General features: G+C 45.9%; 2 protein-coding genes across 18 annotated transcripts in view; both read right to left on the bottom strand.

Moving 5' to 3' along the window:
- The window catches only part of MYRF (myelin regulatory factor), an 83614-nt gene extending 35635 nt beyond the window's left edge, over positions 1-47979 (bottom strand). For 2 of the 5 annotated variants that reach the window (XM_068944269.1, XM_068944270.1), the window contains exons 1-4: positions 47798-47979; positions 13327-13414; positions 11986-12321; positions 6976-7037 (exon numbers count right to left, since the gene is read on the bottom strand). In XM_068944269.1, coding sequence (XP_068800370.1) covers positions 6976-7037; positions 11986-12321; positions 13327-13414; positions 47798-47843 — 532 coding nt within the window. In that variant the 5' untranslated portion in view covers positions 47844-47979. The remainder of the gene's footprint in view (positions 1-6975; positions 7038-11985; positions 12322-13326; positions 13415-47797) is intronic. The other 3 variants (XM_068944271.1, XM_068944272.1, XM_068944273.1) reach the window with 2 other exon arrangements.
- Positions 47980-61904: 13925 nt separating this feature from the next.
- Positions 61905-141446, bottom strand: DAGLA (diacylglycerol lipase alpha). Of its 13 annotated transcripts, XM_068944255.1 has the most exons (26): positions 141256-141446; positions 122423-122506; positions 113072-113181; positions 112717-112845; positions 112378-112622; positions 110631-110796; positions 108024-108162; positions 107235-107446; positions 104526-104627; positions 103789-103927; positions 100622-100709; positions 95938-96108; positions 95229-95306; positions 91186-91310; positions 89778-89934; positions 89368-89451; positions 89161-89238; positions 86859-87101; positions 82723-82803; positions 80335-80477; positions 78604-78672; positions 77426-77498; positions 76107-76303; positions 75643-75772; positions 74389-74570; positions 61905-71838 (listed from the first exon to the last, which is right to left on the bottom strand). In XM_068944255.1, the coding sequence occupies exons 7-26, from the start codon at positions 108116-108118 to the stop codon at positions 70911-70913; spliced, it is 3375 nt and encodes a 1124-aa protein (XP_068800356.1). In that variant the 5' UTR covers positions 108119-108162; positions 110631-110796; positions 112378-112622; positions 112717-112845; positions 113072-113181; positions 122423-122506; positions 141256-141446; the 3' UTR covers positions 61905-70910. The 13 variants fall into 13 exon arrangements, with proteins under 13 accessions (XP_068800356.1, XP_068800355.1, XP_068800365.1 ...); XM_068944254.1 differs by having other exon boundaries at positions 112378-112845; XM_068944264.1 differs by having other exon boundaries at positions 95974-96108; positions 112378-112845.
- Between the last annotated feature and the right edge of the window lie 2733 nt (positions 141447-144179).

Raw genomic sequence — 144179 nt, 5'->3', positions numbered from 1 at the left:
GAGGGCAACTGGGTCCTTAGGCTGATGGGCAATGAGGAAGACTTCCATCAATGTTTCTGATATTTGCTAAAAACCTAGGTATCTGACATGGATTTTCTGTAGCAAAAAATGTGCATTTAGAAATTCCCAGGTAGCTTGTGTTAGCTTCGTATTTCCCTTTAAATAGGAAAAGTGTCAATCACATCATTCCTGTAGCAGAAAGGAACATGCAGTGGTTACCACATAGGCCAAGAAGGCGCTACGGGATGTCAAAGGTCTTGCAGTCTAACATAACGTCAGCAACAAGGTCTGCCCTGAAGTCTGTGCTGGGAAATGCAGAGCTAAATGGAAAGCACCTGACTTCTACCTAATTTTACTGATTCTAGGCATGGCCCAGGGACATTGACCTGTTCAAGGAGACCAGCTGAGCATCTAACTGCCAGGTTTCACTGAATGCCAGGATGTACTACCCTGAATATTCCATCTGATATCCTAGGCAACAACCCAGGCCTTGACTTTCCTGAAGTCCTACTAGGCACTATACAAATACTTGTATGTACATAGAATCCCTCTGCAAAGAGCTAACATGATACAAGCCCCTGGGGAACGCAAGAAATGGGTAGCAGAATGCAGATCAGTGACTTAGGGTTTGAGAGCGCAACCAGTAGCCTACCTGCTCAGTGCCTACCCACTACTTGCGGCTCATAGGAGATCCTGCCAGAAATGATGCGGGAGAATCTGTTTCTGTATCTCAGATGCTGTGCCCACAGCCCCAGCCTGCTCTGTGCCTATAGCTAAGCCTCACTAGCCCTGATGACACAGTCCAGTGGCACAGACAAAACCAGGCTGCCCAGAAGCCAGAGGTGCCTAGAGGGACTCTCCACTTCATGATGCCAGAGCTCCTCACAGCTGTGGGACACAATATCCTGCCATGAAATAAGACTCTCATCCACCAAAAAAGCCTTGAGAAGCTAAGGATGGAACTCATCTCACTCAGCACTGGCCAGCTGAAAGCTTGATGTCTTATCTCAGTGAGTTGCCTAGTCTCCTCTGTAGGTCTGGCAGAGAGATGGACATCTCCACAGGGTGACTGGCCCTATCCTAAGACAGGTGGGAGAGATCCCTTCCTGCAGTGACTATGAAGGAGGGCCCAGAAAAATGCCTTTGGTGTCAACACTTCACTGCTGGAGAGTGACTGTTAGGTGAGGTGAACCCTCTTCTCAATGACTCATGCAAGCTCACACAGGGAACCTGGAACAGAGCAAGGCTTTGAACCTACGAGACCTAAGCCAGTATCCCAAACTACTGGACCATCCCTCCCCCACAGGTTCAGCAACATCCTACTCTTTCGGCCACAGCATTCACATACCTTGCAGTCACCAACCCCCATGACTGATGATGGAGTCTCCAGAAGCTTCTCTCTCTTATCCATCATCCCACTCAACCTCAAGCATGTCTACACTCAGCTTGTGTCTGAAGCACTAAACAAAGCTTGTCACTATATTAGAATACTACTGTGCAAGGACACTCACTGTGTTCTTCTCCAATGAGAGTAGAGACAGGCATGGGAACAAGTGGAGAAAAGAAGGGATGACTGAATGATCTGAATATCTCCAGCTCATTGGCATCATCAGTGAGCATTTCTGCAGTGGCACTTACTTGTTTTTTACTTTAAACCAGAACACGACTTTGATCTCTACATTTAAATAAACAAAAAGGGTCATTCAAATGTTATCCTACCTTCCTCTTCCTCTATGTATAATTGGACCCTGAAGTGATGCCATAATCAGGGTTGATTTGACTATAGCACCATGTAAATAAATACTTGGTGTGTGGAGGTACATGCAAATCACTTTCTCCAACTCTGTTTAAGACTCCAGCTAGCCATAAGTCCAACACACAGCAATACCAGTGCTCAGCGAAGGGCTTTGGTTATAACCAAAACATTTCTGGAGGATAGAAGCGATCCTATTTGGAAGTTCTGCATAAAGCTGAACAGCCCATCTCACTGATTAATCACGTGCTGTCATTGTTTTGTATACTGTCCTTAGTGGTTTCTTGTTCTAGCTCAGAAAAGCCAAAGTGGCTGATGAACGCTGACAACATTCAATCAGTGCTCACTGAATATCAATACAAGCAATTCACCTGGCTTCATGAAAAAAATTAAATACATTCATGATGTGAGTCATCTCATGTTACAGCAGGAGTCTAAGATAGTGGAAAGGAATTTATTTCTCTCCATTGAGTAGAAAGGGGCCTGTAGAACTAATTCGGACTTCTGCAGTGAAATTTCAAATATGTACAGTTAGGCAAAATGATGGCATCCCACCATGTCTAGAAAATTTCTACAAACTAGTGACTTAACTAAAGGAAATAATATTAACAAACAATTTTCCTAAAGGAAAGCACATATCTTGGTAAGAAAGCTGGTATGCTTGGAAGACTTGAAAAAGCTCAGTGCTCATCTCAGATGGAGCAGGAAGGAATTTCTGGGTCTCTTTGAGGTCAAATGTGTTTGTATGACACTGTCAATGGAACTGACAGACTGGTCACCCTGGTGACTGCAACTGTGAAGTTTTTGTGAAGTGTCATCAGAAGTCAGCCATGATGACAACATTAGGTATCTGCTCCAAACTTTCCAGAAATCACCAGCTTTGGCATCATTCAGCAGCTCATTTTTATCTTTTGATGCACCCTAAAATGGAATGGGCTTGTGATGTAAGTAAGTGAAAAGCAAAGACCTGAATCTGATTAACTGCAATAATCTTCTACACTAGCTTCACTATCCTCACTGTAGCTCAAAATAAACAATGCAAAGAGGAGTAACATTATTCACCCAGGGAGTTTTTCATTTTGGGCAAAATCAAACTCTTCCACTATTCGATACTGCAAGTGAAGAAACAAGGTGAAAAAAATACAGGAAAGCTAAAGAATTAATGCTAACTTCAGTGTAAGACACATAGGAGAAATGACCTGACAAAAACTATAAGATGATCTATACAGGAAAATCTGTGCACAGAGAAATCTTAATATTGAACAGCCTACATCTGAGCAAAAAAAAAAAAAAAATCCAGAACAGTGGTTGCTGAAGATGTCATGCTGAGAAAAATATGACCTGAAAGCATTTTCAAATTTTTGCATAAAAATCAAACGGAAAAAAGTAAGTGAAGATCTTGGATGTAGATGACTGGGAATTCAAGGCATTAACAGGTAGCTCCTGGAGAAGCAGGTAGTATCTAAAGCCTAGCGTGGATGTTCTAACACTTTCCAGCATGGAAGTCCTTCCTTTCAATCCTAGCATTAAAATTGAAGATCTCTATTCCACTCTAAAATCTGTATTTGCAAAACAGATAGATCGCATAGTCCTTTAAACAGTGGAAAAATGACAACATAAAATAACAGAAAAAGAACAGCTAAATTCAGGTTATCTTCCTGATAACTATCCAGAATTCAGTCCACCAAATCTGTGCCGAGAGAGCATGCTCATACAGGCTTAATCAAAACTTGGTAGAAAGCCAGGTGCTGAAATAGCTCATGTCCAGCTGACAGCACATCACCTCAGAAGCTGGGATTGAGAAGCAAGACTCAAGTTAGTCAGAAAATGTGGAGCTGAGCTACCGGATTCAAAGTAAGAGCTTTCCATGCAGTTTCTGGATCTGTGGGAAATGTGCAGCATGTTCTCCAGGCCCTCAACACTAACCAACTTTCTCTTCATAGTCCCATAAAGCAGGACTCCACTGACTTTTCTACAGTAGGACAAAGTTCATCTGTTTTCACAGCCTTTGCCTTACAGATGGAGAAAGCATGTCTGCATTAGCCTGCAAGGTCAGGTATCTCTGCAGAAATTCAGGCACTGGTTCCTGGGGTACTTGGCCTTGGAATATGAGAAGCAAAGGGACCAGGAAGGGATAGTGACTTTGTAGATGTTGCAAATGCAAGGCAAAGCGTCTTTGCACCTCCACTATGAGGGAGGAGGAAGAGGATGTGGACAACAGGCACATCTTGCTGGAGAGACAAGGTCAGCTGAATTCCCAACTCCACTGCACCGAAGCTGGTCTGAAGTGACACTGCTACTCAGGATGACCAAGCAGAGTATGTGGAAGGTGCAAGACACAAGAGCACTGGTCCAGGGCTACTCAGAGAGGAGGGAGCACTAGGGAAGGCTTGACTTATGACAAAGAAGGAACAACTAGCACAGCTTTTCCATTCACTCCAATATGTAGCACAGGATGAGATCAGCAAGGTCACTTCATATGTCCCCACCTGCTCCTTCTATCTCACCACAGCTCACAAGACAAAATCCAGGCAAACTCCACCTTGCAATCAGTCAGTCTTCAGATGTTAAGAAAAATGAAGCCTGGGCATCTGATGAAGCAAAGCACCAGCAAATTGCAAGAAGGAGAAAATGCATGCAGCCTGTTACAGGCTGTTAGACTATTGGAAGGGATAGCAGGGAAGAAACCTGCATGTTCTTTACTAGAGTGCTTCCCTAAGCTGATTCTACTGGACAGCCTTGAGCCAGACACTGGGTTGGATGGACTTTGGTCATTCAGAACAACCAGTCAAGTCAGTGATTGACTGATGAGACCAAAGCACTCAACTGAAAATAAGAAAACTCCTCCCATTCTGGGGTCTGGAAAAGTGTGTAAACAGAGCCCTTCTATGGAAGGCTACCTGGGGAGGGAAGCGGCGCTTCCACATATTCACCCATTCTGCTCTCTTCAATGGCTTTTTGCTACTCACTGAGAACTCTCAGTGCCTTCTTCTGACATGCACTGTATTGTGCCCATACCAGCATACAGAGTTCCTGCTCCCAGACCAGCCTACCTTGTTCGAGTTGACAGTCTAGCTAAGCACCAGCCCACACTGCTGCTGCCCCAGGGAAGAGAGGAGTTATCTGTCCAAACGAATAGCACTAGCCCATGGGGGCTGGGGGGGGGGGCTGGGGACCAGGAGCTGTCAGGGGTTAGTCCCTCTACCCACAGCAAGCAAGGATCTATGGTCTGAGCCTGGCAGACTGGGGCAGGAGGAGCCACATCAGGAACTGCACACAGGCTCGCTGGAAAGGAAGGGGTTGGTTTGTTCCAGCAGCCATGGGGTACAGAGCTTGCTGGGAGTGAGAATTAGCAGCCAGAACTAGATCAAACCACCTTCAGCACTGCCTCATTTTTCTGGAAGACCAGAGAGTTGTGAACTAACCTATCTCCCAAAGAACAAGCTCCAAACCAGGGCTGAGGCTCCTACAGGCCATGCTGCAACTATTCAGGGAGAACGGGGAAAGAACCTCAGAAATTATGACTTCAGGAGCAAAGACAGACCAGTCTTGCTTTAATGCAGTGGGTGGGGCTGACAGGTGACAACCCTAGCATACAGTCTCTCTCTGCTTTTCAGTCATGTTGTGATGGTACTGAGCACTACATGCACCTTGCCCAGCTCTGTTCCTGCTGTCCTGCACAGTGGGGCCCCTGCAGTCCTGGCAAGTACTCAGTTTCCATCAGCATAACCTTGGGCAAAGACTAGCACAGCTCAGCAACACAACTGACCAAGCAGTCTCAGCACTGTTCAGCCCAGCTGGCTGAGAAAGCTTCTAATATTCTCTAAATTACTCTTTAAGGGGGCCACGTCCTTAGAGACAGACAGCTGCTTCAGGGCCAGAAGAGGACCCTCATGTCCTCCTCTGTGAAACACTGTAAGAGATGGTTCTTTAGAATGTCCTTAGTAAATGCCCTGTCCTTGCAGTACAGCCAGATATGGCACTGGTAGATTGCATACAAGCTGGGACACCTTGTTCTGCTTTCAAGGGACAACTCATACAGAAGTTTCAGAGAACATGCTCTTCCATCAGGATACTAGACGAGCAGATACTCTGGACACAATCATCACTGTCTCCATAGGGTATCATAAGCAAGTTCCATGTGCTTCTAATCCAGGGCAGGGAAAGAGGCTGGGTAATTGCTGACGCATTTGCCAAATGCAGGACCCATGCTCTGCGTTCTCAGTAGTGCCAGATCCACGGAAAAACTAGATCCAAGAATGCGATCCTTCCCTCATGAGGAATGAGCTGCTCTGTGCGTACTCTCCAGAGCCTCTTTCTCCTGTTCTCCCAAAGCAGCAGTGCCGCTGTTCTGCCAGTATGTCAAAGCAGTTCTCCCCGTGGTGAACAACCCGGCCTCTTTGTTATATTTAAGGAAGGGGCAGGAGGAATTCCAGGGATTTTTTTTGTAAGATAAACAGAACTCTTGACCTCTTCCATCAAAAAAAAGAGCAGGCACTGTTCCTGGTGGGGACCGGGTTGGAGCCTGGGGAAGAGGGTGCTGTTGGGGAGGGGGAGGGGAGATCAGGAGCAACCTTCCTTCCTCAACAAGAAGTTTCCTCCGTCAAAGGATGGTAAAGGTCAGAAATAACACCCAGTGGCTTCCCCTTCCCCACGGGGAGTCAGGAGGGCCTAGCAGCAACCCTGCCTATGAATGGGAGGGGCCCAGCTCCCCCTGCCCTTTGTAACAGGGGCAGAAGACCCCCCAGGATTAGCTGGCCTCACTGAAAGGGAGGGAAGGGCTCAGAAGGAACTTACTGGTGAACGACGAGTTCATTTCTGTCTCCCCGAGCTGAGCTTCATTTCGGACGTGCTTGCACTCCTAGCCTTTCACTCACCCGAGGCAGAGGGCAGGACAAGGAGCCTTGCAGGCTCCACATCCCACCCTGCTTGGGGACAAGCCACACTGCCGATCGCTCACAGTGTAAATGGATTCACACCTCGCCTTCTCTCCCGTTCCCTCTCTTGTTCGCTCTCCCCCCTTGCAAAGACTAGCAGTAGAACAATAGGCGAAAGTCTAGGGATATTTACTAACTGATAATCTCCCCACGTATTGCAGCCGCCTGTTTTCTCCCGTCTGATAAAGATTTCAGAGCCAACCACTTTCACAGAACAAAGAGGGGGAGGATGTTGAGTTTTGTTTTTTGATTTTTTTCCTCCCTCTCTCTCTTATAAGCACTTACCATTCACCTGCTGAGGGGAGTAGGCTTCTGATCCAGAATCCGGGGGAGAGTCAGGTAAAGTGCTGCAGAGTGATTGAGAAAGAAAAGGGAAGGTCATTTTAAACTAACTTCTAACACAGCTGATAGGTCCAGTTTGATCAAAGTACCTTCCAGACTCTAAAACAAAACCTCAGCTGCGCCCACAGCAGATCCCCATCACCCCAAGTGCCTCTTGCTGACAAGCTAGGGACTGCTGTTGCTGTCACTCCGAACCCCTCCCCATAGGTCTTCTCTTGATCTGATTTGCAGGGACAGACATTTTGTTGACCTGCCAACAGGACTTTCCTCTTTGCTCAGTAGCTCATAACCAGTTAAAAGAAGCCAATCAGAAATGTATCTGTTCCCCAGAGAAAGACCACTTGCTTCACTATGAGAAAATAGGATGCTCTGGGGAAGCCTGGGTTCTGACGCACGAAATGAAAGCTGGGAAGACTGCGAGCTCGTTGCTGCACTGCCTTACAACCTGTACAAACCTGAGCACCACAGCTGCAAGTGGTATCACCAAGTTTTTACTCCGGTGTCACCAAGAGCAGGATTTGGCCAACTGACAAATGGAATGAAATAAAAGTGGGAAATCTCAGTGTCCTTATCCAGCACACCCCATAGCTCAGGGAGAGCAGGACTGACAATCAATCAGCTTTCAAAGTGTGCAGTGGCAGCATGGACACAGGGAAGGAAGCTGGTTAACTCCTACTTTTAGCTCCTACTTTCTTCTTTTACCTTCAGCTAGTTCAGACTCTAGGCAGCTGGATTCTTTAGCCCTTTCCAAAGCACCTTTTTGTGAATTAATTTGAACTTATTTTCCTTTTTGTTTTTTCCAGCCCCTCCACCATGTACCTCCTCCTGCAGGGGAAAGCTGAAGACTCACAGATCTTCAGGCCAGGATAGATCTTTAGCCATCCTGGTGCACAAGTAAAGGGCCTGCCTGCCTCTGACACCAGTTCTTCTCTGGCAACATGGAGACCAAATGCATTCAGAAAGTTGAGACCCAGGTACCAATTAGACTAAGCTGTGGCCACTGCAACCAAAAGTCACAGCAGAGACAGGGAGGGAGATGGAGGCTTTGTGGACTGGCTGGCACAATGGTTACCTGCACTCTAGACAAAGGCTCCCTTCACCCTAACATCAGCAACATGCTCTGCCTCTGTGGTGATATTTGGCAGCGGGTTATCCCGGCAGGTAGATATCTTGTCTGCCCATTCATATCTGCTGCATCCAGAGCCTCTGCAAATTCCATCAGGTTTCAGCAGCCCAGTACCCTGCCAAAGTCTGCTCTTTACAAGACAAACATGGCTGTGCTTTCCTCTCCATCTCCTGACACCATATTCCTTGTTAAAAGTGGATTTTCAGTGGGGATCCTTTTTCCTTCCCTGTCTTATAGCATCAGCTTTGTGGCAGCACAGCATTGCCAGACAAAACAGTGCTTCTTGGATGAAAACTTGCCAAAAAGTAAACTAAGTCACAGAATCAGAGAAACACAGAATAGCCAGTGTTGGAAGGGCCCTCTGCAGCTCATCTAGTCCAATCCCCCTGCTCAAGCAGGGTCCTCTACAGGCTATTTCCCAGGATCGCCTCCAGGCGGGTTTTGAATAGCTCCAGCGAAGGAGACTCCACTACCTCTCTGGGCAACCTGGTCCAGTGCTCAGTCACCCTCTCCGGAAAGAAGTTTGTCCTCAGGTCCAGATGGAACTTCCTGGCTTCCAGTTTCTGCCCGTTGCCTCTTGTCCTGTCACTGGCCACCACGGAGACGAGCCTGGCCCCCCATCCTCGCGACAGCCTCCCTCCAGATACTTGGACACGTTGATGAGATCGCCGCTCAGTCGTCTCTTCTCCAGGCTCATCAGGCCCAGCTCTCACAGCCTTTCTGCAGAGGAGAGATGCTCCAGTCCCCCCCTCCCCCCCATCCTCTTTGTAGCCCTTCACTGAACTCACTCCAGTAGTGTCATGTCTCTCTCTCTCTCGTACTGGGGAGCCCAGAATTGGAGCCACTACTCCACATGTGGCCACACCAGGGCTGAGGAGATGGGGAGGAGCACCGCCCTCCACCTGCTGGCAACACTCTTCCTCAGGCACCCCAGGATCCCCTTGGCCTTCTCGGCCACAAGGCCACATTGCTGCCTCATGCTTCACTTGTTGTCCTCCAGCACTCCCAGCTCCTTCTCTGCAGAGCTGCCTTCCAGCAGGTCAACCCGAAGCCTGTCCTGCTGCATGGGGTTATTCCTCCCTAGGTTCTTAGGGCTGTGGGGAGGAAATGTGCAGAATACCATGCACAAACCTCTGAAACCAGATACTTCTGCCCCAAAGGCACGCAGAACTGTAACTGTAAACCATACTAACCACCAGGACTCCTGCACCAATGGAGTCAACTGCCTAAGAAATAGGTTCTCACCAACTAACTAGTACACAACAGGAACTGCAGAGGGATGGGCTGGGATAATCCTCCATAATCCTCATGGATAATCACCATCCTCATGCTCCACCTTCATTTAGAGGCACCTTTCCACACCCCTCATACTCTGAGTCCAGGCTATCCATCACCAGCCTTATTTCCAGGCCTCTTGACAACCTGGCCATAGCTTCATACTTTTTATTTCCTATAAATTTATATGGATTTGGGTCTCAGCAAGCCAAGAGTTGGGCAATAACAGAAGGGCCAGAGACTTAAGGGAATCCCGGAAGCCTGGAAAAGATCTCAGTGCAGAAAGATGGACAATACTGCAGAGCTCATTCTGAGAGCTTAGGGAGGTCAGGAGTACAAGCCCAGCCTAAGGACAGGGGTTGCTGGTATCCAACACGGAAGACTTTTTCTTCAGAAAAAGCCCAGGTCAACAGAGAAGAGTCATTTTGGGATGCTGAAGAAGTGCTGCCAGTAAAAGTGACACAGTTCATCTACACCTAAACCAAGTTCTCCATCTCCAGTAATTAGGATTTGCTATGAATCCAGCTTCCATTACTTGCAATGATCACCAGGTCCTGGAAGAGTCTGCTCATGTAGCCATGTGCCAAGGCAAGGATCCATCACACGCAAAGCTGAGCAAGACATATCCAAGACATATGCCCCAGTTACCTGTCCCAGCCCCGAATGACTACGGAGCTCTTCTCACAGTCATAGCAGCTTCTGATGTCTCTACAAAACTAGGGATCCGTTGTCCTTTGTATAAGGCAAGATGATGTATAACCAGCAGACAGGTAACGTGGTCTAGTTTATGAACATAGTATAGCTATGATCCTTAGGTATGACCTCTCACATCCTGTAGAATGCCAGATGCATGCAGAAGAAAGAGATATGACTGAAAGGTGTCATATTATGATATTATGTTTTTGGGCATAGCTTCCCCTGAGCTGCTTCTAGCCTTCTGGGTACAGAGTAAGGGAGAAGTCCGTATTATCCCCAGTCTAGGAATAAAATGGGCAGATTTTTTTTGGCTATCTCCTTCTGAAGGATCTTTTCAAGTTCATCCAAAGGGTCAAAGTCATCCCAGTGGAGTTGCATTTAGTTCAGTGTTCAGTGAGTTGGAGGCTTCCAAGTCTGGGAATCACCATGTTATACTTGCTGGCAACACTAGAGGGCACAAGACAGAGGAAGAAAAGCTAAAGTGTGGTTTGCAGAGATGAGCTGGCCTGAGGGCCATCCTGACATCCTTAATCTTTACATCCAACATCCACCAACTGCACTGAAGAAGGCACAGAGGATGGCTGTACAAGGAAGGCAGCAGGAGTATCCACCACTTGTACCACTGGGACAGATGAGGCCATGAAACAGTTCCTTGTGGCATGACTCCTGCCAACTGCTAAGGCCTCCTTCTACTGGATGCGCTGTTGCACACTTCTATTTTCACCTTTTCAGCTTCAAATCACCTTCTTGTTTCACTTCCCTGTGACTGGAGGAGAGCTGCACAGACCAGAGGACCAGAGAGGTGCATGAGGAAGAAGAAACCAGATATAGTCTTCCCTTTGGGTCTTCAGGCAATAAAGCTTTATGCAAACAACTGACCCAAGGATGCCAGGTACTGAATGCACATAACCGCTGCAACCAGGGAGCATGAACCTCTTTTCTCAGCTATAAGGGCTCAGGAACATTTTACCACGGGTGCACAGTTTCCTCCTTGACTCACAGTCTCTAGTAACTTCTCCCTCCTACCATGCCAGCCCTTGTCCCATACAGCGCTGCAACATCCTCTCCCAGCATGCCGTGCTCAACTGCTTTCTACCAACCAAGGTGCTGTCTGGTCCCTTCAGCCATTGCAAACTGCAGCTGCCATGTCTCTGTGCTCTCCGAGCCTGACAGGGTCCTTCCCTTCCTGTCTAATCTAGGCAAGGCCACCCCAGAGAGCATGAACATCTTTTCTCCTCCCAGGTCTAATTGTCCAGTTGAGCCCATCAGCAATACTAAAACCCAGTTCTCCTCCTTCACAAGGCCTGCATCCAGAGCTCATTGCAAAGGAGTACAAATCCAGCTCAGATGCCAGCTTCTTCTTCTCTTGAGCAGAGTACCTAAAGCATCAGGCCAAGGTAAGTGCATCTCTTTGCCCCATTTCGTTAACATCTTCCCCTGGGATAGTCCTTGGAACATCCTGGAGACTGAATTTTCTCTTTTTCAAACTTATTCTACAACCCTTTCTTCCTAAAAAAAATAACAAAATGTTCTCCCATCACACACTGGGAGGTGTACAGCATGACTATCCTTACCATCCAAAGCCATTGTTCTAACACCACCTGCTGATATATGGGATGCTTTTGATTCTCGCTTATCCAGTGCATACAGGTAAGATCAAAACTGTGAACAACCTTTCTGGAACTTCAGGACTTACACTCATAAAAAACATCTCTTTGTGAAGCAAGGACTTAATATAGACTGATGTTGTCAGCCTTTAGGGTACTGTGTGAAAAATAACCTCCAGGCCCCATCAGCCTCAGAGGAAGGCCTGGCCCATTATTTGCCCTTGTTCTGCCTCCCCCAATCTCACTTACCCAGGTGCATAGGAGGCCTTGGGCTCCGATTTGATTGGAGGGACCACGTTGTTTATGCAGAGGCCACCAGGGTAGCCCTTGGGCACCACCATGCCATTGTTGTTATTGCAGTTGAGGTGAGCACCATAGCTGGGTCCACAAGGGTTGGTCAAAAGAGGACCATGACGGATTGGGAGCTGGCTGCCTGGGGGAGGAAGGTGGAGGGAACCGCTGGAAGCAGGGTTGGTCACATGCCCAGCATTGGTGATGGAGCTGGCAAGAGGCGCATTGATGGTGGCTGAGCTGGAGGGTTGGGGGTGTGCATAGCTGGTTGAAGCAGGGATGTCAGGGAAACAGCTGTGAGAGAGAAGGGGACAACCTCAGTGGTACAGGCAGATGGCACTTTCCACCCGCTACCCAGCCCTTCCCTCCCCAGCCATGCAGCAATGGGGACAGAGACGGTCTGGTGCACTAGGGCACTCAGAAGATGAGCAGAACAGCAAGCATCCTGCTAGCACTGGCAGGAACGTGCAGAGAGGCAGGGGGCTGCCTGGATTGGTGGGACCAACGCAACCCTAAGGGTGCAAAATCTACCTGTGGAGCTTTAAAGGCTAGAAATGTGCAGGACACCAGCCTCAAAGCTTGAGAAGGCACCAGTAAGGCTAGTCCCCATTTCCCTTCATCTCTCCACCATGGTGCTGTCTGTTACACTTTCAGGTCCCTATTATGTCATCATGCCTTCCACATGGATATCCTATCTGAAGCCTGGCACACTTCCTTTGCCAAATACAACACACCATTCTCACAGCAGGCTCTGCTGCTTGCTGTGGTTCAGCTTGTGCAGGCAAGCAGCTTCATCACATCAGCTCCAAAGATCCTGCTCCCATCCTATGGTCCAGATCACCCAAACTGCTACCAAGGTCTGTTCCCTTCCCCCCCCAACCCCCGGCACTCTGCCGATGTCAGTGTGCAAAGGTAGACTCTTTTCTACTCCATACACATGTTGTGCAGGGGATTCAGTCTCTCGTACTGAGCTGCTGATGCTTGCTTTCACATTGCCCAAAGCAACTGGGGAAAAGTCTTCTTCTGTGCCCTCAGGAGGAAGAAGGGAAAGAAGAGAGAGGCTAAGAGACTGGGCAAATTCAAAGGCATGAAGCAGGGAAGAGATAGGAGGAGGGACTGGGAATGAATAAGAGAAGAAAGAGCACTAAAGGAGGACTTCAAGAGGGACAGAGGTGCAGCCAGGGCACACAGTAATTTATAAATGATTCCTCACATTGCAGGACAGGGAATTGCTTGACTTCTCTCCACAGAAAGCAACAGCGGACACTGTTCCTGCTGTGGAGCCAGGGAAGCACTTACATATCTGGTGAGTCCTCTTTGCTGATGTACTCTTCCAGGATGCTAGTGTCGATGTTAGATGGTTCCAAAGCTCCATTAATGTCGTGACCTGCAAGGGGAGAGGAAGTGGAAACAAGCCATGAGAAAGACACGAAAGGCCCTTGCCTTGGAGGTTAGAATCACCTAGAGCCCTACACTAGACCATTTCAGAGTCAAGAAGCTGATGCAAGAAGACTGGCAAATCCTTCAGTTCAAGAGGTACTGTCTGTCCATATCTATCTGCATCCCAGCATAAAACTAGAGACAGTGTATGTGGGACAAGGCAGGGTGGCGACACAGTCTGGGAAGCTGGACAGCCAGATGGAGCTTGTCTACAGTAATCTGTGAGCCAAGCTCTGGCTGTGGGACATGCAAGCTTCCTGGGGATCATACTCAGGATATATGGGAGAAAGGAGGTCATGGAGTCAGGCCTGAGCTATGTCAGGCATGTGGCTCCAAAGAGCACGAGAGCCAGGGCTTGCCCAACCAGGACCAACTTGGGGCTGATGTTCCCTGCAACAGGTTCCATTAGAGAAGCTGCAAGAACCACTGGTCTCACCAGGGTCACATCAGTATTAAGAGCAGATTGAAGAGCTGCCTTTCGCAGGCCATAGGAGAGCACGATTAGTGCAGTGCCACAGTGGCCCTGTGGCAGGGCCATACGTGTGGGCTCTGAAGGTTCTTTTGGAAGGCTGGTTTCCTTCTCTTTGGACCCTTGCCTCCCTTTTGCCGAATATGCTGGAATTTCTCCACTGCTGCCATGACAGCTCTGGAACAGCTCCCGATCCCTGCAGGAGCCCTCCTCCCTCTTCCCTCTCCTGTGTGGGCAAGCAATGGACTTTCTTCCCCTTTCTCCCAGAGGGCTCCTCCTCCCCTCTTCTGTTCTGGGGAAGCTGGGCTGGGTTTTGTTGACAGAATGTGCTTTCTTTATCTGTCTCTCTGAAGTGGGAGTCTGCAGCCCTCTGGGGTTGATGCCAATCCTCAATGCCAAAGACACTGCCAAGAAAGTGGAAGAGAAGGCCCAGCTCCCTCCCCCTAGGCTCAGATAATGAAGACGGCCCTTCCTGAAAGGCCCAAAAGCTTCATATTAAAACAATATCACTTGCCCAAAAGACTTGCTCACACACAATCAAAGGACTGACCCCCATCCTCCCCTCCAAAGGCCACGCACTGGGGAAAGGTTAGCCAATGAACCACAAAAATGAAAATGAGGGGTTTCAGCCTGCACCCAGCCAATTGGAGCTCTCCCCTCTGCAAATCCCTTTCATACCAAGACAAGCAAATCGGCAGAAATAAATCCAGCTAGGAATTCTGCCAAACGGACAGGGTGTGAGTGTGGATGGGGGGATCTTTCCCTTAGTAACCCGGGCTAGAGAGAAAAACCTGGATAGCTGTTCCCTTGAAAGGCACCTAACCCTTTGTGTACCACACACCTCAGTGGCAGAGCTTAGGAATTTGGGGAAGAAGGAGGTGACACTGCTCCCATGCTAACACTTGCTACAGAAGGAAGCATCTAGCAGACAGACATGCAACATAGCTGGCAGACCAGTACTCTGGCCAGCCAGAAGCAGAGCCTGAGAGTTCCTGAGGTGAGCCAACAACTCCCCCATACAGTCACAGACCACAGGGCCAGCGCAGGGGTCATTCCTTCATGATAACCTTGTCTTCTCGCCCCCCTGAGGTTGCAGTGATGTGGCAGCAACTGCCTGTGTGCTACTTTGAGTAATGTTTGACTGGAAGAGTTAACTGAGGGCCAGCACCACGGGCACATGCTTCCCTCGCTCAGCCCCTAGGGCCCAGCCTCTCTCTGCTATATCCCACTTCTGAACTTTACTACCCAGGCATCTCTTTTTGAAGCAGCAGCTCCTCGACCTCCCCTCTACTACCCCTCAACATCAGCCAAAATCATTCTGCCAGGTGGTGAGCACTCTCCTCCTCTCTTCTGCCTCACTCTTGGCCAAAGAGAGACCACATGATGTGTTTGGCAAGCATCCACAACAAACACTATCAGAAAACTCCATCTTCACCCCAGGCTCCAGGATTGGGACCCAGGTTCACAAAAGCAAAAAGGGTAGTTTACCAGTTTTGTTGCCTTTCCACAAACTACTGAACCTGTCCAGGAAGAGATCTCCAGATGTCTGACCCCAGAGGGTTTCCATAGACCTTCACACCTCTAAACTCCAGAAGTTTCTCTATTGGGGAAAAGGAGTCCAGGGCCTTTCCAGAAAGGACAGAAGGCCCCCCATAAACCTAAGTGGCACTGGACTTCCCTTTTTCTTTGCTACCTTGTCTTAAAAGTCACCTTCAGAAAAACTCAATTGAGACTCAAGCAAAGGGTGAGATAAGCACCCTGACGTGAAAGGTGTGTCAGGTGAACAGCTCTGGATCTGCAGCAGAGTTGATAACAGTTGCAGGAGGGGGGCTGGCTTCTGGTTGTGCAAGGGGGGGAGGAAGGGGGACGTGGGGGGCTACCTACTAAAAATAAAGGACTTTCCTTAGGCTGCGGCCAGGTGCACTTGAGCCAGCTACAAAGAAACTGGAGGAAGTCAGGGGTTCAGCTTGCTTTTTCCTTGCTCCTTTTAATCTATTTTGGCATCTGAGGACTCTCTTCCCCTCAGGTGTCTGCCCTTGGTCCAGCCCTCCCAGGGTCCTTGCTCATCTCCCTGGGCAGAAAGTATCTTGGGAATGCCTGCGGCTGGCCCTGAGGAGCATCCTATGGCCTATAGCTTCCATTCAGTAGGGGCTCTTACCGAAAGCCAGCTTAGGTGATTAATTAAAAGCTAATACTTCTCCTTAGAGTCACGAGCTCCTAATGACACTAACAATGCCCCTCCCCCTCCACAGTGGGGATTAAGAGGGAGCTGGAAGCCACAAAATAGGGACCCTGGAAAGCTTAACACCCACACAGTTCCACACAGGAGAGACTCACACATCTCCAAGTCCCAGCAAAACAGAGATGGAGCTCAAGGAGGCACCGAACTCTCCCATGCTGCTATTGTTCTGCCTTTGCCCTCTCTCTCTGTGAGGAAGAACAGGCGAAATGGTAACACCGCATCCCCCAGCTATGGCCCTGCCTCTGTATCAGCGCTTGCTCCAAAGAATATAATAGAGTGCTTGTTGCCCATAACTCCTTTAATGTCCCCAAAGCACAGGCCAAATTCTGCCTTCCATCCCAGAGCGGCAAGCCTGGAGAGGTGCTGCAGGCCCCCCCAAAGAGTTGCCCAAAGAGCAGCTTTCTGTGAACCAGCTTATTAGCACTTTCTGCACACAGTAAGCAACCCAGGGGAGGAGGGTACCACTGCCAAGTAATTCAGCCACACTATATTGCCCTGCTTTCAACGTGCTAGCCTTCCTGTATAAGCATGGAGAGACTTCTCAGCCCAAACTCTTCCAGCACAACCTTCTATTTCACTACTCCTTCAGTGAGAGTGGCTGCAAAGAAACTTTCTAACCTGCCAGGTCCCTTGTCCTGCCTTCACCTTGTTATACCCAAGGCATAACTCTTTTGGCCTGGGATTCAAAGCCTCTCCAAAGTTTCCGTGCATCCTTTAACACTTTGAACAACCTCTTTTCACCTCCCTCTCAATGTCTCCACTCAGTGTCCCAATTCACCACCTTGCACCTCATATCATGTCCCCCCCTTCCTGTGCCTCACTTTCTAACCCCTCCCCACAAGAGGTTTGAGGAGATCCCCAAAAGTAAACCCTGATGAAGAAAAAGAAAATATTACATCTCCAACACCCTGCTTACAAATGGAGCTGGGTGAGGGGAGGCCTCTGTATGTGTGAGAATGCCAGGAATCCCAATGTTTGGACTGGTTTTCTCTGTCTTCCCTAAACTTCCAAATATGATCAACATCCAAACAGAGGTGCTTCCAGCACCACTTTCTCCTCCCCCCCCCCGACTCTGATGGTCTGGCTTTGCAATCTCATCCCTCCTTGTGACTCTGTGCCTCTACATAATTGGCCAAAACATCCTCTTGGTTCAGGAACTTGCTCCCAGCCCCATCTTCAGGCACCTCCAAGCCCTCAGGCCCTCCACCACATCCTATTTCTTGTCAGAGATGGACACATGGCTTCAAGGCTGCAGGGCTCTGAAAGAGTTAACAGTGCCGGGCCCCTGCAAGTCATCATATTTACAGGTCTGAGAGATTAAAACCAGAATTTACCTCGAGTGATAGGCTGATAAGTTTATGGTACTTCTATTTATAACAGTCCCTCCCCCACCTATTCTTGCTCTGTTGCCTGTCTTCTAATCACCCATAATCCTGCCTGGGTCACCTGGGGGTGGAAGGAAGGGAGCAACTTGAACTGCATCCTGGGATCTCATAACGAGAACCAGATGTGGGAACCTAGAGATGACAATGAGGTCAACTATTTTAACAGGCTGGGAAACATCAGCAAAGGGTGGAGGGACATTAGTGATGAGGAGGAAAAGAGTCTATGCCAAGCTGAGAGCCTCCCTGTGCCACTGAAGCCTTATTCTAGAGGGTCAACTTTCATTCTTCGTTTCAGAGAAACAGCGTGGGTTACGCTCTTGAACTACAAATGAAGCACTCTGTGCCCTGATGCAAGTTCTATGAAAGCCAGTGAGGAGAGAACTAGAGGAAAGAAGAAGAAAAAAGCTGTAGAGTCTGTAAGTCTTTCTACTACACATTTCTCTTTCCTGTCCCACAGACAGCTGCTCCCATTATTTTTCACCACCTCAGCCTTGCCTGGTTCCCAAAACAGAAAGGTTTTGTTAAGTTACATGTACTTGGCATGTTCTGAAAGTCTGGCTATTTCTCCAAACACTTTTACCTCAAGTGCTTGCAAACGTCACTGACTGTAGTGCTGCTGTGTGTTCACTTCAGATATGACAAGGGAGCGCTCCCAGAGCACTATGGTAGGCAAGCCTCCAGCCCCACTGCCAGCAGGGCCGGAAGGGGGGTAAGCATCTACAGTCCAAGGGCATGTGGAGGACTGTTGCTATGCTGGCTTCATATGAGTTCTCCACTTCTGACAGGCATTGCCTGAAGTACAGCAAAGCCAGGAGAGGTAGCACCCTGCAGTGATCAGATGAGAAGAAAGTGGCAGTGGCCATTTAGTTTGTATCCCTTGGTCTACAACAGTCACAGGCAAATAGGTCAGGTCTATCATTCCTGTGTGCAAGCCTTCACCTGAAACCTGGTCCAAAGGGCGATCAATTCATTCTCATCTACAGCAGGCTTGGGAGGCCTTCAGACAAAAAGCAGCAGCAAGAGGAAGACTCACAGGGATGCCAATGGCGGTACAACACAAAGGCTGGAGCCCTTCCCAATGTGTCGGTGAGTCCATAGCTTCTGAGACAGCTTTTTTGGCTGGTCAAAGCAACCAGCAAAACACATGAAACTGCTCAAGAACTGACCCTTCCCCCTGCCATCCCCAAAGAAAGCACAACTATTAGGGCAGGTCACTCTGCACATGGGGAAACTGAGGCACAGAGCAACCTAGTAACACAACCACAACCGAGCAAGGAGAAAAAGGCAAAACACGCAGTGGGTGTGTGGTAGAATAGGGCCAGCACCATAGGCCTGAAGACCCCAGGAGCTCCTGGATGCCAGTTCTACAGCAGGGAGGCTCCACACAGTCAGGAGCTGGGTTTTGTCTCCCACTGCAGCCACAGGGCGCTCCAGCATACACTGGAATGGATGCTGAGTGTCACAGGGATACACAGCTTAGTAGGGCAAATGCTGCCAGCCTTGGCAAACACACCATCAGGCAGGAAGGCCCATGAGGGCAGCAGCAGGGAGCCACAAGTTGAGAAGATCAGCAGTGGCCCACCAGACCAGGGGCAGCTAGTGGTGTAGCAAGGTGCACAACTCCAACTGAGAGGGGCTTGGCGCTCTGTGTCACAGCTGGATGTCCCCAGGGTGGCAGTGAGGAAAGCAATGCCAAGAACCAGCCCTGCCCATTGTGCAGCAGCGTATTCTTGCAGCTGTGCACAATGGGTTGTGCAATCAGCAGGCCGGGCTGCAGCATCGGCACATTCCCAGGGCCTTGCTCTGCTCAGCACCCCCTTCTGCTTCCTCCTGTGTTTATCCTTCCCCTCTGGTGGATTGGCTAACAGCCCAGCCGTGAGCATGAGGAATCTACACCATGGCTCTCTAACCAAACACCGCCTAAGCCCAGGGAGCTGAGGGGGCAGGACTCAGCAGCAGATCTGCTTCCGCATTGTCTGGAGCCTGGCTGGGCCTGCCATGCTGGGGAAGGCCCAAAGGGGACCCAACACTACAGCCCCAGCCTGCTCCTCCTTAGGCTCTCTGGGGATGGGACAAGCCGGCCTTGGCAAGATGCCTGTGCCTGCCCCAGGATGGGACACAGTGCAGGCTGAAAGTCCTGACCCTGCCCAGAGACCTGGGCTATGCATCTGCCTGCTGAACAGACTCAGCCAGGAGGCTCCCTGAGGAACAGACAGCTCCTTGCTTAAGGGATAGTGGGATGATCGCCCCATTGCTCCACGTGCCCAATCCTGAGCTACCCAGAGGGCACGGAGAGATCAAAACTTCCCCTCCAGTGGGAAGGGGGTGATGAAGCCCTCCCTCCTAGCTGCGACCCCCACAGCCCCTGCCTCTCCCCCAGATACATGGCCCAACATTCCTCCTTAATTATGCTCTTTATTACCTGACTGTAACAATAACCAGTCACTCCAAGCAGAAGAGGCTCCTGTAATCAGAGTGGGAGGCAAAGCCAGACCACTCCCCCAAAGGGCTTTCAAGACCACCCCCAGAGCAAAGTCTCTGCTATCCATGGCACTGAAAGGAGCTCCTCTGCCCCCCTGCCCCAAGTTGCAGCATGGTTTCCACATGACATGCAACTCTAACACACCAGCTTCTTTATCACTGTTACCCAGGGGCTGCAAGCCCCTCCAGGACAGCCTGCTGGGGGTCTGCACAGATTGTCAGTAAATATGCCAGTGGGGGAAACTTTTATGTGGTGTTAGCCCATGCAACTCCATGATTTCACAGGCTTTCGCTTGATCTGACACTAATGGAGCTATGCTGATCTACAGTGACTGGTTATGCACTCATAAACGCTCTTACAGAGCAGTTTCAGTTGCATTAGGATACTCTTCTCCCACATGCATGTGCACACAACAAATGCACCTTTCCACCACAAAAAGCAGAATTCTTCAAGTTAATGCAGAATTATGGCCATTATCATGTATCTCATCCCTTGGGCATCACATTGCCAGCCCATCACCACAGAGAGCCCTGCCCCTCCAAAGCAAAGCATGCTCATGCACCCCTCCACTCCCATTCATGCCAGAATAGAAAAGCCAAACTCAAAAGTCACATCAGAAACATAGCCTATGCTGAACTCCAGGAGTCTATGTGGCAAGATCTGGGGGAAAATGCTGAGCTCAGGGTTAAGGGGATGGGGGCTTGAGGGAGTTTGTGCATTATCTGGAACACTGCTCTGTTCCAATTAGCCCCAGGAAGCCTAACTTACATGTCACATATTTGGAATAAATCAGTGAAGAGAGTAACTGACAGGGGCTTTGAAGACACACACCAGCTTCTCCATGGAGAGGCCAAGCCTCCACCCAACCTTGCCTGATCATATCTGATCCCCTTCCTCATGGCAACTATCTTGCACTCTAAGTAGGCTCCTAGGCAGCACCACAGCTCCTATTCCTAAACTTCACTGCAATCCACTCACTAGTTGAGAAGAGAAACTGCTATTTTCCCATGCCAGCTAGGGCAGGTTGCAAAGACAGTACTCATCATAAGAAATGGAAATACAGGACAGGATTCAGCCAAGACCCCAGAGTTAACATGGTAAGCATGGCAGAAAGAGCTACACAGTCCCCAGTGGCCAGGAGGTACACCAACCTAGGTGAACAGAGAAGTGGCACCAGTAGCAAAAAACTCGGAGTAATCAATACCAGGTATAACCAGCATTCCCATCCTGCAGCCCAGTGCCCCACTGAGTCAGCAGCAGTGGCCCTAGTAACATCTTTGCATTACCTGGAGTGTTCTCTTCTGCTCTCACTCAGGCCTTAACTTCCTTACCTTATGCACTCAGAAGAACATTCCTGACAACAGTGTCTTTGGATAATTTGAAAAGGAAAGTGTCCCTAAGCCATTTAACGTGTCTTGTCTCAGGCCCAGAGCAACTCTTACCTCCAAACCTGCTGTATAATGCATCTCTATTCCTGAGGTACTAGCAGGAGGAGGATATGAACAAAGTTACATATCCCTGTACAGGTTCATATAAAGAGAGATAATGCCCTCTCTTCTTCTCCCAGGCCTGGGGGAGGACAAGTGGTGTTGTGCGGGATAATCCCAAGGCAAAACAGGCAAGAGGAGCCACAGGAAAGCATCTTTCTGTGTAACTGCAGGGCAAGGGCATCTCCCTCAGGAAGCCTCCTGGGAAAAGGTTGACAGCTTCACGCAGAAGAGATGCCCCATCCTCCCCACCTCAAACCTTCTTGAGCCCTTCTCTTGGCTATTTTCTCCCCTCCTACTGCTTTCTCTTGACCTTCCTTTAGCCACTTCTCAGCATCTTCTCCACTCTCACTTTTCCAGCCCCTCCCGAATTTCTCCAGCTCCCTTCTCCCCTTATCACTTCCTTCTCAGTTATCCCTCTGGACTCTCCCGAGTCCCTTCCTCTTCTGGCTTCTCCACTCTTGTCCTGGCTTCTCCTCCACCCTTGCCAGCTGTGAACCTTGGCATGGATAGAGCCATTGTCTGCTGGGCATCAGGGCTGAGGAGGAGGAGGGGAAGGTGTGAGAGGAGACACAGTGGCGCATTTGTGTGTGTCCCTGCAGCCGTCAATGGCCTGCTTGTCAATTCATGCACTAAGATGGCAGAAACAGCAGCACCCACACAAGCGTTGCCATTCCGCAGGGTCCAAGGTGCCTGCCCAGGGGGGCACATTGGCCTGTTTGTTTGAGTCCCACAGCAGCAGAAGATAACGCCTCTATCTCCCCCTCTGGACTGAAGGTACTGGAGGGCTGGGAGGGGAAGACAACAGGACCAGACAAGACCATTTCATTTAGACATACTGGCACTTCCTCAGCTCAGGACTGAAACCTAGGTACCACCACGTTAGGCTGGCTTGTGACCCTTGTGCATCTGGACTCCAGGTTAGTACTTGCCACCTAACATACATGACAGTACTGCTCTCACAGCTGCACAGAGGGCAACAAGCACACAGACACGCACTGACAGGTAGGAAAATACAGTGACTAAGCCACCATATGTCACAGTGTGGGAATAAGCCTCAAGAGTCAGGGAAGCAAAGCAAGATGCTGAGCTCTATTTCCCTTCTGGGAAATCAGCATGCTCAAATATCTCTCTGAAGTGCCTGCAGTGCCTGTACACAAATGCACACAGCACAGGGAATAAACAGGAGGAATTAGAGATCTGCATGCAGTTGCAGAGCTATGATCTCACTGTGATTACAGAGACATGGTGGGATAGCTCACATGACTGGAATGCTGCCATGGATGGCTACATGCTTGTTAGGAAGGACAGGCCAGGAAGGCAAGGAAAGCAAGTCGTCCTTTATGTGAGAAAGCAACTGCAATGTATTGAGCTCTACGTAGGGACCATAAGTGAGTTGAGAGCCTATGGGTAAAGATTAAAGGGCAGATTAACATGGGTACACTATTGTGAGTGTTTGCTACAGGGGCCACCTGATCAGGAAGAAGAAGTAGACAAGTTCTTCTATAGAGACCTAGAAGTAGCCTCACGCTCACAGGCCCTGGTTCTCATGGGGGACTTCAAGCACCCTGACATCTGCTGGGAAGAGAGCCCAGCTAGAGACACAAAGAGTCGAGGAGGTTCCTGCAGAGCATTGAGGAGAACTTCTTGACCCAGGTGGTGGAGACGCCAACAAGGAGAGGTGCGCTGCTGTTTGTACTAACAAGAAGGAAATGTACAGAAGGTGAAAGAAAGGGTAGATAACCTAGGAGGAATATAGGGATTCCAAGTATGCAGGAATGGGGCAAGGAAGGCCCTGGAGAACAGGAGAGGTGCCTGAGGCCTGGAAGAAAGCCAGCATCACGCCAGTCTTCCCAAAGGGCAAGAAGGAGGAGGCAGGAACCGCCAGGCCTGTCAGCCTCACCTGCATCGCTGGAAAGGTGATGGAACAACTCCTGCTGGAGGTCCTCGCCAAGCATGAGGAGGACAAGAAGGTGAGCAGGAGCAGTGAGCATGGCTTCAGCTAAGGGAAGTGATGCTTGAGCAATGTGCTAGCCTTCTGTGCTGGAAGGACTGGCTGGGTAGGTGAGGGCAGAGCAGTGGCTGTTGTCTCCCTGGACTTCAGCGAGGCTTTGGACGCTGCCTGCCATCACATCCTCCCAGGTGAACTGAGGAAGTGTGGCTGAGATGAGTGTGCAGTGAGGTGGATGGAGAACTGGCTGGCTGGCAGAGCTCGGAGGGTGGTGGTGAGTGGCGCAGAGTCTAGTTGGAGGCCTGTAGCTGGCGGTGTGCCGCAGGGGTCAGTGCTGGCTCCAGTCTTGTTCAATGTCTTCCTCGAGGAGCTGGAGGAAGGCAGAGTGCCCCCTCAGCAAGTTTGCTGATGCTCCAAAGGTGAGCAGAGTGGCTGACACACCAGGAGGCTGTGCTGCCATGCCGAGGCACCTGGGCAGGCTGGCGAGCTGGGTGGAGAGGAACCTGCTGCAGTTCAACAAAGGCAAGGGTAAGGTGCTGCACCTAGGGAGGAAGACTCCCCCCACCCCCACCCCCCCACAAGCAGCAGGACAGGCTTGGGGGAGGGAGGGAGAGAGAGTGGGGGGCTGACCTGCTGGAAAGCAGCTCTGCAGAGAAGGAGCTGGGAGTGCTGGAGGACAACAAGTGAAGCATGAGGCAGCAATGTGGCCTTGTGGCCGAGAAGGCCAAGGGGATCCTGGGGTGCCTGAGGAAGAGTGTTGCCAGCAGGTGGAGGGCGGTGCTCCTCCCCGTCTCCTCAGCCCTGGTGTGGCCACATGTGGAGTAGTGGCTCCAATTCTGGGCTCCCCAGTACGAGAGAGAGAGACAGGACACTGCTGGAGAGAGTCCAGCGAAGGGCTCCTAAGATGATGAAGGGACTGGAGCATTTCTCCCCTGAGGAAAGGCTGCGAGAGCTGGGCCTGTTGAGCCTGGAGAGGAGAAGGCTGAGGGGGGATCGTATCAATGAGTATAAGTATCTGGAGGGAGGATGTCAAGAGGACGGGGCCAGACTCTTCTCCGTGGTGCCCAGCAATAGGACCAGAGGCAACGGGCACCAACTGAAACACAGGAAGCTCCATCTGAACATGAGGAGAAACTTCTTTCCGGAGAGGGTGACTGAGCACTGGACCAGGTTGCCCAGAGAGGTTGTGGCAGCTCCATCCTTGGAGATATTTGAAAGCTGTCTGGACACAGTCCTGGGCTACGCGCTCTAGGTGACATTTCCATGTCCTCTTCCAAACAAACAGAGGTGGGCCCAGGATTCCAGCAATGGTGTGTAGAAAACCAAGAACCATTTCTCCCACTAGGGTTATTCCTCCCTAGGTGCAGAACCCTGCACATGCCTTTACTGAACTTAATGAGATAGGTTCCTCCCTGCCCATTTCTCCAGCCTGTCGAGGTCCTCTGGATCGCAGCACACAGCGCTTTTAGTGTATTAGCCACTAGTCCCAGTTTTGTATCATGTTGCATTTTCTTTGTTAAAATGCAGCTGATATTGATTGTTTTCACTTAATGAGATGGTTCAGGATGCTTTGAAAGAAAGAACATTTGCTTTCTTTCTTTGCTATTCCCCTAGTCTGTGTGCTTCCTTCAAATTTCATCAGCAGTGATCAGCAATTAAAAAAATGCGGAATGGTTTTGGCCCAGGTACCAATCCCTCGGAGACTCTGCTGGCAACCACACTGCTTTTTGATATCCTGGTATTAACAGCTATATTTTAGCTCTGTCAGTGATCCAGTGTTTGATCTGTCTTATGTTCTCTCTGAATTTCATGTGGTGGAAGTTCCTAATCAGGATGTTGTGTGGTGTTAAGTGGAATGCACTGGAGAAATTCAAGACTAAAACCTCAAGGGCATGGGTTGCCAGTTTGATATTTGAATTGACAACACCAAGCCTAGTAGACCCCAGACTGTGTTATAGACTTACCTCAATAATATATTTTTAGCAATGTAATGATGGTACTAGTACCAGAAGCATGGATTGAAAAGATGAAAAGTGGCTTTTACAGGTGAGCTAGACCTTCTGCTCCATTTCAGATGAAGTAAGCCAACTGTTCTGGTTCAGCCCAGCTCATCTTGGCTGTGTTTTTGGAACACAAAACAAAATGCATCGGGGGGAAAATAATTCCAAACACAGATATTTCCAGGGAGACAGTCAGTTTCAGTGCTCCCAGCTGTGACAGATGCTGGGATGACAGTGGGAAGCCATAGCACAGGAATTATTGTGCACAGGCTGGGGACAGTCTTGCAAGACAGATAATATCAGGTTGATTGTAGTCAGGACTGGAGGAGTTGATCTGTGAGGCAGTTGTGGCTAGAAGATAATGAATGGCCCAACTGTGAAATCCTTGTGCTATTTAGTCCAAGGGGCATTAGTAGTGAATGGAGATAAGAAAGAGAGCATTTAGATCAGACACTGAGGATAACTGCCAGACTTTGAGAAGTGTGGAGCTGTATCTTCGTCTCCCAAATGGAAGTGATGAAAGAACAGATGCATAGGGCAGAGCCCTGTGGAGTAAGCTGGAGTGAATTACCTTGTGCCACACTGGACAGAAGGCTCTAAGAGATCTTTTAAGCTAATGATCTAGTGACTCATACAGTTTGTGTAATTTCCTTGCCTTCCCACTCTTCCCTCACAACCCAACTCTTTGTCACAGTTCTTCTGGCTGGCAGTAAGACTTACTTGTTAGTTCAGGACCTACATGGTGCTTTCCCTAGCAGGTGCTTTAAAACAGGAACAGTGTATAAGCTCTGCTCTGGTAGAAGGAGCTTGGCCAGCAGCACTGGGAAGAAGCATAATTTACTGCCTGTTGTCTTCTATGCTGGAGAGAAAAGGAAGGAGAAGAAGCATCTTTGCAACAGAGATGGGACGGGTCCCAGAGGTCTGGTCAGGCTTTGGTGTCCAGGCTGAAGTGTCAGGAGAGGGGTCTCAATTTAGTTCCCAGATCCCTGACCTTCCTCATGCATCTCTTCTGCATTCAGTCCTTTGTGATGAGCTCTCACCAGCTGTCATCTATCCCCCATGCTTCCCCCGCTCTCAGGTCACAGTGCTGCCATGAGATTTATCTTATTCCACTGTTTTGGGCACATCTCACCCTTATTTGAATCTCAGTACGTGCCACTGCTTGACACTCTCTGTGTTGAGAGAGCATCAAGGTGCTGAGAAACTGTTCTGACTATGGGAATGTCTTCACTCAGTGATTCTCAACTCTCCAGTCCTGGGGTGACCTTTTCATCCTCTGGTGTCTGTGAATACTTCCATGCTGCCCCTTCTCACACAGTACGCTCAAGCAGTTGTGATAGATATCTTCCCTTTCTTCATTTCTATCACTACAGACAACATCCTTCTTTGAAGTCAGACACAGAACATGCAAAGAGCGCATAGCATGAATTGATCCAAGAAGCACATTTGCTATATGATCTGTATTGTCTAGTGACTTTTAGAAAATCCTTGGTACAGGAACTATGTTCTGGTGTGGAAGAGAGCTCACAGTTAGTCAGAAAAAGCAAACAACAAGTTAAAATAAAATTAGAAAAAGAAAAATGCTTAATTTCAATTTGAAAGCCTATGTGGAAATAGCCAGCATGACAGCATTCTCTAGGGCTTTTTGTTTGTTTTTTTCAAAAAATAATCATTTTAATTGCATTGTTGCTTATTATTTATTTGGAGTAGCTACCAAAACTTAGCTTAGCTCAGAAAAGAGAAAAGTATGAATGTGATTGAGCTTGTCCATGAACACCTTTTTGAAAAGTAGCTTTCCTGGAACTGAGCACTCTTTATTCTAGCAGTTAGGGATGTGGAGATGTGTCATGCAAACTGGGACAAAAAACTAAGTGTGCTGTTTTATTAGCATAGCCCTGTCCTCAGGAGGAGCTGAATTCATCGGTTGAAGCTTCTGTCCAAAGGATATATTCAGCTCAGCAAGAAATTCTGGGTTTGATGGGAGTAAAATTTTTTGGTCTGCATTACTTAGGGGTATAACAGTCGGTATTGTCTTAGGATGGATGAAATCAGAGAGAAATAATATCCGCTGTATCCTTCAGTCCATCCCTCTTTCAAGAGCACAAGGAAGGCAAGAACTCACAAGCAGGGTGAATTGGCTTGTGAATCAATCCTGAACCTAAAGCAAGTGACAGAGCGGGAAGACTGTCACTAGACCATTTAAGCAAGTCCAATGCTGTTCTCTAAAATAGAATGCATGCTCACTGTGGTAATACCTAAAAATATGCCATCCGTACTCCACAGCTGCCAAGTAAGACTTGGACCATTGAAGCGAGATGTTTTGAATCTCCTCCTTGTTTCCTCCTTGAGGAAACAAATGATGGCCTTGTACCTGTATGCTTGATTGGTCTACTTCTCTTGATTGCATTGCTCTTAGATCTCTTGATTGCTCTTAGATCCTGGAAAGTGGTGTCATGGCTTCGAGGTTTGTGCCAAGCGTATAACAGAGGTAAACAAGGACCTCCTGCAGCAATGGCTCTTTCCCAGGTAGTCTCACTTTGTACTGAGCTTGTAATTTCACTGAGATTTGGCAGTAGATAAGGGAGTAAGGGAAGTCAGGTTTGGCATGTGAAGCATCCAGAGGAAACCCAATGATATAAGAATCTTTTGGTGTCTTTTGTGATTTTTGCAGAAGTCAGTTCTGGAGCAAATGCTATTATTGTGTAGGGCTGAGAGTATATGCTATGTTGCTGCATCTCCCAGCAGTGAGAGGAGAAAAAAGAGCCCAGTGATCTGACACTCCCATTTGTGAAAGATTAGTGTTGGTTGCACCAAAAGAGTGATGGCCCTCCCCAAGCCCTGGCAAAAGTCCCATCTAGATAAATAACTTTGCCTTCTTATTTTCGGTCTCCAGACTGGACAGGAGAGACCTTATTGCCTCCCTAACAGTTCTGTGCGCTGTTAGAAGGGAGGACCAAGATGCCCAGTTTGGACTTGGTGTTCCAGGCAATGCTTGGCTGCCTGTAGGGTTGTATTTTTCTGTTGCTGACTGATTATTAATCTTCGCACCTAAAGACTGTTGTGTGCTGGGGATTTTCCAGGAAAGGCAGCATAGCTCCACACCAGTTCCTGAGTTCCCGAGCATGTGTGTTGTGTGCATGTCCTTAGAATTGGGCTGAAAATAGTCTCCAGAACGGCTGTTGCTTTCTTCTGGGCTACCCGGATCGTCGAGTTTCATAAGAGCCTTTCAAGAGGCCACAAAGCCTGCAGTCTTGGTGGGCTCTGCAGTGGGATCAGTGACCAGTGGGCTGTGTCCCAGTGGCTCTCTCCCTGGCAGTAGTAGAGCAGCAGTGACACTGTGCAGGAGCCTTCTGCCAGCCTAGTCAAGTCACCTTGCCTCTCTGGGCCTCTCTTTCCTTTTCCAGCCATTGCCAAGCATGACTGGGCCATGGGGAACTGGATCCTATACTCTGCTTAATGCATGCACATAGTGGGAAATAACTATTAATTTTTTTTTGTATTGACAATTTATTCTGATAATTGACACTGAAGAGGTTTTGCACTGTAAGGGAAAAGGGCTATGCTAGGCTTTCACTCTCAGCAGCATGTGTTAAATTGGTGACAGGGAGCTCATTTAGACAGGTGTTACCCTATAGAAAAAGATAGCTCCCACGCCCAAAAATTGCAGTCTAGATGAAGTTAATGGGCTGCAGAAAGAGGAGCGCACTGGGGATTTCTGTGCCAGATCACAAGCTTTAGCCTAGGTCTCCTTTTTACTGTCCAGTCCTTCAGCGACAGCCTGCTAAAGTGTTGTAAAGTGGAGTGACGATGTGGCCAGTCTACTTTAATCTTGGTTGCAAGAGGATTTGGAGGAATGGGCTGCATGGAGATGAAGCTTCATGCTGTTTTGTCTCAGACCAGCTGAGTCCATGAGCATAAAGGAGCCTCAGCAAAATTGAGATCTTGAAGCTTTACTGAAAAGTCTCTCCCTAATCTTCTCTTCCTCATGGGGTGGAGAATCAAGCAGTAAAAAAAATTCCCCTTACCAAGTTCCCGGTGTGGGTGAAGTGCAGGAAACAAAACCTTTTGGGGTAAAGAAGCAGCCCACAAGGTAAGCTTCTGTCATACTTCTGCTGTGTACATGCTACTACATACCTCTATAATTAACCCCATGAAAGCCCAGAGTGAAAGCATCATCTACAGGTTGTGAAACTCTCTTGTAAGAAGTTAATGATGGAAGGGCTCCAGCCATTAGGACTAATCACTGCCACATGAACTCTCAACATAATCTCGCAGCTATGACAGTAGCTACAGGCTTCTCCATGTGCAAAGGGACTATTGAGCAGAAGTGACAGAAATGGTTCTTGGTTTTCTACACACCATTGCTGGAATCCTGGGCCCACCTCTGTTTGTTTGGAAGAGGACATGGAAATACTGGAGAAAATTCAGAAAAAGTCAAAATAATGCTGCTAGGGCTGTAAAAAAAGCTATACAAAACAAGTATCCACCTGATCAGTTTATTACTAGGAGCTTGAGAAGTGGTTCAGTCTCTACATATGTGAACTCATATCTGAAAAAGAAGCCTGCTATGAGGGAGTTTCAGTCTCACAGAGGAGATGTGGCAGTTGGACTCCAAGATGTGTCAGTGTCAGCCATGAAATAAGATGTGGTTCCTAGAAGGGAGGAACAGCTTTCCAAAAGAGGCAAAAACATGCAGGTCGGGGACCATCTGCTACTCTGTGCTTATAAAGCACTGCCACAGCAGGCCCAAGGCCCTTATGTGTGACTGTAATAAATATGAATAACCTTACAGGTCACCATCTTCACAGACTCACAGAATGGTTGAGATTGGAAGGGACCTTAAAGATCATCTAGTCCACCCCCTCACCCCCGCTCAAGCTGGGTCACCTAGAGCGCGTAGCCCAGGACTGTGTCCAGACAGCTTTCAAATATCTCCAAGGATGGAGCTGCCACAACCTCTCTGGGCAACCTGGTCCAGTGCTCAGTCATCCTCTCCGGAAAGAAGTTTCTCCTCATGTTCAGATGGAGCTTCCTGTGTTTCAGTTGGTGCCCGTTGCCTCTGGTCCTATTGCTGGGCACCACGGAGAAGAGTCTGGCCCCGTCCTCTTGACATCCTCCCTCCAGATACTTATACTCATTGATACGATCCCCCCTCAGCCTTCTCCTCTCCAGGCTCAACAGGCCCAGCTCTCGCAGCCTTTCCTCAGGGGAGAAATGCTCCAGTCCCTTCATCATCTTAGGAGCCCTTCGCTGGACTCTCTCCAGCAGTGTCCTGTCTCTCTCTCTCGTACTGGGGAGCCCAGAATTGGAGCCACTACTCCACATGTGGCCACACCAGGGCTGAGGAGACGGGGAGGAGCACCGCCCTCCACCTGCTGGCAACACTCTTCCTCAGGCACCCCAGGATCCCCTTGGCCTTCTCGGCCACAAGGCCACATTGCTGCCTCATGCTTCACTTGTTGTCCTCCAGCACTCCCAGCTCCTTCTCTGCAGAGCTGCTTTCCAGCAGGTCAGCCCCCAGCCTGTCCTGCTGCTTGTGGGGGGGTTCTTCCTCCCTAGGTGCAGCACCTTACCCTTGCCTTTACTAAACTTGATGAGGTAGGTTCCTCTCCGCCCAGCTCGCCAGCCTGCCCAGGTGCCTCGGCATGGCAGCACAGCCTCCTGGTGTGTCAGCCACTCTGCTCACCTTTGGAGCATCAGCAAACTTGCTGAGGGGGCACTCTGTGCCTTCCTCCAGCTCCTCGAGGAAGACATTGAACAAGACTGGAGCCAGCACTGACCCCTGCGGCACACCGCCAGCTACAGGCCTCCAACTAGACTCTGCGCCACTCACCACCACCCTCCGAGCTCTGCCAGCCAGCCAGTTCTCCATCCACCTCACTGCACACTCATCTCAGCCACACTTCCTCAGTTCACCTGGGAGGATGTGATGGCAGGCAGCGTCCAAAGCCTCGCTGAAGTCCAGGGAGACAACAGCCACTGCTCTGCCCTCACCTACCCAGCCAGTCCTTCCAGCACAGAAGGCTAGCACATTGCTCAAGCATCGCTTCCCTTAGCTGAAGCCATGCTCACTACTCCTGCTCACCTTCTTGTCCTCCTCATGCTTGGCGAGGACCTCCAGCAGGAGTTGTTCCATCACCTTTCCAGCGATGCAGGTGAGGCTGACAGGCCTGGCGGTTCCTGCCTCCTCCTTCTTGCCCTTTGGGAAGACTGGCGTGATGCTGGCTTTCTTCCAGGCCTCAGGCGCCTCTCCTGTTCTCCAGGGCCTTGCCACGATGATGGAGAGCGGCCTAGCAATAACATCCGCCAGCTCCCGCAGCACTCGGGGGTGCATCCCAGCGGGGCCTATGGGTTTGTGGGTGTCTTTTGGAAATTTGAAAAAATTACTCTCAGATAGATGCTCTAGGAACAGTTCTACCTTTCAGATATCCTGGAGGCCCCTCCTAGTTGTAAAGCTTATAAAGTTCTGAATCTAACTTTACACAGAGGCAGCAGACAGGCTGTCTCTCCAAAGAGACACAAGGAGCTCAGGGAGACAACATCAAAGTGTCTCAGCACAGAAAACCACAATCATGGCCCATTCTCTGTCTAACTGTCCTCTTGGTTCTTCACATCACTGGATTAAGGGTAAAGATTTCGGAAGTAACTCTGTGATTGGAAGGTGACTTAGGAATTTTAGTGGTACAGAAAACATTTTGGAAAATGTTTTCCTATTTCCTTATTCCTGCTGTATTTTACTAATCCTCCCATTTGAGTGCTATTGGTAAAATTCACTCAAAACACATGTTACTGCAACTCTAAGTCATGAATTTTCCATAGAAGGGGAGCAGAGAGAATACTGACTTCATGCCACTCCCACCAGACACCTCCCTCTAGCACCATACACTGGCTTCGAAGTCTTTCACAGCTCCTAGCTGTGAAAGAAGCATGCCTGGAAGCTGAAATAGAAGTGAGAAAACAGTTTCTTAACTCCAGCCCAGCTTTAACAGAAGACAGACTGTTCCTTAAAAGACAATAGTTCTTCTACAGCTGCCATAGGATACCAGATGGTATCTGAACATCCCTGGAGATAAGGGAAGCTCACTTGAGGAGTGGCAACATAAAGGTAATGCAAACATGTATGTTCTGGTAAGGCTTTCAGTGTACTACACTAGACACACATAACAAGTGCACACAGCCCAGAGTAGCATCCCACAGCTCAGCCTCTAGTGAGTTTTCCTCTGTCAATCCCACTTCTCAAAAATTTTCAATTTGAACCATGTTCTAGCTTTTTTGAGCCCAGCAGCTCCCTCCTGCTTACCTAAACCTTCCAACACACTCTCCACTGGAAATCTTCTATGCCTTCCTACCTTTGTCAGCCTCCAAGACTTCTCTGATGCTGCAAGGTCTTTCTTAAGGAGATGCTTGCTGCAAGCAGACTACATCATCAGGTGGCTGTCAGATACACCCAGTTCTTTACAGAGATCCGTCTTTGCTGCAGGTTACACTTGTGCTATTCCAAAGATCTATCCCCACCTAAAGCCCTATTTTACTTCTTTGGGAGTGTCAGTGTGTGGACTGGGGTGTCACAAAAGGAATGTCGCTTTTCCCTTTTGCAGATTCCTGGGTCTCTCCTAGCAACATGTTCACACACATGAGGCTAGGGAAGAGTCATTCCTTATGCCATGTCATTAGTAAAGTACTTTAGTGGTTGTGCCTTAGGTCTAGAACTGAATCAAATGTGGTTTGATGAATCTTCCTCTACATACTCAGTGAACTTTCTGGAGCTGTTCTACCCAACTTTGCTGCAACTGGGAAAAGGACTGTAACTGTCTTGCAGGGAGCTGGCTGTCCTGCCATTCTTACTGCATCCCACGGGGTTGTTCATATGGCAGGGATCCCATAATGCAGATCTGATCTTCTTGCAGGAGAAGGGACCCTGGGAAAGACCCTTTTGGGACAGCAGTGCTGTCCAAGGTACTAGAGTGCCACTGCACCAGTGGCCTTCTGCCTGCAGACTCACCCTGCACACCAGAAGGGAGAGCTGAACAGTCTCTTTCCCAGAAGGACAGTCCACACTTATTAACAACCACAGTGATCTTCACCAGTTATTTCCATATTACCAGTTCCTAGAGTTCTGATCCCCATGACATCCCTGCTCACACTGGATTAAAAGAAGACCTAAGATTACTGGCTTCTTGTTTCCATGTAGTACCTGAAGGTCTCGCACAAAAATACAGATCCCTTATCCAAGGAGCTACATAAATTAAAAAAAAAGAAGAAGAAGAAGAAGAAGAAGAAAGAAAAATAAGAAAGAGATGGATCTTGCCCCAGAATTGTACAAATCTGTTAGATAAAGGATTGATAGAAGCAAAGAGACAAAGAACTGCCTGGATTTATACTGTATAACAGTGGTGGAGCTGAAAATAGAAAATCTCATCCAAACAGAAGCCCACTGCTCTATCTGGAGGAGCCCTGCTTATTGCTTCAGAAAAAAAACACAAAACCTGAACATCTACTAAAACAAGCTGGCACACCTAGCCTCTGATAGGACAGGGATACCATTTTTTTTCTTTTACAGAGACCTGTATACTAAGACTGGCCAGCAAGTCAGATCGGTGTGCTAATCATCTTTTACGCTGTGCTCTTGTTGGAAACTTTTATTTTTTGAGGCTTAGGGTGGCAGTGGTTATGTTTGTTATTGTTTTTTAAGGCTTACAGCAGAAACAGACAAATTTCTGATGATCTGCACTAAGTCTTGTGACTTCTCCAGTCCCGCAGAGAAGTCATCAGCCTATGCAGAATTTCAGGGCTGAGCCAAGTCAGAACCTGGCTAGGAAGAGGCCAAAGATGACAGTTCAATAAGCTATATTCTTTCCTGTGAAGGCCCCAGCCCAGAGCTATGCTCTTTTACAGATGAAACATAAACCCACAGCCACATATGATCAGAAATCTGACAGTTCTCTTGGCAAAGCTGTGATATTAACCTCAGTCTCATGGATAAATTTCCACTGGCAGTAAAGAACACAAAACCTTCGATTAATCCCTCTGCAGTTTCAGTTAGAGGTTGCACTGTTCACGATTGTTATACAGAGCACACTAGAAAACTCGATAGTCCCTTCTGGCCTGAAACTTAGTTAAGTGCCTTTATTTTAAGAAATGATACTTTCAAAGTAGAAAAAAAAATCCTAAGAAAGGTAATTTTATCAAAAGACCTACTACCACTGCCTGAGCCTTATGAATTAGCAAGCAAGCAAAGAGGAGAAGGGAGTGTAAAGTACAGATTCACAGTTAGCTTCATTCAGTCATTCTCACAAAACACAGCAGAATGGTAATTAAATGTGGCATTCCCTGCACAATGAGAGCAGAGGGAAAGTCTGGTGCTGTGGTTAGCACAGTTCAGGAGGACCCAGGAGACTGACTTTCATTCTCATCTCTGTGTGTTCATTTTATCAGAGTGCTCCTTAGCTGCCTCTGTGAATAAGGAGAATCTGTCTCTCACTGTATGGAGGCCAGTCCAAGGAGGTTCTGAGCTCACCCCCCACTACAATGTAACCAGTAGCGTAGGACACGTGTCTTAATGATATGAGACTTGCCAACTGCTCATGGACACTAAACTTTTTTCTAAGTATGTTAAGGCCTCTAGATTTATTAAGAGTGCTATAAAGACTGCAAAACAGCAAAATGAGATTTAACAGGGTTATCCTGCATTAACAAAAGCCCTAAAACAAACAAACAACATCCTGACCCATTTAGTCAACAAGCTCATCAAAGCAGAAACAGTTATAACAAAACTTGGGCCTCAGACCTTAGTCTCCTTCAGACAGTAACTATCTTCAGGGAGCAACTTGCAGTCCTAAAACTCATGTCCCCTTTTCACTCACTGACATTAGCCTTTCACTGGCCAATCACTCCTCAGATTAAACCACCAAAAAAGGATAAATCAGACTAACTTTCTCCAGCCCATTTCCTCTATCTAGTTCTCAAGCTTACTCTCAGTGTGAGTTGGTTTCCAATACTGCAGAGAAGAGGTTTTAAAACAAACAAAAAAGCCCCATAAAACTCTGCTATTTCTCCCCTTCAAAGAGCTAAATGAAAGCATTCCAATTTATTTATTATGGGCCAGATCTCACGTAGTGAAACACAGCAGAGTCCTACTGATTTCAGTGGCTTTGCATCAGTTTAAGAGAGCTCTGGAGATGCCAAAACTCACTGCCAGGGTCCCAGCAATGCAAAAGCTTTGCCTTCACTAGACCCCCCCCCCCCCCCCCCCAGTGCCTATCTAGAACAGCGATTCCCCACCCTGTAGCTCCCTCAGTAACACATAGCCCAGGATGCCTCCACTGCTGCTCACAGCCACAGGCCACCCATTTCTTTCAGATGAAAGCACAAGCCAAGGATGATGACACCTACAATGTGTTGCCTGCTAAGCACTGCTGTCCAGGTGAGGTTTGAGGCATTACTCTAGACCAATGGTAGCAAACATTTGTGGTGTCTGGGGACAACTTTATTAAGTGTTATAGCTAATTGTCATTGGTACTGAGTCTCATCTCTTTAAAAGCCAAATTTGGCTTTGGTGAAACACTGTAGGTTCTGGACTGCACAGTGGCATGAACGCCTACGTATCTGGGCCTTGACTAAATTAAGACAGCTGTGTTGAAAAGTCACAGTAAAAATGCACATCTATCAGTGATCATCCATGATCTGTTTTATCCACAGACATCTCCCGGGTAAAACAGAGCCACAGTGCCCATGTCTAAAAGCAGAGAAACAGTAAAGGTCCCTACTCTGATGTTCCACAAGCCCATCCTCTTGGATTATGTTGACTTTTGATCAGCTCCCCTTTCCAAACCCCTGCACATCAATACAACATCTAGTATCCAAACTTTTCATTCTGGGCTGAGAAGCCTGTCCCTAGTCTACAGGTCCCCACATTGCTGTTTGTGTCCCACTAGCCCCTCAACACCAACAGCGACAAGAGTTATGAAGCCTCATTTATCACCTCCCCCTTTTCTCTATATGTTCCACTATGCTGCACGTGAAAATCCATCACCATCCACCTTTCCACTCCAACAGCTCCTTCACAAGGTTGAAGTAAAATAGGAGGGAGGGGAATGGACAGAACCCCTCCTATTGCCTGCCCAGAACTTCACACCGACCTAGGATCTTGATTTGGATGAGACCTCACTTGGGAAAGGACTGTTTCTATTCTTACTCTGAGCTCAGCATTGATTATATTATCAGCAGTCAACTGTAAAATGTCTTAATGGCCCTTACAGTGCACAACTTTTAAGCTTGTGCTTTACTTGAAGCAGGTGCTTCATTTCCAATGAAGTCAAAGCACACACTTTAGTGCTTTGTTGAATCAATGTCCATAACCATTACTTGTCACAACAGAAGAGATAAGCCAAGATCAAGCCGACTGATAAATCAGGCTTCCTGTTTATCTGGATTGCTAGCAGTCAGCTGTTACCAGTACAACGGATTAAAAGTCATAAAATGACAGCTTTTTATTAATAAATATTGTCAGACATACAAATTAAGTGAATCTTCAAGTCCCAAATTGAATGCTATTTACTATTTATATTACACTCACTCCTAGATGCTGCAAGCAAGCCAAGTACTGCATGCTTTACAGAATCACAGTAAGCAGATGGCCGTTGCCATCAAAGCCATCAGACAGACAGCTTGCAGGAATTAGGCTCCCAACTCTTTTGGAAACCGTACCTGTATCTTCCCAAGCCCACTCCCATGTCCTCTGCATTGTCGCCATTCCATCAATTACTATCTTCTTGGCTTTGAGTGAGAAAAATAGATCAACTTGACACTTCAAGTCTCCCAAGACAATACAGTGCTGCGATGCTGGGGTGATGATAACAGACTCTACAGAAAAAAAATACAGTTCCAACTAAAATTGGTTTCATTACCCTTTTTTAAAAATCAGAAATCTCCAAAAGCAGATGATGGCTGTTTGCATTGCGTGTGCCTACCAGGTCCTTTCTCACCTCTGGTCCCACACTACGCTGCTCCAGCTAAGCTGTCAATCTGTTCAGACTACCTGCTACTTTCCAAAAGCATCCCCTCTTTTTTTTGCTCATTCTACTGATGCAGCTTGCAATTTATTAGGGCATAACACAGCACATTTCCTCCAATATGCGATAAAAGAATGATGAGAGCAGAGGAAGAAAAGAGGGCTGGATAGAGCAAAAGTGATGAGGGATGCAGAAGGGGAGGAGTAAGGAAAGTAAGGAAAGGTTAATGTAGGATAATTCCAGAGATGTTAAGACGACCTTAACTACTGCAGAGACTGAGGCCAGCTTTCTTACCACTAAGCCTATCTGGCGCAACCGTTGGGGTGTGAGAGAAGCAATAATGCAGTGCTGCATGAGAGGAAATGACTCTTATCCCCTGCCTCCAGCCCTGCACAGTAGCCCTAACCCTGGAGACACCATGGGATTATGATTACAGCCATGTGGTACCCCACTGGGGCTGTTCCTCCTGGTTCACTCTAGCCTCTGCCCTCAAGTCTTAGATTTGAGCACATTAAGGCTATTTAAAACTTCATTCTTGGCCTTTCCAAGCAGTTCTCCTCCCCGCCACCCCAAAAGCCAGCAAAATGAACATGCTTTTGCTCTCATTTCACAAGAAATCTAGCATCTACATTTTGCAGACAGGGCTGGCCACTTTCTTCAGACCTGTAGCCCTGCTCCTAGATCGCCCTTTCGCCATTTTGAGTAACTGCATCAAAACAGACAAAGTTCAGTGAGATAAGTGGTGGACCCTGGATATCACTCTACCCTTCCCCTCAGGAAGGAAGCCTTTCATTCAGACACACCCTTAATGTGCTCCAGTGCATGCAGAAGAAGGTGAGAAGAATGGGATCCCAGGCTGCCCACACATTCCAGCTCCACCACCTCAGACACAAGATGCCGTCCCTGCCCATTGTGTAGAGCAAATTGTGCAAATGGCAGAATGTCTGTCTGGAGGGTAAGCAAGGGTATGGCAAAGTGTGTCAGCCAGTAGGAGTAAGAGGGCATATCAATAAGACCAGAAGTTGGAGCCAATGAGTAGTAAGATTTAGTGCTCATAGCAATCCACTTTCTACTTCTAAGAGCATCCCTTTTCTCTACAAACAGCAGCATCCTCCCTTGGCCTCCGTGCCTCCCCTGCTTATCTGGCACAGTCTCATCTCTCTGTCCACCCCTAGCTTATCTGCCTAGAAAGCACCAAGAAGATCATGCAGTGGGTTTTCTTTCCTGAAGGATGCTACTCCATAAGCTGGTGCATGGGAGTGGTGTCTGGTAACCAGCAGGTTGGGCCCAAAAGCCACAAATCTGTTCCTGTTTGTGTCTCCAGTCACAGCTGCTCCCCATCCTCTGGTAATGCACCTGTTAGTTAATCATTGCTCGGACACATTTAGCTTACTGGGGTTCTTATCAGAGAGCGCAAAGTCCAAGGGCAAGAGCTCACCAATCAGCAGCTCTCCCGGAAAGAGGCAAGCAGGTTACCCAGCAAGCTCTGCAAAGCAGGCAGCCACACCACTATTCACTCTGCCAAGGTAGTGCCATCTTGAGCAGGGAAATCCCTAGGCAGAGATACACTGGAGGGAAGCCAAGCCATGGTCTAGGCTCTGTCCAGGCAAGGCAGAGGAAGGGAAGACACCTGTAGCACTGTTGCAGGCCAGGGGCTCTTTGGTCACAGACTCTCATACCTTCCAGCAAAGCTCCCACATGCAAGGATCATTTAGGCCTTGCCCCAGTAGGATGGATGAATCCATGAGGACAGGGCAAGCACAGGATAACCAGGACAGGGAAAATGCAGCAGGGCCCCAATTCACTTCCTCCCTTTAAAAGGCATCTTCCATTTTTATTTCTCACTAAGTGACCAGGGGCAGAGAATGGCACCAGGGCAGGAAACAGAGAGAAAGCACGAGACAAAGAAAAGACCACTTAATTTTGACAGAAAGCAGAAAGCCCACGGGGAGAGCAACCTTCCCCACACACCATTCAGGTGAGCCTGTATTTCTCTGGACAACAACCAGCTCTTTCCAGGGCTAACCATACACAAGAGGTCCAGGGGCCATCTTCTTCTGTAGTTACTGCAGCCAGGGACATGATAAATGGGATGAGTCTGGCCCCAGAAGGCCAGCCCTAGTGAATGCTTTGCTCTAGCAAGAAAGGGTGAGGTTGTGGAGAGAAACCCTGCCTCACTCACAGCTCTAGACAGAAGGCAGGATGCTGGTCACAAGAGGCCAAAGAGGAAGCTCCAGGGCTCCAAGGAAGCAGCCAAAACCTCACCATGTCTCCTCAGTCTCCAGGTCACATCAGGAAGCTGCTGAGGTGATCTGTGTTTCCAAGCAGATTTTGGGGGGGTTACAAAATCTGCTTCACTTTCATGCCTTCAGGCAGCCTCGTTTCCAGCAAAGAAGCCAAAGCAGCCCATGCCATTGCTCCCCACAGGGTCCAACCCTCAAGCAGTGAGGCTGGGACGATGGAGGGTTGCTGATTGTGCACCCGGTCTGTGGACACAAAAGTTGTCATCCTCCAGGCTCTCCAGCCCATTAGGCCTCTCTGGGAGACACCATGAGACAGATGCCAACATACATCACATGTTGAGCTTGGTGAATGCTTCTCATGCATAAACCAAGCCCCAAATCCTGCTTTTAGACTGAAGGAGAATCTCAGTTTAACCTTCCAGACAAGACCTGTGCTCATAGATCCAGCTCATGGCAATAGGCCAAATATCTATGCTCCCTGCAGCATGGAAGGCCATGTTAGTCAGAGCTTCCACACACACATCTGCTCTGTAAAAGACTTAAGCAACTCACTTCCACTGCCACCTTCTCACACGCAGGTAAGCACCCATTGAACTCCTGCTTTCACAGACCTCCTGGCACAAAAATACTCCCCAGTCCAAACACCTGTAGGAAAGGACAGTGAGTGCGTTTGGAACAAGTCATGCTGGGCTACCTCCTTACAGGATGCAGCTGGATGTAGCCATGCTGAGGAAAGCACAAATCTTCTCCATGCTCCAGCCACAGCACCAAAATGGAGAAACACTGCTCCACAAGGCTCCTGGCCCCAGCCAGCTTTTCAGCTCCCTGTGCAGAGTCCAGGTCAGCCCCCTAGCTGCCTGCCCTTCAGCTCATGGGATAAGGCCTGTGCCATCATCTCACAACAGGCTTGATGGGGTCAGTGTCAGCATCAGAGCAGAGCTGCCGGCTGTCCTACAAGGGAAGGATGAAGGGCCTTCGGACAGACTTCTTCCTCAGCCCCAATAACCAGCTAACAAAGACCACAGATTTTAACAACTGGACCTCTCTGATCAGCACCTCAATAAGTCTTCTGCCTGACTGGCATCTCTCCCCCAATACCCTTTGCAAGCAGAAGTCCTCGTGCAATCATCCCACTCCAGGCACAGGTCAGCTAGGTCTCTGAGCCACTAACAGCTTGGTCACAATCTCCAGCAAGACTCCTTTCTAATCTGCCCTGAGAGCCACCTCGTCTTGGCTACCTCCTTCCAAATGCCCACCTGGGCCCACTCCAGGCATAACTCCTAGGACACCAACCTGTAGAAGACACATTAACAAAAATATGGGCAAAGAACCTCTCACTGTCCATGAAGGAGGCTCTGTGGCTGCATATGAATATCACTCTTCCTGAATCACAACCCACCCCTCATCAAAATCCCTAAGAACTACCCTCCCACAAACAGCTCTCTGGCCTTCTTCCATCTGGATGTCCCCTTTCCTTCTCCCACCCAGGAAAAAGGAGTTCTTTGGAAACTGAGGAAAAAGGGCAGATGGGCAGACCCTAGAGAAGTACCGCCACAACTGTGAGACCACGTTTGAAATGGCAGATTTTTCTGTGCTAGCCTTGCACTGAGGCGTAGATGAGGACAAGTGTTTTGGTGCTGGGAATCTTTCCTGCTCTTGGTCCTGCTAAGATGGAGGTAGCAATTTCTCCCTGTGTCTAAGAATGCCCCCTGGGGCTTAGCCAAACTCTGCAGCCCATTGATAACGAGCTCAAGGGAACATCTTCCTCCTCTCCCTCCTCTGCGCAGGGCCTAGGATGGAGCTCTGCTAACCCACAGCCTCATGTTACCTGCTCTCTTTCAGGACTCATGCTGATCAGAGATAGAGACTCAGGTAGGCTGGGGAAGCTGGAGATAGAGGGCAGAGAGAGAAGGACCAGGAAATAATCACACTGGAAAAAGAGATGGAGAGGTGGAGGGGAAAGAAAGCTCAGCTGTGGAAGAGTTAAGGGATCTGTGCTGTTACCTGCTCGGATCCAGCGCATCCTGAGCATGGTGAGAGCAGACGTCAAGCTGCTGCAGTGTCTCTGCTCTCCCCCTCTATCATTATGTTGCCTAGCTCAGCTTGTCTGGGTCCCAGGGCTGCTGCCTGCTGGCTTTTCTATTCCCCTAGAGAAGAGTGGGAGGGCAAAGGAGGAGGCTGGGAGGCTGCTGCTACACTCTGGGATTTGGGTCTGTGAGGGGATTACCAAGAGGGATGGTCATGTGTTTCTGCTGTACCAGGTTCCCCAGGACCATTCTGTCACAGGCTAACTCTGTTCAGCAAAGCACTCCACACAAAGCCTCTTACTTTCCCCACTGCACCAACCAGGCCCCAGAGAGACTGCCACACTGCAAAGTCCCTGCTTCCCCAACTCTTTTCCTCCTGAGGAGAGCCGGGTCTAGGCACCAGCACAGGAGCAAAGCACCTGGATCTAAGTGCAGCAAAGATCATACTGTGCTGTTCACAAAAAGCCTGTGATTCTCCACTGCCTTTCACAAGTGTTTTCCCTCTGCCTTTTACTCTCATCTCACCTAACAGCTCCACAGGAGCCCTGAAGGAAATCCTCTCTTCAGCATGACATCAGAGCCAAGGGAAGCATTCAAGGGACACAGAGGCTAAAGGTCAGACAGCAGCTGGACAGGCCTTCTTCAGCCTCTGGAAAATGAATGTGAAGCCCAGTTCCCAAAAAAGCTGTTATTCTATATAATTTGAAGGAACTAGAAGCTCTGATCTGCTGTCTTTGTAAAGGTTTCCCCAGTCCTTTCGCAGCCGCAAGAATGCCCACACCCACACTGTGGAACACTTCAACACAAGCCCCCCAACTGTCCGCTGGGTTCTCACTTACAACTAAAATGGCCCTAACCCAAACTCCTGTCCATGCTGCTGTCAGCTGTTAAACAGGTGCCCTCTTCCACCCAGGAAGCATCTGTCTTTCTGTGGGGAGAAAAACATCCCTCCTGCCCAATTCCGAATTTCCCTGGCATACACATGCCACCTATGGTCCCCTACCTCATCTGTCATACCTTCCTCATGCAGACTCCACCCCATCTAGTACTGGAGGGTGGCTGTGTGGAGTTCAGTGCCAGGGGGACTTCTGGAGTTGTTATCTGAAGCCCAGAAGTCTAATGATTTACATGGGACCAGTTGTCCTGTCTTCTGTGGTGTAGCTTCCACCTCCTAATCAGCACCATGATAAACCCTACAGCCTCTGCTCTAGAGGCTCAGGTCTACTGTCCTTCTGCCTTTTTTGCTCCTAGTGTTTCTGGTCACAAGAGACCACCAGTCTCCCCTCTACACTCCCAGGTAGGCACGAAGCCTCAAAAACAGCCCATTGTTTCTCTTTGACTTTTATTCTCACTCCTCCAAGTTCCTGCCTGGCAGAAACTGAAACTTCCTCTGCACAGAGCAACCCCCTGGCTAGCTATAACCCACAGGTGGGCTCACCAGCTAACACCAGTAGCCAGAGAACTTCCATCTCAGTGAAGATCTCCTCTACCGTTAGTCAATGGGCAGCTCTGAAAAGCAGGTGATTATTCCTCTTCTCTTGAGTTCACGGCTTTGCTGTTTTACATCAGTGAAAGTACCACCATTGAAGCCCTCTTTTACTCATACCCATCCTTGTGCGCACCAAAGCAACACTCGACCCTTATGATTGTCCACAGCATGGTGAACAAGGGGAAATCCATGAGTCCTGGGTTTCATTCTCTGCCTTAGTGCCATCATTTCATCTTTCTGCATTCAAGGAAAACGAGGCCCAGACTTCCTCCTGTGGAGCTGCAAGGTTTGCTGCTAACATATTGGAAAGTGATCTATGATCACAATAAAAATCACCAAGAAAGCAACCAATACCATTAACACACGTATACACACACTCCTACGGGCAAAAACATTCACTAATGCAAACACGCTTGCTGCCTTGCTGATAAAATGCCTGGTGCTCACTTGCTCACTCCCAGCTCAGAGACTTTTGTGACCCTTCAGGCAGCAACCACAATATCAACAGTGTAGCTACGGCAGCTCTCCCGAGCATGCACACACAGATACACACACAGTCACTCTACAAATATATGCTTCAAAGTGTTTCAGCCACTTGTGCTCTGCAAAAAATTGTGAAGGGTTGAGGCAAATCTGCTTCATTTCACAGGACGTGCGTGCCCTTAGTGAGAATCTGGCTTTTCCTATATAACCCTCTCTCTCAATGACAGTTCAACCCAGTGCTGCCAGCTCTCCAAACTTTTAGTGTTCCCTATTCTGTTTCTCCTGATATTTCCAAGTCCCCTCCTTGCCCCATCCCCATTCAGATAGCTGCCAAACCACCCATTCCCCTGCCCCCCAGGCCCTGTTCTGCACATCTTTCCTGATATACATTCTTTAACAACCTCTTATCTCATAAATTAGCCAAGAGAGAGAGGGATCCCAAATAGCTGAGCTCTGTCGTAACTGTTTCCCTTACGTGAGTGGTAGGCAGGGAGGAAGGTAAGGTTTCTAGCAGGATGCCAGCCAAGGGTCAGACGCTTTCGACTCCCTACTTTTCCTTTGATACAAAATACAAATGCTCTGGGTAAACACTCCCAGTACTATGGAAAGACCAAACTGAGCTCCTTTACCTTCCCTGCCAGAATCCTCAGCATCCCACACTCTCTGCCTCAAAGCTTTCCCAGCTGTCTGTCCACAGCTCTCTTCAGCAGGATGGTTCTGGGCACCGCCTAACATGTTTACCAGCTGTAGTAAAATAAACCAGGACAGCAATGATCTTTCTAACACAGGACAGGCCTGCCTGGAGGAAACTCAGAGGCCATTTCGTCAGTCTCCATTCACACTTACAGCGACTTCATCCCACTCCCTAAGAGGGTGTGAAGTTATGTCCATTAAATCTAGAAGCCCCCCGCCCCTTCATTCCTCTCAGAGACTGCACGCAGCACTTTTTCCTCGTCCTTTTCCCAAATCTCAGAGCAAAGTCCAAGACTTTTCACTTCGTTCTTTTGCTTCTCTGTCTTCACATGTCTCAGATCCCACTGTCAAAGAGCAAACAACTACATTCCAAGGTAATAAGGATATCCTGCCCCAGCAGATACTGAGAACCTTCTTTAGGAAAATAAAGTTCTGTCTTCTGTAACTAGGAAAACCAGATCAAGCCTTATTTTCCACTGGCTGGCTCAGGCAATGAGGCCTGAGATCTTAGCAGCACGCTCTCCTCCAAAAAAATCTTGCTCTGCAGATGGAACCTGCTGTACTGTCTTTGGAGCTAGCCTAAAGCCAGGATTTGGGATCAGCACAGACACCAACTCTCTTCCATAACTCAGCTAAGTCATTTAACCTCTCTAGCACAGCCTTCACTCCCCAAAAATCTGCAAAGAGAGAGCAGTTAATCCCCATCTGACACTTTGAAATAGCAAGTGCTATATCAGCACTAAAGGATTACTCTTAAATATGGTGGAACTGCTTACAGCAGACTCAAATCCAATGCAAATCGGTTTCAAGCAAAGGAAAGGGAATTCCCAAATTAATCAGAATTTTCAGAGTACAGGAAGAAATCCCCTTAGTGTGAAATCTCCACTTAGATAGAAGATGATCTATGAGAAGAAAATAGATTTCACTATTAGAGAAAGGTACAGTTTGAACACGCGTTCCCCACAGGAAAGGAATGAGCAGACTCAGTTTAAAGAAGTTACAGGGTAGCGATGAATCAGTTCTACTAATGAATTTATCTCTGTAAAATAGAGTCTAATAGATCTGTTGCTTACTGCTATATTACTCATTCAAGAAACCATTAATTCTTCAGGACACCAAGATTCCAGGGCAAATCCAACTCCATGCTGCAGAGCTATTCACTTCTGCATAACAGAGGATCAGTTTGGTTGCTTACTCCTTCAACGCACCATGTTAACCAGCATGCACAAGAGAAAAGAAGCTTGTTTCTTCACCTCTCTACATAAACTGAACTAAATAGCAATCCTTCACGTTAAAACTTTCTCCTCCACCCCCTCTCACCCTTAACTGCTATGTTGCAATAGACGCTGTTTAATAATGTCCCCGCAAAAGGGACATACCTGCCCAAAGGAAATAAACAGCCATGTTGGACTCTACAACGAAATTAAGCATTCAGAGAAGGAAGTTATATAACTGAGCAACTAAAAGAGATGAAGAAATATCCTTCAGCCCATTTTCCTCACGCTCTGCTCTTACAGGGATAGGATGTTTTTAGTTCAATCCCTCCTTCGCAAAGAAAGACAGACAGATGGACAGAAAGACAGATGGACAAAAAGGCTTTCCCCCTAACAGAGAGAGTTTTCCCCTGAGGAGAGAGACGAAGTACCCTTCCTCTAAATGAAAATAAGAGACAGTTAAAGGCTGATGTCTGTAAATAACAGGGTGTTGAGTGAGGGCTGTGCAAGGCACCAGTGATGTGCACAGTGCCTAGAGGACAGGAGGCAGGTGGGACAGGACTGTGGAACTTTGTCCAAGTGTAATCCTAAAAACAAAATCAGCCCCCTGAAGGCTAGGAAGAAAACAGGCTGGGAGTACACGATAAGAACCCATGTGGCACAGCTTCCTGTCCTCACTAATCCTGTTCCTCCTGGGAATCCAGGATCATGGCTAGAACAAACAGGACACTTTTTCCTTTGAAAAAGAAGAGACACGTTACTGAGGCATCTCACAGATGCCAAAAGAGAGGAAAGTGAGAGGTGGGTAGTTTGAGCCTTTGTTCAGTTCAAGTCACTCCCTAGAGCGTCTTCCATTTGTGGCATCTTCATTTTCCTCCACAGGTTAAGACCTGTCACTAGCCAGGCCTGACCCACGTATGCAGCTTGCTCTCCAGTGAACTGGGGATTAATCCAGCACACTGTTCTGCCACTTGCAACAGGACTTGTTCACGCAATGGAGCCTAGCTAGGATGGCGGCATTATCCTCTCTTAGCAAGGAAATATGCATGTCAGGAGTTCACACCAAGCCGCAAGTCTCACAGAGCCAAAACCTTAACCTGGGAAAAAGCCCACCAGAGAACAAGGGGAACTAGGTGTGCACCAGAAAAAGAGAAACAAAGACAATGGGTGAGGCAGAGAGATAAAAAGAAGAGTAAAATGTGTGAACAAGGCCAGATCAAGGAGAAGGAAGACTGAGATGATAAAGGCACAACAAGGGGCATAGCTAGCAGCAGGGTCCTGAGTGTTAACCCAGCCTCACAGCTTGAACACAACAGTTGAGCTCTACAGACTCCTCAGCTGCTGCACGTACCACCCCCGCTTGACAGAGGAAACTGAATTCTCTTTACAACTGCTTTCTCAAAAGTTGCCTCCAGTTTGCATTTAAGTGATGGAGACTCCAATCCATGGTCATGTGTGGCCCATACAGGGCTCTGTCTGGACAACATTGACCTATAGAGGCTGATTAAAGTGATGGTTCTGGGGCCCAATGCTGAACACTACTGCTGTAGTACTGGCTATGTACTAGATCAAAGAAGGGCAATTCCCCCAGTGAAAGTATGCAAGTGGGAGTCCATTTCCAACATGCTGTACCCAGTGGCAAGGGCTCAGGAAAAAGGTATAGGAGCCTCTGGTCCTGAGGAGAGTAGAGGCTGGCCGGGAGTTTGGTGCCGTGGTGTTGTCTGTGATCCATACAGTGAAGCTAGCGTCAGGAGCCTGCAAGGGGAGCTGCGTCTGCTCTGAGGAAAGGAGAGGCGCATACCAAGGTCCCTGCTGGGGTGTAGGCTGGTGTCCGAGGAACGACACAACACATTCCCAAGCCCCTGAGGTGACAGGAGCTCCTGCTCAGGACCCGTGACATGCTCATGGTGTTCTGGAGGATGCACACCCGAACCCAAATCCTGCCCAGGCACAAGAACATCAACCAGTTGGGGACTTGGTGTGACTCCGGTGCTGGTCAGGTGGGCAAGGTGGCAGCTGCGCCCTGCCTTCGGTTCGGACCAAAGACCGCCTCGAGCCTCCGTGCAGCGCAAGCCTAGCTGGGCCGGCGTGGGACCAGCCTGGCCTGCAGCAGGGAGGCAGGAGAGGGCCGTGACCCAGCAGGGTGCCCCTTACCTTCAAAAAAGCGCTGCAGAGCCTCCGTCTCGTCCACTACCTCCATAGCTGTGCCATGCACCGGGCAGCCGAGTTAGTGTCCGCACCCGCAGGGGGGCATCCCCCCGGGGCGAGCCGGGGGGCTGCGCGCCGCTCCGCGCCTCTCCGCGCCGCTCCGCAGGTGCGCGCCGCCCTCAGCGCCCCGCGCCGCCGCCCCGGCGGGGTCGCGGTGCCGGTGCCGGCGCCGAGCGAGGCCGCCCGCTGCCCATCGGCCTCCGCCGCGCACCGCCGAGCGCTGCCCCCAAAGTTGGGCGGCGGGCTGCCGCGGCGCGCTCCTCCCCGGCCCCCGCCCTCGCTGCCCCGGCCCCGCTCCTCCCCTCCGGCCGCGCCGACGCCCCTCTGCCGGCCGCCGCCGGCAGTGCAAGCCCCGCCGCCAGGGAGAGCCCAGGCGCTCCGGCGGGGGAGGCAAAGGGCCGCGGCCGCCCTGGGGAGGGCCCGGCGGGGCCGCCGCCGGGGCGCGTTCCCACGGCGCTCCCGCAGCGCCCAGCGGGCACCGGGCGCCTCCGGGCCCAGCGGAGCGCCAAGCCCCGCCGGCACCGAGACGGCACCAAGACGGGCGGACAGTGCTTCCACATCTGCTGCGCGAAGAAGGACCTTAGCAATCGCCACCGCACCCCCTCACTTTTGCAAACAGACATCTCAAATCTAAACGGCAAAGGTAGAAAGTGAGGCCTCAGTCCGAAGCCCGTTCCTGAAACCTGTCATCTTTCTCTCTCTTTTCAGATAAGAGAGGGGGAAAAAAACCTCCAGCAGAGGGGGGCTGGGGAAGGGACAGTTGTGTTTCCTTCCCCAGATGTGCCCACAATCAATAATAATGCCTCAAAAAAATAACAGTACAGTATCTAAATGAAGTTACAGTTATCTGACCACAGTTAACCAAACGCAGAGCCCCTGCCAGCCAAAGACTGTGGGACCATTCTCTTCTGGGCAGATAAAGCACACAATGAGGTTTTGTCCATCTCCACAAACCAATTCAGAAGGGCAGATTCTCTTATATATATAAATATATTTTTCTCTCTCACACAGCTGTGCAGTGACCAATTCTTCTCTGGGGAGGGGAATAGGGAGGGGAGGGGGCTGAGGTTTGGGGATAGTAATAGGTCTATTATTTCAGGGTTGGAAAGAAAGAGCTCAACAGCCTTTTTTTCTTCTCTCTCTCCCTCACTCTCTTTCCATTAAGACAATTGTTATTCTCTGCTACCCCACACCCCTTGTTCCTGCACATACATACATCACACACACACACACACACACACACACACTCATCCCCCAGCTTCAGATACAAGCTGCATGGGAAAGAAGCAAAACATTTCTCTGCTGAGATTTATTTTAGCTATGGAGCCTGAGTGCTAACCCAGATCTAAATCTGGTCAATTCCTTTGTCCCTGTTAGATATTAGGCCCTTATACCAGAATTAAATTATCCTGAACCTAATAAATGACCAGACCAGGATCCAAATGTAGCCAGGGCTAACTCTGATGACTATGTTTCTCTCCTCCCCCTGAGTATGCCCAGACATCTGGAGGAGCTGTTTAGAAGTTTAAGATCAGATCTGATCTCCTATAGTCATAGAGAGTAGTTACCCATACAGTAAGATACTCATTGCTGTAAATGAGGGTTTTCAAAAGAGGCCTTTTAGAAACATGTCTTGTGTAGTTCAACTTCTGTCAGTTTTCATTCCCTTTTTCACCTGTCTTATCCTTGTGCCCTAAGGTCTACAGTGCATCCCTGATGCATCTCTCCACTCCTATCTGGAAGGGCCAAGCCACTCGTCCCCTCCTCTCCCCATCCGAGGTAAGAGAACAATTCTGGAAGGTCTAGGAAAGAAAAGCACAGGTAGCCCCTGATAAACTAGGACCTTGGCTAGGCTCACTGACCAGTGTGAATGATGAGCTGGGGGAAGTTAACAATTTACAGGAACGGCAGGAGAAAGCTGGAGCTGGAGCTTCAGCTACTCAGGCACAACAAAATGCGGTGGTTAGGCCAGGGCTATTCTGGGTCACCTCACCAGTGACTGTCAAAGCACTCAAAAGAACCTGTAAACAGGCCATGCTGATGCAAGAACAAACTCCTGCCTGTTATGCCATTGGACCCTAAAGTCCTAAAGCTGGGTCAAAGATGATTAAAAGATTTTAGAAGAAAATGACTCTGAGACTGATCTAACTTGGATTTGTAACTCTCTAGAATATCTGTGTAATTCTTTGGCAGGGATTCCCCACTCCTAAGGTGCAGATTCCTGTGTGATGTTTGATTTAAAATAAAACTCAGTGGCCTCTCTCCTTCCCCTCAACAGTCACGTGAATAGCCCCAGAGCATGCGCTCCCCATAACACAGCACAATCCAGCAAGCCCTCCACCCCCCCACCCCAAAGTGCTACACACACACACTCTGCTAACAGGACATGAAAAGGCCTTTGAGAGCAACTCACTAATTACTTCAACTGTAGCAGAGAGTGGCTGCAACCCCCAGCAAATTGTCCTTTTCATAAATACCCAAAGTACGTACCATGGGGGAGCAGGATAAACAAAAGCTCATTTCTGTTGTCTATGGCACAAAGTTATCATAAGAACAACCAGACCAATAGCCCAGAAATAATTCCTGAAATAACTTGGTGTCTTTGGGCAACAGCATTAGGCTGGCCAGGTATATGCACTCAGCTCATCACCATGGTATCCCAGCAGCAAGCAGGTAGGCTCAAAATGGTTCTATCTATCTGTGTACATGTATGACACCATTACCATGGTATCAGGCACTTCATAATTGCTAACAGCGGTCCCACTTTGCTCTTGGAAGACACAGGTCAGGCTGCCTGCACTTATCCAAATCCAAGCAAGCAGCCTGTGAAACAAGCCATGTTTCCTGATCCCAAGTCAGTGCCTGGTGACTTGGACCAAACTTCCTCCTCAGGGTGGGTTTACCATCTTTGTTCTTTCCTCAGTGTTTGAATCAAGCAAGGTACTGATGATCTTTGTCCCTTATTTTCACCTTATTTTTCACCTTATTTTTCTTCATGCATGTTTGTCTTACAGTACTGCTCAGATCTCTGTCCCAAGGAGTGCTGCTGTTTCCCTTCCTGGACTCAGTTAAGAAAAAAAGATGGGCATGCACTCCTGATGGGAATGAGGTATGCACCCACCCTCATCCCTTCTGGACAGGAAAAAGAGCATTTGGTCCCTTATTGCAACCAGTTCTGACTCTGGCATTACAGAGTTAGAGTTGTATAATCCCCAAGACATACTGGAGAGATTTGAAGACAAAGAAATTAAATGGTATCACTTTGAGCTACTATTGTTGCACCGAAAACAATGCCAGAGGATAGAAGTTCAACCCCCATCCTAGTGTGCTATTTGCTCTCCTTTTCTTTCTGCTCTCTCCCCTCTGCCGTTCTCGCTCTCTCTCTCTTTCTGTCCATGTCTCCCTTGTCTCTCCCTCTCCCCCTCAGACACACACACACTCCCTTCCTCATTTCCTCTGGGTCACACTCTCTGTAAACACTGCTCTCTCTATACCATGTGTTTGGTTGGGAGTGTGAGCCAAGGAGGGGGTGGAGGGATATTACTCATGAAAGGTGTGGATGCTGCTCCCTCCAGCACTAAATTTCAAAGTCCAGTTTAAAACAAAAAAATAATTCAACAGTCCCCCCCGCCTCCCTAAACCCCAACCCCCAGGGCACAGTCAAGCTTTTCAGACACAGCTGTGAGACTTTTTGCCACCTTATTATCTTCTCTCATCAGCACTGACCATGAACATACACCCCAGTCCCTATACAGTGGGCCAAAGGGACTCCCTGGTAACAGGCCAGGCAGTTGGACACTATATCCTAAGCGGTGCAGAACAGGGACACGGAGCTCCCAGAACAGCCATCCCTATTTCAAGCTGGGCCAAAGGAATAGATCTATCAAGTCAAGCAGTATGGACATGCACACCACAGAGATTCCTGGGATCTACTTTTATCTACAAGGGAGTTTGGATCTTGAGAGTTGCTGAGAACAAGTCATGGGAGAGCGAGCTGTTGTTACCGTGCCAGTGTCCTGCTACCCATGGTTTCGGGGAGTGTGCAAGCACAATTCATCACATTTTGAACACAATGTCTCGTTAATCTGGCTAACATGAGATTCAGCTGAGCAGAGCACTGTGTCAAAAGATTGCTCCTGATGTGACTCTGCCATGAGATGCCAAACAGGCTGCTAATTAGTTTCTGGAGATGCTGGAATACTGAATATCTCATACTAATGTTGTATATAAGTTATATACTCAGTGTGCACATATCTATTTCTTCAGCATCTTAAGCATATATCAATTTAAATTTTGATCCAAAGCCCCCTCAGGTTACTAGAAATGATGCTGATGAATCTACTATAGCAAAAATCAGGGTGCAGCTAGGCTGTAAGTGTCCTTATCAAAGGTAGTTTTACAACAGCAATCTTAATTCCTCATTCTTTGTTTTTTGTCTGGTTTCCTTTGGAAATGAGGCTTACAAAATCACACTCTGTGTGTGCAGCTGTGCCTCACTATCAAACTTCAGGCTGCACTAGTCAGCCTCATCTGCATTGAACAGAGGGGCAGAGATCTGAAAGACACTTTTCAGAGATTCAGTTCCTAAAAGTTTCATGAAAATAGTTTCGACAGAAGAACAAGATGATCACTATCTTGTGAAGGCAAAAGTCACAGTGTAAGCTTCACCTCTATCAGGCACCAAGCACTTCCCATTGCAAGACAAATTGCCCAGGCGCTACACCAGTGAGGATCCCCACCTTTACAAATCCTTCAGAAACCAGGCTGCATTTGTTCCACCCCTCACAGAACTGCTGCCTTTGTGGGACAACTATGTAGGGGTTAACTCACTGAAAACACAGCAGCCAGTCTGCTAAGGTCCTCACACACTGCCTGTGCTGCTTATTGCCTCTCCATACTGACTCCAGGCTAATTTTCAGACCTCTTTCCTGCTACTCAATCCCTTCAGCTGTCTGAGCTACCAGAAGACTGCTGCTTCATCTGGAACCAAAGATCCTCTGCTTGATCAAAGAAATTGTTGATCAGAAGAAAAAAGAAGTGCAAGTGCAGGAAGGGAAACAATCACAGTAGCTGGAGTGGCTGACTCCTGCAAGGAAGAAATGCAAGCATGGACTTGCATGTTCTCAGAACCAACCTGCAAAGGCATCTCTTTAGGGATGCCTGCATTTGGTAACACCATATAGATCTCACACTGAATTAAGTAGGATGTACTGAAACTTTCACGTAGGTCACGTGAATCATGTACAGGCTACCAACCTCCTTAGCTATCCAGAGTTTTTGAATATGTCAGCCAAGATAATGGTAGCTGCTACATCTTAAAAATACCCATTATCTTAGTCAACCTTCTGACTGTTTTTATCCTCTGATAGAGTCTCTATACATCCAAAGTGGGAAATAAAACAACTGCAAAGACTTGCAGAGAAGCCACAGCAGTACTCCTCAACTGAGATACAGTCCATCAGTACATAACCCATGAAAATGTTTTTTTCTAAGACATGCTTGCAGGCACAAGCGAGCAGAAACAAATAAGAATCTTGTAACCCAGATAACCATTCTGAATTTAGTCAAACGTTACATGGCTAAAAATGAAAAAAAAAAAAAGCATGGCATACACAGCCTCTGGGGTTTTTCACATGTTGCTGTAGTCCTTGGATTTAGAAAGCAGAGAAACAGTAAGCTGGCCAATCTACTGTTGCTCTTGAAGTCTGCAAAGAAGAGAAAAAGAAAAAAGGCACTATTGTTGCAAATGTTTGTAATTACTGTCTATAGCACAGCAGCTTGCTCATCACAGATGCTAAGAGGGTTAAAAAGTCTGCAATTCAGGAGCATGTTTCAGCAATTCCCTTGCTCAGCTCCAATCCTCCCCTTCTATGAGGTAGCAAGTGTCTTTGGAGCCACAGGAGTGACCTAGAGGGTGACAGTCATTTCGGTATGTTGGTAAACTGCAATAAGGGCCTTTGGACTTGCTAAGAGGGTTATTGTGAGCGTAACCTGGTAGCCATCCTTATGGAGACGAGGTCAGTTTCCTGAGCTGGGGGAGCGTATAAGATTGTGTGGGTGACAGGGAAGACAACATGTCTCCTGAAGGAGCTGCCAAGGCAGTAACCATGTGTGACATCTACTAGCAGCAGGGTTACTGGGTGTTTGGGTGAGAAAGAATTTGTTGTGTAAGGACTTTATTTGAGGACGATCCATGTAGCCTCATCTGTGCTCTACTCAGTTTATACCTGTTCCAGGGTTTGGAGTCAGCTCAGTCTCAGAGCGTGTATATTCTGCTTGTGTGCAGAACTTACATATTGCCCATGATTTTTCTGCTGCATGGGGGTGCAAAGAAGAATTTTCTTTCCTTGACCCCAACTGACTTCCCTGGAAGAGCTGATGCTGTGATCTAGCGTGACAATACTCCTTTGAGCCGGCCAGTGAATTCAGCATGAACACACAGGGATCAAAAACCCGCAAACGAAGACTAAAGTTTCAATGAGTAACTCCATGAGAATGCAGTTAATGACAAGAGCCACTAAGCTGGGGATGCAGTTGCCTCTCACGCAATGCTGATCTTGTGTAACTCAGTACTTTCCCATGACCACCTCTCTACAGGCTTCCGTCTCCCACTCCCCACCACCTAGAACCACACTGGTAGGAGCATCTATGCTGAAGAGGATGCCCCTCTCTTATATACTGATCAAGGCCACTGGAAAGGCAGGTCCCCCTTACTGCCAAGCATCAGGAGCAACAAGGAGCCATCACTACTCATGCTGATCACTACAATCACGATGCAATTCAGCTAAAGATACGGAAAGAAACCTCCTTCCTCAGGAACGAGGAGATACATTTAGCACTGACACGTCTGTCCTCTGCAAGGGTATAGGTGAACATTGCCTGTTGTACAGAGAGAGCTGGCAGAACTCAGGGCCCTGCTTTCCAAAGGCAGCCTTTAACTTGGATTCAGACCTCTTCCAAATCAGCTCGAGCATTCATAGCAGTACCTGAAACTCCAGCTGACTTCCATCCAACAAAGTAGAGTGCAACGTTCGCAAACCATCACAAATCATCACAGACTGAATAGGTTGTGCCACAAGGACAGTACCATGTATTTAGCATGGTCTAGGCCATTCATACTTCACAGAGGGAGGACCCCCTTACCTCAGCTGCATTTCCTAGTTCTGAAATGACCACTTAACAGAGTTTGTTATGAATTTTATGATGAATGTATCTTTGTGCCACCTCTTAATGTAGGGCAGCCTAGCTTGCTAGTAAATTTAACTTGTGGGAGGAAAATAAGGAGCTCTAACATGTTTAGCCAACATTTGAGGCTGAAATGCATTCAGGTAATGCGTGTAGAGTAGTGGCGTGCAGACAGGAAGGACGCTAGGATAGAGAACAGAAACTACTTGGAAATTTCACTGAGACGGGATGCAGCAGCTTGAAGCTTGTAGAGAAAGACTGAAGGATAATTTCTTTGACCAGTATGGCTGAAAAGTGGATTATTTTTTGTTCTCAATAGTAGAAGGTAGGTGAGATGAGGAGAATTAGGTTTTTTGACTTATACTATGGTATCTGGGAATGAGACACTGCAGGCTGACATACAATACAGCTCTGAGCAGAGAGAGGATGCGTGGCCCACAGAGTGAGCTAGCTGGCAAGAGATTATGGAAAGGGTTATCCCTTTCCATAAACACCCAAGTTATCCCATCCCATTCTTATCTCACTTGACAGTCTCAGGCAGGAGGAGTTCTGCATGGCTCAGAACGGAGACAACTGGAGGGAAGTGTGAAGGGATCTTTGGGACATCTCTGTTGAGCTGGGGATACAAAGGTAGGGAAAAGCCCATAACACTGTGTTCTGTTTCTTGTTACTGCATTGTTCTATGAAACTTCTCTTTGTTCAACTCAGAGTCTTCCTCCTATTCTTGTAATTGGGTGTTATCTGAGGACACAGAAAGGCTGAGGGAAATGTGAGGGGAACTGTCATTCACTCCCAGGTCATTGGCCTTGTTAGCTTCAGCTCACTGATATTGTTATCACTGGTGTGTAAGGTACATCCTAGATTGCTCTCTTCCTGCATTCTGGGAACAGCCTGCCTAGCCAAGAGAGGCTGAACAAGGAAGCAAATCACCTCCATGCCCAGCCTCAGTAGGGCACCTGCTGTTGGGGACAGAGGTATTTTGGTTTTATCCTGTTGCAAGATGTGTCTCACCATACTGCCAATGCATCCCACCTTACAAGAGCCCTCCCTGTTCATACTCCAAGGGAACTAAGGATGAAGGCTTAGCAAGAGGATCCAGTCAACTTTCTACACTCTCTAACATTTCTCATTCACAAGGAGTCTTCCTTTTGTGATGACCAATGCTGATGTAATTGGGTTTAGTAAGCATAAATACAAGCCAACTGAAGAATAATGGCTTGTATCACAAGTCCAACCAGTTGATTTCTTTCTTTGCCTTGAATTCATACAAATATTCTCTCCTATTGGATCCCTTCTCCTTATCCTCCATCCTCCTTTGGCTTCTCAGAGCATGCACACTTCTCTATGGCACTCTCTGAGGCAGCCAGCAGAGCAATCAGAAGACAGTCTTATAAAAATGGAGGTACATTTCATTCTTCCCCCGGCCCCCATGTGCATCTTTCTCCTTCTCTGTGGGTCTCTCTCTCCAGGCTGCCTGATAGCTTTCATCTTTGTGTTACAGCATCTCCTTGCCTCAAACACTGCTGCAATTCTTCTCCTCCTCAGCAAGTGTGGTTATTCTGGGGGCCCCCCGCCAGCTGTACAGAATGCAGGCGTTTCATAATGGAGGTTGTGCAGCCACCTAAACAAAACACTGCTGGCTTAGGCTGCCTCTCACTAGTGCTTCAGGCGATCTTGCCAGTTTCTAGGCAAACTAGGAGTCCAGAGGGCCTTGCTGGGAACCTCTTCTTCACCTTGAAGGACATAAAATGCTCAGTGAAGATCCTCCATTCCAGGAGCTCTGTCTTCAGAACATAGTAAAAAGACAAACAGAGGTACCCCCCATCCCCTTACTTTTGGAGCAAGACATCTCAAATCAACAGGCAGATGCAGAAGGAGACTAGCCTGGCTCCACTGGCAAACAGCTCCTATAGTACAGCACAGAGCAAAAACATCAAAGTGATGGGCACAGAGGCCTTTGTAGGCATGATAGGTTGCCAAAGCTGAGGAAGATGTTCCTCAGTGCAGCCACAGATCAGTACTCTCTAATTATCAGCACCAATGCAAGAAACATGCATGCAAGAACACACCCCATGCCCAAGCCTCTTGGTCTTCTGTGTCTGATTCAACACGCGACACCACAAGGGCCAGCACAGACAGATCAGATAGGCAAAGCTTGTTCAGCCCAGCCAGGCCTGTCCTTACAAAGCCCTTCTTGGGGTTGGCCTGCTTTGACTCTGAACCTCCTTGCACTGAGACTGCAAGCCTCTTTTCAGTATCAGCCAATGAACAGGGAAAAAGACAGCCGAGGATGCAGTCTCACCCTTCTCCAAAGCTCTGTACACACCCAAGGTAGCTCCCACACTGCTGGAGGTGGAAGCGGTCTCCCGCGAGCTCGTTCTGTTATCTCTTCTTGGCAAAAGAACTGCACTGATAAATCTCTTGCCAGTTATTCATTAACTGCAAGAGGTTTGTTCCCAAGATGGAGAGAACACCACCATTGATTTACAAAAGAATAAAGGAAGATTGCCTGCAAGGGAACACACTTCCGTTCTGGGAGATAGGCTGCAGTCAGAAGCATGAAGATTCAAACCAGCATTTCTGGGATTCAGAACAACTAGAGCAGAGTGGGAGTGTTTGTGCAAAAAAGCAGGTTGGAAAGTGCCATTTAGTCTATGCTAAACTCCTGTGACTCCTGATAAGCAGAGACACAAGAAATTCTTTGAAGCTATTACTGCATTGATTTCTCAGGCTCTTCTCCACAGAGCTTGTGCCAGTTCACAGTACATGTGAGGCCTTCCAGCAGCAAGATCCCAGGAGGCCTAGCCCCTCGCACGTTACTGATCAGTTATTCTATGCATTATTGTTACTCCCCAGGCCCATACTTTGCAGTTGCAGAGCAAGCACTGGGAGCAGGCAGACAGCAATGCTTCAATATTTGAGGGTGCTCAGCTGAGTTAGGCATGGGGAATGCCTGCAAAGTGGAAGCGCACAAAACCAGCAGCAGCTGCGAGCACGGGGACAGCTCCCTCTGCTGCAGCACAGCTGACCAACACAGCGCTCCGCAGGCTCCCCAGACCCCGGCACCGCGGCCCAGAGGAACCAGCAGAGGGCTCCACAACTGCACAGAGGGAAGCAACATTCACCACCTCTGCATCTCCCAGCAAGGAAATCGAGGCTTGCTCAAGCTCCTGTACCTAATTTCAGCCGGAAAAAACAATCGCATCTAGGCTTTTCCATTTCTGCAGTTTTCCAAGCTTTCCCTTACACTGAGGAAGACTGACCTGACTCCTCAACTCTTTGCGTTAGTCTGGCCCGGTAAGACAAACCAGGGTTACCCACAAATTCCAAACAGCATGCCTATTTTCTCTACTGTACCAGTAACTGAAAACGAAATACATCTGTATCAAACCGCTGAGAGCTAGAGACATCACCCAGCTAAAAGCTCTTTCCATCTGTAAATTGTTTTTATTTCCCTTGAGCCTAACACTGTTCCCAAGGAAGAGCACTCGGTCAAGTAAAATTTTGTGTAATACAGCTGACCAGATCAGTACCTCTTCTAGTAAGTACAGACTCATTTAAATAACTGTTGGCCTTTCTTGGCATGATTTTTTAAAATATGTTTTCTCATATGTTTTCTCTCTCACCGCGAGATTGTTTCTTAACCTTTTCTTGTTCTTCTTTTCTAACTGAAGGACCACCTAACATTCTTAAAAAATAAAAACAAAAAAACACTGATGAAACACCTTGTGCAGTGCTGCCACTGTGGTTTTTATTTACAAGTAACTAAAACAACTTTAACTACTCATATATTACTGTTAGTTTTCACCCCTTTTCTTTGCTTGTTTGGGAATGCATGGGCCTGGCTTGCAAATTGTTTTAAAAATTTTGTGGTGTAGTTCTGGATGCTTTAGGGATAACAGGTTGAAAAAAAAACGTTGCTTAGTAAACTAAAAATTTCTCCTATGACCACCAACAGGCCAAACAGTCTTTCTGAAAATGGCAGCTACATCCCTAGTTACATTCATTAGGTAAGGCCCTTACTAGTAAAAGAGGTTTTAAAGCAACATCCAAAATGCCTGCTATGTACACACTTGTATACTTTCACCTTAGTAATTCTATTAAAACAGTCACTCATTCCTAAGTGTGGATTATTTCACGTTTACACAAGGGTAATATTCAGAGTTTTGTTGTTGGTTTCCTTTCTTTTTTTAGCTCAAGGAAGTGTTTATAGAAGAGTTTATAGATCAGTTTTATCAAACTGATCAAAGTTTTTATCAAAGTTTTATCCCTGCTTGAGCAGGGAGGTTGGACTAGATGATCTCCAGAGGTCCCTTCCAACCTAAAAAATTCTGTGAAACTGATATAGTTATGGGTAGGGGGGAAAAAAAGCCAAAAAAACCCCCAAAGCATCAGACAAGCATTTATACATACCAGCGCTTTTTCTAGACATTTTTATAGGAACTCAGTATTTCAGCCACTTTATGGCTCTTAATTCCATGACAGTACTAAGTTTGTTCAGGAACAGCCATAAAAACTATTCCATGCAGCCATTAATAGGATTATTTTCTTCCAGGCATTCCTTTTTCCTGCCCGTACTTCTAACAGCTGGTCAGAAAGCTCCTGTACCTTTCATTAACCTGTTCCATTGGCTTCCCTTACTCGCCTTGCCTCTCTATCCCTGTAGTTATGGTATTGCTTTCCCCCTTCCAGAATATGGATTACTACAGTATTTTTTAATACATAGTGTAAACAGCACCAAACATTCATATCCTGCTTTACAAACCTACATTAAGATGTGTCCATTGCTCTGAAGGGTACTTATTGGCAGATTTCTGTGAAACTCTTTGCTCACCAATTTGAACTCACCTTCTCCACAGATGGATCCCAGTGCCTTTCTATTTCTCCACATGGTAGACTTCCATACTATTCTTGCTTGTATTCAGTCCCTCTCTCCTCTCCCTGTAACTTTCTCACATCTTCCTAAAGATCCCCTCTTAATCAACTACCTTTGTTCACACTAACGCCATTCTTCTCACATGACATGTTGAATTCAAATATCTGATAGCTAAAACTTTCTTCCTAGCTCTCTTCTTCACCAAAAAGAAAGAGGTTAGAGATCACTACTGGCTGAGTCTCTTGCAGTTTCCACACTTGGCTTCACAGGGCCAACCTGGAGCTAGAGACTGCCACACAGAAACGCAAAGCTTAGAGGTGTCAAGCTAGTCTCAAGGGACAGAGATGTTCCCCAAAGTTTTTCTCCTGCTCCGTGGAAAGTTGAGATCCAGAACAGACAGGGCTAGAGAGGGGACAAGTAGCCTCTAGCAGCACCTGAATTGTTCCACAGAACCCTTCAGACAGCTGTAGTGACAAAGCACCAACATCTTCCTTGTCCCTCTGCAATAAGAGTACAATGCAGTTTCTTCCAACTCTCAGACTCACACACAATCCTTTAGGACATAACCTCAGGCAAATCACATGACTATCATTCTCCAGGTCAGGCTTGGGAACAGTCACATACACCAGTCATGCTTCTACATCCATTTTATACACAGTGCCATACAATATACAGAAATTTTTATATACATTTATCTTTATATAATATGCTATATTAATTTGTATCTTTCTTTACAGCAATATTAGTTTATATCTTTCATACATAAGTACAAAAAGTCACATGAGAACGGCACATGAAGAGTGCTCGAGTTTCCTTGTAGTCTTCATGCTGGGGCAGCTCGGAGCAGGGATCCAAAGGGCAGCATTCCTGGGAAGGGCAGTGACCTTGAGCATGGGCACACAGGCTCCTGTGTTGCTTCCCCACTGATTGCATATGAAAGTGCTCTAAGCCCTGTGAGACGCAGCCAGAACAGCTCAGAGCTCCCTAAAAGAGCCATTTTTTTCCCCATAAATGCAAAAGGCTTTAGCTATAAAGAGACAGTTGGGGTGAAAGAGTTAATGTCATAGTTACCCTAGTCTGAGTTGCCCCAGCACATGATGTGAGATAGGTGAAAGAAGCAGGCAAATGGGCTTTTTCCATAGAGGCATTGGTGACTGCTGATAAAGAGAGGTGTGGGAGGCAAGGGAGCTATTCTACGGCATTGCTCAGTGGAGCCCTGCATCAAAATACAGCTAGGACTCCTGTAGCATGGAGGTCATCCAGTTGGGTTCCACCCAGCAGAGCTGGCACTAAGGAATACAAAAAAAGGAGAGAAGAGTAGCTTCTGCCCAGCTTCTCCAGTCTTACTGTCTCTGCTCATGCACAACCATATGGGAGAAGATGGGGCTGTCATGGCAGGACACAGCAGCAGACAGCTGAGCTAAAGGAAAGGGTCTTAAAGTGCAGAGTACTCCTCTCCTGCTGCCCCATGCACACAGATGGGGAGGTGCAACTCATTACCAATAATCCCTGTGTTGACATTTGTAACAGAGTTTATCAGCAGGTCAGGAACTTGGGACTATTCCCTGGACATCACCTCTGCTGTCAGTTGCAGCCTTTGTGGAAGGAAAGCTCAGAAGGTGTAACCTTGGTAGTTGCAGATGACACCACTTCCCCACCAGATAGTGGCTGCCAGTGGACACTGCACATATGCTGACAAAGGAGCTAAGACCCAAGGAGGTGTGTGGTAATGATCTAGCAAACACACAAAGAGATTATTTTATATGCACAACACCCCCAAAGTAATGCATTCAGCCAGGACAGACCATACAGGCAAGGGCCACTAATAACCAACTCTGAGTGCTGAGTAACGTACATGCTGCTTTGGATTGCTCCCTCATCTTGGTACTGCCACATGTATCACATACCTCTGATTCTGAGGCATCAGAACTGCACAAAGCCTGTGGCAGAAAGCAGGGCAGTGGAGTCCCAATAAAACCAAAAATGAAGGTTCATTTCTGTGCTGGTCTGTGTTTAATGATTTTATAGAAACAAGTAAGTAGGTAAATAGCAGTCCCCTTATCATATGGATGTGAAGGGTGGGTGGAATACTTCAGCAAGTGAAAAACAGAGCAAGGGATGACATGGCGAAGTCAACATGGGTCTCAAACACAGCAATGACAACAGCAAAAATACCCAACTCCCTAATAAGAGAGCTTACCTTTAGAAGCTACTCTAGAGTCAATCTGAGAACTGTCATTACACCAAAACTGCAGTGAGCAGTTTAGAATACGACGAGTCCCTTTCAGCATAAGTTCTCGCACAAACAGGGTCAGATCTTGAAGAAGGGGAGTTTTACTCATGAATAGACCTGTTAAACACTGACTGAGGTCACAGACATCACAGGTAAGAAATGGTAGGAGAGTCTTCCTTTCCTACTGCGCATAAAACTTATTTTGCCTTAGCAAGACGAGGTTCGAGATTGGAGGGAGATGGCAGGGTAACCGTGGCATGGATATGAATGAGGAAGCAGCCTGCCCCAGGTCAGACTTTGCTATTAGCACTTTGAGACAACCTGAAGGAGCAGAGGATAGCAGGGAAATCTGGCAAAGCTTAACCGAGGCAGAAAAAGAGGTACTGATACTAAGAGCAACTCTGAACCAGTCCTTGGCCAAAACTCATCTCCTTGCATCCACGCTCCAGAGGAAAACAAAACAAAACAAAGTGTAGAAGTGGAAAAGGAAGCTAGTAGATGTTTGATCCCAAGTAGGAGGCTTGTACCGCAAGCCAATGGAAAACAAAGGCACAACACACATGAACTCAAGAAAATAAGCAAAAAAGAACAAAGTAACAGTAACAGAGACAGTAAAGTCCTTGAAGACAAGTACGTACACTTCCTATGACACAAGGAGGAACTGCTCTCTGATTGTTTTAAATTTTCAGTGTGTACGTCCACTAATAGCCAGAGTTTAGAACGGCAACATTCTCCTGCACGGAGCACAGGGTGCAACAGCTCTGAGGGAAGCACAGGCTGCAGATACAGTGGGGAGATGGTGAAGAAGAAACCGCAACAGAAGCTTAGCAGTTTGCGATATTTCTCTCACATGAGGAAGCCAACAGTCTTGCTGCCACGCAGAACATACCACCCTCCACACGCCGGGCTATTGTTATACAACAAAGGATCTCTTTCCTAAAATATTTCTCAGTTCTAATGACACTGAGTTTACAAATCCACAGGGTTTAGGTTTCCAGCTCTATCCACCATAGATATGATACCCAGCCACCTTGGCAGTGAAGAAGGCCCTGACTCTCAGGGACGGAATGTAAAACTTTGATTGAAGCAAACAAACTGCAGGCCCCAGGGGCTGAGCCATGCCATCCGACCTGCAACATCTCACTACAGGGGGCACTGGCTTCTCACTTGAAGGGAACAGAGCAGGCGCACAGCCCACTCAGAAGTGGGCAAGGAAGGGGAGGACATAAATTAATATTGATACAATCAATTTCTCACAAGCCTCTCATACTTCACCTGTAACAGCTGTATGACTATCTTACTGGAGAGCAGCGAACTCCCAAACTAAGTCCTATCTCTCAGTTCATGTCTGTCTGTCTGTCTCTCTCTCTCTCCTCATCTGCAAAGAAATGGCAGCATGTGCCTCCGAAGAGGATGCACATGAAACATGCCTGCAACATGAAACACAGCCTCATCCATGAGGGAGCACCATGGGAGAGAACTTTGGCACAAGAGATGTAGTTCTTCCCTAAATTCAGCTTTGCATTTCAGTACTGAACAGCCTCCAAGAAGGATGTGCAACAAGCCCAGGTGAGCCAGTGCTTTCAAATGCTTCAAAGCAATACGTTCTCTCAGAGTATCTAGCAGAGCAGTCTGTGCAAAACAACTGCTTAATTTTCAACCTTCCCTTTCATTAGGCAGGTTAAAGAGGCACCATGTACACTGCAAGCAGGGAAGAAGTTGGCATTTCACCTGCTAAGAAAAGAACCAGACAGGAGTTTTAGACTGTATATGTCCTTTCTATTTTGTGCACTGTTGCCCAAAGCTAATAGCAACAACGGCCATCCCTGTTAAGTCTATCTTGGGATTTCACACTGAGCTTTCAGGTTCAATGTTAGATATCTGATTCATTTTGCTCTCACTTCCCTTTACTTTTGTAACTTATTACTTCTGTTGCTACAGAACTCTAACAAGGGAGCATTTAGCCAAAAGATATTTACTCACCCTCTGCTTTTCTGGCTAGAAAGAAGAGGATCACAGAGATTGTCTCTTCCCAAAATGCAGAGAAGCTCTGCAAGGGTGTGTTGGCAGCAGCATACTTATATAAGAGCTCTCAGCAAAAAATCCAGCTTCAGTTAGGGATAATTTAAACACGAGAGGGGATAACAAACACACGACAGTATAGAAGGATCTTCAGCAAAGAGAATCTCAGGCTTCAGTTGTTTGAGCAGAAAGAAGTAAATGTAATGCTACAGATTGGAGGAAAGCTGAAGGAACTTTTAAGCAAACAGCAAAGCTGCTAGGCTTGTTGAAAGCTAAAGATTACTTTAAATATCTGCCAGTATTTCTGCATTGCATTTAAAGACTTATAAGACACTTTATCAGCAAATTACTGGCGTATGTGGTTTAATGCATTCTGCAGGCAGTAGTTACAACCATCATCCCTGAAAAAAGGGAGATCAAATGCTACTGCTAACCTTGCTGCAAACTGAGAAAAGCTGCTGCAGACAGAATGTCCTCATACTGCCAAAAAAGGAGAATGTCCAAACTGTGGGTATGTATAAGCACACAGTGAACACTCAGTATCTAGCAGATCTCCAGCCCAGCTGATTCCCAAGGCAGATACAGAAGTGCTTCTGTTGACCATGGAAATTGAACAGAGTAGGCTAGAACGCCTTCCAGTGTCATGGCCGTGTTGGGATTTAGATATAGCTGGCAGCACTTATAAGTATACGCAGTACTTATGTATGCATGAGACATCCATTCACCAGCAGAACAGGGAGGTAGCTTGTAAATGAGTACTTAAACTTTAAGACACTCCAATGAATTTCACTCTGTCTAGAAACACATCTGTTCAGCTTGTAAAACCTGCAGAGGAAACCAGGCACATTTTGCATAGGTAAGGTAATACATATCCTGTTTTGCTCCCAGGAAGATGTGACATATTCTAGGAAAGGGGGCAAGTATAAGGTTGTCAATACACTGGCAGATGACAAAAACTTGTATTTTCAACTAAGACTGAAGCTACTTCCAGGCTTCTCTGAAGGGATATAGCTCCAAAAGGCAAATTGCAAACACACCAACAAATACATTTCAGCAATGATCAACACATGGCCATTGCAAGGAATAATTCTGATCGCTCATACGCCCTAAACTCCAAATTAAACTGGGTATCTGTGCGGGCAATTCAATGAAAACATTGGTCTTTGCCCATCTGCAGATTAAAAAAAAAAAGTGGAGAAAACATTCAAATGCATGAAGAATATATTACAAGAGGCCATTTTTTACATATTAACAAGATGCTTGCAAACATATTTAGATTCCATCACCCAGTCTGAAAGCAGAACACAGAAAAGATTAAAATGAATTTAAAAATCAGAAGCAGCAATAGACAAAACCATGGAAAAGCTTCACAGAGAGTAGGACAATACGCATCTGGAGCGGGGACAAATCAGAGAGACTCAATAAAGAAGGAAAATCACTGAAGGCAGAGAGAAGGTTTAACACCCCTCGTAATTAGCCCCTCATTACAAACGCACAGTGAAACTGATGGGGGGGTAGAATTTATTTGAAGATGATATGAGAAAAAGTAATCCTACATCGATTTAGCTTGCTGGGACTGTCAGAGATCTCCCTCCCTACTCTGTTTCCTTTGGCAGAGATGGGATACAGTGACTAAGGCAGGGCAGTAAGTCAGACTCCTGCAGCAGAAGTTCCAAGGAGCACATACTGAATGTGCATCTCTCCCCACCACGCTCACCGGTTTTCTTCCTTCTCATGTTCCTTTGTTCATTCACACCAACACCTAGTTCCCCTTTAAATCCCATTCCTGTTTGAGACCTTCAGCCATTAGTGTACTCTAAAGTAATATCTTTAATGTGCTAAAAGCACAGAAATGGGAGTCGGGGGATTTTTACATTTACACTCACAACTAGCTTTGCCATCTCAGTCCTCTGTACAGAACAAAATATCTCATGTAATCCCTGTTTACTTCTGAATAAAGTTCTTTAAAAAAATGCAGAAGCTGTGAATGAACATGGAAAATACCGAACAGAAACAAGAGAAGCAAAAGCTAGAGATACTATACTTGCATTTAAGAACCTTTCAGTGCTAACTACTCTATAAGACCCTTCTAGACATCCGTATCTGCCACAGAAAGTAGCAGCTCTCAAGTGAATCAAGACAAGAATCCAGGGAAGACAGACAATGACAGGAATCCCATTCCACTGTGTTTTGAGTCATTATGACAATATGGGGGATAGCTGTGTAAGTGGTGCTACCACAGATGTGGACTGAGACACCATCATCCTTAGATGGAGTAACCAAGAGGAGAGAGAAGACAGCTCCTGATTATGTGACAGGAATAGGGAGTAGAGAAATGAAGAAAGACTAAAGCGTGGTAACTTCAGAAGAAAATGCATTTCCAAATGGATAGGACAGCTCCACAGAAGAGAGGGAAGAACAGTAAGCATTGGAGAAGGGCTGTCATTCTGTTCTGCATTTGTACACACTCAGGATCCTGTTATGTTAGCTTAGCAATGCTGCAATTAAAACAACAATAAAAGCAGTATTATTGAGGTAGAAGAGCTACCAAAAATAAAGTTAGCCAGCACTACATACTCAGGGCTTGATGATCAAAACTCAACAGAATATTACCAACTGGAATATTTTCTTCTATTTTGGACATACTCAAAATGTTTAGAGTACATCCTATACATGTGAAAAACAGAGCGACATCAAACCCATCACATCTTGTGAGTGCATTTAGGGAAGGGTCAGAGGCCTTCCCTCACTAAGCTGATGGATGTAGTTAAACATGCACCTAGTTAAGGGCCTCCCATGTTGCCCTGAATATTTCAAGGCTTCAGGATTACATTCCATTACAGTCCGCTAAGGATGTCACCAATAAACAAGTGATGACAAGTGCCACATCCCATCCTTACACGGTTAACTGAAACCTGCCTCCCTGGAGGGTTGGGGAAAGAGCAGAGAAAACCCTGCTAGAGTCTTTGACAAAGCTGCATCCGGTGTACAGGGTTTCACTTACTATGCTTTAATTTTAAGGTGCACTTTAGGTGCACCTAAGGTGCATTTTAAGTCCAGTCTCTGCCCTCCAGGAACTGGACGCCATCAGCTCCGCTCCTTTATCCACTAGCTCTCAGTTGTAATTTAAGGATATGCCAATGAACTGAGTGAACTGTTGGTTGCTTAGCTGAGGTCCAGTGTGTCAGGTACCACAAACTGTACTTCCAGCACTGCCTCCGTGGGGTGTAACATCCCATTGAAATATTAAGGGAATTAAAAGGCACAACGCGGCTGCACAATGACTTGAGAGTGGGAACCAGCAGCCAAGTGGTTAAGAAACCTGAAGAAGCTTCATGTTTCCAAAGACAGCTACTCATCAGAGTGGAGGAAGGGCAGAGAAAGTAGGCAATAGTATGCAGTATGAATGAAAGAGGTAGCTACAGTCTTAGCATTTAGTTTTAACTTTTCAGATATGCTCTTCCAGGATGGAATACAACACTAGCCTGTGCAAATGCTCCTATAGCACAGGAATTATGAGAATGAAGACACAGAGACATTTAAAGCAGAAATGCAAAGAACGTGGATTTACGTTGGGAGGGCCAGCAACTGGGAACAGATCTGTTTGTCAAGAGAGAACAGTGGAAAATGGCAATTACCCATAATAGGATGCAATAAGAACCTCAGCTAAATGGGCTCTTTTGCACCTTTACTGCCTTGGTCTATGGCAAGCCAGGTCACAAGCAGAAGGCATTTCCAGGATTTTCAGAAGAAGCCTAATAATCACAGAGCACAAACAAAGCAAAAACTGCAGCCCGCCAGGCTGTTTCCCAATACAGCTGGTCAGGGCAAGGTAGCCACATTCCCCCACAATACAGTTCCAATGGCACAGAGAAGGGAAACAGTCATGCACAGGATCATGTACGCCAGGAAATAATGGAGTTACACCCAGATGAGAAGTGACTTTCTGGTGCAATAGTGCAATCCGTTAAACCTAATAAGGTCACTACTGAAACAATAACTCTTTCCTAACAGGGAGGAATCCACCTTCCTTGCTTTGAGTCATCTCCCACCTCCCTTGCGTAGGGCACCAGTAGTTCCACCTAGTCTCAGAGAGCCATTTCCTCATACCTAAATGCCAGGGATTGATTGAGATGCTTCTTTCATTAACGTTTGTAAAGTGCTTCGCAGATTTAAAGCGCTATCTAAACGCTAAGTGTTATTACTACTCACCTTCTGCCAATGTTTAAAGGCAGAAATGAACTCCTTTTCCTCACTCTACCAAAATGTCAGCAGCTTGCATCAGGAGGTGAGCTAGCCTGCTAGTCTCAGCCTCTGAACTACCTTTTCTCCCTCAAAACTATCTAGTTTATTGTATGCATTCCCGGACATCACCTTTTCAGCCTTTCTTGGGTATTTCTCAATTCAGCCTTACCCTGTGTCTGCAGTAGTGGATGATCTGATGGCACTTATATGGCTGTTCTATACGAGTTCCTGAACCACAGAAGCTCTCAGCAAGGGAAATATAACACTGCTCTTTTCTGAAGGACCTACAAAAAAAAGTAACTCTTTGTTGCTCGGAATGACATGCATTTTCTTCCATAAAGTACTTAGAATCCAGAGGGGCTTCTTCCCTTCAATTCAAGAAGTTATAGAAGGGGTCGCATTTTGAATCTAAACCACAGGAACAATATTTTACTGCCTTTTTGACAATATTTTACTGCCTCTTTGGCAAAGCCCCTGCACTTCTAGAGGCCCTGTAGTTTGTAAGGAGTAGAGGATACAGTATCCTATATTGAATTGTTATACAGGACCTCAGCAGTTGGACACAAAGTCCAGTTCATCATTTCGGTGCACCTGCTGAAGTCACTTACATTAATGCACAATGGATATAAAGTGCTACTGTTCTGATGTGATGGTATTTGATACCACTCTTGCTCTGTTTGTACGGCACCAGTCCAGATCCATGGCCAGGGCTTCTACTTACTACTTGATGAACGCAGCTAGAGGCTATGGATAACAAGATCCCAGGGAGTACTCATGAACAGTTAGACTAAGCTCATGGGAAGCACAGAATCCTCCCACAATGGAACTATCACAGTAAAGGAGGAGGGAGGAGGACAATAACATGGGTACAATTATAAGAAAGTTAAGCAGGAATTTCTTTTCCAGTGAGGGAGGTCAGAGCTGCTGTGAGACTGATTGGTAACTTTGCTGAGCTTTGACATGAGTGCGTTTTGTCAATTAAAGGATTTCTGCAGGTCATGGTATGTTTAACTTTCTAGATAGGTAGTTTCTCTCCTGCCTCCATTGTCAGAAAATTCCTGCCATATGACAGCTCTGCTAGACTACTCTGGGCACAGAGGCTCTGCACGGCAGTGCTCAGGCTGTTTTACCAGCAACATGGTTGGTAAAACCAAGGTATGTAATGCGTTGTCGTGCAATGGGGAGGCAGAGAAGGGAGGGTGGGTGAGGGATGCATGCAGTTTCCCCTACACTTAGATCCAAGGGGTTCTCCCATTACCCTACCCCCACTTTAAAAACAGGGGACTTGCAATCCTACCAATGTCTACACATCTTCTCTTCCCTAAATCCCCAGAGGGAATGGCACAGGAAAGAGAGAATGAACATGCTTTTCGCTTAGGGAAAGCTTTCCTGTTTGCTTAATAAATACCTTCCAAAAAGCTTAGCAGCTCTGTAAACATACAGGAGATTTCAATACTTAGTAAAAGTTCATCTTTTCCCTGAACTCTCAATGACAGAAGCTGGCACTGATCTGTGATTACTGCACATGGGTGGTGCGAGGACCCAGCAGGGTCCAGCAGAGGCTCCCAGGCTCCACAGGGGCCTAGTAAATAATGCTGGGTGCTGACAAGCCTTTCAAATGTTGAAGTTGCTCCATCCATGCAGCTCTGAGATGAGAATCCTGTCAGTCCGGCAGCTCAGAGTAGTCCAAGGAACTGTGAAGTGACGATGGTGACATTCGGGAGAACTCCTTCTAGCAAAGGAAGGAACATGGCAAAGGGCTTTGGCTCTCCAGAAAACAAGTTTCCTTTCCTCTCAGAAGAAGCCTGGTGGTCACTGAACATAGAAATACTCAGGGGAGTAAAAACACAGTGCCAGCCTGATTCTTGCTGTGCCTGGCCAGGGAAGGGGAGACTGCATTTAGGGAGAATACAGCCCCAATGGCTTTAAAATTGGAGAGTGTCCTACAAAAACAATCCCCATGGAAGTGTGATGAATTGGATCTTGGGCCAGATCCAACATGTTAGTGCAATAGGGCCCAAAGTCTCAATCCGCTCATTACCAAAACCATTGAAAATAGTACCAGGGAGGTAATCTGGTCCCCTTGCTTCTGTCTATCCAATCTTGGAGCTTCAGAGAATCCACCCCTTCACCCCAAAGGATTCCCTGAAGCAAGATATCTCACTCCCATACCTCCGTAGGTGCCCTGGGGCAAGGTATCTGCCCCTTAAAGGAACTCAGGCAGACTAAGGTAGGGACCTTGCATCTACCTTTAGTGACTCAGACCCTCTTAATGTAGCAGGCATTGTGAGGCAATGCTTCTTCTCCCATATAAAAGCATGGGACCCAAGCACAATCCATCCTCCAGATATCACTGTGCTGCCACTGTAGCACCCCAGAAGGAATGTTTCCAAGTGTCTCCTCCGATCTGAACTGCCCAATGACCAGCTCTTCCAAGTATTATCCCAGCACTCAGCCTACGGGATCAGCTCGCAGAGCTGCACCCCTTTACCCCTGCACTAGAGGGCCGAAATCATGAGGTCCTCCTGCTTGGCAGGGCTGGTTACATGCCCAGAGGGAGTGGAAGTCCGGATTTTGTCAGTAGCCAGGCACTCCTGGCTGCTCACACCTGTGGGAGTGATGTCCATGAGTTCTCCGGATGAACTAAGAGGGAAGGAGGGTGAGACAGAGATGCCCGACGAAGGATCTGTTGAGCCTGCAAACAGCCTTGGGGGCTTTGGGACTAGGTTTGGCTCATACTGTGCCCTTAACAGGATCTCCTGATCACTAACAGACTTTGGCATCTCTGCAAAGTCACTGGAGCTGTCTGACACCATCATGCAGTAGATGTCCTGGAAGGAGCTGCTTTTGCTATCCAAATTAAAGAGGCTGTCTATGAACTCCGCAAACTCCAGTACTTGGGGACTAGGAACATCAGTGAGCCGACCATTCTGGAGGGACAGCTCCTCATGAGGGGCTAAAGAAACACGGTCCCCCTCACTGCTGGCCCCCTCCTCACTGCAGCGTCGCTGGGGAGTAGTACCACCGCTGTTGAGCACTGTGTCAGGGGGCTGAGTCTCCTGGGAGTGCTTGGAAAGGCTATCAGCAGCCAGCAGCTCTGTCCGCGAGCTGAGGGAGGGGTTCTCCTCAGGGATAACAGGGTCTATATAAAAGCAATGTGTCTCATCCTTCTCCATGACAGCATGGAGGCTGGGGGAGCCCCGGATACTCCGAAAACCAGAGGAGCGCCTTGAATCAAAGCTGTAGATGGATTCATTATCAGAGAGACTCTCCATGGTCGCTAGAGGGGCACGACGGTCCTGCAGCTCCACAGACAGACGTTCCTTTGTATCCAGGAGGAGAAGCTCCACAGGGTCTTTCTGCACAGGAGAAAGTGCCTTTGTCTCATAAAACCCCTCCAAACTAATTTCAGAATGGGACTTGCTCCTGCAAAGAGAAACAAGGACAACATGAGTTTGTATCACTCCTCAGAGAACCACAGGCTGTCAGAATAGCCAGAGGAACTGAGTCTTGGGCACAAACTTCCTGTGCATACTGAGGGCACTCATCACCTCTCTAACCAGAGCCATTTCATACAACTGCAGGAGATTCCTCTTTCATTTTTCCCTTCTCCCAGCTGAAAGCTAGCCCCCCCTCCCCCAACACTTCTACACGTACTCCCCGACACCTAACACTTTTATATTAATAGAGAGACCTGAGGTATGAGACATTAAAGGACAGGCTTACAGTTAACCTACAACTATTTTCTCCTCCTCCTCATTCTCTAAACCATTCTAGTCTCATGTCTTCCCCTCCTTCTCCCTGCTGGCAGTCCCTGCCTTACTACCAAAAAGTGCCAGGAGACTATCTTAGCAGCATTGTCTGTGACCAGTTCAGTTGCCATTTCCAATGGTAGACTTCAAAATAGGTAAAAGAGCAATTTACCCAGCTTATTTAAGACAGGTAAAGATCTTTAGAAAGATTCCAGTCACACTAAAAGACTTTTATGGACCAGGCAGGCTCCTCCTGATGTAGGTCAAAGATACAGGAAAAGAGCTTCCCACATCAAGTCTACACAAAGCTTAAGATTACTAGCAGTCAGAAAGTGATGGCCCTAAATACAGAAACTTGAGAAATATCTGGGACAAGAAGCTGGGCTTAGGTGAGGACTGCCACAGCTACCAAAAGGCACAGGACAATTGATGTATAGGGAAAGGCTTTTAATTTAAGCCAATATATGATCCAGCCGTCATTTCAATAAAAAAAGCGAACTGTAATATGTGCATGGCTGGCCTTGCTAAGCTATGAACAGGTGAACACAGGTGAACAGGTTTCAAGAACCCCCGAAAGAGGGAATCTGACACGGTAACTGGCTCCAGTCTTGAACTGAACACAAGGAAGCTACAACTCTTCCCCCTCTAATACCTCCCCCAAAGCCTCTTTTGCCCTCTCCCCCTCCTCCTTTCCCTTTCACATCTCACAAGAATCCCCCTCTGCTTTCACTCACCTCAAAATGAAGTAGTTCCTTAGGCTATTTCACTCCAGGGTTTGCTCTGGCTATGCCATGGAAACCATTCTCCTCCTCCCTACTGCTTGACTTAATCCATCTTCTCGGACTTACTGGAGCCTTCACAAACATGAGCTGCTCCCTCCTCTTCCTGTGTCAGTGCTGTGGTTCTGCTCCTGTCTAAGCTCTCCTTTGCTGTCTCTGGCCACCACTCACTCTCTCTGTGACAAGAACCTTATCATTTTCATATTATTTACTGTCTTCTCTCTTATCTTTCCTTTAAATTTACACCTCAGTCATGTTACCTCAAGAACTCTGCATCGCTTTCAGCAAGATCATCTCATCCTGCCTCTTCCCACATCCTATTCAGACATTGCACTGCTTCTCTTTCAGTCTCTTTACCCAAAATCTCCAAATTAGAAGAGATTCCCTTGCAAAGAAACAAGCATCTCTCACCACACTGCCATCTTCTGTTTCCACCCATGAATCCTATCTGCTGCTTCCAACTGTGAACCATCTTCCCTCTCATCTTATCACACCCGTTCTGTCATAAATTTGCCTTATATAGTGCATTTCTGTGCTGGAAGTCATGTGCTCCATCTTACAACTTTGAAACTTATCTTTGTCTGTATTTTTATATCCATTTTCTCTACCTCTTGCAAATCTGTGGTCTCCTTCAGTGCCTCAAACATTTCTGAAAAAGTGCAAGGAGTCTTTCTGCCATTTGGAGAGGAGAGCTGTTTGCATCTACCAGAAAGAACGAGCTCTTCCCCACACAAATCCTTTATATATCCACTAGATGTACTACCCAGCCTCCACCTTATAGTCTTTGCCAGCATACTTATGTCACTGCTCAGTGGCCGGTGGTCTAGTTTTCATAAAATAATCCCTGCAGGAAAATTTTCAGAATATGTGCCTTTCTCCCTTGTTTGCTTTCCACTGGACTGAGCTTCTGGCTCTTGTCCTTCACAAACAGAAATTGCTTTCCCCTCACACTAACATTGCCGTCATCTTTGTCCCATACTGCTGGTCCACACACCTGAATCTGTGTTTCCAGATTCTCCTGTTTATAATATTCCACAAGTCACAAGCATTAAGTGTGCATATGTCCTGGTAAGCTTATGGCATCCGCTGTTTCTCAGCTTTTGAGAATCAGTACACAGGGTATCTTTAAGCACATAATTCACACAGGAAAATGGAGATTTGGCTGCAACGCGTCAAGTTTTAGCTTTGTGGTTCCAGGGAAAACCCTAGCAGTCTTGATAAGGAGAAAAGGAAGTTTCTATACCTTCTCTTCTAGCATTTCCAGACCTTGCTGCATCAATGTATTCTTCAACAAGAATATGGCCAAGGCATGTGTAAGTAAAAGTCCCATACAGGCAGGCCTTGGATCTATCCTTCCCATAAACGTTGATCACAATGCCCCAAGTGGAAGAGAACCCACATCCCGAGCCAGTAAACCTCTTAAGAAATCAAAGAGAGATCCTTACTTAATACTGCTGTTCCTTCTGTCCACTGTTATAGCTCCAGTTCCAATCTGTATTGAGGGTCCGCTAGGCAAGGGTTGACTCTGGAAGATCAACTCTGGGGTTAGATCCACTTCTGTAGGACTCACCATTACTTTGGCTGCAGAAAGTAAAGCTGTTTTCCCCTTGTTGTAATTCTCCAGGACCTATTCAAAGTGAGCAAAGGAACAGTAGTGCTTTACTGGAGACAACAGTTTTGCTGTTCTCAGCTTGGGACTTCCATGAAACTGCTAGATTTGCACGTTTGTTTTTTATCACTGCCTTTTACAAGCACAGAGCAAGACCTTGAAATAAAGGATTATAGCAACTAACTTTGACACGGTCTACCCTGTCAGAGTGCCCTACTGGGAAACCGGCACTGGGGAACTGACCAAGGATCCTGTCAGAAGCAGCGTCAAGACCCCAGCAGGACAGAGGAGTCTTGGCTAAACCTACAAGGCAGGGCAGCATGGCTTAGGACTATAGTTCAGGGGCAAAGACCCATCCTGCAAGAATTATACATAAGCTCGATCACCCCATGGGATAACAGAGGGACTGCAGCAGCAAGCTCTAAGACTTTTGAAAACCCCCCTGTAGCTGCACACACGGATGTCTAGTTCTGTCATAGCTCACTAGATTCCCCCTGAAGCTTGGAATGAGCAGATTCTAAAAGAAGGAACTGAACAACACCCAACTTGACATAACTGTAGCATGGTATTTGGAAAGAGGATCTGGTTTAGGATATTGGTATTGGGATGAAGATCTACATTCAGTTTCCAGATCTCATTAAATTTGGCGCTAATAGCTTGTGCAAGACTGGCCCAGAGCACAGTCGTCTTCTCCTCGTCTCCCCAAAATAAATAGTACTGGCTATTTAAATAGCCAGCTCTGCTGGGCAAGGACCACCTACTTTGTGTTCATGAAGGCCTGCGAGAAGACATCAGTTTCACTTAGGGCATCTAAGTGCTTTTACAGTAGGAATTAATAAAACTGGACCCCATTAAGGGGAGTTTCCTGACTTTCCAACATACATGCAGAGCTTGTGCTTGGCCCTGAGAAGCTTAAGCAGCTCATACGCTTAAATCACCACACCTCTTGTCCATTTGCAACTATAAACTCACCTCTTTAGCACTGTCATGCCAAGCCTTTCCTGATCAAACCACGGCCTTTCATGCATTCAAGTCAAAGCTCATGTTGTCCCACTGAATGACCCCTCCCAACCCTAATTCTCAGTGTTACCTTGTTGAGCCCTTCCATGACCACATACGGGAGGTGTTCGTGCAACATTGCTGGTGAGATGATTACTTCATTAAACGCCTTATTGTCACCCCAGATAGCAAAGTAAGTGGGATCCTCTTGCTCACAGCAACTAGAAGAGTTGGGATATAAATAGAGGAGAAAATGGGGAGCAAGGGGATAAAAGAGTAGGTCAGTATTTTGGCATGCAAAAGTGAGAGAGGTTACAGAGACAGAAAAAGCAATAGGAGGAAAAAGAGAGAAAGGAGATATTACAGTACATACGCTACTGCCACTGCACCACAGATATGAGTATCTTCCCATCCTCACAGCACAGACATAGTCACCGTAGGACGGCGGAAAAAATCAACTCCCTCATAGATGGTTTCCTCTGCTGGGGAGTCTTTTCCAAAAGTAAATTTTCACCACCATCCATGGGCAGGTTTCACAGCTTAGCACATACTCACCAGCACTGTTCTGCAGGATGATTGTGTACCACATGGATGATGCGGCCAGGTGGGTAGAGTGGTGTGCTTGCAGACAGGGCAATTGTTAGATCACTGGGATGGGTCCAGAGGCGATTACTGGTTACTGAATTTTCTTCCCTCTCTTCAGGGAGCTCTGACTTCGGTATGCACTTTGTAGCACCCACAATGATTCGCCACTGTCCAACACAAGAACAGGGGAGGGACAAAATGGAGAAAAGGGAAAGATTCAGAGAAAAGCAAAGTCATCTTACAAGAGACTGCTAGGTAAGGTTATTTAAACCGAATACCTGAAAAGAACAGGGCTTGTGGCCTTGGTTGCTTAATCGCGTACCCAAAGGTAGAGATAACCCTGCCTAGAAAGAAAAGTTGTTTCTTCCTCCTTTCCTCTCCCCATTTTAACCTTAAAAAACAGTAAAATCTTGTCTTTCCTCTTTTTGCTGGAAGTTTTCTTAGAGTTAGGGATCTAGAGCAAGGACATTTTTGTCCTCCAACTAATAACTTACCAAACCTTTCAAAATAAACAAAGTAGATAGAATCTCAATTTTGGATTTTTAAAAATAAGCAAAAGACTATACAATATAACCAGACAAAACTTCCCTTTGGGTCCTTCTTTACGCACTAAAAGAAATCCCAGAAAATAAAAACCCACTAAAACCCACTAAGCCAAACCTTTTTGAGAAAAGAAAAATAAATATAAGAAAAATAAATGTAAGCTCCCTTTTCTCCCTCTACAGATCATTTTTATAATATTTTACCCCCCAAAATCTTAAAATCTTACAGCTTTTCTGTCTCAATGTGACAGTCAAGAAGTTTGGGCAGGAACAACTTTACATACCTATCTCCAAAATGTCAACAGGCTGTTTATCCTAGAACAACACTACCCAGACACCACACAGCTGTGCCTATCTATATAAATTCACAATTGCTGTACTTCCAAGACTGTTACCATTTGTTACCAACAAGAAAAAGCTGCAGGTGGAGCACAGGCTTCAAAATAAGCTCAGGTGAGAGAAATGCCTGCTTAGTTGTTTTAGGCCTGTGACACTGAACTTACAGCATGTGAACCAGAATCACCACACAGAACTCCAGTCACTGGGCTTCAGAATATAGCCCTAAGCTCTGACCTCTCTAGCTGCCTTCTAGCTTTTGCCATCACTCCTACAGTTACTTAGCCAGTAGTCACACCTGAGGAGACCTGGGGGCCAGAGAAGTCTGCAGTATTGCCGTGTGACTCCAGGAAAGTTTACCATCACTGCTCAGAGACGTAAATTCCAGTGTCTGTTAATCTTCACTCTTACCTTTGGTTTGTTACTTCTCTGAAGAACATCAAGAAGCTGCCGGCGAAACCCCTCTAGCTGTGAGAGACCAATCCTGGAAGAGAGGGGAAGAAGGGTTTACAATGGCTGGACAGGGAAATACTGACAGGTAACAGAGGACAGTAGGGACACATAGCACAGAAGAACAAGAAACTATGCTACAAGAGACACTTCAAGAATTCAACAATGCCATAATGCAGATCACTTCAGAGAGGAGGTGTGACATCACCCAGCACCAGTAACCAGGGAAAATAGGCCACAGGAAACCAATGCAACACTAAACAAGTATGAAAAGCAGTAACAGAATCAGAGTAGTAATGAACACAGGTATGAGAGAGGTCAATGAATAGATAAAGAGGGAGATGATACAGGGGTGCAGTTGCAGAAACAAGCAAGCAGGAAATGATTCAAGTATAGGACGCCACAGAACAGATAAACCAGAAAGATGGTAAAGAGCTATATGACACCACTAAACAGATTACCACAAGGACAAGATTTTTGTCATACAGGTTACCAACAGGCATACTCAAGTAGCACTGTAGTACTTTTCCTCCACTGAACTCTACGTGCCTAAGAAATGGCACTGTGTATCTGAGATCACGCAACAGGGCAGAGGTGAAAATAAAACCCAGGTTGCCTGGCTCCTAGGCCAATGCCCCGTTCAGGAGAACATATCCTGGGAGATGATGAGAGGTGAGAAATGTCAACAATAAGAAATTAGGGAGCTGGTTCAGAGATGTGAGATGATATGTACAAGTAATCAGGGACAAACCGTATAAAACATCAGCTGACAGCATAACTAGTTTGGGGCAGAGGGTAAAGAGGGCTGACATAACACAGGCAACCAGGCATCACAGATATGTCAGATACCGCAATGCATATATTTAAAGAGAGAGGATATTCTCCTTTTTCTTTCATACAGGCAACTGAGAGACAGGGGAGGGATATGCTCAAATAAAGGTGCGTGAAACACCAATATAGGTGTCCATGTAAAAGATACAGCAATACAGGTAACTAGGGAGACAAGTAAGAAGCACACAAGGACAGGTAAACGAGGAAACTGGAGACAGAGATGATCTGGGGGTTTCTGACAGGAAACGGGTGACCTTAGTATAGAACAGCAGATACTTGTCAAGGAATTCAGAGGCTTCTCAACTTGCCTGGGCACTAGATCTTTGCCAAGCACGACTGCGGTCACAAACTCTTTTGAATACTCCATGGCATCCTCACTGGAAGAGAAACAGGACCAAGAAGAAGCAAACAGGGTTTCACTGGCAGCAAACTGCACTCCATTCCCAGTTTCTGCCACTGGGCTCTGAGTGGCTCCCACACATTGAACCTGGTCATACAAATAATCTAAACTGTTCAAAGCCTTTGGGACTTGCACTGAAATCCACATCCCACGCCCAAGCAACATTACTCCTTAATGATATAGTGGGCCCTTCCTACAGCTAGAACAGCTCCTTCCTTCCTTACTTGCATAGGCTCTGGATGTACTTGGAATAGGAAGTACTCAAACTCTATGCCTCATAGTGGTTTTCCTACAGTTTGGGAATAGCCAGGACATGAGAAAAGAAGGAAGAAGAGAATACTACATGCTCCCGAGACTACTCTAAAAAAGATACTGTAGAACTAAAATGGCCACTTTCTGCAGTAACCTTAACACCAAGATGAGAGGGAATTACGGCTTCCACTCTGTGATCCGTTTCCTTCTCCAGATAGCTGTCTTCCTAGAGACTTTCCTCTAAATCAGAGCCACCACAGGTAGAGGCCAGCATCACTGACCTAAAGATGATCCTGGGCATGATGTGCAGTGCAACAAAGATCAGATATGTGGCAGTTAGAGGTACTTCCTTGAACTCTGAGACAGCTGAGGTGACACACCATGGCTTGGCATGAGCTATCCAGGGATCTCAGGAGGGGAAGTTCTGCGCAGAAAGCTATAAAACTCTAATGGAACGTTCTGCAGAACAACTCTTTTATAGCCAAAGATGTCTGGGGATTGCTGTCATAATAGGGCATGCTAATGTCCAAATTCATTAGCAGGCCGGTTAAAATCCCCTGGCTAATGCAGGAACATGATGCAGTAACTATCAAAAGGGGCTTCTCACAACATGCAGCTGTTTTCAAGTGCCCCCATGGTGTCTGTCATGTCTAGAAAGACCTTCTCTCACTCCATGACCATCAAGAGAGATGTTTTTACTTGGTTGCTATGGAATTAACATAACCAGCAGGTCTGTTCCCATTTACAGTAGGAGGAATTCACTTTACCTCTCTGAAGATATGCCTTTCTGAGGTAGTCACCCTAAATTCCTCCTACAGCCAAAGGAGAGAAACAAACACCAGAGAAGCACAATCCATCTGACCTATGTTAGGCATCCACTTCAGGATGAGAGAAATCGCACCCTGGAAGTGCCCATTTCTTTCTGTCAGCTGCAAAAGGAATCCAAACAACTAGATCTGATGCAGATATCTATTTTTGGTCAAACATCTCCCGTTCTGTATTCCACTCACAGTGGATGGGGAGGGGACACACTGGCACTGTGCAGAGAACAATAAGGAAGGAAATCACACCCTGTTCACCACCAGCCTCTCAACTTTCATTTTCCAGTAGTCAGGATAAAATTAGAATTTTAGCCCTAGATGACTGAGTCGCAAACCTGAATATTTTTGGGAGAGAAGTCATCTGCCATTGTAACCTAAACACCACACTACTACACAGTACAAAGGCTGCCAACAACCCTCAGCTCCTACAACCTGTCACTCACTTTTCCTATACACTCCTCAAGGCAGAGGCTGTCTTTGACTATCCAAGAAAATATCACAAACAGGATCTGATCCTACGACAACTACACACCCTCCCTCATCAGACCTCCTGTCCCAACACCTACCTCAGTAGCCCACCTGGGGGAGAATATGCAAAGCACTTCAGTGATGGGTACTGTGGACGCAAGAGGAAGGACAGGATGGCAGCTGTGCCAGCCCCTAGAGAATGACCAACCACAATCAGGCCATAGTGTTTTGTCCCTCTGCCCTGAAAACGAAAAACAAAACAAGAAATTGAGATCAGACTGAAAGGAAACTCCATATCAAACCCCAAAACCAGTCCCTTCCCCCAGCTGCTGAGTTTTTCCTATACATTAGCACTCCACGCTCCTGCTAACCAACTTCTCTACCAATGGAAACTAGTGATGGTATGTTGAATTTTGAAACAGAAGCAGAGTTCTGATTTACACTGGCTAGTCTATGTCACAGGGGCAGCCCAAACACATTCAGTTCCTGCTCCAAAATAGCCCCACATGTTCTGAAGGGACACTGGAATTCATTCGCTTCTGGAAGTCTCTCCTACATCTCCATCTGTCAGTGTTTGACCTATTAGGTCTTTCCTGGGGAAAAAAAAAGTGGGAACGGGGAAAAAAGGGGGGAGGCAGGAGACGTATCCTCAAACTGTTTGGGTTATTTGGGAATTGACATATGCCTTTTGCTCCTCCTCAGATCTGAGAGCCATCAGATAAAACTCGAGTCCAGGTTCATAAATCTGAGCTCTCCTTGGTTCTAGAAATGATAATTTGTTCTCATTAATTCCATTCCTCGGGCATGCTGAAAAACAGAAAGCTTAACTTGCAGTTTGAACAGTAATCATCTAAAGTCTAGATGTTCTCAACAGTTGGCAGACTTACTCAACTAATTTAGGGACAAAACTAATCTTTAAAGTTTAGTACTGTTTTTGACATTCAGAGGCTGGAGTGACAGGCATGGCTCAAATCCTAGAAGTTTACTAAAACAATGTTTCAGAAGTCTGAGTTTTGTTTCTCTTCAAGATCACAGAGCAGTGCCAGAGCCTTGTAGGTTTTATATAGGGATAGAGAATCTAGCATCATACTCCCCAAGACTTCAGGACATCACAGTGGAGGCCATACTTGAACCTCTGCATAAGATGAGAAATCATAGAACAAAAGACCAAATCACATGAATGAAAGTTCTATCATTGTGTCGTTTTCCTTCTCAAGGCATCTCTAAGTCACTATGACACCTCTTACAGTCAGCAAGGTGAACACCAGGGGAGAATTACACTATGTAAACCTCATTTTATTTTTTTCCCGAACGTCTGCTGCTGGCAATTGTCACAAACAATGTACTGGGCTAGATGAACCTTTGGTATGACCTGGGACAACATTTATGCCCTGTTTGTTCCACTTCTTTGGATCTTTCTCAAAGTCAAGTTTCAGACAATATTTCATTTTCTGCACAAAAGCCTGTTTCTCCATGTCATATTAATGGAGCTCTCTCTCCATCCTTGTGGATCAGGTCCAATTAGTTACATTATTCTACAGCAATTAACAATTAGACCCACCATATGTAACGCCAGCTTTGAATAGAACACAATATGACGTACTATCACACACAGAAGACAAGCAAAGCATAGAGCTATGTCACTATATCCTTGTCAGTCAGTTAGCAATTGAGCACAGCAGGAAAAATTCCCCATGAGTAACAGCTCACTTAACAAGACCAATTTTCATGTTCTGGGCAGAGAGGAATAAAGCACCATATAAAGAAGTCAGATGCCTATGTATCTCTCCGTACATCTACCAAACATTACAAGGCAGATGCTTTCGTTTTAACTAGTGCTTAAGACACTTAAGTTTCAGGGAGCAATTAAGCCCTTCATCTCCCTTATCCTTTTCTCTCTCCCTTCTGTTATTGTTAATTTCCTATAGGCACTGCTCATTCTTTCAGCAGGAGAAAATGACAGCTCTCTGACAGTGGGGAATCAGTCAGTTCAGAAGAGCCTACCGGGCATAGACCATACTACTACGACACATAAGCTAAGGTAAGCTTCTTCCGAACATCTCTCGGGTTCTCCCATAGCTCTCTCCATCCCAAGAAACAGAGACATAGAGTCAGCACGGAATCCCATTACTGCCTCCAAAGAGAGTCTCTACAGATATGGGATTTTAGTTCCTGTTGACTTGTTTTTAGTGTTCCCTAAAATACCACTGCCACCAAATGGGACTTCTTGTTTTAGCTTTGCCTGAGAACAAACTGAAGAGCTCTGCAGGACTTTTGCGCAGAAGGCTTCAAAATAAAAAAAAAGCTTTGGAGGAATAAGTAACTAGCTGTCTCTCTGGCAATCAAGAGCGGCAGGAATTGGAAGGAAGGTTTAAGAAATTAGTACAATAGATTGAGGGACATGGAGATGGAGTTTTAACACCAGCAGTTTAGGGAAATCTCATCTTCCGTATAGCCTGCAACGATAAAAGAAAACTAATGCTCACCAGGTCTCGTCCAAATGCTTGAGAAAGCACCATCTCTTGTTCCAATTTCTTCTTGATGTACTCAGCAGATAGCACCATTCCCTGAGGATAGACATGAAGACAGAGAACAGAATGTGAACAGCTGTGTATGAGGCCTAACCGAACAGGCACCATCCTACCTGAATGCTATGTAAGCTCCAGAGTGCCACAGAGCACATGGCAGGGTTGAGCAAGAATACTGACCCCATTTCACACTTAGTTGACTTCATTAGGCACACGCCTTGGCTCAATGATTAGCAGAGCCATGAACTATTTAGGAGTAACAATAGTTCTAAAGTCATGACAATACTCAAAGGCCCCATTCCTGGGCTCACCGTATAGTCTGAAAAAAAAAAAAACACTTCTTAAATACAAGGTTGTGTACCTGGTAGTTCAGCTCACGCTGAGAGCTGTGGTAGAGCAGAGAACTCAACTTTAATTTTTGGCAGTGTCAGTTTCTTAAATGCAAAACTCTATACTTTCAGTTAAATCTGTGAATGAAAACATGAACTAGCCTAACAATTTCACAGAGAAATAATACAAACACCAAGACACTACTGGAGGGAAAATGTGGCAGAACTATCTGTACAGAAAGGAGACACTGGTAACTGGAGAAGGCAGCAGATGAAGTGAATTCCGTGGTCCAAAGACATTAGTTGCAAATTACTAGAGGTTTTGTTTGACAGAGGCTAGGAATTGCTAGAAGACGGGAAAAGAACTGATAGTCTGGTTTTAAACATCTATCATCTCTCTGGTGATTGCTGCATTTGAAGAGTGTTTGTTTCTCACTCTAAGCACACTAATTATAGATGCAGTTCATCTCTGTTATAAAACCAAGCAACTAGAATTTGGTCTGTTGCGTAAATTCTTGGTTACACCTTTATTACAGGTTAATTCAGTGGTAGGGAAGCCTGAACTGCAAAGGCTGAAAAACAATGACATAGTCCAGGATAAACATGGGTAAACAGAAATCAGCTACTTCCAATTTGCTCAATTCATACTTCAAATAATTCATACTGCCTGGGCTGGCCAAGAAAATAGAGAAGTTTATCTAGTCTGCTATTTTCAATTACATCTCTCCATGAAAACTGTTTAAACACAAAATGAACATTACCAAGCACTGTTTAAACTCAGACATAAAAGGAATACATGGTCCTCACAAAAAGCAAAGAAATGGGTGTTCTTCAAAGTCATCGATATCAAACATAACATCAAACCAATCTGCCTACTGAAGAAAACCAGCAGAACACAGGTGATTTTGCTGAGCCTCTAAATGGGACACTTGTAACACTATCGTCATTATCAAAAAGCAGATGTCATGATTTTTCCTGTCTGTGCTTAGACCTTAGTTAGTCAGCTTCAGCTACATTTAGAACAGCCTCCATTTCCAATTCTAATAGGAAATGAATGGCAGACGACTTATATGAATTTCTAACATGGATTTAGGATTCTATTTTTGTAAAGCATGACCTAAATCCATGGTGATGTTCTAACAGGCTGTTAGTCAGCCTTGTAGCTATACCTGGATAATGATAGTCCAATCTAATACAAACAGTGGTTTTAAAATCATGGAATCAGAATTTAATCACTGCAATGTTGCACTGAGGATCTCTGTTAAAGTGGATACTGTTTTAAAAGTTTCAAAAGAAAAAGCCTGGGCTTGATTTTAAAACCTCATACCAGAGGGATTAGAGATCTAGAGGAAAATGAGACGAAAATATTCTGTACTGCTTTACAGTTTTAAGGCACAAAACCTCTCCGCAATATTTGAAAAAAAGAAAAAAGTATTCTTTTTGTATAACATCACTTCAGTTCTCTCTAGCATAGAATGCACTCAGGCTTTCCTTGCACACAAGTGTGAATACCCACAGAGGGCTCTATTTAGCAGAGAGAAAAGAAAAGTTATTAAAAGTTATTACTATTACTAACTGTTCTATCAAATGGTCAAAAGCTGTTATCACAGCTGAGCTTTCAAGGCACCCTTTTAGCAGCTACTTGCTGTCACTTTGGCTGGCTCACCACCACGAAATAAGCGTTCATTACACCATCATTTTAGGAGTTTAGGTCTGTACAAGATCAATAGAATTAAATATGGATTCTGGTCCTTGACTTATAATTATTTTTAAATTAACTTTGTTATAAAATCAGTGTTTTTAAAAAAAACAGTGACACTAAGATTTTTTTTTGTATTTAATTTCTCCTCCAAATTGTAACAGTCCCTTGTTATTAGGCCTACCAACTGATAAACCTTAGTTACAGCTATGCTTTTTGACACAAAACAGTTCACAGACCTAATAAATGTTAATGGTAGCTTCAACAGTAACCCAAACACTCAAATGTTTTTAGCTGTGGTAGTGGTAGAGTGATAAGTTGGCTCATGTAGTGTAAACATCAAGAGTTTTAATTTGTAGAATGTCTGATCAACACTGCAGGAAGGAGAATGACAGGCTGGCTCCACAGGTGGAGTTAACAGGCTAATTCAGCTTGCCAAATATGCAGGACAGAATCAGCATGAAAAATAATAAAAATCAAACAACTTACAGGAAGCTTCCAAATGGCCAAGTATTTTTCTCCAAATTAAATGTAAGTGTTAGCAAAACATTTCATTTATTTTTATATCAAAATTGACTTATAGACATTAAAAATGCATTAAGATAGACATTTTAAAATTCTATCATCTCCATTAGTCTCCCTTAGGAATCAACAGTACATTACTGTCTAACGATTAACACTGATAATACTTATAAATAAAGCTGTATTTGCATACTAGTAACAATAGAAAAGGAAATAATGAAAAGTCCAAATAAAAAGTCAGCATAGAACAAAAGGGAATGATCTGATAATGTGTTTCAGATAAATTACAGGCATATGAATATTTCTACTTTAAAAAGATTAAAAGAAAATCTTTAACTTCTGCAAGTATCTATTACTAGTTTTTGCACTCATTAAAAACCGAGCTGGTTCCCATTACTTTCCTTTAGTTTCTTTTTACCTTTTTCGCTTCATACAAACTGTTTATCATAACAATTGTGCAAAGGCATTTTGAACTAAAGGAATTAGTTCAAAAAGAAAAAAAGACATTAGCTTTGACAGTCTACATAATGTGTTAAAAATGTTAAAAAGAAATAAAGGTTTACATATCTAAATATAAATTATGTGATAAAATACTGCCTCATTTATTTATGTTTCCATATTAAGTTCTATTTAACTGGTACATTGATTCATTTTGGGGAAAATATAAGAGAGACTCATTATCACAACAGCAGGAACACAACCTTGTTTTGAAAAAGGGCCCATTCTGCAAAACTATCTGAGATCAAACTCTTTCAAGAAAAAACAGTCTCAGTGGCCACTTATTTTCTTTTTTTTTTTTTCTTTTTCTTTTTTTTTTTTTAGGTAACCACCTCGCTATCAGGCCCATATCCAGCTAAGCATTTCAGCATTTGGTTATCTATCAGCTGCCAATACTCCACTTTATAAAGCAGTACATTAAAGCACAGTGAAGGGGGTCAGCATTTGGGCAGGACATCACGAATGAAGCAGGAGCTCCCAGTTCATGGCTGCCACTGAGCTATTAGCTCAATGTCCTGCCCTGAAGAGACCCTGACTAGATGATCACCAGCATCTTGCTTCCTTCCATGAGAGGTGACATTTCCCAGCTGCCGCTAAGTTCTTTCTGACACACGCAACCTCCAGCTTCTATTTTTCTTTCCCACTCTGGCACATCATCTTTGAGAGGCTGCCAAACCCCTGACAATCTTAAAACTCTGCACGTGTGCCATTACTCTGCGGGACTAGGGCAAAGGTGAGCTCTATACTAAATTAATTTAGTCAGTGCAGTCCTGATGACTAAGTGAGTCACATAGCATCAGTCTACTTTTACAGATGCAAGTCCTGCCAATATCCTTTTATGAGGTTCAATGACTATTCCATTAAAATGCATTTTTCTTAAACACATTGTAAGGATCACACAGAATCACAGAAGAGTTGAGGTTGGAAGGGCCCTCTGCAGCTCATCTAGTCCAATCCCCCTGCTCAAGCAGGGTCCTCTACAGGCTATTTCCCAGGATCGCCTCCAGGCGGGTTTTGAATAGCTCCAGCGAAGGAGACTCCACTACCTCTCTGGGCAACCTGGTCCAGTGCTCAGTCACCCTCTCCGGAAAGAAGCTTGTCCTCAGGTCCAGATGGAACTTCCTGGCTTCCAGTTTCTGCCCGTTGCCTCTTGTCCTGTCACTGGCCACCACGGAGATGAGCCTGGCTCCCCATCCTCGCGACAGCCTCCCTCCAGATACTTGGACACATTGATGAGATCGCCGCTCAGTCGTCTCTTCTCCAGGCTCATCAGGCCCAGCTCTCGCAGCCTTTCTGCAGAGGAGAGATGCTCCAGTCCCCCCCTCCCCCCATCCTCTTTGTAGCCCTCCACTGAACTCGCTCCAGTAGTGTCGTGTCTCTCTCTCTCTCTCGTACTGGGGAGCCCAGAATTGGAGCCACTACTCCACATGTGGCCACACCAGGGCTGAGGAGATGGGGAGGAGCACCACCCTCCACCTGCTGGCAACACTCTTCCTCAGGCACCCCAGGATCCCCTTGGCCTTCTCGGCCACATTGCTGCCTCATGCTTCACTTGTTGTCCTCCAGCACTCCCAGCTCCTTCTCTGCAGAGCTGCTTTCCAGCAGGTCAGCCCCCCCACTCTCTCTCCCTCCCTCCCTCCCCCAAGCTTGTCCTGCTGCTTGGGGGGGTGTGGGTCTTCCTCCCTAGGTGCAGCACCCTACACTTGCCTTTGTTGAACTGCAGCAGGTTCCTCTCCGCCCAGCTCGCCAGCCTGCCCAGGTGCCTCGGCATGGCAGCACAGCCTCCTGGCACACCGCCAGCTACAGGCCTCCAACTAGACTCTGCGCCACTCACCACCACCCTCCGAGCTCTGCCAGCCAGCCAGTTCTCCATCCACCTCACTGCACACTCATCTCAGCCACACTTCCTCAGTTCACCTGGGAGGACGTGATGGCAGGCAGCGTCCAAAGCCTCGCTGAAGTCCAAGGAGAAAACAGCCACTGCTCTGCCCTCACCTACTCATATATTCCTCCCAAGTGGCCTGTCCCCTTTGCCACATTCTCTAGACTTCCTTCTTTCTGTGTGACTTTTGCCCGCAGTTCCTTGCTCAGCCACGCAGCTCTCCGGCCCACTTTGCTCGACTTCTTACTCAGCGGGATGCACCCGTCTTGAGCCTGCTGGAAGTGATACTTGAATGTTAACCAGCTCTCCTGGACTCACCACGTGCCACGCCCCCCCGCCCCTTCCTTCTAGGGCCCTACCCCATGACAGTCCCCTAGGTAGGTCCCTGAAGAGGCCAACGTTAGCTCTCCTCAAGTCCAGCGTTGCCGTCCTACTTATTGCCCTGCTTCCTCCTCCTAGGATACCGAACGCTACCATCACACGGTCACTGCAGCCAAGGCTGCCCCCAACCTGCACATCTCCAACCAGACCTTCTTGGTTTGTTAGAACCAGGTGCAGCAGCACACCTCTCCTTGTTGGCGTCGCCACCCCCTGGGTCAAGAAGTTCTCCTCAATGCTCTGCAGGAACCTCCTCGACTCTTTGTGTCTAGCTGGGCTTTCTCTTCCCAGCAGATGTCAGGGTGCTTGAAGTCCCCCATGAGAACCAGGGCCTGTGAGCGTGAGGCTACTTCCAGCTGTCTGTAGAAGGCCTCCTCGACTGCCTCTTCCTGATCGGGTGGCCTGCAGTAAACCCCCCACCACCACCGTGTCACCCACGTTAGCCTGCCCTTTAAGCCTTACCCATAGGCTCGCAACTTGCTCTTCATCCACCCCACCCCACCCCACCCCAGGCAGAGCGCCATACATTCTAGTTGCTCCCTCACATAAAGGGCAACTCCACCACCTCACCTTCCTGGCCTGTCTTGCCTAAAAAGCACAGAGCCATCCACGACAGCATTCCAGTCGTGTGAGCTAGCCCACCGCGTCTCAGGAAATGCAACGAGATCATGGCCCTGCGACCACACACACAGAACTCTAATTCTTCCTGCTTATTCCCCATGCTGCTGATTTCATTGCAAATTCTGAATAGGTCATTGGAAGAAAAAAGGTAATTTCAATGCCACCAGTAATTTTGTTCTAGGGCTCCACAAACTCCTTTTGCAGTTGTTTATTCACTAGTTGTCCGGTGGGGTTTTTTGTTTGTTTGTTTTTTTTAATTGTTTGTTTTTTTAATTACCAATATAGTGGTTTTAAACTGTTGTAATTTAAGGATTTTTTAAATTTTACAGTCATTTCACTGCAATTATATAACATCCTTCATGAGAGCACCTCAAGCAATTAAGACTGCTACAGGTTTTTTTGTTTGGTTGTTTTTTTGCTTATACTTAAAAGTCAAGACATCAGAATAAGAAGTGGTTTCTACATACTTTGTGTCCTAGCCACGTTCCATGGTGACCCTCAACTGGAAGGCGCTCTGCATCCCCAGTTAGGTCAGTCAAGGCATCCTGGAAGAAGGAATTTACCATTTTTTGGACAAGAAGTCAAGCACCAAGAGCAAATAAGGAAGGTCTCAGATTATCCCCAAAGATTGCTAAGGGCCCAGGGTATTTGAGGCCAATACACAGTGCACCTACTTTTGGAGATAGAGTTCCTCGGATACTGATGACCACTTTCTTCTTATCATGGTCCACAGCAACATAGAAAGGAGTTTCATAAACCTGGAAAAGATCCACTACTGTAACACACTGGCGAGGCATTCCAGCTTACTTATTCTCCTACTTGGGGAAAAGTAGGCAGAGTAGCATGACAAACTATGCCTTAAAGGGAAGGACTACACTGAATGAGCTCTGATTTTTGGTAGTAGCTATTACTTCTGTCCAAATGGCAGAATTTCTTGGCAGAGAGATGGAAGAAGGGGCTCTAGGGTCAGAAAAAGGCTTAGGTTACCTTCTTTGTACTACAGCACCTGAAAGCACACAGGCCCAGTAAGGAGGGGCCATAGGAGCATGCACCAAATAGGAAGGGGCTTGCAGGCTCTCCTCACCGCATCATGACAAGAAGTGTAAACAATGTCTACTGAAGTCATATTCTCATCCAAGAAGTGGCGCCGGATGGCAATGGCATTACAGCCACAGCAGTTATCCTCCTCAATGGTGACACTAGGTGCATAGCGGGGACGCGAGGGGCAGAGACAGCAACATCTGCAGAAGTAAAAAGAAAATAGCTTTGTGGAAAAGAGGAAAGTGGAAGAGATTGTGGCTTTAGTGTGGAATGTCTAGAGATAGGAACGGGAAAGGAAGAGGTCCTGCATGCCACAGTTTGGCTTTAACTCAACACCCGTGATTTCCTTCACTTTCAGGTGCTCTCACCCAAAACAGGACACAAAACTCGTTTCAGCATCAAAAAAAGGCACTGGGATGGGATGTAGTTTTCCTTCTGAGCACCAGAGAGAGCTACAGTGCAATAAATCCCCAAAGAATCACTGCATGATGGCGCTGGGATCTCTCCTCAGGGGATGCTATGCTTAATAGCATGGTCCTAAATTGCTTAAACACACAAAGCAGCTAGCATATATTGAACTCTACATCTATTTTTTAGCATTAGTTATACCAAACAACAAAACAGTTCTAGAATCATCCCACAACCAAATAGGAAGCTTAGATTTTCTTTCCTTTTGGTTTCCCTCATGAGACACTTAATACACAAATGCATCTTAAAAGGTAATATATTCTTCCTAATATACAAACAACTTCCGTGCTGAGCCCAATTGTAAAAAGTTCAATCCCAAACAGAATCTAGTGACAGAACTACAGCAGCTGGAGGCAAACATTTAAAATGATAGTGCAGTCCTGAACTCAACTACGGTATTGCTACCATAAGGTAAGCAATATTTTCAATTCAATTAAAAACATAGCATGGCAGAAAAACCCCCATCAGTCAGAGAGAACAAGCACAAACTGCAGCCAAGTCTTGCTGACCCAAATATCCTCCCTGCATATCTGGGCTTGCTGATAAATCTGACTTCTGAGTGCCAAGCAGCAACTTTGACTCAGTGTGAATACAGTCTTATGCCAGATGACTTTTCTCTGCTGGCTGTTCAAACTGTACAGGACTGGCATGATCTTTAGTGCACCAGAGATGACAGAGTATGAGATGGCCTGGTTTATTTAACAGGGTAAGCAGATAAGCAACTGTAAGAAAGAAAGAAGGACTGAAGAGAAAGACATGGGAGTAGGAAAGGTTTGGAAAGTGACTAAGAGAGATGGAAAAAAAAAAGAATGAGAAAGGAAAGGGAGAAAGAGGAAAAAAGCAGAGAAGAAAAGGAGGAGAAAAATAGAAGAGGGATGAAAAGAGAGCAAATTGATAAAAGAGAATTCTAAAGCAGGGGAAAAACAGAAGGGAAAGGGAAAAAGTAAGAGAAGGCAGAGCAAATAGACAGGATAGCCACTCACGAGCAGGATCTGGCCAGGCGACAGAGTCCACATGTGGGCTTCCTCATCAGGTACATGGGCCACCCATAGGCAGCCAAGGCAAACAGCATGTAGTAACACACCTCCTTATATCGCTGCATCTCTTGCTGAAAGAGACAAGAGACTCACTAAAGGCCTGATACCCTTTTAGCTGCTGTATTTTTCTGCTGTTCCCCTTTTCCCATTAGAGTTAGAGAAGTGCACCCTTTTTTCTGAAAGTCAGCCTTCTCTCTCACCCCCATCAGAAGAGCAAACACTGACGGCACCTCCAGGTGACTACCAGAGAGCAAGCTGGTTACGCTGAGCTAGATCCTCCCCCTCCTAAGAATAGCTATGCCAATTTTGTGAGTGGAGGGGCCCAGCTAACTGTTTAATAAAGCAAGAAAATACTTATAGAGACATTACCCTCTGTATACCAAAAAGCCTTCAAGAAGGGAAGGCCATGCCCTGTGGGTTTTGCTCTAACCTGTCTGAGCTAAGTAGAGCAGAAATTAGTTTAAGTGGATAAATAGGTAAAGATTAAAGGCCAGACCAATAAGGGTGACACTGTTGTGGGGGTTTACGACAGGCCACCCGATCAGGAAGAGGCAGTCGAGGAGGCCTTCTACAGACAGCTGGAAGTAGCCTCACGCTCACAGGCCCTGGTTCTCATGGGGGACTTCAAGCACCCTGACATCTGCTGAGAAGAGAAAGCCCAGCTAGACACAAAGAGTCGAGGAGGTTCCTGCAGAGCATTGAGGAGAACTTCTTGACCCAGGGGGTGGCGACGCCAACAAGGAGAGGTGTGCTGCTGCACCTGGTTCTAACAAACCAAGAAGGTCTGGTTGGAGATGTGCAGGTTGGGGGCAGCCTTGGCTGCAGTGACCGTGCGATGGTAGCGTTCGGTATCCTAGGAGGAGGAAGCAGGGCAATAAGTAGGACGGCAACGCTGGACTTGAGGAGAGCTAACGTTGGCCTCTTCAGGGACCTACCTAGGGGACTGTCATGGGGTAGGGCCCTAGAAGGAAGGGGCGGGGGGGCGCAGGGGGTGGCACATGGTGAGTCCAGGAGAGCTGGTTAACATTCAAGTATCACTTCCAGCAGGCTCAAGACGGGTGCATCCCGCTGAGTAAGAAGTCGAGCAAAGTGGGCCGGAGAGCTGCGTGGCTGAGCAAGGAACTGCGGGCAAAAGTCACACAGAAAGAAGGAAGTCTAGAGAATGTGGCAAAGGGGACAGGCCACTTGGGAGGAACGTAGGGGCGTTGTCAGCGTGTGCAGGGATGCGACAAGGAAGGCTAAGGCCCCTTTGGAATTAAATCTGGCAAGGGATGTCAAGGAGACGAAGAAGGGGTTCTTCAACTACCTCGCTGGCAAAAGGAAGCCTAGGGAAAAAGTGGGCCCACGGCTGAGTGGGGCAGGTGCCCTGGTAACGAAGGCTCTAGAGAAGGCAGAGTTGCTGAATGCCGCCTTTGCCTGGGTCTTTGCTGCTAAGGCCAGCCCTTGGGAATTCCAGAGCCTGGGGACAAGAGAGAACGTCTGGAGAAAGGAAGACTCTCCCTTGGTGCAGGAGGATGGGGTTAGAGCTCGTTTGTGCAAACCTGACAGCCACAAACCCATGGGCCCCGCTGGGATGCACCCCCCCACACAGCTCCGAGTGCTGCGGGAGCTGGCGGATGTTATTGCTAGGCCGCTCTCCATCATCGTGGCAAGGTCCTGGAGAACAGGAGCGGTGCCTGAGGCCTGGAAGAAAGCCAGCGTCACGCCAGTCTTCCCAAAGGGCAAGAAGGAGGAGGCAGGAACCGCCAGGCCTGTCAGCCTCACCTGCATCGCTGGAAAGGTGATGGAACAACTCCTGCTGGAGGTCCTCGCCAAGCATGAGGAGGACAAGAAGGTGAGCAGGAGTAGTGAGCATGGCTTCAGCAAAGGGAAGTGATGCTTGAGCAATGTGCTAGCCTTCTGTGCTGGAAGGACTGGCTGGGTAGGTGAGGGCAGAGCAGTGGCTGTTGTCTCCCTGGACTTCAGCGAGGCTTTGGACGCTGCCTGCCATCACATCCTCCCAGGTGAACTGAGGAAGTGTGGCTGAGATGAGTGTGCAGTGAGGTGGATGGAGAACTGGCTGGCTGGCAGAGCTCGGAGGGTGGTGGTGAGTGGCGCAGAGTCTAGTTGGAGGCCTGTAGCTGGCGGTGTGCCGCAGGGGTCAGTGCTGGCTCCAGTCTTGTTCAATGTCTTCCTCGAGGAGCTGGAGGAAGGCACAGAGTGCCCCCTCAGCAAGTTTGCTGATGCTCCAAAGGTGAGCAGAGTGGCTGACACACCAGGAGGCTGCGCTGCCATGCCGAGGCACCTGGGCAGGCTGGCGAGCTGGGCGGAGAGGAACCTGCTGCAGTTCAACAAAGGCAAGTGTAGGGTGCTGCACCTAGGGAGGAAGACCCACACCCCCCACAAGCAGCAGGACAGGCTTGGGGGAGGGAGGGAGGGAGGGAGAGAGAGTGGGGGGGCTGACCTGCTGGAAAGCAGCTCTGCAGAGAAGGAGCTGGGAGTGCTGGAGGACAAGTGAAGCATGAGGCAGCAATGTGGCCTTGTGGCCGAGAAGGCCAAGGGGATCCTGGGGTGCCTGAGGAAGAGTGTTGCCAGCAGGTGGAGGGTGGTGCTCCTCCCCATCTCCTCAGCCCTGGTGTGGCCACATGTGGAGTAGTGGCTCCAATTCTGGGCTCCCCAGTACGAGAGAGAGAGAGAGACACGACACTACTGGAGCGAGTTCAGTGGAGGGCTACAAAGAGGATGGGGGGAGGGGGGGACTGGAGCATCTCTCCTCTGCAGAAAGGCTGCGAGAAGAGACGACTGAGCAGCGATCTCATCAACGTGTCCAAGTATCTGGAGGGAGGCTGTTGCGAGGATGGGGGGCCAGGCTCATCTCCGTGGTGGCCAGTGACAGGACAAGAGGCAACGGGCAGAAACTGGAAGCCAGGAAGTTCCATCTGGACCTGAGGACAAGCTTCTTTCCGGAGAGGGTGACTGAGCACTGGACCAGGTTGCCCAGAGAGGTAGTGGAGTCTCCTTCGCTGGAGCTATTCAAAACCCGCCTGGAGGCGATCCTGGGAAATAGCCTGTAGAGGACCCTGCTTGAGCAGGGGGATTGGACTAGATGAGCTGCAGAGGGCCCTTCCAACCTCAACTCTTCTGTGCGTCTGTGCTTCTGTGAAGTCTCAAGAAGATGAGATGCCTAAACATACTGCTTCCACATAGTCACAGGCCATAAGTAAGATACCCAGAGAGAAGACTGTAAAGCCAGTAAGCCATTCTGAGGCCATATACCTCAGTGTTATCTTCCTTAAGCTATGTTGATATCTCTCCCCACATACACCTATTCAGAATGAGTCACACTCTGAATATAAGCAGGATGTTAGCTTTAAATGCAGCACAGTAGAGCACAGCCACAAGCATGTTAATCACAGAATCACCTCTAATCAGTGATACTTGGATCTGGTCAGTCTCTCTCTTTCAACAGTTATCATCTAATCAAGGGAGATGAAAATAAGTTTGCCCAGTGAAAGGCTGCAAAACATGGAGCTAGGAGAAAAGCCAGGCTTAATTTACACATAACAGAACAGACCACAGCCATTTTCATCTTCAGAACGCCACTGCACTCCAGGGAGCTCCTTGCTCTAATCAAGATGGAGCCCGGCATGTCAGGCTTCATGAGCTCTGCTGGTGGTATCTCCACATGGAGCTCTGCATGACTCTCCTGGCTGCAACCTCTGGCTTTGGAGAAACCTCACACCATTTTTCTCCATCTGAGTGGAACTACTACTACCTCCCTCAAAGTGGAGAAGAGATAGATAATGCTTTAAAAGTGCTCTGAAGTCCAAAAAAAACCTCCAAGAAAGCTAGCATTGTTATCATAATCTGTTGTTATAACCTTTCATTTCTTTAACTATTACAGAAAGGGGTAAGGGCAGAGAGGAGAAAAAGAGAGAACACTGAGAAAAAGATGATAGGCTACATGTGGAAGCATGGGGAGTTTGCAAGATTACAGTCCAGTGACTTACCGCATTTTTCAGGTCCAGATACTTTGTGTTCCTGGTCACTGGCATCCCAGACAGAAAAGCTAAAATGTCATTGTTTGCCTGTAAGTCACAAACATACATAAAAATTATTCTTCTCCATGTCACCAGGACACAAGATCTACGCCTGAGAAACAGAAAGCCCTAGGTAACCCAGGACAAAATAGCATGCAAGTACCTTCACCTGTCTCCTGATCTGGCTCTGATCTCCACCTCATCTGATCACTAGCATCTGAACCTCACGTCTGAACACAACCTTTTCTACTGGGTTGGCAATCTGCAAATCTCAAAGGCAGTAATTGCTTGGGAATTTAGGAATTTTCTCCTAAAGTTCCTCCTATAGTTTCATCCAGATGCTAGAGTCTTCTTTACATAACTATAAGGGGAAGAGTAATCTCTCCATTCACTTTTAAGCAACTGCCCCCTTCTTCAAGGCATTTGCCCATTTGGGGTCAAGAACACAATCCATATGCATCACCTGCCTAAAAAAAAAGGATACGTTTCAAGATTGACTCAATGTCAGTTGGACCCTCTGCAAATCTCAGAAAAGCTGCTAAAAAGTTAGTATTTCACAGCTTAGTGACTGGCAATAACCCACCACACAACAGAAACAAGGTGCGCAGAGACATGCAGTTCTCACACAATGATTCACAGAAGAGTAGCAGGTAAGTCAGAGGCCAAATGAGATACCCACTGCCTTGGTGCAAAGTGAGGTGCCTCCTCCACCCACCTCATCCAGCACAGCATTGCGTTTTGCCCGCTGCCGTTGGCGCAGAAGAACCAGGCCTGCAATGATGTCAGATGGGACGATGTCAAGGTCTCGGAAAAACTCAGCAAAAAGGTAGGCGATTTCAGAGTAGGCGTCCTGCAAAATCCAGTGAGATAAGGGTTTAGGAGGAGGAGTTTAGTTGTGGGGAGCCTCAAAACAGGACACAGAATGAGAATCAATGCAGCAGTGATGGCCTCATTTCTGTAGCTCTGTCTCCAAAACATCCAAGAGATTTCTTCAGGGAACACCATTTCTGGTCTAATCATATTAATTTTTCTTATTTCCTTTACATAGTCACACTCAGAGGCCTCAGCTGAGATTGAACTCAGACTACGGTGGGTGCTTCTGTGTGGACAAGCAGACAAATAGAAATCAAAATAGAAAAGACAGACAAAAAGGGAGAGAAAGGAACTATTTTCATCCCCATATTGCAAATAAGACAGAGGGAGTAAGGAGAGGACTGAACACAAGTCCCAATCCAGTGTCATCTCAGAGTCCTCCTTCCTCCTCAAAAGTGATTTCATTTGAACAAAGGCTGTTCAGGAAAAAAAGCACATAGTCTATCCTATTTAACAATCTCTTCAATTCTGTAACTCAGTCCCGGGATCATTTTCCCCACACTTGAGCCAGATCTCACTGTCCCAGGCACGACAGAGAAAGCGGGGGCTGTTTGGATCCTGACACTGGATAGTCACTGTAGCTGTTTATTGTTCACCATCATCCTGCTTGCCACATGACTTCAAAGAGTTAATTACCACAGGCAGGTGTTACACGCGGCAGTTCTTGGTACTGAAGGAATTGACAGAGTTATCAAGCTTTTCCAAGTTTACCTTGGACTACTACAACCAGCCTCATCAGATGCAAGCAAAAGGGCCTGAAGAGGAAAACCTGGAAAAAGGGGTTTTTTTGTTTGTTTTTTGTTTTGTTTTTTGTTCAGAGACAAAAATCTCTGAGTCATTACATGCAGAGTTCCCAGCAGAGAAGGTGACCAATCCAAAAAGACGACGACACTGCAGAGGGACAGAAATGGAAGTGACCTGAGAGAGGAGGAACACAAAGGCTGTAAAGCAGAGTGATAAACTGAAAAAAGATTTTAAGTGTTATACTCCATTTGGCTCTGTGTTTTCTGGCTGCCAGAAAACACAAGACCTGAAATGAGAACAGTTTGGAAGGATGGAGACTGAATAGACTATGAGACAAAGCATGTGGTCATTGCTTAGACCAGCAAATTTAAGGACAAGGTGACCCAGAGGTTGGACCAACAAAAAGTGGGACTGAGCAAGTGGTGTAGTACACACATGGTCAGGGTTTTGACTGCTGCTGTCACCCATCCTTTTCTCTGGAAGCTTGTCACAGCCTTATCCTGACCCTTCAGCTCCTATTTTCATAGCATCCTTTACTCAGCACCTTAAGTCACAAATGTTATTGTACATGCGACTACAGTCTGTCTGGACAAACTCTGGGCTGTGCACTTGAAGAAAGGTCTTCAGGACAGGATATCTCTATCTCTCTCTTTTGACAGGCTTTCAAGAAAGTAAACTTGTTCTTTCCCTAGAAGAGTCTTGGAGAAAATGAGCTACATTCTTTTATCTGACAAACTCCTGGAGTGCAAGATTACTTCCTACCATTTTTCACTTGTCTACACTGGCAAGCAGAATCATCATTAAGAATGGAACTTCAGGTGCCAATGCTGCAGCTTTCCATGCCAGCTTTATCTTTGAAGAGCAAATTGACTGGCATCAACCTCTTCTACAACATTACAACTGCACTATCTTCAAATACTGACCCCATACGTTCTAGCACAGTTTCTTGACGCATGCAGGAAACGCAAAAGGCCTCAAAGTAAAAGACGACAAACTCCCATAAACCCAAAGTCATGGTGACACCTCTTAATAGTCTGATCAAATGGAAAGGCCAGAAAGTTCAATGTGTATTTCTTTCAGAAGAGTTTCTGCTGGAGCTCCTAATTTTATATCATGGGATTGACTGTGGTATTTTGTTACAAACCCTGGAAGCTCTGGGGCCTGGCAGAATCTGTGGGGACAGAGCACTGTGTAGGTCACCCCAAACGTGTAACACCCTGCATTCTTGCCCTGATGACACATCTGCGCTGTAGAACTCTTATTTCCCAGCCAAAGGAATGATCATCCTCTGCTAGAACACTTTTTTTCCATGAAGCCTGGGAGAAGCAGCAATGGAATCATTTCTGATCCATTACATATGCATTCATTCCACACGCTGCCATGCCAGGACACACAAACTTAGACTCTGTTTTCTCACAGAAAAGAGCCTGGAAATTGCTCAAGTTGAATTTAAAATGGAAATTCTATAGCACAAGGAACTTGGAGATTCCGGTATCTGCTTTCATCCTAAACTAGACGGAGAGAGAAAAAAAAAAAGAGAGAAACAGACACTCATTGCAGAATGCAAAATTTTTTTTAAATAAATAGATAAAAAGCATAACACAAAGTGAAATATGAATGAAATAATATGAAGGTTGTTCAGAAACTGCCTGGGCAACACTGATGCCTCTCAGGACTTACCTTTGAGGTGCCCCTGTTCTCCTTTCAGGGCTCCTGAGCCAGCCTACAGTGCCCATGCTGCCCCCTCCAGACAGACATCTTTGGATACATGGACAAGGCTACCTGGCTGTGTGGTCAGAGAGAACGGAAGCCAGGGCACCTGGAAAGCACCTCTTTGGTGAGGCAGCACAGGCAAGCAGGGGAACAGAAAATAACCACCAAGGGAATATTGCTGATTGAACTGCCATTGCACAAAGCATGTTTTGCTTCAGTTTTCCAGATGGGTTTTCCTAACCAGTTCTAGCAGATGACTTGTGAAAGCTGGCAGCAGGTTGAGGCTGGGAAGCTCCCTGGAACGTGGTGGCATTTCATTTAGTACTCCTGCAGCATGTGACTGGGAGGACTGGCATCCAGCACATGTTGCTGGATTTCTACGAAAAGACTATGATGATTCCTGCAGCCATTCACACTTTGGAAACTGCATCCTGAGGATAACTACGCAACACCGGCCAACAGTTCCTTTTAATCTAATTCATAATGGTTGCCATCTATGATGAACATAAATGTTGAGGCAGGCTTCACCTGAGTCTCCATCATTTTACACAGCTCTTCATTTTATTACACCTTCCACTGTTGAGGTTAAAATCCCAGTTTCATTTCTCTTCCTATACAAGTCCACATCCCTTCCATCTGCTCCTTCTTCTGCTGCATCTTTAAGGAGACCAAATATCACACCATATTTAAGTGAGGACATATCACTGATGTGTTTAGTGTTAGTGATTAGTGTTTTCCATATCATTTTCTCTGCCCTTCTACCGAAGCTTTTAAGGTTCTTTGGCCACTGTTGTGCACAGATGTCTTTTTTGATGTGTCCTTGATAACTCCCAGCTCTTTTCCTGAGAGGTTGTAACTAATTCAGAACCAGTCAGTGCATGCAAGTAATTTAAACTGTTTCTTCAGATGTGCATCACCTCGTCCTTCTGTATTATGACTTTCATCTATCATTGGTAACAGTTCCCTGGTTCTGCCTGGTCCTTCAGGAGGAGTTCTCAAATATTCGCAATTCTGACCAACCTAAATATTACTGAGTCATCAGCAAAATTTGCCACCTTGTTATTCACTTCTCCAGCAGGTTATTAGGAGTCCTGTTGAATACCACTGTAAGGCACAAACCTGCTCCCACCGCCCTCAATACGAATGTACTGCTAACTTTTGTGGAAGCAAAATCAAGCCCCTTAGCCTGCTCCGTTGGATAGATATCTGCATCGGAAAATCCTGATTGTAGCACATGAAAATTTCAAGGCAACAATCTTCATCTGAATCTATGGCTTAAGTAGCAGTTTTGGCCTGTTAACAGTCTAGAAGCATTCTTTTGCCTATTCTGACAGGTTTATATTTTCCTGCTCTTCCTTTGAAACTGACACAAACAACAGCGAAAACTACTTAAGCTGATTATCTGATAAAGAAGAAACTGTGAAGTTAACCACAAAAAGTGCTATCAAATGCTGAGTCTAAACATGGTTTAACAAACACTTAAAAGTATAATCCCAGTTCACTGCAGCAGCAAGGTAAAAAACAGCTTCAGGGGAAGAAAGAGCTTAAATCTGACTACGTTGCTTTTCAGGGCTAGTAACGTTCCCTTCACAGAGAGTCCTGTAATGTTCAAAATCAGAAGGTTAACACTGGCCGTTTTCAAAAGACAACTGTCTTCTCCAGGGATGTTACACTCCTATCTAGAGGGGAACATCAGCTTGTATTTAGGCGTAGAACATCTGATCCAGGTGCCCTTCTATGTGAACGCAATTTTTCTACCAGACTACTCTGGCTAGAAGGAAGAAAAACGAATAAGCAAATAGCAAAACCTCAAGCCTGTTCCTTCTGAAAGTACTCAGCTTGCTGCTTCTTGGAGGACATTTCCAGTTCCTGTATACACTACTGTTAAGGCTCACCAGTGCACCCAAATCTCAGACATCCACACTGAAACAAGACACACATGCAGGCTTGACAGTGACCGCACTGCTGAGTTCCATGTATCGTTAGCCATACACGGAGCTTGCTCTCTTATAGGAAAGATCCTTGGTACCTACCGATTGGGAGTCTTTTGTCCGTGTGCAGCAAAGAAAAACTTTGAGTCGGCGTGTCCAGCTGCTGGCTTGCCCTTCTTCCAGGCGATGCCTGCAATAAAGAAATAAAGGGTAGGTATGTCCATAGGATTAGGCAGGAGAACACGACCGCACACACATAACAGTAGGATCCAATATATATATCATGCAGCCTATTCTCTGTCATCAGTAGCATGTATGCTAAACCATATTCTTATTTATGCTCGGCTAGGAGAGTCAAGGAGAGTTCACATAGACAAGAATCCAGCTCGTGTTATAGGGAAACGATCCTATTCATGTACACGCTCTCCTGCCTGAATGGGATGGCTGTAATTGGGCTACTGATGTTCTATGATCTACTGGAGGAAGATGTCCAAGAGCACCTGGCTTTCCGGATGGAAGGAGAGTCTAATGGTAACTTGGCAGTTGCATCATGTCCTAGGATTTACTGCCACTGCCAGTAAGAGAACTTACTTCTGGAGGAGAGGGGGGCCACAAAAGACTATGAGCATTTACTACAGGAGTGAGGCAAATCTTTCTAAGAAATAGATTATTTGGCAAAACACTGTTATTTATATATAACAATTCACATTCTTGATTCAAGTTTGGTGCATAATTCTAATTAGAAAAGGAAAACAAGTAAAAGGTTTTCTTTTAATTTAGAAAAGGTTACAAAAAAGCCTGAATACAACAGGTTTAGGTCAACGCATATTTAGTTTATATGACATTTTAATTTCAGCTTAAAAATTAGATAATGGGACAACCTTATTTAAAATGAACTATAGATGAGTTTACTCCACTGTTGTGAGCTTGTCCTTGTTGCTACACTTGCAGGGTAATATTGCCTTATTTTTAACTGGTACACCTGCACCCCACAGCCCCTCTAATGCAGGGTCTTCTTTTTAATGTCAGCATAGACTAACTTAATGTGGGTCAGACTGATCAAAAAAAGAGCACTTCCATTTTCTGTCAGATGACCACAACAGGAAAAGCCCGAGGCGAGAGAGCGGGAAGAAAAATATGCTGGTAAAGGAGTATATGCCTGCAATGGAAGGTCAAGATTCCACTGGGCAATCCATCTGCTCATGTCTGAACATTTTAAAACAACTATCCATAACCTCCAAGTAAGATTCCAAAACTGTCCTAAGACAGAGCTGGGAATGATCAGTTTGCTCCACAAATGCCAAAGAAGCTGGGCAGCAGTGCTAAGAACTTCACAACTTCACCGTGGGGGTTGAGAAAGCAAGTGTGCTCTGAGCTATTTTCACTCCAAGTTTTCCCAAATATTTTTCTAACACTGAACTTTCACATGTTTAGTATGAACCTTAAAGCAACTCTCTTAGAAAAGTACCAGCAAAATAAGTTGAGCCTTTTTGTTTGTTTTTTTTTTAGTCCTGAAAGAATATAAGAAGCCCACACACATCAACATGCCACTAGTAAAGGAAAACCACTGTGTAAGCGTCCAGTAGTTACAGAGGAGCACTACAGAAAGGAAGCCACCAAAATTACATGTCTTCTGAATGTGACAAACAAATCAAGTTCTTTCATGAGTTAAGACAGAGGAAATATAGCGCAGATTTTAAGTGTAATACAAAGTCAGATTATTGCTATACATCAAAAGGCATGTATAAATTCAAACTGAGGGATCTCAATAGGATCCTCAGCATCTTGCAGGATCATGCTCCAGAAACAGGTGGAGAATTTCAAAATATTTCCTCTGGAAATGATTGCCCTAGTACTGAATACACAGTAACATTTTGTGTTTCCATTTCACATTATACCCCACAGCATTTGGGTTATTAACATCTGTTAACACTCCATTTCTAGAGTGGGAATCCACAAAGAGCAGGCACAAGATCATTGGAAGAAAAATCTGGTCAGGACCAAAAGGATAAATACTTCCACTCACTTCCAGTAAGTGAGTGGGATCTCAAAAATCTGTGCAGAGGAGATGACTTGTTTTGTTTTATTTTTAAGCTCTCAGGCAAAATGAACTTTGCAATCTGTGGTGCTCAGTTTCCTCTAAAAAAAAAAAATAATGAATTGAGTCAAAATAGTTCTGGTTCTCATACCATGGGGTCTGAGATCCACAGTACCTTAGTTCAGCTTCTTCATCCAGAGCTCCCTAGGAATGCCCTGATTACAATGCAACAATCGCACACATTAGGCTAACAAGGCGCTAATCCTAAACATTCAAGATGAGGGTTAGTGCTATATTCAGAAGGTAAAGAAGAGTGTCTTATCTTTCTGCAAGAAGAAAGAGGTTCCTTCAAACATATCTGTACTTGCTCATTGTCCCTAGAAAAATCTGAAGATTTTTCTCTCACAAAGACAATCTGAAGTATCCCATTTCAAGACAGTGGAGGACTATGTATTCAAAACGCCCCTTGAACATACATTCCCAAGGAGAAATGCATGATTTCCAGAGTGTTTTTAAATAGTCTCATTTCTTCATTCAAAACTTAATGTCCTCAGCCCTACAAAGCCACATTCTTTGCAGACGGCTACATATGTTAAGACTGCATAAGAAAACAAAGCCCCCATTTGTGTTGCCTCAGTACTGGGAGGGGGGTGGGGAGGGGAAGGGAACTTCTGAAAAATGCTTTGCTTGGTGAAAAAAAAGCTTTCATATCTTCATCTGGGTAGCTCACCAAGATGCAATCAATTCTTAATTAAAACATCTAACTGCCAACAAAAAAGAAAAAATTGCTTCTTAGCCAACACCATATATAAGACATCTCAGGCCAAAAGGTCATATTTTGAAGAAGATAAAAATAAAGGAAGAAAGAGGCTTTGGAAAAAGATGCTGCCTTGACCTAAGCTAAGTCTAAGTACTGTCTCACTGTTACTAGGCAAAATACAATGCCACAGGGTGGACAAACAAGCTGTTGTGATCAGCACTGTGGCACAAAGGCCTCATAAGGATTTACAAGTCCACTGACTAACATATGATCCAGCCAGATCTCATGTTGCTTTGCACTTTGAATACAGATGCCCACAAGCAGCACCTGACAGTCTGAACTGCATTCTTCTAAAATGACCCTCAACAGCAAAGAGAAGCAGTGCTTGAAACTGAATGCTCTCTGAAGTAAGGCAGGAAGAATGCTAAGAACTGAAGGAAGCAGGGTGCCCTTCCAGAAATGCTGCTTTACCGCAGGTTGTATGTCCTCAGGTTGCGCTGTCTTCGCTTTGTGGCACGCAGCTTCACAAAGGTCCTCCCTGTTGGGTCGAAGACGCACAGGACAGTGATGCAGACACTCAGGATGACAACCCAGTTGCACACTACCATTCCTGTAAAGAAAGAGAAGTCAGGTGCTCTGCTCCTAAGACAGTGCCGTCTCCTGTTCTTCTCCATACACATCACACCCACCTCTCTAGTGCTGCAGGGCAGATAGAGGAAGCTACCCCAAATACTCTTGCAGCCAGCCGTAGCAAAAGAAAATCCTCTGGAAAGGCTTCTGACCACAGCTAGGTTTTCCAGCTGTTTTAGGAGATTACCCATGCAGAAGACCATTAAGTGCTTGTTGAGTATCTAGGGGAACTGCAACACTAGTGTCAGGCACCCCCAGGAGACTGATTGAGATTCAAAAGGAATTCTAGGAAAAGAGTAAAGCCATTGTGAACTAAAGAAGGGGAATCAGGTCTTTCAGATTCACCAGACAGACCCTACCATGGGAACAAGGATTCTTGTCTCATTGTAGACACCACATAAAAATGAATAGAATTATTGTTCCGAGCAGAAACATCTCAAGATAACAAGCATCCCATCTACAGCTACAATCCACTTCCAACAGTCAATCCCCATACGCATGAATGAACTAGCTCTCCAGGACAAGAGGATCTCTGTGCATACACAGGAACGCACACAAACCACATTCCAAATACATACCCAAAGTTACACTCTTTGCAGTGATATCATTGCAGGAAGTGTAGTACTGCGTTAGCCAAACGATGCCCACAATAGCATACACAAACTCGATCACCAAGATAGCTGAAACAAAAGGAACACAATGGATAGTAGCAGCACCTCGCTCATGATTAACAACTGTCTATCCCCATCTTCTGCAGAGGATACCCAAGAACACTGCGCGGACTGCTAACAGTTGGCAACTAAATACTCCCCTGTGACAGGTTCTTTACTCTAGCAGGACAGTTGCACAGAATTAATTACTGCAGAACTGAGTCTCAGTGCTTTGCAGGGTAATCTTCAAGAAAATGAGCCCAAAAATGTAACATCTCCTTCACATTCCCTACTCCTAAGTGATGCAAGGACTACATACCTACAGAGCTGCAAGTGTCCTAGGCTGCATCAGAGGTCTGAATCAAACAGCCATACCTTCCACCCACTACAGTGGAAAGATTCCCCTATGTACCAAGATGCACCATGTTTCTACATCTTAACTACATCAAACACCTGGCCTGATTCAAAACAAGAGGTGAAATTACAGGAGGTAGTGTGTATTCAGGATTAATTCTGCTTACTACACTCAGCAAATTTTCATGGCACCTCCACCCTTTGCAGTCCTTACAGCAATAGTTCACAGGACACAGTCCTCAAGGACACATTTATTGGCTCCTCAGTTCTCCATGTTAGCCTGATAACAAACAAGAAACTGAGGGTTGACAGTGACTCACTGAAAAAAAAAGTTTGGAAATACTGCTTTAAAGTGCCCATCTTCTCGCTTTCCCAATGCATTACAAGCCCAAAGTTGAATGGGGTATAAGTTACAGAGAAGGTAATTAGCTCACTCATTAGCAAGTCTTTCATGAAACTGACAACTGAACCTATTTTCCAGCCTAGCAGATCCTAACCATCCATCCTCCCATCTATTCAATTCAGTATGTTGGCACAGTTTATCCCTCCACAGGCAGCTTACTGTGGACTTTCAACATCCTGGAAAGACCAGCACAAGGAATGATGTAGCAAATGGAGCTTTCAACAGCTGTGGGTAAGGAATCAGGGCTGAACCCGATTCTTTACCAGTGCAGCCTACGTTTTTACATTGCACTAGGCTTGTCTCCTCTCTCAGATTACCTACTGCAGGTAGGTAGAAGCAGCAATAGCACAGACAAGATCTTTCTCAGTTCGCAATGGAAAGATTTCCCTAGATCCATATGTATTATACAGCACATGTTTAAAATGGGATAGTCATATGGACCTTATCTATGCTAGGGTCACATTCCTATGTTTATCATAAAAGAGCTGATAAAACCATTGCAATAAAAAAAACCCACCCACACACACACACACACAAAAAAAAAGTATCTATAAGACCCAAGATACAGTGTAAATACAGACCCTGAACACAGGTATAGTTTAAGGCAGACAAGGATGATACTTGGGTAGGAAAATGGCTCTCTCTGGATTCTCTCTCCTTCCCTTGCCCCATTTGGTCTGGTTTTAACACAGTGTTACTCAAACTGTCAGGCTCTACATGCTTCCCTAGGGAGACTCCAGTATGTCTGGAAAACTGGAGAGAGAGAGAGAGAGAGAGAGAGAGAGAGATTTGTTTGCTTTTCATGTTAATGATTGCACTTAGCACTCAAAGGCTGTCTCTCAGATAGAGCTTTCAAGCAAGGGGACCCAGATTTTAATGAATTCTGCATGAAAACAATACAGAAAAAACAGAATAGGCCATGAGATGCTTTCTTTTGAATGGGCTTGACTGTCCCTCCAAAAGATTTTCTCTTCAGATTCAAAAAAAAAAAAAAAATCAAAAAAACACCCACAAAACACAGAAATACACCCCCCCCCCAAAATACACACACACACACAAACCACAAAAAAAACCCCAAGACCCTCATCAGGACAAAAAAGTCTGACCATGTTTCTGTACCTGGAAGAAGAGAAAGAGAGGAGGGAAGAAAAGCTAAAAGGGAAACCACGTATGAGAAATAAGGAAATGAAAAATCCTTTTTCTGATCTAGTTCTTAAGGTTCAAGGTGGGTGAGTAAGACAGGAACTGTTTTTAGAAGGACAAGACAAATGTACAGCCTAGGAGAGAAGATGCAACGAGTGAGCAGGAAGTACATCTATTTACCTCACAGCACCTGGAGGAAGAGTATCAAAGTGTAGGTTGGTGGACAGATATTTGCATCACATGGGTGAGTCAAGAGGTCAAGTACATGTCAAGGCAGGTGGGTGCAGACTTAAATATACATGTGACAGGTGAGGACATGCACATGCCTCAGGGTGGGAACAGCCATGACTTACACAGGCATATGCCTGTATCATAGGAAATCTTGTGGAAAAAGGTGGGGGAGAGGTGCGGATACATCTCATTGTGGGAGAAGATCTCTGTTGCAAGACAGAAGGGGAGCATATTTTGTTAGGGTAAAGTGATGTACCTGCATCACAATGAGGGTGATAAGGTGAAGGTTTGCTAGGAAGATATTTGGGGCACTGTATGAGAGTCTTACAGCAATGAGAGGGTGCAGCATACATGATGTATTCAGATGCATAGCACATACAAGTGGCCATCTGGATGTCTTTCAGAAGCTGTGTGTTTGTCAGGGGATAGGGAGAGAAGTCTTCTGCGATAGCAGATGGCAGTGTGGAGGCTGAGTCATTAGGAGGCCTCAGGCCGCTGCCTCTTACCCAGTCTGACATAGAGCACATACTGCATCGAGTCCCGGGGCTCTGTGTACAGGATACTGCCTCGCATGCTGAGCCAGATGATTGCCACCTCTGCGATCATACAGCTGAGCAGGATGCCCAGGTAGCCTCTGCCGTGGTCCACCAGGTTAAGCGAGCAGGTCTCGTTGGGGTTGTACACCAGCCCAAAGAGCACCACAGAGAGGATCACAAACCTGCCAGTGACAAACCAGCTTGTTACCAACAGCAAGCCAAAGCCAAACAAATCTGCATGTAACAGCTGACCTGTTCTCCTCACAAAGCTACTGAAGATCCTCAGTGTCCCACACGTTTTCTGACAGCTAACTCAGCTGCTTACAGTCTGTATTAATTTGTTCTGGAACTATCTTCCCCACAAGCCATGTAGAGGCCTTGCTGCCCAAGTCAGAACAATTTGATCTTTGTCGAGTCATGCTACTCCATGGGATCTGCTACTCCAGTCACTTTCCCTGAGCACCTGTACAGAAACACAGCCCCAAATTACAGTGGACAACCCTGGCTAGCACAGGAGGATTCAGGAAACTCTAGTCAGACTTTCTCTCTGAAATTGGAACTAGAACTTTGAATAGCATAGATCCAAAGAATCAAAAGCTGGGAATACACTGGTGTTTCTCAGAAATGTCCCATACAAGCCCTCCAGCTGCATGTATAAGCACAGGAAGCCTTATAGCTGCAAGTAACAGGAGCAGCAAAAAATAATTCATGAGACAATTCAAAGCATCTTTCTCTTTAGCACCTGCTCTTCTCACTTACCAGGTGGTATGAAGGAGGAAAAGGAAGACGGCTGGCAAAACGAGGTCATCGCTGCCTACAGACCAGCGACGGCGGAACACTACAATCCCTGGCATGGCTAGCGGGTCTGAGGAGGTTCAGCAGGCACGACACTCACCTCCTGGAAAAGAAGCAACAGAATCAAAGATGCTGCTGATCTCTCCCCCCACAACAAGAGAGCCACTCACAGCCACAACCACATGCCAGTGGAAGGACCACACCTGAGCGCTATCCTATTTTATTCCACAGACAGCAGAGCTTTCATCTAGCACCAGGGGGCAGAGTATGCTCAAGAAGAAGAGAGTAAAAGAGTTTAAGGAGTTTAAAGAGTGGGAAGTATTAGGTGGAAAAGGTACATAACCCACACTGAACACAACTAACAATCACCCAGCTCCACTTCACAAGCTGACTTGGAATCCTGTTAGGGCTCTGTGTTGGTAACCACTTAGTGTTGAGTGCATTCGACAGGTTATACCAGCCTGAACGCTGAACAAACTCCTATTACCATGTTCTCCCACAAGTGCACCTGCTGCCAGCCTCTTCTCTTGTTGCTCAACAGCGCCTTCCCTCACTTGGCCAGGTATGCCAAAATATGCATTAGCATCCTAAAACCAGCCACAACACTTCTGTGCTGACCTGCACCCTCCTGTGCTACCACAGAGCAGGGGACACCACACATTGGCCCGTGTCCCTCGTTCTGAGCCACCATCTAGAGAGTGCCAAGAGCCGGAACATCAATAGAGTTTCCCCAATCATCTCAGCTCCAAATTACTGCATTTCTTCCTATTCCAGCTTCCCCATCCTTCACATTCACATCCTGCTGCCATGGTACTCCAGTCATGACTTGCACCAACCACACCATTCCCAAGTTGCATCTCTGAAGTAATAACCACTCTTCATCCTGATCTGTAATTTGCTGTTAGGATCACAGAGGCAAAAATGAAAACATCCACATTTGTTACTTGTGATGTAATCAGGATTTCCATCAACGTTTCAGAGGGGATATCATCTTTTGTACCTCACGCACCACATAAAAACAACTGTAACTTGCATATTATGTACTAAATTCTAATGCTCCGAGGAGTGATATGATCACATTTAAACCAGTTTGTGCCTTCAAAGTCATATGTTTGTTTCATGACAGACCACATAGACTGTATCACAGCACAAAACAGCTGCAGTAACAGAAGCTGCCCCATTCCACCAAAACCTGTTCGCCAATTAGATTTGGTTATCCCAACAGGTTACCTACTGTGCACAACACCACAGAACATGCAAGTGACTCTCCCTCCTATACTGACACCCAGCTGAGCTCTAGCTCAGGTGGACGAGATCTCCCTACACAGTTCCGCCACCCAGCACTGAATAACTGCAGAAATCTTTCACACTTCTCAGGAGGCTCCACGGTTAATATCCCAATACACTTCCAGTCTGTTACTCATTTCAGTAAAGGAAACACTATATTCCACAAACAAAGCAAAACGTGAAACTGCAACAGCATTTGGATTCACACTTCCTTAGTACATAATAATCAGAGCATTCAGTATGTTGCAGCTTTACCTTCAAACTCTCCTCCGGCCATCTGGCGATTACTGCTAGCCTCACCACGAATAACCCGGCTGCCGATCATGTACTGCCTGTATGGTAGCACTTATATCTTGAATACTGTTAATCCTCAGCGTACGTGGACATACTTTTCAGCACACACATTTACTTAGCTTCTGGCTGCTACAGAGCCTCTCAGTCTACCCTAAATCTCAGTGCACAATTCCCACCATCCCTTGGCTTATGGCAGAATCCCATCAGTGCACTTTCCACAACTCTTCTACCTCTAGAAATGCTAGCAGTTATGTTCTGTATGCTTTTACTACCTTCTGCCAGATCAAGAAGCAGGGTATTTGCAAGAAGAATGAACATCTAAAGTAAATTCCTTATCCAGAGCAACAGATGGGGACAGAGCAGAATAGCCTGTCATTCACTGTCAAACATGAGAAATACTCATCGTGGTACTGTCACTCCTAGCCATCTTCTTACCAGGCTCCCAGTACACACCAGAAAGAGTTCTAATTAATTTTCAAGGGTCATCAATCCAAAATGTAAACCAGGATATGTCAGGGGCCTTGCCCCCAGTTTGGAAATAAGAAAGATGACAGAAGGTCTATGACTATAAACCATTCCCTCCCCCTTCCCCCCCCCCCAAAAAAAAAAAAAAGTTAATGCTTTCAGTGTGAGGACTCTTTGGCTTCATCCCAGGGTACAAGATCCCAATAGTTATATTTTAAGAAGCACGAAGACAGCCTCTAATAAAGGAACAGGGAGAAAAAGTCCAAGGTCAGAGTGCCAACAGCCCTGAGAACACTGACCCTAATTTTGCAACAGCAAGGAACCTCTTAACGCTGCCCCTAAAATTACTGCACACAAGAGTGAAAAATTCCCACGTCCTTGAAACCTGAACCCTGGTGCAAGAAGCCCCAAGCTCCCAACACCCAAATTAGGGGGAATTAAATCCAGGCACAAGCTCTGAACACAACGAGTCCAGACCCCTGACCCTCAGATCAGAGTGAGATCTATGGGAAGCAGAAATCTTACATGACATGCGGTCCAGCTGATGAACAATCTTTTCTCCCATAAAGGTGTGTCAGGAAAAGTACATATCCAAGGAGAGAGACATCACAAGCGAAGGAGGGAAGAGTAAACTCTTCTTGCAGCCATTGAAAATCCCAGTCAGAAAAGGAAAGGACAGCTTGGTGACTGTCTGCTGACAAAGCCAAGCATTATCTTCAGAGCAACTCCTTCCCTCCAAGACAGCAACCTCACTTAATCAACTGGGGTTGTTCAGAGTGAGCCAGGGGTCGTGACTTCCCCCCTTCCACACCCCCGACACACTCTAGAAGGAAGTGACATCATCCCTATTCTGAGGAGATTGTATGTGAATTGTGGGAAGGAAGACTGAGAACAAGAGCGGTGATGCTGTCAGAATCATGGGGAGAGCTGCACAGAGATGGGAGCACAGAAAGCTCTCCACCAGCATGCGCAGCAGCACAGAAACCTTCTCCCTCCCGCCACTGAGAAACAGGAGGGAGCGAACGCTGCAGCAGCGATTCAGGAATGTCCTGGAGCCTTGGCTGTGTGCGGGAACCCCCCTCTCCCTGCAGCGGATGGCATCAGACACAGCACTGCTGGAGCAGAGATCGGAAAGAAGTTGGGCCACTGGTCTATCATCTGGCACTCACTGAATGGCCAAGGGGGAGGGGATTTGGACAGGACACAAAAGGGGCACACAGAGGGGGCCACCCCGGTCACAGAAAGGAGAGACTGTTCCAAAGGAGCAGCCTCTCCCAGGCCTTTTCAGCCGTTAATTCCTTGTGACATGCTCTCTGGGGTATGACAGGATGTGGGGGAAGGGATAAATTAGCTGTCTGTAGAGGAAGGCTTAGAGAAAAGAGCAAAGGAGAAGAAAAATGCTACAGTGAGACAAGATTCCAGCTAAACCTAGGAGACTTAGTTTAATCCAACAACCTACCATGCCTGTCATTAGCCTCAGAAGGCATACAAGCAAACACAAACTGTGAAGAGCTATAGCCTAAGGAAAAGGGCTATAGGTAGATGTTATTGGAAGGGACACCACCCACACCATGCCAACACCCCAGGAGAGAATCGCCTACTCCCCACTACCCAAATCCACATGCAGGATTTGCTGTAAAGCTCACAGTATCACTCAGACACCTGAGGCATATTTGCACCCACACAGCCTAACACACTAACCTTCTGTAAGCCCTCCCCACAAATTCGTATCCCTGGATCCACAGAAGCTGCAGACTCACTCATGCATCCCCAACCATATAGCCCCAAAACCTCCTCTTCATCCCCACTTTATTTCCTGCAGTTCAGAGCACTACTTGTTATTCCTGTAAAGCAGGAGATGAGAGGCCAAAACAGCATGCTGAAATCAGGTCCCCAAAGTGCCAATAGTTTCTTTTCATTTTGACAGACCACTAGAGAGCAGGCTTCACTGGTGATGTCTGTAAACAGGCATTAGCAGAAAGAAGCCCTGCCAGCCCAAGTCATTTGTTATCTTTCCCCTCTGCATGAGACAGGGAGGTACTTGTGGCCTGACATGACACAGGTATGACAAATTAAACCCATCTCACCACTGTTTCACATCTATGAGCTCCCTACTTTCAGCTGGTCTCCCCAACTTCTGCCTTAACTCTGGAGTCTTACAGTATGATAAACCACCCAAAAGAATAAACCTGTCCAAAGCCCAGGGACCAGACTTATCTTCACTGCTTAGCACTACAGAGAACCCAAAAGAAAGGGGCATTCCAAGTCCTACCTCTGTAGATGGTTGCAGCAGTCTCTAAAGCACAAGGCCCTTAGCTCTTTTGTAGAAATCCAGCACCATGTGCTGCCATGCTGGTCCTCCTGATCACATGCTCCCGGAGAACAGGATGAAATGCCACCATGTTCCCAGGGAATTTCCCAGCCCCAACCTGCTGTCCTGCTGAGAAGCAGTAGTCCAGGACTGCCAGCTTTCACAAGTCATCTGCTAGAACTGGTTAGGAAAACCCATCTGGAAAACTGAAGCAAAACATGCTTTGTGCAATGGCAGTTCAATCAGCAATATTCCCTTGGTGGTTATTTTCTGTTCCCCTGCTTGCCTGTGCTGCCTCACCAAAGAGGTGCTTTCCAGGTGCCCTGGCTTCCGTTCTCTCTGACCACACAGCCAGGTAGCCTTGTCCATGTATCCAAAGATGTCTGTCTGGAGGGGGCAGCATGGGCACTGTAGGCTGGCTCAGGAGCCCTGAAAGGAGAACAGGGGCACCTCAAAGGTAAGTCCTGAGAGGCATCAGTGTTGCCCAGGCAGTCACAGGACAATGTCTGAATAACCCTTAAATTATTTCAACCAGAAGTGTCCTCTAGAACAGTCTTCTCTCTCCTACAAGACAGCATGACAACCGCAAGTACTTCTGTATAGCACTATACATCTTCCCATGTCTCCTTGTATCAGACAGAACCATGCTTTGTACCTTGTCTGTATGCTTGTGTTTCTTCTCCTTCTGAAATTATTTTTTAGGGTTATTGAAGCTCTCTGTATTTCTTACAGATGCCAAAGGAAGCGTTGTTATACTGAAGTGAACTAAAAAAAAAAAAAAAATGCAACAACATTTTAAAATAACCACATTTGTCAAATTCAGGTGACCAAAAGTAACATTCTGATCAGCATGCTTAACCATACAGCTAGTGACCCTTACATACCTGCTGGTTCCTAAAATACCATCTCTTCCTCTAAAATGACACAGCACTAATGTAAGGGGTTCATCCCCATTAAGGCATCCCCCACGTGATCCCCCACATTCTCCTTTTTCCTCATAAGCCTGTCCCACACGGTGTCTGTCTCAGGTTGGGTCATCACCACTGACTGCGGCTTACAGTTTCCTATTAAGTATGCCTTTCCCTAAGCACTTCCTGTACTTGACAGAAATCAATAATTGGAACTTGGGATCAAACTTCATCAATCCTCATCCAGCTTAAACGCCTTAAATGGAGCTCTTCCCGTTTCAGAGTTTGAATTCTTACAATCTGGGAAATGTTCTTCCCTTGCAGGGAAAAGAGGGGATGTGACTTCATTCTTACAAAGCGTCCTGAAGTTTGCTAGGCGGTGCTTGCTTGCCTATCTATCACTGCACGTATACAAATCCATCTCCCCTCCAGAACCTTTCACAAGATTCAGCGTGCAGTGTGAAACGGACAGCAAGGTCTCTGGCCACACCACTCTCCTGCACAATTTACCCATAACAATCACTAGCAAAAAACACCAGAAGCAAGCAGTGAGACAGAGGAAAGAGATAAAAGTCCAGAACATAGAAAATTGCCTTTCCAGGATGGGAAGATCTCAGAGTACCTCCGTAACAGAGATGGACACCTATTCAATACACAATGTGGAAGAGAGAGGCTCATAGGGAGACAATTTCCATATGAACAAAGGAGCATCCAAAATAGGGCTACCTTTTCCAAGTGGCATGAATATACCTACTGCGAGTGATGCCTGCAAGAATTGTAGGTAAAGTCTCTTTCCTGGGAGGAGACAGTGCAGCAGCTGCCAGAAATTTTTGAGGATAGATCTATCATGACCAGTTATGACTAAGGGAACAAATCTATATTTTAAAGATTATTATATGTATTAATGTAACATCTAGGAACTGTATTTACAACAAAGTCACAGACAGCTCAACATGGGGATAAAGCACTGGTGGTATCAGTGAGGTCTTTAATTTTGACATAAAAATTTCACACCTACTTTTAAGATCTCCTTTACAATCTTCCATTTTCCACAGAGAAGAAAATTAAATGAGATGCAGTGCCAGAGTCATGAGACTAAGCCACCAGATTTGAGAAGGGAAAGGTTCAAAAGCCTCTTGCGGCTTGGCATATTTCTTACTCAGCTCCCCCAGGATAAGGTGACTGCACCACAACAGTCTTTTTACAATGTCACCATTACAGAACTAATGTGATTAGGTTAGATCCGGCACTACAACGCTGCCTACTGACACAAATACCCAAAATACATTTTGGAGTATAAGCTGACCTTCAAAACCCAAAGGACAAAAATTACATATATGCCCATCCAGGTTAAACTGTAAATGCCAGCGAAAACACACCCTTGGAAATGGAACAGCGAAAGTCACAAGACTGTATCAATAGTTACAAGAATAGACTGGCCAGCTGGCCCAATACACTGGCCCATCTCCAACTTAGCTTATTCCTCCCTACTATTTTGTCATAAAGCCCCTTTCCTCAGGCTACAGAAACACATCAAGATGTTTTCTGAGTATGTGTTCCATGCCTAAATTCATCTCCTTCAGCTCCTACTCTGAATACTTCTTACATTGGGTAGAAATAGCTCTGAGTCCTGTACAATCTTCAGACATGTTTAACATCTCCTACCCCTTCCACTCTTGAACTTCCCAGACTTGCAGTCTAGTCCCTGCAATTTCAAAAGCCTCTTATCAGAGTTTTCTACAAGGCTCCTCTTCCCTCCTGAGGGAAACTCAGCTCTCAAAATCTTACTATTAACGCAGAAGATCACATTTGCTACTCTCTTCAAAATAGTTATTTTCCTGTAGGACAATGCTGCACACAACACACCACATAGGGTCCAACATTTAAGTATCATCTGCTGTTGGGCAATAGCAGTATTGATAATCCCAGGCAATCAAAGCCATTAACTGAGGTCTCAAAATTCAGAAATATTTTTTAAAAGGAATATTGCTTTTTAAAATTCTTAGTTTTGGGGGTTTTGATTATAAAGGGTTCAAGTTTCCAAGTATTTTTCTGTAACTGCAAGGATTAAAACTTTTTCCTCCATCTAACAACAACATGAGAGAAAGTAAGCATCTCAGAAAACACAACAAATACAGGGAAAGTTGGCAACATTCATTTGCCTCCATTCAAAGGAGATCACAGACAAATATACAGTACACAGGGTGACACCAGGTAAAATTCTCAACATTAGCCGGTGGAGGGCTGGCTAGCTATGCCACTGCTATCTTCAAGCAAAAAGCTACGCTTTGCAAGGCTGAATACATTTTCTGGAAGACTACTTATTATTCTTTGCTTGAGACATACACACAGAGAAGAAGGAGGTATCCAGAATGTGGCAAAGGGGACAGGCCACTTGGGAGGAACGTAGGGGCGTTGTCAGCGTGTGCAGGGATGCGACAAGGAAGGCTAAGGCCCCTTTGGAATTAAATCTGGCAAGGGATGTCAAGGAGACGAAGAAGGGGTTCTTCAACTACCTCGCTGGCAAAAGGAAGCCTAGGGAAAAAGTGGGCCCACGGCTGAGTGGGGCAGGTGCCCTGGTAACGAAGGCTCTAGAGAAGGCAGAGTTGCTGAATGCCGCCTTTGCCTGGGTCTTTGCTGCTAAGGCCAGCCCTTGGGAATTCCAGAGCCTGGGGACAAGAGAGAACGTCTGGAGAAAGGAAGACTCTCCCTTGGTGCAGGAGGATGGGGTTAGAGCTCGTTTGTGCAAACCTGACAGCCACAAACCCATGGGCCCCGCTGGGATGCACCCCCCCACACAGCTCCGAGTGCTGCGGGAGCTGGCGGATGTTATTGCTAGGCCGCTCTCCATCATCGTGGCAAGGTCCTGGAGAACAGGAGCGGTGCCTGAGGCCTGGAAGAAAGCCAGCGTCACGCCAGTCTTCCCAAAGGGCAAGAAGGAGGAGGCAGGAACCGCCAGGCCTGTCAGCCTCACCTGCATCGCTGGAAAGGTGATGGAACAACTCCTGCTGGAGGTCCTCGCCAAGCATGAGGAGGACAAGAAGGTGAGCAGGAGTAGTGAGCATGGCTTCAGCAAAGGGAAGTGATGCTTGAGCAATGTGCTAGCCTTCTGTGCTGGAAGGACTGGCTGGGTAGGTGAGGGCAGAGCAGTGGCTGTTGTCTCCCTGGACTTCAGCGAGGCTTTGGACGCTGCCTGCCATCACATCCTCCCAGGTGAACTGAGGAAGTGTGGCTGAGATGAGTGTGCAGTGAGGTGGATGGAGAACTGGCTGGCTGGCAGAGCTCGGAGGGTGGTGGTGAGTGGCGCAGAGTCTAGTTGGAGGCCTGTAGCTGGCGGTGTGCCGCAGGGGTCAGTGCTGGCTCCAGTCTTGTTCAATGTCTTCCTCGAGGAGCTGGAGGAAGGCACAGAGTGCCCCCTCAGCAAGTTTGCTGATGCTCCAAAGGTGAGCAGAGTGGCTGACACACCAGGAGGCTGCGCTGCCATGCCGAGGCACCTGGGCAGGCTGGCGAGCTGGGCGGAGAGGAACCTGCTGCAGTTCAACAAAGGCAAGGGTAAGGTGCTGCACCTAGGGAGGAAGACCCACACCCCCCACAAGCAGCAGGACAGGCTTGGGGGAGGGAGGGAGGGAGGGAGAGAGAGTGGGGGGGCTGACCTGCTGGAAAGCAGCTCTGCAGAGAAGGAGCTGGGAGTGCTGGAGGACAACAAGTGAAGCATGAGGCAGCAATGTGGCCTTGTGGCCGAGAAGGCCAAGGGGATCCTGGGGTGCCTGAGGAAGAGTGTTGCCAGCAGGTGGAGGGCGGTGCTCCTCCCCATCTCCTCAGCCCTGGTGTGGCCACATGTGGAGTAGTGGCTCCAATTCTGGGCTCCCCAGTACGAGAGAGAGAGAGAGACACGACACTACTGGAGCGAGTTCAGTGGAGGGCTACAAAGAGGATGGGGGGAGGGGGGGACTGGAGCATCTCTCCTCTGCAGAAAGGCTGCGAGAGCTGGGCCTGATGAGCCTGGAGAAGAGACGACTGAGCGGCGATCTCATCAACGTGTCCAAGTATCTGGAGGGAGGCTGTCGCGAGGATGGGGGCCAGGCTCGTCTCTGTGGTGGCCAGTGACAGGACAAGAAGCAACGGGCAGAAACTGGAAGCCAGGAAGTTCCATCTGGACCTGAGGACAAGCTTCTTTCCGGAGAGGGTGACTGAGCACTGGACCAGGTTGCCCAGAGAGGTAGTGGAGTCTCCTTCGCTGGAGCTATTCAAAACCCGCCTGGAGGTGATCCTGTGCAATGTGTTCTAGGTGACCCTGCTTGAGCAGGGGGATTGGACTAGATGAGCTGCAGAGGGCCCTTCCAACCTCAACTATTCTGTGGTTCTGTGTGTGTGATTCTGTGACACGGGAACAACCAATATATCTGCTTGGTATCTACTTGTCAGCATTTGTTTGTTGAAGAAAAGAATTGTCTTACAACTCTCATTCTTTTTAGTGCAAGAATATGGAAGAGTTCTCAGCAGATTTAAATGATATTGAAATATTACAATTTACATCACTTGTTCTCAACTTTACAATCATCAATTAAAAGCAGAAGGAGAGATCCACTGAATTAAAGGGAAAGCCAGGACAAATTCTCTGCTTTGGAATATGCCCCTTCCCTCAACTTTACTCATCTACTGATGTTCATTTAGAGTCTGTGCCCAGGGATCACAGTTGTACAAAAGTGCATCAGTAACACTGCACATAACAGCTTCCTCTGGGAAGATATCCCCAGATACTCCCTGCTGTCTCTGTACCACTCTCTATTTAGCGTCATATAGACTGAACACTGCTATCCTGGCAACATTCTCGGCATATTTTTCATGAACAGAATAAACATTTCCAGCAAGTGCATTTAATAGGTGTATTTGCCAGTGCTGCTGCCTATCTTCTTCATTGTAATTAGTAGGATGTGTGTGTAAACAGGAAGAACAAAACAAACAAACAAAAAAACACTAATAGGATTTGAAGTCTCCCCTTTTTTCAAGTTGGCATACCCCACAGCCAGGATCCTGGGCAGCAAGGAACAAGTTTGTAGGGGCTAGCACCATCCTCTTCTTAAAAGCATCTTCAAGCATCAAAGAAGTTAGATCAAAGATAATGATCACTTGGAGAAAACTTTGAGCATCCAAAATGAAGGAAGAATCATGTTCTGAGAAATACGGAAACAACCTACAAGAGGGTTTGCTCTACAGTCCTAAGCTTACTTGGACTTTTTCCCCTTTGACCTCAGTAGGAGCAGAATTTAACTCCAAGCTTCACACTTGCCAAACTATGAGAAAATAAAAGTTTTTATGAATAGCTTGTGAAGAAACAACAAAAGGCCACTAAGATGAGCCACTTTATTAAAGAGATACGGAGAAACAAGAACAATCCAAGTCTGCTGACATTAATTTAGTCAAAAAAACAACACCCAAGTGTTGTATCAATGCCGACATATCTGCAACCACCTACATTTTGTGCTAGCAAAGCCCACAATCTGAGCTTTCTGACAATTCCAAGCTTGAATAAAAATAATATCCAAATCGCTACAGGGGAAAAATGTATTAAGAAGCAAAACTGATTTTGTATTTTTAATAGAACTTACTGTTCTATAGGGTAGTAAAATCTGCCCATGTTTAATAATCAGCAGTGAATGACAAGAAAAGCTTAGCTTGAATGGGGCAGGGAAAAGATGCTGAGAGAAGGATCAGTAGGATGAGCCAATGCAAGTCAGTAGATGCAGCAAGCACCTCACTTTCAAAAATGTTGAGTAGCTAGGCACCCCAAATCTAACTGACGTTAGCTGGCATCGCAAACACCTAGAACCTCAGCTAACCCACGCTCACGTGTGTGGTATTCTGATGACAGCTCAACTATAATTCATTTTTCCTAGACATAGCCATTGGGGACTGAAGCTCTTTGTTTTTGTTTTAATATCCCATGGCTGCATTCAAAAAATACTAATTGACAGTTGTAAATCATACAACTATTAACTTGCATATAGGAAGAATAATAAATGCTGGGTTAAATCAGCCAGGTCTAGCTGAAATGCTAAACACTACTTATGCCAGTTTGCCTTGTTTCTTTAGGCAAGCTGCTTTTCACTACAATACTGGCAAATTCAAATCTGTCAGCTTTACTCCACCCTGGAATGCGTCTCAGATCAGCCGCCTTACAATACAGACAGAAAGGAAAGGAAAAATAAATAAATAAATCAGGAGGAACATATTTCAGGGTGAAAATAAAGAAAAAAGAACTCATCAGTGATGTATCCCTGCTACATATCCTGCTTTTAGGAAAGGACAGGATGAACCCAGCCACAATTAAAACTAATTGCTTCTCTACTACGCCATGGCCAAGCTCCCTTGTTCAAGTAAGCAGGCAAACAGTTTTCCTGCTATCTTGACTCACTCACAGCTTAGGGAATTCCCTAGGTGATGAGTCATATTACAGGGAAAGCCACCAGTCATTCTACAGGAGACAAATGGACCACCACTGCCAATAAATAAAGAATGAAAGAAGTGGGAGAACAGAAGATCAGTGCCAAACTCAGGAAAACTGTGTGGTCAACAACAGTCCTTGGCAGTCCTTTGCTGTTCCCCTCCCCAGTGAGCAGTAGCACACCCCATTCAGAAGCAGAGAGACAGCAACAGGCTCCCGACCTAGGAGAAGAGCTGAAGAGCAGTCTCCTTCAGGTACAACTGTCAGGATGGAAGAAGGAAATGCTGGTTCCCCTCACATTGAAGGACCACATGATAGAGGAATGGAAGATGTCTCTGAATGGGGAAGAGGCTGGAGAATTAAAATAGTACTTCCTCTCCCTCACTCCAGTCTTAAATGATACAAACCAGGGGTAAGAAAAAAGAGGCATGCACAGAATTTCAGAGCCTCTCACTCCACCTGCCCTCCCCACATTGCACGTCCCGTGCTTGACAGGGTTCACAGATCACTCTGTTTTTCTGCTTCACAACCCACAAGAACTTGTGATGTTTCATATTCTCATAGGTCACTACTAACCGATTTGGCAGGTATATGCTTGATTGCAAGTCTAAAATGTTGAGAATCAGTGCCACACGGCAAGCTCTTTGGTAGACTATATCCTAATGCACCTTTTAATATGATTTGTAATTATTAAATATGGGTGCTAACTATGTGAAACTGCCAGGATTAACTGTACTGGAAAATGGCTTCAGAAGGGTCTGTAAGTCTTACTTGGATACAATTTATGCTCACTTTACTGGAGCTACATATTCGCCTGGTTTATTTTAGTGATTTTGCTCAGCTGTGTCCCTAACCACTGGATATTGGGCCAACAGCTCCATTTCTAATAACATCTGCCCCTTCTGTGGTTTCTCTGGTCTCTCTGTTTTTACCTTTGCACTCAAGTATAGCATCTACTGATCCCAAATGACTTGGGCCACTACCTAGTTTCAGGCTGCTTCTTTGGTTTCATATTCTTTATTTTGGGAAAGAAGAACATACGTGTATCTTCATTCCTAGAAATTAGACTGAAAAGATAGGGTCATCAAGACCACATAATCCAAACACCATGCATATTCTATCATGTCCTTAAATCACCTAAGATGAGATCCGCATTCAAGAGCTCTCTAGTTTGCTGCAAATTACTTAAACAATTAAGCTCTCACTATTTGTCCTTGGGAGGTTTTTCCGTGTCATTCACCAGGATTGCTTCTTACCACTCCCAGTAAATTGCCCTTTGCTAAAGTTTATCTCATTACTTCTCTACTCCCACAAGCAGCTCCTTGAATATAGTTAAGCCATCTTCTCATAATCATCTTTTAAGAAGTCACTCTAAAACAAAGAAGTCTAAATATCTTTCTTTCACCAGTTCCTCGAGGTTCCCAACCCTTTCTTCCAAAATTCTAAAAAAATTCCCAGTAAATTCACAGTAAACAAACACACTACTCAATGGGCTCACCTCATTCTGCAGCACTGTAGAAGTTTTACACCCATCAGTATTTGAAAGAGGAAGTATTCTCAAATGCTCTGTGACATAATTCCCCAGTAAATATTATTGCTGTATTTCATTGTAAATGCATGTAAATCTGCCTTTTTCTCTTCCTCCTCAAATACTTTCCAGGTTTCCTATTTCCAGTATCTTATTCTTGCTGAGAGCATCAGTCCAAACCTTATCAAGCAGAATCTCTTTTATGACTTGCCCACAATTCTGTATTTCTTAGAGCCTTCACTGAAGCATTGGGATACGTTGCAAGCAGCAATTTCATTTATTCCTGTGAACACATTTAATAAAACAGAACCCAAACCAATCTTTAAGGCATCCTATTTAGAAATCTAACTAATCTAACTCTATATTGCCATCATTCCTCCTCTTCAGCATAACTTTTGGCTCCACAGAAGTAGTCTCAAGTAGTTTCCAAGGGAGGGCTTCTTTGGGCACAAATCCAGGCCACGTGCCAGTATCATGAGGTATATCTAGTTTCACTTGAATATTTTTCCTAGGGCATTAAAGCAGCAATGATTAAATACCAAAGTAACAGGAGCTCTATGTAGTGAAGGATGAATGTGTGTCACTGAATATACATGAGTGTTTGCATGCACTGGCAAAGGTAGACATTTGTACTAACACAACTGTCTGCACAGCACTGACTGCCTCTACGTACATCTCACATAGCACAAATACCACATCACATTTGCTAAAATCCCACAGCAGAGAATTGTAATTTCAATTGGGAAATTTCCTTGCCTTGGATAATACCAGCCATATCACTTACACATATAAAATGTAAGAGACCTTACATCACATGACAAAAGATCGTTGCCATCATCTGTCATAGAAACACAGATATTAACCATCTGTATCTGTACAGTGACCCTTTGCTGTTTTCAATCCATCACTTTTACTTTTGCACTCAACGGGAAGCTCGTGAGATTTCAAAGGAAACAGAATTTCCAGGTAAATGACAGTAAAACAACTTCGTATTAATTAATGGGCCTTTCTCATCCTAGACCAGCCAGAATTAACACAGACGAAAATCTTAAAAAAGATGTTTTTTATTGCATCTAAATCCAAAGGGAACATTTAAAGTCTGACTGTGAATTTTCAGATACAGACTTTTGTTGCTGGAACTTCAGGAGAAATCTGTGGTTCATGCCGCTCCCTTCTTGTGGATTCCACCTCTGCATGAGCAGAATAGTCCTTGAAACAAAACAAAAGAACAGGCTAAATATTCCCAGAAGAAAAACCTCTCCTTATTCCTGCCTGGAGAACACAGTCTTCTAAAAAAGCTGCCAGCTCTGACCCAGCTCATACAAAGCTTGCTAATTACAGTGAAAATCAGAGGGAGGAAGGGAGAGCTAGACTCCAGCTCTCTGGCTCACACAAATGACAGCTTGAGCAAACTTTTCCTGCCTCAGCGGTTGCTGCTATAAATAACACCCTCTAAGGCTCAGTGCTGCAGCAACCCAAAGTCCCAGTCACCTCACAGAGACCCTCTGAAATCTGTACTGCTCTGTACACACATCAGCTTTAAGAACTGCCTCCTTTCACAACCACGCACGCACCAACACCTTTCCCCTCAACACAGTGCATCCCTCATATATAGTCCCAGATCTGCTAGTAATGGCACCATCCTGTGTTCAGAACAGTCCTGTTCACACACACACACACACACACGTACGCACGCTCCTTTCTAAAAGCCTCCCTTCTCTCTTCACCCCATCCTTCCAATTTTATGCATCTGCTTTCCTCTGGCAGCCCACTCCTCTATTATGCTGTCATTCTCTCCCTTCACTCCCTTTCCTTTTTCATTCTCCAGATTTTCTATGGCTTCCCTTGATTGCCTTGCTTTACAGCTCTTCGTCTTTTTTTTTATTTTTTTTTGTTACTAAGAGGCCCTGAAACATCATGATACAAGCAGGGCTCCTCCTTCCAGCTGCTCACAGCTGTTCTTTAGCCTGAAAAGCTAATTCTTTAGGAAACTAGAGAACATCACTGAAGATGAGTGCAGTGTGCCTGCAAGGAGCGAGATCAGAGACTGCTCAGTGCACGTAGCTCTAACTCTCCTGATTTTGGAAATTAAATCCAGAATTCAGACCCAAGGGAAATCAAACCTGGGCAGTTCTCCTGGGACTTATCAGTAGACTTTCCCTCTAGCCACTTTCTCTGGCTGGTAGTTTCGATAAAGATGCTATAACCACACCTGCTGCAAGAAGCACAAGAAAGTAAATGACAGCACAAGTCCCACACCTCTCTACATTGCCAACCACTGGGGCAAGCAGACCAACTGCCTCCTCCTAGGATCTCTTGTCCATTCAATGCAGTGAATGGACAAGAATCCCCAGTGACAGAGCAAGAAGATCAAACTGAAAACCTGTACTGAATCTTGTCAAGCTGTAGTAGCTAGCTTAGATTTCAGATTTGAAGGGGTGTGATAGAAGGCAGCAGGATGCCTATTTTCGTTTTGCTTATGTAAGCAAAGGTGATTCAAGCCCATGGTTTCTCTGATCTTCTGTCCTATTTAAGCTTCATATACATCTTCCCATAACCCAGAGCTTAAAAGCGCTTCTCTTCAGACAGAACCTCCATTAGCTGTATTTCTAAACACCAGTACACAGGTCCCTCCCCCACAACACCCACACATAGTACATTCGGCACACACATACAGCACATAAGCTGCATGCATAGATCATCTACAAAAACCTCCAGGCCTTTGGTGGCTGTGCCTTGCCTTGCAGTTATATAGCACATGCATCCCAAACCTACCCTCGCTGGCAAATATCCCTTCCTGCTACTCCACAGGGAGAGCCAGTAGATGAGTACAGAAAGCAGCTTCTACCTCAATAATTATTTAATTAGATAACCTCATTTTAGGAGACCTCCTATTTAAGTTCTGAAGTCCTCTAGTTTTCCATCTGTGAGTCCTCTGATTACTCCCACTGTGCCTGATGCATATTTATTCAAACTTTTTTCCTGTTCTGTTACAGAGCTATTCTTCCCTCATTATAGACTTCCTCTGCCACTTCTTTTTCTCTGCAGGCTACCAAAAATTTTGTGCTGAAGTCATACTAGCCTCTTCCTATCTATTCCTATTTCTAAAATGCTGGAAGAAGCCAAACAACATGGAAATAGATAGCAAAATGTGACCATTTAATTTGAAAATTAAGTCTCTTCATCACTACAAACACTCAAGTTGGAACAGCTAATTACCATCAGTGCTACAGGTAGCTCAGCCTCATATTCCTCTTTTAGGTCAAGGTACTTCACATCTTTCTTGAACGGCCACAAGTTTTCAAATTTATTTCCTAAATCAACATTCCCCCGCCATGTTGTTCAGGTGTCTCCTTGATACAGTGTGCATCTGTATCTTTCTACTCTGTCTTACAGCTCTTCTGGAAGTCCCAGTTGCAGAGTATTTTCCAGATGACTTTCCTTATGTCTCTAAGAGAAACATCATATTGCAAACTATTTACTGCTAATTTAATTAGTCCAGCTCCAGAAGGGGATTACATGAAAGGGGCTACAGAAAGTAGGCTGTGGGACTACTGTGTACTCCTTCCCACAAATGCACATATGATATAGCTCTTAGTTAACTGTATAAGATCTCACTGTAATAATTCAAAGTGCTACTAGCCTGTTCCAGGAGTTGCCTTGATATTTTAATGAAGGCAAGAATATTTTTCTCCCCATTGCCACCATCCCCCTCATTTCCATACACTCCCTGCATTCTCTTGTTAGCAGCTACTGGAGAAGGCACTAAATACATGTTAGTAGGAGCTAGGAAAGCCTGTTACTACAGAGATAGCACTGCTATGCTCTTGGCCATCCAGCTCTGTACCTAGAATCAATTTAGCAAAGATTGACAAAAGTGAGGTGAAAGGAGGTGAGGCAGAAGCAGATCTCCTGCATGACTCAAGGAGAGTAGAGCTGCAGCCTTGATTACAGCAGTAGGAATTCTCTGTGATAAAACATTCCTTGGTTTCAAGCACTTGTGCAGACACGAACTGCAGAACATGAATTACAAGTGTCTGTTTCTGTGCCTGACAACTGGAGACTGATTGTGCAGAAAGAAAATCAGGAATTCCTCTTCCCCAAGCTAACGGAGCATAGGAAACATGGATTAGCCATCCATAGCGAGAATCCACTAACTGATGTTGCAGACTGCAATGACTATGGTAGGAAGTACAAAAAAGCAGCAGGAAACTATTCAGAACACACATCAAAAACAAGGCTGCTAAAATACACAGAGGAGGAGCACGAAAACATGACAAAGGGAGCAGATGTCACAAAAGAAGAAATGGGAAAGGAGCTTGATAACTTCTCCCTGCCAAATAGAAATGAATAGAAATTAGTTACAAGTCACATCTAAATGACACCCACTTGGGGCCAGTGAACTGCAAAAGAGAAAGAGACAAGACTAGCCATCTTATTTGCGAGCAAGTAACACGTAAAAACATCTGTCAGACAAAACAGCCTGTGGCATACCTCATCTGGCATCCAGCTACAGACTTCTCTGAAAAAAGGACATCCTATTTCCACAGCAGACGTAGTTGTGCTATTCTCTCTCCCTCTTCAAAAGAGGGTGGACTAGCATAATATGCTCTTCCTAAAACTATCATTGAAGTACTTGTTTGTCAGAACACAAGAAAAACGCTATCCTTCCTGAAGGAAATCAGCAGGGTCATCCTCAGGCTTATACTTAGCCTTGTTATCTGCTCCAAAGTACAAATATAAAGAGCTGTGAGGAAGCGTGCTCTGGGATCTAGGTTGCTGTACATCCTGGAGGAAAGCCAGACAGTCCTAGTTCAAGTTCCTCTTGATCTATAATGAAACAAGTTCTACTGGAAACTTAGAATATCAGTAACCTAGCAGCTTTGGTAAAACAAAGCAAGGCAATATCACTTCCCATCAATAGAAGGTGATGATCAACAGAAGTTAACCCAAAACTTGTTTGGAGAACTTACCAACAGAAAAGTGGGCTCATGCTTATAAAATGAAAAAAGCCAATACTTCAATAGCTATTTAGAAAAGGATGCATTTTAAAATTGATTTCCATAAGAAAAATTAAGCCCCCTTTGCTCTAGTCTGCCAGAATTTCAAATGCTACCTGAGTCTTCACACTTGAATTTATAATCCAAACAGGATTATAAGAGGGGAGGGGGGAGAGGGGGGAGGAAGCTGCTAATTCAGATACACTCCAGGACAAATGACTGGTTCTGAGCCAACAAGCAGAAAGACAGTTTTAGCCTATTACATGAGAAAGTACTTTCTCCTCTCATGCTGTAGGCAATATATCATTACCTCTGTAATTAAATTTAGTGCCTTTGTGGTAATGCTTTCTGCAGGACTTATTTAGGTTTGGATTTTTTTTTTTTAACCTTTTCCTTTAATTATATTACAATTAACTATAAAGTGTCCATTAATTTAAAACTTTCTAACTGGGGCTCAGAAGTAAGAACCTGAGACAGTCCTTGATAGGAATTCTATAATAATCTTGGAACAGATCATAAGCAACAGTCTGAGCACGAAATCTGGGGTTTATTAACTAATTCTTCTATTACTTTTGCAAGTGAACTTTCAAACTTGTAAAAAAATTTTTAGTTCATCTTTTTTTCAGATATAGCACCTGACTCAGATCCTTATCCTTGATTAGAGCTCCAACATCTCAGAGCAACATTATATTGCAGATAACACAGCTGATTAAGGCATAATAAAGCACTTACGCACCAGGCATAAGCCTAGCCCAGGTCTGAGCTCTTCTGTAGCATATTCCTCTGTTACTTTTCCTCAATTTCTTCACTTGCTCACATGAATTCTGGATATAGCCATGACCCCTTAAAGCTGAGACTGTCTGCAGTTCTTTTCCCAGTAATGTGGGAAAATATTTCCACCCTTGATGAAGAGGAATCATAGGAATTATGTCTGCATCCTGCTTCCTTGCAGGAATGTTTTGTTTGACTTTAAACTCTCATGGAATTCACAGAGCACTGACTCTAGCCCATATCACTAGCAAACCATGATTTAGGTATCTTCAGCTGAGGGTCAGAGATCTTCTGTGTATACAACAATAAGCAAGGCCAAAAGCTACAGAAGAGCATACTTCCTTGTCAGACAGTTTCAATTATTTTTCAAAATATTACTGTAGTCACAACCTCTTTGAAAAGGGGGTATCCCAAGTACAATAACAGATCACATTACACATTTAAATTTAGATGCCCAGTAGTTCATATGTACCATCAAGGCATTCTGGCTCATAGTCCCTCCCACAGCCCATAGGCAACATGCTTTCTTCAATGAAAACCTATGCCTTGATCATCTGACTCGGTCCATTCTTGGTGACCTCAAGAATAAGCATTCATCTGATTCCAACCTTTTCCCCATGAGCTGCAGGTAGCTGTCTATCATTCAATTAAATTTTCTGCATTCTTTCCTTGAAACTTGTCATGGCATTGGGGTACATATCAAAAGGTACATTACAAAAAGAAAATTTATTAAAACACTGCAGTATTTTTACTGTGTGGAGAATGCATTATCAGAATCAGTGATTAGTTTATGGTTGGAAGCATGAGCATTAAAAACTCCTACTTTATACATATTAGTGTCGCTACTATTTTTTATGTAAAGATCTAATTTTTTTGTAAATCTTAGGATGCACAGCATCTATTATATCATGTGGCAGAAAGCTGCACAGATAAATTATGTTTTTATTTTCGTTGCAAAGAGGAAAACAGCAGCAGCAGACAGATCCAGAAAGCATAGTCTGTTACAGCATTCAGCTTTGAGCAATGACTTGTCCAGAACATGATGAATTTGAGCATTCTTTAAAGTGGAAAAAATGAATGTCCATAGGCTTCTTCCTTCCTCTGCTTCACTCCCTTCAGTCGCAGCTAGGATCACAGTGTGCAGCAGAAGAGCAGGCACTAGCATATAGTATTCTACTTCAATTGAAAGAATTACACTAACAAGCCAAAATGATCCTTGTGAAGTGAGGAAACAAGAATGCCGGCAGAATGACACTATCAATAATTTACCCTCAGTTCATGAATCTCTCTCAGCACCAGTACCAGACTGAAATTAATCTGGGGGGGAAAAAAGTACATAAAGGTCCCATCAAGAATAACCTCACCGCAAGACCAGCAGCTATACATGCCCTCTCCCTTCCCTCTCCTCCCCTCCCTATACTTTACCATAGTAAGCCAGGGAGGAGACAAACAAAACAAAGCATGAAGTTATATATTTCCAGCAGTGATGTCTGTATATGAAAGAAACAGAGGAGGGGAAGGAGAGAAGAGGAACAATCTGGTCTCTGAAATGTGTTAGGTTGTGATGAAAAGCTCATCTCCACACACACAGAGAAGGGCAGAGGTACAATGGCAGGTGGGGGCTCCTCCCAGGCCCATCACAGGAGAGCAGTCAGCCCATCAAAGGCTTATTTCCAGAGGCACAAGGGCAGGTGGAGGAGCCCCAATAATCCAGTCAGAGAAACGAGCCCCTACCCCAGCCCCCTCAAGAGGGCCACTGACCCCATTGGCGGGCTGGGGGTAACACCCATGACCATGTGTGAACAGAAGAGGCTCCCTGGAGCACCTCAAAGGTTCAGGGGGGTTACTGCATAGGGGGTATGGGACACATTTCAGGATGCAGGGGAAGTGCATTCATGTATCCCGTGAGACTTACTATGGGATGTTCAGTGAATGAACTAAAAGCAGGGATCAAGGTGGTTGGGGAAGAGATCAGTCATGCATGCAAACAGGTTGTTGGTCAGCCATGACCAAGTCTTCAATAAATGCCCTCCATTCAAAGACTACAAAGAAGGTAGAGCTATCTGCCTTTAAAAATCCTTTAACTGAACCACCTGAAAAGTTTTCTGCATATGTAAGTGATCTTAATTCAAACAGGTTGTCTTCTGGCCATGCCCTATACCATCTGTCCCGTTTTCTCACTGAACTCCATTTCTAACTATTTTCCTGGGGGAAGAGGACTCTGTTCTGTGTGTGTGTGTGTGTGTGTGTGTGCATGAAGACCTAAGTGCCAGCAACTGGAGTCAGATCTGTGACCCCCAGGTCTGTGACCCCCAGTCAGATCTGTGACCCCCAGGTCACAGGGGTCTTGTACATCTGTGGCACCAGCAGCACCTAGATCACGTGAGGGTACATGAGCATTTGATTGCTAGGGAATACTGAGCTGGACTAGCTGGCAAATAGGTCAAGTGCACATCCATATCTGATTCCCAAGGCATCTCTGAGGGCGAGACCAATGGAGAATTTAGGTAATGGAGGGACCAGAGGGTCCAAGCCAACTACCAGAGGAACCATAAGGTCCTTGGATCAGCTACTGGTGCTGCTTGTGTTTATGCAAGCACTGAGTACTTCTGACCGTGCCAGTATGTGAGGCTGACCATGTGTATACATGTTTTGTACCCATGTTTGCACGTGTACCTACCGGGAATACTGGCTGGCCCTGGGGACACAGCACTGCAGCAGTCTCATCTCTATTTGGCTAATGAATTTGGCAACCCCTAACAAAAGGCACATGATTAACTTACTTGCTTAATAGGTCAGTTGGAAAAAGGAGTTGGAAGTGATAACGTATCAGGATGGGAGTCAAAGAACCAAGGGAAAGAAGTTAGAGCTACTGAATAAATACAGTAAGAGTATGCCACTTTAGCACCCCTCCCTTGGCTGACAGCAACAAGGGAACATGTTCCTACTCTAGATTGCCTGCAAGGGCTGCAGAGTGACCTTTGCACTATCCATCTTTGGAGAACACAAAAGAAGAGTTATGTACCAGAAGTACACAACTAACATTCAGTTTTTCTCAAGTGTGCACAACTTCAGATCATCCTAATCTGAGAAGATTTTTTGCTATGTGATTTTTGCAGTCAAGAACGAAAGTTCATGAAAACCATACCAGGAGTGAGGTTCTTCTTTCCCCCCCCCCGCCCCCCCCCCCCCCAAGTAAGCTGAAACCACTCTCTAAATAGTTCAAAGTCTTCAATAAATGCCCTCCTTTCAAAGACTACAAAGAAGGTAGAGCTATCTGCCTTTACAAATCCTTTAACTGGACCACCTGAAAAATTTTCTGCTGATGTAAGTGATCTTAATTCAAATTTCACTAATTCAAATAATAATTTCAGTAAGGCAAAAAAATATAAGGATTATGGAGATAAGATATCATTTCCATTGACCACAATGTGAAGTTTTTAAGTACCTAACAGGTATCATATTTAATGGCCAGCTAACAACTAAATGAGGATCCCTCATTCTAGGGGGCTGAGAAGCCTGGATATAGCAGCAATTGCCCTTTTAATAAAATCAGAAACAGTATAGACAAGAATGTCTAGATGCACTTACTGCAACCCAGACAAAGTGCATCTACAGTGACAGAAATGGAACTGGAACTTCTGAAAGGGAAAAGCTCTACAGAGTGTAACTGTTCAGTTAGAGCCTCAACTTTATTTATTTATTTATTTATTTTCAATCACTGTATCCAGCTAAAGCTTCTCAAAGCAGCATCTGACAAAGCATCACTGCACAACCTCAAATACCACACCTACTACTCATTCGAAGAGCAGATGTGAGCCACAGTCCTCATTTTGCTCTTTGGCCATACTGTGTTGACTTTGTTACATTTAAAGAACCAGAATGTGCAACTAAAAAGATACAGGTATATGACAAATACTAAAGTAAAACTTCTGTAGAAAATAAACTCAAAATGAGTGATTTTATTCTTGTGACAAGGTCCATCTAAAGACCAAAACTCTCTTTCCTGGAAGCTTTAGTCACTATGATGAACTCTGCCAAAGTCACCAGACTTCCTCTTTTTTTAAAAAAAAAAAAAAAAAACCCTTTAGCTGTTTAAACTCACGACCTAGGAAGCACACACAACCAAGAGCCTGTAAGGCACCAACTCCTACATAGACATCTACTTTCCATTGATTTCAGTGGGAAACTGGCCACTTTGTAAGGTATTAGATATTTAAATCTTTTCATGAATCTGACTGTTACATCTTTTTGCCATTTCCTTTTCAATTCTCATATAGCACAATCTAACTTTGAGATTCCAGTTCCTTCTAAACCACATAATACAGCTCTTGTCCTTGATGTACATACAAATCTTACATCACTCAGTCTTCCTGAATAGGGAGAACTTACTTACACCAAGTCAGCTGATATCTACAGGAATCTATCCAAAGGAAACCAGCATTTACTAGTAAGTGCCTTTAACAATAGGCTATATAGTTCAGTGCAGCGGAAACAGAAAATTGGAAATCTCTGCCTTCAAAAAGGGTGGAAAAGTGGATTCAGAAACATGTTTATGTTTCAATTTGGAGTATTCAGTCATAATGGGTTGCTAACCCAGCCCCACAAGCAACGTTGTTACATGGAATAAAGTTATGTTTGCATTCTCATCCAGTAGATGTTTGAAGGGGAAGCCAAAAGGCTGCACATAAGAAGGGCACTGAATAACTGAGTTCATAAAACAGCAGCAGCGTGGACTCATGCAGCTCATCGTCCACTTTCTAATTAACTCTGTGACACTTAAGCAATGAGGCAGCCTTGAGGGCACCACACACAGAAATCCCATCTCTTCTTCAGCACAATAAAGCTTGCAGTCAGGAGCCAATCAGGGAGAAAATGAAGTAAATTAGTTTCCCACCCAAATCAAAGATTAAATCTTTCACCTATCTATCTTGATAAATTCCCTTATAGTTAAGGATTCAAGCCCTTGCATCTACTATCTGTTCCCATAGGAACGTAAAAGAGCCACAACTGCTTCCGACCTCATCTCCTTTTCCAACAGCAGAAATATCTAATGAAGTTTTGCTCTTGTGCAGTAGGAACATTATGCATATTTGGAGAACTGATAAAGATAACATTTCTTCCACTCCTCCCTACGGAAATGGATGAGCAGCCACTCAGTCCTGGAGATCAGAGTCTTGGATAATCGCATCTTCCTCCCTATTCCCCTCTCCTAATTGGCATCTGCCATTTTTCTCTCAAAAAAAATCTAGAGTTCAAACAAAAGATGCCACTGTGAAATGCAAACTCCAGCAAAATCCTCCTGCAAACAGTCAGCAGTCAGGTGCAAGGCAGTTGAGCAAACACTATTGGGTTCATCATGAAGTACAAAGAAACAAACAGATTTTTTCTGGAAGTAGAATCTCTTGCTTTTCCAGGCTTGGACAACAGGGAACTCCACTCTCCTACCCCTGGCACTACCTTCTGCACACTGAAAGGCTTTCCCTTTCAGATGCAAAGAAGGAAGATCAATCTGGAATTCCTACTGTCAACACCAAAGCTATAGCCCAGACATACTGGCATGATGAAGGCAGTCCAGAATGCAATAGAATAGGAAAAGAGAAGAGGGTTTACTCACACCCCCACCCAAAAGATTTACTTCCTCAAACATTAAATCAAATGTATTACTGAAACCTCGTCTGTTAAAAGGGCCAAAGTTCAAGCTACTATTTCTTCAGGAGCATTTAGCCCTTGTGATTTAGATCAGAGGCTGAAGAGTGCGTTTCTCATGCTAGCCAGTAAAGGGAGTGTTTTGGCATAACACCAGGTACCTTACGGTCAAACAATTTGTAGAGCAAATCTATAGTAAGATGAAGACTTCCATGTCATAAATCAGGTAATTTGAAGTGAAAAGGCTCCTGTTTGCTTTAACCACACCCTTTTGTGTATTTGCATTCAAAAGGCTTTCATTTCGAGGCCACAATATACAGGGTAGTAATATAATATGCAAATCTGCAGCTACAACAACAGGAACAAGTACAATTTCTTCCCTTTCTGTTAAACTGTTATTTTCCAAACAGCATGCCTCCTTGCCTACTGGCGTAACCATATGATGAAAGGCCCCATTCCTTATGCACACATTCAAGTGGGCAGCAAGACTAGAGCTTTCTGTCTTTTCCTGTCTTTTGCTCAATTAAAAATCCAGCCATTATGCTGCTTTCAGGTCATTTTTTGTTTACAATATAAATTAAAAGAGAAATAAAAAAAGATGATCAGAGCAGCTGGAAAAGCAGCTGAAGTTTTGACAGGATAAGTATAACAGCAGCTTGGGACACACGGGATACTGACTTGCATATTGCATGACATTGTGATGTTTTACAGAATAATTAGCTCAAATAGCTCAGAGAGGCAGAGCCCTGGATATGCTGTGGTGCAGACACTTCCACGTTCCCTTAGGCAACCTTGTCCTCCCTACCAACCTACTTGGCCAACTTACCTTAGTCAGAGGAGCTAACAAAAGCACCCTGCACACAGTAGTAGATGTCGCATGAATTACTTTAACATGCATACTCTAATTTCAGAGAATAAACAAAGCCATTGTCAGAATCACCCTCTACAAACAACTCCATCAGCTCTGAAATATAACTAAAACATCAATTTTAACTCAAGAAATATTTTTAGGTTGGGGTCCTTAAAAAAAAAAACAGTCTTAGAACAAATATGTTATTCCACCTACCTAGCTTCCTCAGCACTAACTCAAAATGCAGAACAATGGCAAGTCCCTATCAGTCTTTCAGATCAAACTGCCAGAAGTTCAAGTCCTGCAAGGCTTATTTCCTCTCCTCATCCCTGATGTTGTCCATTGCCTTCTATTTATTTCTACGCTAATTCATACTGTCTCGAGACAGTCATTTAACCTCACTCAGCCTTCTCAGAAACTCCTCAGTTAGCAGGCCCAAACCCACACAAACACCACAGGAAAACAAAGAGTTGGTAAGTTCTATCAGATAAAGAACAACACACAGCATCAAGCTGAATTCCTCCGCTGTTTACCTCTCCCCGGAGGAGGAAAATCACTATTAATGTGGTGATATAAGCCTCTTGGGCATCTGATCAGATAAGTCATCACAAAATAGGGGCTGCATATCCCAAAGAATAAAGGTCAGAGATGCAACATATTTTAGAGCTCCAAACCAACAGGAGGCTTTCAAGCCATTCCAAGCAACCAACACCAGAGGAATAGGTACAACCATATACACAAAAAGGTAGGTTCATTACATTATGAAGGGCACTGTTAGCCTCGTTTGTTTCCTCAGTGCACGTCTTTAACTACCCAAAAACACGTAGGCCTACACATAAACGAACACGCATCCTGCAAGCTTGCATACTAGAATATAGAGAAATTGCTAATGTAGGCATGCATATACATACTTCCTCTTTCCAAATACCTACTAACCACCTCACATTGGCATGTAGGTGGATCTTCAGGCTTTCCACCCATCCTTTGCTGAACAAGGTGACACACACACTTACCTTCACTGGCACAACTAATTGCACATACTTGACACTTCCTGGACTTGCATGCAAACTCACATACTGCATACCCAAATCTCACAAACTCTGTAAATATACTAGCAGTCTCCTATGAGGCACTGCAGATGCACACACCACACTGTTACTCAGCCACCAGTTCTCAGAAGAACGAGTATTTCTTTCTGCAGCATCCCACATGGCTCCCACCTCCAAAATATGCCTGTATTAATTCCTCCACCCTCATCCAAGAGAAAGACAAAGTCATACCAAGGCCTCAGAGAATCAATTAATTTTCTTTAAAACCAGCAGAGAGCTGTAGTCCTATAAAGCAAGGCGGACAAATAACGAGCTACATGCGAGCAGCAAAGGTCCTTATCTAAAGCTCTTCCAGGCCTGTAAAATTTGGAAGCATCCAGGACAAAACTGCATTTGTGGATGGCTCAGTTTTCCTGTTGAGTTAAATTTGATTATGGCCCCTGAGGTGTTCAAAAGGATTTGGTTTTAGAGATCAGAAAGAACATGAGGCTTTTTCTGTTGTCCCCAAAAATCAATAAGGATAAAAGACAGGTTGCCAGAAGTAAAGTATTGATCCAGGACTAGGCATAAAATTCAGAAGGGAAAGGGCTTCTGGGGAAATAATACAATGGCTTCCAATTGAACGGAAATTTTAAAAACGCATCCATCCAGGCCCTACAGTCCTCTAATGCCACTGATGCTTGAGGAAAGCTCTAGTCTTGCAGGTAGTTATATTTTAGAACATGAACATATCATCTCAGGAAAGGCATCTCTCTTCCTGCACATGCACTCCATTATTAATGTTTTGAGTAGTTTCAGCCACGTATTAACCTTGGAAAAAAGACTTGAAAGAAAGAGCAGCCTCTTTCTCTGCTAGAAGATAAGTGAAAATGACAAAGGTGAGGGCAAGAGCAATCCTACAGTATACATAGACAGAATCTGTCATTTAAGAAATCTGTCGTTATTCTTCATGTGACCTATTCAGGGAAGAAAAGGAACATCTACTACAACAGTGTCTTCAGGAACATTAGAGACAGAAGACATTGCAAATTCATGTTTCTTGATTTCCTTTTATGGAAGAAACTTACCCACCATCAAGGAGAGCAAACGGGAAGTTTTTCACCTCCTCTGACAAGGGAGCATGGATGCATGCTACCCCAGTAAGTAAAGATACAGAGGTTCATATCAGAATATTCTAATTTAGTGAAGCAGTTGTCACTAGCAGATGTTTGGATACCATGGAGATGGTGACAAACAACGGAATCAACACAACACAGTAACATAAAGGGCACTGTAGTTTAAAAGGTTAAATCTGGCTGAGAGGTGATGCAGTCGCACAGAACCTTGGAAACAGAACGTCATCACAGTGGGGATATCTTGGAACCCAAGAGACAAACCACTGGGGTAGAAAGACTGGCTGGTGCATTTTTAAAAGAGGTCTTCTTTTGAGTCCGGCAACAGATGAACAATACAAAGTGGTCCACTTACTATTCCAAAACCATTTAGTGATGAAAAACTGCACTGAGTTCACTTCATTTACTGCTTCTTACATCTGAATTTTCTATAATGCCAAATACTGAAATCTGAGTTGTGTTTCAACTGGGAAAAAACGTATAACATTTTGGACATTAAACGTTAAAAAAAAATTATGTGACAGTACTAGGTTAAATTTTAATGAAGCACACTTTTGAAGGGTCCTGATATGATCAAGAAGGAAACAACAGAAGAAGGTAGGACTCACTTCATTCAGGGCACTCATAGGTTGTCTGACATGCTGCAAACTCACAAAAAGAATCTGAATTGCTCTTATTTTATGGGAGGTGAACTAGTTAATTTTCCACGAGAGAAAACAATACAATTTTGCCAGGTCTTTTGGAGGATCATGTGGGGAAAAGACTAACCTCCAGAAGCTCACATTCAAGAACCGGGAACCATCTTCCAAAACACATCAAGGCTGTTTCTATGGCTGTACCTAAACACCAGCATACAGACATACATATACAGACCTGTGCTGAAAAAACAAGCCAGGGCATATTATTAAACCTTATTCTTCTTTCCGAAAGATGCAGAGCTTTGTAAATTCCAACTTCTAACAGACATAGAGCAGCATAACAGATCTGACTGCAAACCTTTCATGATAGAAAGGCACACAAGCTTTTATCCATTTCAGCACACCCATTTTTATTTCTTACTCCAGTGACGCTATCACAAGGTCCTGAATTTCCTTGTTTCCTCCTACTAGCCAGTTCAACTCTAAATATTTCAGCTCGCCAAAGAGGTTCATCACTTCATTTGCACATTGGTTATTCTTCAGAAAAGAATAAGGACTCAGTCCACAAGCCTGTCTGGATCTGAATTCAGGATCTCTCATATTCGTGCTGAGAATCATACCACTAGTCCAACAAGTTACAAAGAAGAAACAGAGATGTTACACTGGAAGTCATAGCAAAGGCTTAGAGCACCTACACATTTAAGTTAGTCTTCTCATACTTATTTGTAAGCTAATTATTCCTAGTAACCATAAACACTGGTTAAAATCATCTTATGTCTTCACAAGAGGAAGGGAATCTCATTCAATGAATTTCTGTATCAGCAAGTCCCTCCTCTTTTTCAGCAAGACATATAGTTATAAGCTCTTCAACAATAGGATAGAATCATTGTTTAAATGTTCCAAGCAGCCCTCCCTGTCTCACGCAAAACTGCATCAAATAAGGTATCCCACCAGCAACGGTGGGAGAACAAATTCCTGAAAATAACCATCCATGTTTGCTCACCCCTAAACATGCCAACGCTCTGATAGCCACAGCATGTTGTAGAAGAGGGACTGCCACAGATACCTATCACTATTGAACCTCCTGGGTCTGACAGCGTTTTCAACTAGTCCACCCTCAAAGCCCAAGAATATTCTCACTCTGGGAAAGACTTGAGGAATTGCACTGCTAACTGCACCTCCATTTCTTCATCTAAAAGAAGTAGCACGCTAAACTTCTAAATGTCTATTGTCAGCTTCATAAGAAAATAAATTAAAAAAATCCACAAAACAAAGAAAAAAAAACACTTTTCATTACCAGATGACAAAACGCACTACAGATTCAGCAATGAAAATTTGTACATAGAGTTATGGAAACAAGATCAGTTTAAATAACTGCTACCTAGGTGGCAAGCTGAAAAGTTAAGTATGCTGATTTGTCAGAGGAAAAGCAGGGTAAAGGTAGACTCGCCAAAGTAAAAGCTTCTTGTTCTAGAGTATATATAAAACTTTGCTACACAAGCAAAGCCTCCTAAATATCCTTCACCCACCTGAAAGCAGAACAGAATCACTGCTGCTTTAATGCAAGAAAGATTATGAAACTATAGGCAGGACTATAAAAGACTTGGAGCCTCACAGGCTATAATCTCTCCAAAGCCAAGCAGTATGCCAAGCATCCTGGGGTCAACACTCTCAAAAGTTAGCATTCCTGTACTTCCTACAGGTCTCCAGCTTGCTTGTCCTTGACGGGAAGGCAAGGCACCAATGGAAACTAGAAGTTACAAAGCTCAGAACAGGCATATGAATCTTTTTTTTTTTTTTGCAATTAAACAAACAAAAAAATATAATTTTATTTCAATTCAAAAAAAAAACCAAACGATTTTGCTCTGATGATCTATCTCAAAATTAATTCACTTCTTGGATGAGGCTGCACATGAAACATCCCTCTCTGCCTGTTTTTACATTAGGCACTGTAAAAGCCATTAAATAGCTGCATCTTCAGCATCTCAGGACTAAAGCTAACATCACAAATAGAGAAACAATCTAAACTTCACATGGATTACACAACAATCCATAGCTGGTGCATTCAGATCCCACTGAGAATCCCAAACTGTTTTACAGAGAGAGAGGTAAAGACAGGTGGGGCTGAAAAAAAGCATACAAATCAAGAGGGCCTCTCACAAAGGTTAGCTAGAGGCCTTGCAAGTTTACATCTCCAGCTTTTGGTAAGATGCATGCAGTGTTTAAGGGATATATAAAAATCTCTCCTGCCCTGGAATAAACTGTGAGACAGATTTATGGTACAAAGAAAGTAACATTTATGTTCCCAAAGTCCACAAGCACATCCATACACTCATATCACGCATTAAACTTTATTGTTGTCATAACTGCTTGATCGTAAGAGTTCTGACAAAGTTTCATACAAAACTCTACCAAAATTGAATACAATGCACCGAGTACCTGCTGAAGATAAGTCTTCTTAATACTTCCAAACAGTTTAATATCTACATTCATTCATTTTTTTTATAAAAAGAGACCAATATGTTTCTTGGTTTACCCCATTCCTCTTCACTAATATTTTCAACATAATCTTGTCATTTGAGGAAATATTTTTGTCCTTCACAGTTTTCTTCCTGGAGTAGCAAGTTTCTCAGTTTTAACCACTTAGGGCTCTAGAAGGGGAAGCGGTGGACGTACCAAAGTTCGCCTTTTCACTGCCTGTTTCCTGGCAAAGACTGAGTTGTCAGGGTTTTACAGCAATCCTAGTTTCTGTGACTTCTGGTTTGATTTTGCAGAGTAATCATAAGGATCTAATCCAGTGTCTTAAGTAAGAACGTACTCCGATCAAGTTAGCTCTTACAGGTCAGTATTACTGAGGTTGATGCCAGCAACATATACACAGCACGTTATCATCAGGTTTGGAATTTTGACTCTGTAAGATGGTACGAGGGAGTAAAACTTTTGTAAAGCAGCAGAGATGGTTAACTCCCAAATCTGTTTTTTTCTTTAAATACTGGTTAGACAGGAAGATTTGCCCTACTCCCTTCTGAAGAGTTTTTGTTAGAGTTCTAAGCTACATGCATTATTTACAAACAGAGTAACAGGTGCCTTGTGAGTTTCTGTATGGACCTTGCCCCATCTGTTAGCCATTACTAGTTAGCCAGTCTGCTACAAAGACACATATTCACTAGGTTGAGGAGTAACCTAATCAGGGGCTACAAGCACCCAATGCAACTTTTATGGCACAGAAAGCTAACACCTAAAGCAATGAACAACTACAACCAGATAATGTTTTCTATTTTGAAAATTTTCCACCGGTACCCAACAGATATTCCCTTCTTCTCCAATCACAAACTAACCTCCTTAAGAGTGCAGACGCTTCCTACTACATACACAATTCACAGAAGCCAGTGTCATAAAACCAAGAGATTAAAGAAGATGTCTTTGCAAAAGCCACTTCCTACAATTTCATTATCTCCCAGCCACTACTATTTTAAAACCACTCAGCCTGACCACACAAGCTCAGACACTCCTCCCTGCCCTACCAGAAAACGACAGTCAGCAAGAGGTGGCAACTCACCACAAGGTAACACAAGGTTTTATCCTCACAGGCAAGTAATCTCTTTCCCACCTTGGCAGAGATTATACTTTCCCATAGAACCATTTTCTTTGAATAAGCTGGCTAATCTACAGAACAGAGATTTGTAACTTTTAACTGGTAGCACTTATAAACACACCAGCATCATAGAAACTGTGTATACTTTATATCTTATTATATCTGTTTATCTTTAGCAATCACTATGCTATTTTCTACCTGTTACTGGGTTAGGCACCATGCTACATATGAGGACCTGTAGACTCATCAAGTATTGTTTCTATATTTCAAGTGACAACTGAAAGACATCCCAAGTGCACAGCTGGGTGATAATTCCCAGAACGGGCCCAGCGTGAATTTCAGCTGAGGAAAGCCTGGCAATGTCTCGACTGTAAGATTTCAGAGTGATGCAGCCCTCGCTTTTAGAAGCACACAGGTCTCTGTTACCCTAAACGTGGATTTCTAAGGTCAGGGCTCATCACCTGCTATTGGAAGATACTTGTGGCAGAAGTCCTTTTAGCACCAGGTAATTTTCTCAGATACTGATCCCTGTGGAGAAATGATGAAGGCTGAGAGAAAGAACCCTTGTGTCACACCCACCTCCAACACACTCTCAGTTCCTCCCTGTACAACCATGCAGCAACACATCTCCATCTCCCGCACTGGGCCAGTGTTGACAGGCACAGTCAGCCTGGATGGGCTCACTGGGGACTCAGGTCCTGACCCTGCCGTCAGTCCCTTGTGCCTCCCTTCCGCACCCCCATCTGTGGGTCGAGGACTGCCTCCTTCCATACTGTACACAGCACATATTGCAACGGGGTCTTTCCTGGGGCCTCTAGAAGCTCCTGCTAGAGTTGGAAGCACCAAGAGAAGCGGCCTCCTCAAGGAGGCAGCATCCCTCAGCCTGCTGGGCACCTCCCCGCAGCACCACGGCTTCCACGGGAAGAAACCGCTCCCCGCGGGCATAGGGCCTCGCTCGCACCTGCCTCCGTCTTCTGAGCAGGGCAGACGACGGCGGCAGAGGGCACCAGGACGAGGCAGAGCCAAGCGCCACCGGTAGGGAAGGGGCCGCACAGGGTCCTCCCCCCAGCCCGTCCTGCCGCCGGGGCCGCCCGCTGCTCCCCTCAGCGCCCCGCGGGGCGACAGCGGCTGGCCGCCTCCCCCCGACCCCGCGCCGCCGCGCCGCCGCGCCGCCTGCCTGGCCCCCACCTGCCGCAGGCCCCCGCGACCTGCCCCTCCCTCAGTGGGGAAGGCCGCCCCGGCCCCGGCCCCGGCCCCGGCCCCGGCCCGCGGCGGCCGCCTCGCCGCCCCTCACCTCTCCGCCGCCACTGCCCGCGACGCAGGCCCAGGGCCGCCGCCGCCACCTCCATCCCGGGGGCCTGGCGGCCCCCCGATTCTCTAACGCCGCCTCCGCCCGTGCCGGGGCCGCCCCCGCCCGTGCCGGGCCGCCCACTGCGTCAGCTTCGTAAGGGCCGCTACGCACCCAGCGGTCACCATGGCGACGGCGGGCGGTGCGCGTGCCCGCGCGGGGAAGGGAGCCGGCGGGCTGGCGCGCCCCCTGGCGGGCCGCGGCGGCGCCGCCTGCGCCCCGGGGCGCCGAGGGCGGCGGCGGCGGCGGGCAGGGCCCGGCCGTGGGGGGGCGGCAGGGGGGAGGCGGCCCGCCGAGCCGGGCCCTCAGGGCTGCCTCGAAGGCGGAGGCGCCTGCGTGCCCGCAGCAGCGTGAGCGAGGCGCCCGGCCTGCGTGTGGGGCGATGCCGACCACCGAGTCGTCCCCCTCCCCGGCTGTCCAGAGAGCGTTTTCCCCGAGGAAAGCCCCCCCGGCACAAACTAAAGCCTTCCCCGTCCCATCCCAGGACTCCTGACCTCTCGCTGCGGCCCTGGGCTTGGGTCAGGGCCGCTACCTGGCACGCGAGCGCTGGATGCGCCTCTCCTTTTTAAACATCCAGCGCGGGTTAACAGCAGCTTACTACTGGGGAACTTGAAATTTAACTGCCTTTTCATCAGAAGGCTTTGAACTACAACGGAAACAAGGCTTTGGCTGCCGGTAAGCACTTGCACGCGCTGCCAAGAGCTCGGCCTGACCCAAATGGCCGGCGCTTTCGGACAGTCTTGGCACGGATGCCCCTGCCCACACATCATTTACCGCCCGTTCCTTGCAAGGTCACACTCACCCCAAGTAGTCTGCTCCTGGTCACGGCGCTGGGTGGCAGGAAGGGCAGCGGTTGGCAGCAGACATGGCAACGACCTCAACTTAGCATGTGTCAAAGCATCTGCCTTTACTGGTTTCTCCAGGCTTTGGACCAGAAGTCCTGGAAAGGCTTTCCTGGTGGGAGCCAGTATGTTCCCACAGAGTTTCAGATTTGACAAGTCAATGTTTTTGACTAAAGTCTGTTGGAAAATTCCAATACCAGCTGCAGTATATACAGCAAAAGGTCGGATAAGCATTCCCCCTGACCCTGCATGCCACAGACCCGTCATCTACTTCAGCAGCCAAGAACAGGATTTAGAGGGTCTTATTGCAGAAGTCTGGGAAAGTAGCAGACAAATCTCCTGTGGATGTGAATTCAGGTCCTAGGAAACTGCTACGTTCATCTGACAGGGGACTGCGACATCTGCACTTGTGTCCCTTCGTCATTAGAGCAAATAGGACGCTAGTCTTCAAACAGTCAGCTCAGTGAATATCACTGTACCTTGAAATAACCCAGCAGGACTATAGGCAGTAGAAAAATACGTTCTGCAAAAACTGCTTTGAAGCTCTGGTATTCATTTATGCTGAGATCTTTGTATCCTGCTCAGGCATGAAATTATACCGATGCTCTTTTTAAGTCCTTTTATCTTGTCAAACAGGTGTAAAGTGGCTTCGGTTTAGAGGAAAAGCTGGTGTAAATATATTATTTAGACAAATCATCACATATGTGGCACTTCCAAGGTCTTCCATCAGCACAAACTGTTCTCAGCAGACCACTACTAGTCTGGTGGTCAGAGACCTGCCCCCCCCCCCCCAAAAAAAAAAAAAAGCTCTGAAATGTAGACCAGATGGAAGCAACGTCTCATGAAAACTATAAATGATTATTTTATTAATGAAAATACAATCTGTAGCTGTTCAAGACTTCTAAATTCAAATAATGGTATAGAGTATACCACCTCAGATCTTGCAAACACTTATACCAATTAACATACACAAGTCGTCACTTACGATTAATCTCGTACAGCTCAAGCTTTCCACTTGCAAACAGTCCCAGCTGTCCATATCTATAACTCAGCTCCATGAAAGAATTGCTGCTAAAAAGGACCAGACCGTATTTATAGCACAGCTAGAGCAACAGAGTACATCACCACTATTGACAGTTCTTTCTTTCAAGACACCTGAGGTAGTGACACAATTTACAAGCTCAGGCTTCATTTTGTGCAATCCTGTTTCCTTTATGCTCCCTCAAATATCCTTCACCTCTGCCCATACATGTAGGGCGTTGCCTTCTACTCAACCCATGTGAGGGGAGCTGGCAGAGCACTTGGGATACTAACTACTGCCAAAGGCAAAGTAGAAAAGGAGGAGGGTGAAAAAAGCTGCTTGGTTAAGAGATTAATGGGAGTGCATGAGTAGGAGAGAGATGTTTGGTAAGCCCCAGAGACCCACTTCAGACCACTTGAAATGGATCCCCACCTACATCCTCTATAGCAAGAACATTAACTTACAACCTTCCCAACCCAGGAACAAGCTTTAAGGGCTTAGGGCAATGGCATGGCTATGCACATGCATCAGTGAGAAATCCTACATCTTAGGAGGAATATAGGAGGGGGATTTACAGCGGCAAAGAAAGATAACTATACGTATGTTGTCTGGGTTATCACTGCAAATAGCTTGGATACATACTTATGTGGGTATGCTCATACAGCCTGCTTTATTGCCTTTTCATCAGGACACCGCTTCCACTGACAAACCGGGATGGGTTCCACAGTAAAGCCTTTAGCAGCAACACTAACTTAATGAATTGCTGACCCTCACTTCCTCCACTCACCCCTGGACTATTTGTTTGTGCAGGCAAACTCTGCTGAAAAATAACTCACAAATAAAAGAGGGCAGGGGGCATTCTTTGTTTTGTTCTTTAAGCTGAGCCACATACATGCCACGATCCACGATCACACAAATAGCATGGAGGCAGCAGTACCAAGCAGGTATGTCACCAAGTCCTTGGAATCACTGACAATCAGTATCCAAGTCAAGTCAGATGCAAGTTA

This window comes from Struthio camelus, chromosome 5 (genome assembly GCF_040807025.1).
Source record: "Struthio camelus isolate bStrCam1 chromosome 5, bStrCam1.hap1, whole genome shotgun sequence".
Classification (NCBI taxonomy): domain Eukaryota; kingdom Metazoa; phylum Chordata; class Aves; order Struthioniformes; family Struthionidae; genus Struthio; species Struthio camelus.
This window is presented reverse-complemented; position numbering and strand designations above follow the sequence as displayed.

Coding starts and splice junctions, on each gene's coding strand:
- DAGLA (XM_068944254.1), bottom strand. CDS start 108,118: ATGCCAGGGATTGTAGTGTTCCGCCGTCGCTGGTCTGTAGGCAGCGAT. Junction 103,928..104,525: donor TGCAAAGAGTGTAACTTTGG/GTATGTATTTGG, acceptor CTTTCTTTACAG/GAATGGTAGTGTGCAACTGG. Junction 100,710..103,788: donor CTGAGGACATACAACCTGCG/GTAAAGCAGCAT, acceptor TCTTTATTGCAG/GCATCGCCTGGAAGAAGGGC.